Below are 144,179 nucleotides of genomic sequence, written 5' to 3'. Positions count from 1 at the left end.
AAACGGCGTCCTGTACACTTCCTATTGGAACCATCTCAGAGCCCAACTTCAATCCTTGCTTGGCACCTAAATAATAGCTGTAACATGGCTTAATGTAGCAGCCCCCCAATGTGCACAAATTATGATTTCAAAATAATTTTGTAGATAAAGAGGGATTTCAGTGCTGATTGTTTATATTGATTTTCACTTGTTTTTCCATGGCATATTCTAATGTGATTCACCAGAAAGAATTAGTGCACCTCACCAATTATGATGATTTGGAACATGTCGAAAGATGTGTGGGTTAGGTTGATTGGCCATGCTAAGAAATTACCCTTTAGAGTCCAGGGATGTGTAGGTTAGAGGGTTTAGTGGGTATAATATGTGGGGGTAGGGCCTGGGTGGGATTGTGTTCGGTGCAGACTCGATGGGCCGAAGGGCCTCTTTCTGCACTGTAGGGTTCTATGATTCTATGTCAGGCTAATGTAGAATCTCACTGCAATACCTTTTCAGAGAGTACAAGATATATCTAGGATTTGGTACAGATTTATCCACATAAAACCTTTCAGTGTAGATCCTCAAATTAGTTTATTTAGAAGTTGGGCTCTATCCTGTTTGTAAGTTTTATTCTGTACAGCTGAAGTATTTCCAATACATGTTTCTTCCCCCCTAACAAGTAATATTAAAGTGAATATGATTTTTCTTTTGCCTTTTAGGAACACTTTAAACCTGAGCTTGAACCTGCCACTCTTTCAGCCATTGCTTTCAGTTGGAGCTGATTTTCAAGATCTCTCCATCACAGTGACCTGTGCAGTTCCAAAGGTGGAAGGTAAAGGATGTGAACCGCAGGGAGAGGTGCTGATAGAAGAAATGCTTGTACAGGTAAGTTGGAGTACCTCTGTGTAAACAGCCAGCGTGCGGGTTAGTATCTGACGCTGGTACATATGGGTGTAATTGCAGGATGGTGAAAGTGCAAACCAAAACACCCTGGTTGTTTTGAAGGCTTCAATGTTGAAGCTACCTGCACTTGCTGTGGATTCCTCCAATATGTTCCCATACCTTGAAAGAGTCTTTCAGGCTCAGTGCAGAGCCCACTTAAACCTGTAAATGAAAGAGTCTCTAATAGTGTGTCCAATCAATGTTGTCAAAGTCCTAGATGAGCATAGGCAACAATTCCCCTTTGAGAGAGAGAGAGAGAGAGTGAGCTGACTGCTGGTAATTTAACTTGAGGGTCACTATGGGCCTTCATGAATAACTTCAGCCGATACAGGAATTGAACCTGCACTCTTGGCATTGCTTTGCATCAGGAAACAGCTGCCCAGCCAACTGAGCTAATCCAGCCACAGGTTATCCAATATAGGACTCGCAGCAGGTTTGTTTTTCTCAGGCGTCCTTTCTTTCAATGGCCATTGCATGTGCAGTAAATGTTCTCATAACCACAGCTTTGATGTGACTGGTCCAGTTAAGTTTCTGGTTAATGATGAACATTAGGATGTTGATGATGGGGAGTTTTGACAAGAGAACACCAACCCTCTAAGTTCCACACAAACCTGATTTGGAAATTTATCACATTTTTCATCTGTGAATCAAAATCCCAGAATTCGCTACCGAACACTGCCATGGGTGTGCCTACACGACTGCAGCAGTTCAAGAAGATAGGTCGCAATCACCTTCACAAGGGAAATTAGAAATAGCGAGTAGACACTTTGGCTGGGATTTTAATGCTTTCCCCCACTCTGCAGCGGGTTTTCCAGCTGCGTGGTCACCATTGACTTTTGCATGATCTTCTGGTACCACCAAAGTCAATGGCCGTTTGCGTTGCGTGCCAGCTACACCACCGGGGAACTCGGGGGCTTTCTACAGTGGGACTGAAAAATCCCGTTTGCAGGAAAGGCCAAAAAGCCTGCCCCATTTCTTGTAGTGATGTCCGCATCACATGAATTTAAAAATAAAAACAGATAATCTGACCATTCCTACTGCGGCTTTTTTGAACCCTTTTTTGAACCCCTCAGCTGGAAATATTGCCGAACCTGGAGCCTGTCAGTGAGATATGGGCCAGAATTCTCCAGCCATTCATGATCCACTGCCACTGTCATTGAGAACGGAGAATTTGGCGCTCAGTCGAGTCTCCATTCACTGCAGCGGGACTGGAGAATCCCAACTGCCGGTGAGGGCAGAGAGCACGGCCCCATGATTTTGTGTTTTGTTTGTTGAGATTTTTAGTTTGTTCCCATCCCTGGGTTCTTTTCCATTTAGAGAGGGATGTAATGATCCTCTGATCTGCTGCACTGGTGGCCTGTGGAGGTGGGTGAAGCGGCTGCCGTTGGATCATATTCCCTGGGAAATCCCACCCTAATAGGAGGGGTTTGTGTCCTGCAGATCCCTATCCAAGGAACAGCCCACAATGTGTTGCTGCAGGGGCCATCAGCAGCTCATCAGTACTTGATTGTGATAATCCCCATAACTTTAATGCGGACATCATCTCCCTGCAAGACTTGTGGAAACAAGCTCCCTGGTGATTGGTAATTAACTTATCAGATGGAGCTTGTATACCAAGCCCTGTATAACGCAGGCCCCTGAGTGGGTCTATTATCACATTGTCCCGGTTGAGAACTGTTTGTGTTCATCACAGGCTTGTGGCTTTGCTTTGCTTTACTTTATTTTGTTCCTTTACAACTGAACTCCTGGAGTTAACAGTTATACTTTTCAGTGAAGGAGATGTGTAGTTCCCAGCTCTTATCTAATCTGGAATTCTTTACCTAACCTCCACATTGGCAAGGAAACTGCTTTATTCCAGAGATAGAGGTGTTTCTCTGCTGCTAAGGATGCTGGGAACAGAGTTTGCCATTTCTTTCATGTGCTGCCAGCTCATACTGACCTCCATGCCTTGCGTTTTAAGCTGTAAAGAGATTTGGTGCAGCGTCCGTGGTTTGTAACTTGAGAGGGTTGCACATTCAGTGTGAAGCTTGAATTTGTTACATTATAAGTTATTTGGAATGGTCAGTAAACATCTCTTTTCCGCTGGTGTCTCTTTGTACAGGGGTCTGTATTTGTGATCCCTTTTCTCCTTCAAGAAAAATTCAAAGCTGACCAAGTTTACCCCCCTCCAGCTGTTGCTTTCACTTTAGGTGCCTAATTTCAAGATCAGTCAATTCCAGTGACTCATGCAGTTCAGCAGATGGTGGAAGTTAAAGAATGTGAACAACAGAAGGAAGAGCAGGTGAAGGAAATGCCTGCACAGGTAAGCTGGAGTAAGCTCTGTGTATGCAGACAGTGTTAGAGTCAGGTTCTGGTACAAGAGATATGAAGTGTGCGAGTGATGGCAGTCTGGTACAGGACAGGATGAAGCATCATTGTTGTTTGAATGACTTCAATGTTGGGACATCTTTGCACTTTCTGGGGATTCCTCAAATACATTCCCGCACATCAGAAATGCTCTTTCAGGCACTGGATGACAAGGGAAGTGTGACAATATTGGGTCTGACTCTTATCTCTCTACTGTCCAGGCTTCAGGGAGAAACAAGGTGGTAGCAGAGCCAAAACAGCATAAGAAACCAAGGTGCTAGCTTGTCACTCAAGGCCGTCCATTCCAAATTTCCTCAGTTCACTCAGGAATGGGTGGACATCTCATGTATATATGCAAAAAAGGCCCCTCACCCACTCAAACTCAAATCTAGAGGATGAACTTTTTATGCTGCATCCTACCTGTAATTAGTTTGCACAGTTTCAGCATGATTCCTGGGGCTCAGCATCAAGTTTGGTTTTCATTTTTACTACAGTCATTTACATGTTTTGAACCTTAACAACTTCCAATATGTTGCTTTGCTGTTCCCTTGTTGTTGGGCGAGGAATGGGGGGAGGGGAGATTGGAAACATTTCTCTACTGCTGTAAGCTGCTGCTTCATTTCACCCTCCCAGAACTTCCACCCATCCCCTTTGAGGTGCTGTACCTGACTGATTTCTGATCGGCTGCCCCATCAGATTACCCACCCTCCCAATCATTGAACTGTGATTAGTGTAAGAGGCCTTGTGGCACAGCAGCACTGGGCCAGAAGCTCCAGGTTCGAGTCCAACTTCAGGACTCGCTGACCACAGAAGGTGCATTCAGTGTGGTTCAATGAGCTGATAATTAGCTTGGAAATCCTTCCACTACTTCCCCACTATTCCCCAAAGGGTTAAAAAAAATCTGGCTGTGAAGATACATGAACAACAACTGATATTGGTGCTGGCAATGTGAATGAGACCTGACCACAAAAAACTGATTGAATGGAGCAGATGGTCCCACCCACAGCCTACCTAGTGTGCTCTCAATCTGGAAATGGCCCTCAGTGTCACTTTGTGTTTGAATCCAGCTGAGACTGATGGGACGAGAAGCTTTTTATGCTGCACCCTACCTGTAATTAGTTTCAGCATGATTCCTGGTGAGCGAGAGCTCTCAGCATCGAGTTTGTGACCTAGGAAACCTCAGGGACATCAGACCGGATTTTCAAAGTGGGACTAGGAACCAGATTGGTGCATAAATTCCAAAATCTGACCACAGCTGTGTCACTAACTTGACCCCTCTTTCAAAATGCAAATACTCTGATTGGGCAGGAGGCGAGCTCACTAAGTATCTCCAGGAGACCAAAGCTCTCAGCTTGGCACCAGCAACAAATGATGTGGGTATGCCGGCGTTGGACTGGCATAAACACAGTGAAGTCTGACAACACCAGGTTTTATCAAATAAATTATCAAATAAATCGGGTGGACTAAAACCTGGTGTTGTCAGACTTTTCACCAGCAACAAAGGCAGTCTGTAGGCATGATCCGGCAGGCCGCTGCTTTGCCAAGAAGCTCCTCAGAGGGGTCAGCAGCATTAACAGGAAAGAGAGTGGCTACATTGCAAAAATAAAGGTAGTGCATACATCCCAGCTCAAGACTGCTCAAAAGATATTTTATCCATTAAAAAAAACCTTTCAGTTTGCCACAGTTGAACCTGCCCACTGAGCACTCATATGTCTGTTCAGATTCACCAAAATCCCTTTCGAAAATTTGAAAATTTCTCCTCTTTGCTCCTCTCTAAGCTTGAAAAGGAGCTTAAGGGACTGCGGATTGGAGATGAGCAGGATCCCTGTTCCTTCCCCTATTGCAGCACTTTGATAATTGTAGATTGCCTCGGGAGCATTGGGATCCAAAGACAATCTCCGGACCATGATTTTTAAGTCCCTTATGTAGCAGGTGCCAAACCCACTGGCATTTGAAAAGTGGAACCGCCTCACTGGCACAAAATGGGATGCTGTTCTGAAAGTTAGGGTTAAAATTGTGAGGGAAGAGCTGGGGAACCATTATTCTCTTAGCTTTTCTGTATCGGACCTGTAAGTGCTTCATGTGGAAATTTGTTCAGTGACAACACGTGTGTCCCTTCTCTCACCCTTCCACCTTATTTTGCCTGAGGAAGCAATAATCTCAATCTTCACGCAGCATTGTGTAGGGTTATTGCTTTAAAATACACTCTAAGATTCTGACATAGCAATGCAAGAAACAGAAACATTTTGCCACATGGGAGCTTGTTAATGAATGGCACCAATCACACAACCCTGCTTGCTGTCTTGTCAAAAAATTCAGTCAAGTTAGTGAGACCTGGCCTTTCCTTAACAAGTGTATGTTGACTTTCCTTGCTTAATCTCTGCCTTTCTAACTAATGACTTATAGTGAATTTCAGAAAACTTTCCAATAATTTGTCGTCCACCAATGTAAGGCAGACTGGACTATAAGTACTTTCATTTTTTGAACAACAGTACATCCTGTACCCTGGCACCACACCCATAATCACTGAAACATAATAGTCTGAGCTTTTGCTATATTTTCCCCTACAGTCTGGAATACTTTTCATTATAAAGGATAAACAGACCCTTAGATAATCATGATCTGACTGGGCATAGTCAGCATGGACTGATGAATGGGAAATCATGTTTGATGAACTTGCTGGGGTTTTTTGAGGATGTTACTAATTAGCCCGATAAAGGAGAATTAATGGTTATGGTATTTTTGGATTTTCAGATAAAGATCCAGAGAACAAGAGGTTGATTAGCAAAATAAAAGCACATGGGATAAGAGGCATTGGTTAAGGATTGACTAACAGACAGAAACAGAGTAGGAAGAAGTGGGCCATTCTCACATTGGCAAGCTGTGGCTAGTAGGGTACCACAAGAACAGCCCCAACTGTTCACAATATATATCAAACATTTGGTCCCCACATCCAAATCAAATATTTCCAGGTTCATAGATGATACGAAGCTGGGAATGTGTGCTGTGAGGAAAATGCAAAGTGACTGACTACAGGAGGATTTGGGTAGACTTAGTGAGTGGGCAAGAACATGAAAGGTGGGATATAATCCACTTTGCTAGAAAGAACAGATGTATAGTGTATTTCCTAAATGGTAAGAAATTAGAAAGTGTAGATGTACAAAGGGACCTGGTTGCCCTTGTCCATAAGTCACTGAAGGCTAGCATATAAGTGCAGCAAGTTATTAGGAGGGCCAATGGAGTGTTCATCTTTATCGCAAGAGGATTTAAGCACAGGAGGGGTGAGGTCTTGTTTCAATTGTATAGAAACTTGGTTAGACTACACCTGGAGTACTGTGTGCTATTTTGGTTCCCTTACCACAGAAAGGATATTATTGCCATAGAAGGAGTGCAAAAAAAGTTCACCAGACTTCTTCCAGAGATGTCGGGATTGTCTTCTAAAAAGAGATTGGGAAAACTAGGCCTGTATTCTCCGTTGTTTGTCCATCGTCATCGATGAGGACCTCCACACTATTAGTCATTTTGAGGCTGTTTGCGGTGTGTCCGAATGTGACTGATCAGGCCAATTCGGGCACAGAATGTCCTGGCACATATTGAACAGACTTGTGTAGACACTGTAGTTGTTGCGCTGGTAGCTCTGGACTTGCGTATCTTGCGCTTAAGTTGTGCTTCAGCAATACACCTTGCTTCGTAAGCTTGACAGTCTTTGTGGATGAGGCAGTGCCAGATAGGGCGGTTTTATGCCAGCATTTCCCAGGTGGTCGTGTCAATGTCAAGTGACTTCAGGGAGGCCTTGAGTGTGTGTCTTCTGCCCTCCATGCAAGCATCTTCCAGCAGAGAGTTCCCCAAAAAGGAGCTGCTTGGGTACGCGCTCGTCTGACATACGGATGACATGACCTGCCCACCGGGTCTGCGCTCTCATCAGCAGTGTGTGGACTGATGGTAGACTTACTCTGGAGAGAACTTCAGTATTCTCTAGCGCTTTGAAGAATGAGAGGTGATCACATTGAAAGATACAAAATACTTAAAGGAATAGACAAGGTAGATACAGGTAAGATATTTTCCTTGGTTACTGAGCCCAGAACCAGAAGCATGATTTCACAGTAAGAAGAAAGTTACTTAAGGCCAAGATAAGGAAAATATTATTTTATACAGAAGGTTGTGGATCTTTGGAATTCTCTACCACAGAGGGTCTTGGAAGCAAAGTCATTGTGTATGTTTAAAGTGGAGATGGATAGATTTCTGATTCATGATAAACAAATGGTGAAAGGAATTGGAGTGTCCAATCAGCCATGATTGTTTTGAATGGCAGAGCCAGCTCAATGGACTGACTGGCCTACTCCTGTTCTTACATTCCTATCTGGATCTGGTGATCTATCCACTTTCAAGGATGCTAAACACCTTAATATTTCCTCTCTCACTTTATCACATTCAATCTTTCACACTCGTCCCCTTCGTGACAATGTTTGCTTCATCACCCCCTGTTTTGTGATGATAGCTGCAAAATATTCCTTAAGAGCCATACTCACAACATCTCAAATTAGTCAGTGCTTTAGTCTTTAATTGGATCTATTCTCAGATATCTTCTTGCTCTTTGGGTTTCTCTTGCTTTTGTTACCATTTTGTTTTGCAGGAACAGGAACCTCACAGCATTGCAGAAGGAATCAAATTAACTCTACTTCTGTTTAATTGAAGGATCCAAATGCCACCACTTGTGCGTTCACCAACCAAGGGCGGCGCAAACGTTTGGCTGAAACACCAATCAATGAAATCGCCCCTAAAAGGTCACAACTTTTCATTTCTCACTTTGATTAAGATTTAATAATTAATAACTGCTAAAAGATAAACTTAGTAAAAGGAGATGTTCATCTGGCTACAAGGATTGGAGACATTCCATTAGTAGCTTGTTAAAAACATGTATGTGCATCATCTCCAATCCTAGAAATCTACTTATTTCATCAGAATGTGGAGAATTGCTGAATAATGAAGATGCTCTGTACATAAAAGTATAATTCAATTTTATATTCTATCTGATGGTAGGTCACTCTGAAATTAATATCAGCATTGTAACAGAATTGGGAAATGACACTTCCACACTTCATCTGTGTCTTGGTTTTCACCCTGTTCTCTTCTCAGTTTTGTATATGAACCTTGTGTCAACTGCTAATGAAGCTGTCATTGTTTAATTCTGTTTAACATCATTTACACCACTTCTAAATTCCTATTTATCACAGAGTATATTAATGTGTTAAATCTAATATTAATAATATGACCAGGTATTCTTGATTTTTTTAAAAACCACAGATAAGCATTTGCAGCTCATTTTACTTAATTGCAGTGTTAATGTAAGCTGTACTTGTCACTAATAAATAAACTTTAATTTTTACTTGGGCTGAAGTGTCGATTGTTAATGTTCTTTGTCATGTACTATTGACAAATTATCAATGAATACAGATTGCAGTCTTGTGAAAATTAATGTGTTGGAAAAGTTGCAAGAGCTTTATTAAAAACAACAATGATTATACTATTTTTGGCTGTTACTCTTTTACAGAGAACTAAATTGTTCAACACCATGTTCCAAAGTGCCATCAGAACACACTGTGAGCACAGGCTGTACAGACATAATACCAAATCGGATCAGCACTGGTCACTTCTCAGCATGGGGTGCAGAAGATAATGAGGTCCGATACTACATGAAGGTAAACAAAATAACGCCAGCTGAATAAGCAATTGGTCAAGCCACCTCATGAGTTAAAAACTTTAATTTAAGAGAAGTTTTGTTTTCTATGATCCTGTGTTCCAAACTACAAACTGATAATTGATTTTTGCAAAACATGCATGTTGATTGAAAAATCTAGTTCCTCACCACATATTGCTGATGACGCGAAGATAGGTAGGAAAGTAAGCTGTCAAGAGGACCAAAGGGGTATACAAAGAGATATATAGATAGGTTAAGCGAGTGAGCAGAAATTTGACAGATGGAGTGTACCTTGGGAAAATGTAAGTTCATCCATTTTGGCAGAAAGAATAGAAAAACAGTATATTATTTAAATGGAGAGAGATTGCAGAACTCTGAGATACAAAGGGATCTGGGTGTTCTGGTACATGAAGCACAGAAAGTCAGTATGCAGGTAAAGCACGTGATTAGAAAGTTAAACGGAATGTTGTTTATTGCAAGGGAATGGAATATAGAAGTAGGGAAGTTTTGCTACAGTTGCAGAATGAAGTCACATCTGGTGTACTGTGTGCAGTTATAGGCCGTAAGACCATAAGACATAGGAGCAGAATTAAACTACTCAGCCCATCAAGCCTGCTCTGCCATTCAATCATGGCTGATATTTTTCTCATCCTCAATTTCCTGCATTTTCCCCATAACCACTGATCCTCCTAATAATCAAGAACCTATCTATCTCTGTCTTAAAGATGGCCTGGTCTCAACGGCCTTCTGCGGCAAAGAGTTCCACAGATTTACCACCCTCTGACTGAAGAAATTCCTCCTCATTTCTGTTTTAAAGGATCATTCCTTTAGCCTGAGGTTGTGCTGTCTGGCTCTAGTTTTTCCTACTAGTGGAAAAGTCCTCTCCATATCCCCTCTATCTCATATGACAAGCTCTCATTCCAGGGATCATTCTTGTGAACCTCCTCTGGACCTTTTCCAAAGCCAGCACACCCTTCCGTAGATATAGAGCCCAAACCTGCTTACAATACTCCAAATGGGGTCTGACCAGAGCCTTACACAGCCTCAGAAATACATCCCTGCTTTTGTATTCTAGCCCTCTCGACATGAATACTGATATTGTATTTGCCTTCCGAACTACCAACTGAACCTACACATTTACCTTAAGAGAATCTTGAACAATAACTCCCAAGTCCCTTTGAGTTTCTGATTTCCTAAGCATTTTCCCATTTAGAAAATAGTCTGTCTCCGTTCCTCCTTCCAAAGTGCATAACCTCACACTTTTCCATACTGTATTTCATCTGTCACTTCTTTGCCCACTCTCCTGATCTATCCAAGTCCTTCTGCAACCCCCCCACCCCATCCCTCAACATACGTTTGTATCATCTGCAAGCTTATCAACAGTGCCTTCAGTTCCTTCCTCCAAATCATTAATGTATATTGTGAAAAGTTGTGGTCTCAGCACTGACCCCTGAGGCACACCACTAGTCACTGGCTGCCATCCTGAGAAAGACTGCTTTATCCCCACTCTCTGCCTTCTGCCAGTCAGCCAATCCTCTATCCATGCCAGGATCCTACCCTTAACACCATGGGCACTTAATTTATTTAAGTCTCCTATAGGGCACCTTGTCAAAGCCTTCTGGAAATCTAAATAAATCATGTTCAATGTGAGAGGGCATATTGCTTGTTCATTTAAAAAATCATTTATAAATGATTAATTAGCAATGAAAAATAAAAATAACATCTCAAGAATTAGCCTCTAACTAAATATAGGTTAAAAATATTTCAGAGTTAAAAGCAAAGCCATAAAAATCTTAAATTGACCCGATGTCTCTTAAACTAAAGTTTTCTTTCCATCAATCATTACACCATCTATCCCATTCCCCTTACCTGAATTCATAAAGAATGTCACTCCCAAAAAAGAACGTTCCATAGGAGTGACTTCTGTAGGAAAGGGAGAAATAAGAGAGGAAAAATGAGAAAAAGTGCTAGGCAGTGACTGACATGGACAGTAAAGGAAGACCAAGGCATGAAGCTAGTCCACCTGCATAGCATCTGACATATGAGGATTTAATATGCTGTAGTCATAAAAGTGTACCCTAACGGGCTGAAGATCAAAAACACAAATGTCTTTCAGTTCTGTTGTAATTAGCACTAAACTGAACAATTTAATTGGACAGCGACATAAATGTTATGGCTATTAAAGCTAGTCAGAGGCTGGGCATTCTGTAACAAGAACCTCACCTCCTGCTTCCTCAATACCACTTCCTAGATATAATTCAGGAGGGTGATGGAATAGTCTATATTTTACTGGATGGTTACATCTGGAAAAACACTCAAGTTTAACACAATCTAAGACTACAAAGTACACTTGATAGGTATCCCACTCACCAGGTCAACCACTGGTTGGCTGGCAGCTCTTGTAATCCCAGCAGCGGCAGTTGTGGTTGCTGCCTTGTCTGCAAGCAGTTCCACAAAGAAAACAGCATGGGACACCAGAGTGAGGTGAGTCTGGGATTTTTTGGGTGGGGTCACCTGAGGGGCGGGTTTGAAAGGTGGGAATTAGGCTTTGGAGGAGGTGAAAAGGGCAGGTGCCATCCAGACTGGCACGGTGCTCCCATTGTGTGCAGAGCACCACTGCCCCCCACCCCCCACCTCCAACTGAAGGAAGTCTTCCCTTCCTTCCTGCTTTTAAACCTCAGTGAAAACCAGACTTCACACCATCTTCCTTCCAGTTCCCAGTGTTTTATGGCAATGGAAATGAAATTAGTCTCTTAATTGCAGCTTAATTGGGCAGTTATGGGCCTAAATAGACCTTAGGGCAGGTAGCCTAGTGGGCACCTAACCTGCCCACTGCAATATAGGGAACAGATTAGGGGTAGGTGGAAAAGTGGTGGGCTAGCCAGGCCTGTCATATTTTACACACCCGCTACTGAAAACATGTTCAGCATGGGAACTCTAAAATGCACCCTATGGATTTCCCTAATTGCAGCATTCTGTGTGTACCTTCAACTCATGGGCGGCATGGTGACATAGTGATTAGCACTACTGCCTTCCCCAAGGGTCCAGGTTCAATTCCAGCTTTGGTCACTGTGTGGAATTTGCACATTCTCCCCTTGGTTTCCTCTGGGTGCTCTGGTTTCCTCCCATAGTCCAAAGATGTGTGGGTTAGGTAGATTGGCTATGCTAAAATAGACCCCTTCACTGAAATATTTCTTATGGTATTAACTTCAACTTAGTCATTCACAGATTATAGCAAATGTTAAAATGATACTCTAGTCCAGAGATGTAGTGAGTGGGAGTCCCGTTGGTCTTGGATTAAATGTTTGGTGTCATGAAACAATGGTCAGATGCAAAAGGTATTCATTCATTCACGTGCACTCTACCTGAAGGCAGGTCATTGTCTGTAAATGCTTAACTTCCTGAGCCGTTTCCTTGGCAGTTTTGTTTCAGTGGTAGTTCGCCATTGCTTTCCATTCTCAGGGGCAGGGTGAGGAGATAGGTTCTAAGAGTACCTCAGTTGGAACAGGAATTGAATTTATGTTGCTCATGTTGTTCTGAAAAAGATGTTGGCCATCTGACACTGCCCCCAGTATGAAGAATACCTGTAAAACCAGCAACTTTCATAGTCTAAGGATATGGGACAAACCTTTTAGCACTGAGATGAGGAGAAATTTCTTCACCCAGAGAATGGTCAGCCTGTGGAATTTGCTACCACAGAAAGTAGTTGAGGACAAATCATTGTATGATTTTGAGAGGAGTTAGATGTAACTTTTGGGCAAAGGGAGTCAAAGGGATATGCGGTGGGAAGCCGGGGAGGGGCGGGGGGGGAGGGGCGGGGGGGTGCGGGTTGGGCGGCAGATCAGGTTATTGAATTGGATGATCAGTCATGAAAACAATGAATGGTGGAGTAGGCTCAAAGGGCCAAATGGCCTATGCCTACTCCAATTTTCTATGCTTCTATGTTTTATGATATGCTGAAGGTGATTCTTGACAGCTGAAGTAGTCTGGATCGGACCAAAGGCCAGTCATTTATTTCATGGTGTCTCTTCTTCTTTAACAGAAAGATGGTCTGTCTGTGCAAACAGTGTTTGTTCCGAGAACTCGCCAAGAAGGTAAACTTTACTAAATGACTTTGGGAAAATTCAGTGTATTTATGAGCTGCATTTTATTCTTTAAACTTAAAGGAAATAAGGAATTGATTTACATATGCTTTCCCAGATCACTGATGAACTGTTTTGGGCTGTTGTCTTTAATGTAACTTTTTACAAGGTCAATTGCTTTGTAAAGTGTCTTGAAGCCTGGGTTGGTCAGCAGCAACAGTAATGGTGGAACTTTATCAGTTAGTCTGGAGCTCCTCTATTACCTTTTAAAATGTGACAGGCTTTTAATAGAATGTCTCGTCAATAGTTAATTGTGAACAGGGCAAGAGACAGATGAGAATGCTCTGGCTGGATTCAGTATATGTGCTTGGGTCAAGATAGGTGGACTATATAACTTTCATCACTCCATTTCATTTATTCTTATGTCTTGCCAAGGAGCTTATTATTCTATCCATCTTCTTCAGTTGTCTGTCTGAAGGAAAGTCTGACCCACAGCACATGACCTCCAGGTAGGATAAGGAGGCAGATCCCAAATCCACCCCAGCCAGAACAGGGATTGAAGTCCATACTGGTGGCATCAATCTGGTCCACCTTGCTAAGTACCTGATGCCCCCATTCCCTGACCACTTGACCCTGCTGTAATGGGGGCTTCTCTGTCTGTGGTCTGATTCTCTTAAAAACTTATGAAAACTAAAGAATTAAATTCACAAAGGCAACATCTTAGCTCAAGGTTTTATTAAAAACATGAAAAATCATTTACAAGACAAACAAGACAAGATAAAACATTAACCTTGACCATGGGAAGCCTTCGGATGGTTAAATATTTCTAAATTAGTGCTAAAGACCCCTCCAAAGATCTGAGGCACTGAGCCAAAATCCAATACAACTATACCTTTTTGATATCTAAGGCACTCCTTCTAATTAGCTTAGATCTGATTTTATTTCATGTTAACATGTCAGTCCAAAATATGATAGATTACCTCAGCCAATCGCGATGCACTACGTGACTTAACTATTTTTAATTTGCCAATCCAAAAACCAGGTTCCTTCCCCTGGCACTGTTCACTTCCTTGTTGCTATGTCTCTAAGGATGCTACCACCTGAATACCTTTCCCATCAGCACATTAGCAAAACAAACTGATAGCATCAGTTCCGAGCCTGAGAACTGATATTTTCTATGTTCGGACAATAGGGCCTTTTACCTTTTTGATATTAAATGTTTTTGTACTTGTTCCAAACATGAAATGACATTATGCTTCTGCTGGCTAAATGGCTTTTAGCTACTGAACACCTGAACATAGTCTCTGCAGTACTTGCATTTTGACTGAGGCGAACAGATATATTTCAATTAAATTTGATATATATTATTTAATATATAAATATCGATATTTAACATTAAGATTATCTCTTTTTTTATTAGTATTTAGCATTCATATATGAGCAAACTATTAACATTATCTCATTAGCTAAAGTCATCCTAACTCTTTCCTTCCCAGTTGTGGCTAAAACTAAAAATCTGCCTGTGGCTCTGCTAGTTAACTCAGAATGATCAACTTCTGGATTCACACTCAGGCTAATGAGCTGTTTGTCGAGTCCCCACTTTGCTTTACCCTTCTAACGGCTTTTAAAAGTTTGATGTTGCACGTACTGTGGCACTTGAAACTGCTGTAATACACTTTGGGATGTCCTGAGTTTATGAAAGATGAAATGTAAATACAGTGACCATATTAAAATAGTAAAATGAACATCTGTGATTGACAACTGCAACTCATTTTGAACAGATGTCATTATGACGTCCATCATTTTCTGTTGACTTATCAGGACCCAAGCCCTTACAACAATTGCAGAATTGCAGCAACAACTGCGCAAACAAAGAGGAAAGACACACCATCTCCCCATTCAGAGGGATTCAGACCAAAGAAAAGCATAAGCACTTTGCAACTTGGTTGAACTCTGACTCAAGAAAGAACCCAAAAACATTTTATTCTCACTTTAGTGAAATCCCAGTCAACAAGCCAATGACCAACCTGCCCAACACATCCAGTAACTGTGCTGAAAAAGACTCTCCCAATCCACCAGACGTATGGATTTGTGACACTTGTTCAATATCCAACAAAGCTTCTGCAGAGAGATGTAGGGGCTGTGAAGTACTGAAATGTGGAACAGCACTGCAAAGTCAATGGATTCCAGCAGCTGACACGTGCATAGCTACAAATTCTGAAGAGACCCAGACAAATGGTAAATATTGATACTAAGAATTTGTTCTATAGTTACAAGTAGTTTTCTCAATATGATGGAATTAATGGAGATGCCCTACTTTAGTGTTGCTAATTAATAGCCTTATAAATTATATTGTCCTAATTGGACCATGTAGTGCCCATTTTTATGAATTATGCATAAAACTAAATAAGGCTTAAAAATGAGGTTCAAGGTGCATGTACACATTTTTGATGGGAATGTGCAGCATACCACCTTGATGAAGAGCTTTGCATGTGGTGCCTAATTACCACTAACAACATGCCGTTTTTAAAATTTGATTTGATTTATTATTGTCATATGCATTGGTATACAATGAAAAGTATTGTTCTTGCGCACTATAAAAAACAAAGCAAGAGTACAAGGGAAGAAGGAAAGAAGAGGGTACAGAATATAACACTACAGTCATAGCTAGGGTGTAGAGAAAGATCAACTTAGTACGAGATAGGTCCATTCAAAAGGCTGGCAGCAGGGAAGAAGCTGTTCTTGAGTCAGTTGGTACGTGACCTTAGGCTTCTGTATCTATTTCCTGATGGAAGAAGATAGAAGAGAGTATGCCTGGGACCCTTGATAATGCTGGTTGCTTTTCCGAAGCAGCGGGAAGAGTCAAAAGTTTACTAAATCTGTGACTTCTTATTTACAGAAATGGGCATCCAGACACAAAGTAACAACATATGCAAGGTGGACAAAGATACAGTAACAGCCCCTCATATTATCGATGTCATAGAGATGTCTCAGCCCTTGGTGATCTCCTGCTCTGCTGTGACTGATGCCATTTGTTTTGCTACCCAGACGGCTCCTTCAGCAAGTGCTTCAAGCACCAGGCTAGTTCAACCTCTCCCAGCTGAGACAGAATGTGTAAATGTTGTGTTACCCACTGAAATAAACCCTACTGCCTGCTTGCTCACCGTTTCTGCTGCAACGGAGCATGATGAAAATGAATGCCCAGCAAAGTGTAAACAACTGGAAAGTGTGAGAGAGGATAGAGATTTCCAAACTCCAGGTCTGTGACATTCTACTTCATGGCTCAGTTTGATTTAATTTTCTTTTTATTCTTCCATGGGATGTAGGCATCACTGTTGCCCATCTCTAATTGCTCTTGAATTGAGCTGCCTGTTGGGCCATTTCAGAGGGCAGTTAAGAGTCAACCATTGGAGTCATGACAAGGTGGCTGAGAAGACTCGGAGTTATGTTTTAAAATCTGGAATTGGAAGCTAGTTTCAGTAATGGTGATGGTGATTGTCCATCAGTTTCTGAGTCTTCTCAGCCATCTAGAGAAAGATCAACTTAGTACGAGATAGGTCCATTCAAAAGGCTGGCAGCAGGGAAGAAGCTGTTCTTGAGTCAGTTGGTACATGACCTTAGGCTTCTGTATCTATTTCCTGATGGAAGAAGATAGAAGAGAGTATGCCTGGGACCCTTGATAATGCTGGTTGCTTTTCCGAGGCAGCGGGAAGAGTCAAAAGTTTACTAAATCTGTGACTTCTTATTTACAGAAATGGGCATCCAGACACAAAGTAACAACATATGCAAGGTGGACAAAGATACAGTAACAGCCCCTCATATTATCGATGTCATAGAGATGTCTCAGCCCTTGGTGACCTCCTGCTCTGCTGTGACTGATGCCATTTGTTTTGCTACCCAGACGGCTCCTTCGGCAAGTGCTTCAAGCACCAGGCTAGTTCAACCTCTCCCAGCTGAGACAGAATGTGTAAATGTTGTGTTACCCACTGAAATAAACCCTACTGCCTGCTTGCTCACCGTTTCTGCTGCAACGGAGCATGATGAAAATGAATGCCCAGCAAAGTGTAAACAACTGGAAAGTGTGAGAGAGGATAGAGATTTCCAAACTCCAGGTCTGTGATATTCTATTTCATGGCTCAGTTTGATTTAATTTTCTTTTTATTCTTCCATGGGATGTAGGCATCACTGTTGCCCATCTCTAATTGCTCTTGAATTGAGCTGCCTGTTGGGCCATTTCAGAGGGCAGTTAAGAGTCAACCATTGGAGTCATGACAAGGTGGCTGAGAAGACTCAGAAACTGATGGACAATCACCATTACCATTACTGAAACTAGCTTCCAATTCCAGATTTTAAAAAATAACTCCATCAGTTGTCATGGTGGGATTTGAACCCATGTCCCCCAAGCATTAGTCTGGGCCTTTGTATTGCTAGTGATACAAGTGGTAAGCCTATGAAGCAATCAGTCAGCAATTCCCCTTTAAGCACCATTGTTGGCCTACTGGATAAAGTGGAAGAGCAGAAGCTATGATAAGCTATGATAAAGATGACCTGCCTCTGGCTTTCCAAGTTAGGAATTATCCCCATGTCCAATGGGACCTTTCATTAAAATTCATTTCACAGTTGAAATTGTACTACGTTCACTTAAAACGTGCATCTTTGTCTAATCCATCAAAACATGTTTGTTAAAATAAGCAAAATACTGCAGATGCTGCAATCTAAACCAAAACAGAGGACGCTGGAAAAACTCAGCAAGTCTGGCAGCATCTAGTAGGAGAGAAAGCAGCTAACGTTTCGAGACTGTCTCTTCATCAGAATTTAAAAAAATGTTAGATATTAAAGCGTAGCTGTGAGAGATTGCAACAAAATGCAGCAACTTTAACAACAAAAGAATGATGGAGGAAGGTGAGGGGTGGGATGGTTTGCATTGAGCAATACATGTATGGGTTATTAAAAAAAGGATATTTAAAAGAAAACATCTTGAATGGTTTCAGTGAACTCTACCAGCTGGCATCTCAGTGCTGAGCAATCTGTCTAAATCTTGAAGTTCTGTTTGGGATTATAGGTTATAAATGCTCTCAACATTCGCAATCTACACACCCAACTTTAACATTCCCTCAAGTCTGGCAAAATGGACATGTGGGGAGTTTAAAAGGCAGGTGATTACTTGTTCCTCCTGCTTACATTGCACTTCCACAACCCCCATCAGTACCACAAATTATCATCTCCTGAGTCTTGGTGTTTGTTACAGCCAGATGAGGGGCCTCTGAAGCAAATAGGACACTGATACAATTGTAACTGATAGTGATGTGATATCAATGATTACCAAAACCTCCAACTAAACCTGGCATCAATGAGTGTTTGCGGTGAAAAGATGCCCAGAATTAAGTTTCCCCTTTTGTTAAATTTGATTATAGTTTCCTTGATACAGGTTCTCTCACTGTGCTGATGTATCACCTTCTGGGGATATTCCAGAGGATCTTTATTACTCACTTGTCAAAATCTATAGGGAAACATTGGACCTCCTTACACTAGGCTTACCTACATCCACAGATTGTAACTTCCTCATAAAATCAAATAGCCTGCAAGAGTTCACTGTCTTGCCTCACAAATGAACAGTCAAATTGAGCAAAGTGTTGTCAATTTATTGAAAGTAACACGAATTTTCCTATTTGTGTGCAGATAAATCTGTAGCAAGCAAGCCCTGCAGCATCCAAGTGTCATCGATCCCCATTTCTTTCCCACGTGTTTTTAGCCCTCCTCCTAGCCACAGGGCGAACAGTTCTGCAGTACTAATGATGGTTACTATCCCTGCATCATCCAGGACAGGCGTGACCACAACAATGGGTGCCAGCACATCCGTTCAGATCCCACCTTTTTTCTTTGGTGGCTCTAATGAAGCAGGCAGCAACAATTTTGATCCTAAAATGTTTGATTCCCACATCACCTTCCCTTCTGTCTTTGGCCAGACAGACTCAACTTCGACTAATACCTCACTTAACACAGGATTGGTTAATACTGGCGTCGTTGACAATCCTTCATCAGTTCAACGTACTGGTAGGCTCTGCACTGGTTTTTAGCTTTCCTAAAGATTTCTCAGTAAATTCCTTGTGTGGACGCCTTCAAAATTCCCTTTCTGAATTTTGGTTTAAGATTTAAAAAAACAGAACTTAAAAATCACTGGGGGGTGGTAAGTGCCCAATGGGCAGGAAAAGGGGAATTTTTCCTGCTGGTATTTTCGGGCGAGCAGAGGTGATTGAAAATAGTGAGTGGGGGGAGCCTGAATCAGCTCAAGAGGCCAGAATCAGTGTGCTAAATGGGCCACTGTGCATGTGTCAATCTGTCAGTGGGGAGATTGGTGCATGTACACTGGCAACCAACCCCCCCCCCCCCCCCCCCCCCCCATCATTGGCTTTCTGTGCTGCCCCCCAATTGCTGGCCTCTCAGCACCCCCATGGCTACCTAGACCACCCCCTCTCCCCATGGCCAGCCTGATTTTTTTTCCTCCCCCTCCCCCCCCCTCCCCCATATGTGGTCCCGATTCCCTCCCCCCCAATTCATGCTCACCCTCCTCCATCCTAGTCCCATTGCTCCCTAAGGCACAGTGGGTACCCATCACTGACACTGATTGGTGGTGCCAGGCTAGCACTGCCAGGGTGACTGGCATAGCCCAAAGGGCGCTCCCCTGTCCCCAACTTCCCAGACCTCAATGGCCTCCGTCCCCACCAGCAGGGTAGTCACGCTTGGTCACTGTTTATGGGAATTAGCTTTAATCCCCACTGGTGGGAATCTCTCCTGGTGGGGCAGACATTAATGAGCCCAGAGAAGACTGTCCAGGCTTGCTAACGACATGGAGATGTCAATTTCCACATTGTAACCACCCAGGCGCTGATTTCCAGCGTGAGGCTGACTACGTAAAAATAAATGGCCTGGGAAACTCTCGATCGGTTAGACGCCGGTTGGGAATCCCATTATAGGCCTCCCACTGGTGTCTCCCGGTCCGCTCCAGTAGCACAATGGGCTGGGAGAATCACACCAATCATTAAAGTTCAGAGGCTTCAATTCAACAACATTTAATTTTGTTCACCACAGTGGCATTATAAATGATTAAGAACAATTAAGGTACGTTATCTGGGCATTATCACATTATTGATTGCAGCACGTTGCTGTGTACAAATTGAGTGCCACTTTTCTCTGTATTATAACCTTGGGCAGGATTCTCTGACCTCCCAGCCATGTGTTTCTTGGTGGTGGGAGACAGCGTGCTGTCTGCTGGTGGCAGGGTTCTCTGGTCCTGCCGTTGTCAATGGGATATCCCATTGAAGCCACCCCCAAGCCACCGGGAAACCCATGGGTAGGGGTGTACTGCTGGCAGGACCAGAAAATCCCACTGGCATGAACAGCCAGAGAATTCTGTCCAGTTATTTCAAAAGTATTAACTGACTATAAAGCACATCTGGGATTGTGAAAGGCGCAAGTTCTTATTTCGATTTATTATAACTTTTCTGATTATTAAATGTTCAAATACGTTAGGTTATAATATTCATATGTATGTGTATATATACATACATATATATATACACACACACATATACATATAATGTCTGTTGAAAATGGATTGACTATAAATACTCTTATAGGAACATTTTGTATGATGGCATTTTATTAGATATAGCATAAAAATGGTAACATTTGTTTTTAATTTCATTGTAGGAGCTGGTTTCCACTTCTCTTGTAACATGGTTCCAAATTGTAATTTTAGTGGTCCGACAAATAACAATGTCTTTCAATTTGGAGCAAATGACCCAAAGTAGTCTACTTGCCAGGAAGCATACCATTTTTCATTAGTTACCAACACTCAGTAAGTTCAATTGGTTAATATTCTCACTTTCATGTTTGTCCATTCACAACACTTGTCCACTTTACATTGACAATAGAGTCTTCAAATTTGGCAAAAGTTTAAGTAGTTATCATGCTCTGACTAATTTTATTAATCGTTGAGCACTGAAGGAAGCTATTTGGCCCATCAATTCTATCCAACTTTTTTTTTAATCTATTCGTTCATGAGCAATGTTGGCTGGGCCAGAATTTATTACCCATCCCTAATTGCCCTTGAACTGAATGTCTTGCTAACCTATTTCAGGGGGCTGTTGAGAGTCACCCACATTTCTGTGGCTCTGGAGTCACATTTAGGCCAAACCAGGTAAGGGTAGTAGATTTCCTTCCTTAAAGGACATTAGTGAACCAGATGGGTTTTTCTGACAATTGACAATAATTTCAGGGTCATCAGTGGATTCTTAATTCCAGATATTTTTTATTGAATTCAAATTCCACCATCTGCTGTGGCAGAATTCAAACCCGGGTTCCCTGGGCATTAGCTGAGTTTCTGGATGAATTGCCCAGCGATAAGACCACTTGGCCATCACCTCCCCTTTAAAGAACAATTCTATTAGAACAATTCTGCTCTTTCCCCACAGCCCTGCAATTATTTTCTCCTCGTAGTTATCCAATTCTCTTTAGGAAGTGACTCTCAAATCTGTATCAATCACTCCATCAGGCAGTGAATTCCAAATCTGAATCACTCATACAAAATGTTTTTCCTCATGTCACCGCTAACTCTTCTGCCAGCCACCTTAAATCTGTCACCTTTGGTTAATGACCTTTCAGCCTTTGGAAACAGTTCTCTTTATTTACTCTAATTAAATTCTTCATGAGTCTAAATACTCCTTTCCCCTTGGCCTTCTTTGCACTAAGGAGAACAACACCAGCTCCACCAGTCTATCTATATAACTGGAGTCCCTCATCTCTTGAATCACTTTAATAAATCTCTAGTATTTTCACCAAAGTCTTCATTTCCTTTCAAAAGTGTGGTGCCCAAAATGGATTACAAAACTCCAGCTGGGGCTGAACTACTTTTGCAAAGATTCAACTTAACAAATCCACAGAAGGGGCTGTCCTGATGGGCTCAATGTGTCAGTGTGCCCCACTGAACTTATTTCATCTGCACTCCATCCTCACTCCTCTGGTCCATTCCTTCCCCACCTATATCTGGGTTTCCTCTGATGCCCTGCATCATATTGACAGCTTCCAGTTCGCAGGCCCTAAACGCCTCCTATTCACCATAGATGTGCAATCTTTCTACACCTCCATCCCACACCAGGACGGCCTGAGAGCTCTTCGCTTTTTTCTTGAAAAAAGGCCTGAACAATTCCCATCCACCACCACTCTCCTCCACTGGGCTGAACTCATTCTATCTCTCAGCAACTTCTCTTTTAAATCATCTCACTTTCTCCAAATCAAAGGTGTAGCAATGGGTACCTGCATGGGGCCTAACTATGTATGTCTTTTTACGGGATATATGAGACCCAGGTCTCTTTCCATAACTCCTTTATCGGTACATCGATGACTATTTTGGTGCTGCTTCATGCTCTCGTCCAGGTCTCGAAAAATTCATCACTTCCAATTTCCATCCCTCCATTGCCTTCACCTGTTCCATCTCAGACACTTCCCTTCCCTTCCTTGACTTTTCTGTCTCCATTTCCTGCGATAGACTATCGACCAATATCCATTACAAGCCCAATGATTCCCACAGCTATTTGGACTACAGCTCTTCACACCCCACCTCCTGTAAGGACTCAATCTCTTTCTCTCAGCTCCTTCACCCCTGTCATTGTTCTGATAATGCCACTTTCCAAAGTGGTGCTTCTAATATGTGCTCCTTTTTCCTCAACTGTGGATTCCCATCTACAGTTGTCAACAGGGCCCTCAACAGCATGCAATCCTTCTCCTGTGCCATGACCTTCACCCCCTCTTCTCCCTCCCAGAACAAGGATAGAGTCCACCTTGTTCTCACATTTCACCCCACGAGCTTTCGCATGCAAAGCATAATCCTCTGCCATTTTCACCAACTTCAGTGTGATAGCACCACTCAACACATTTTCCCTTCATTCCCTCTGTCAGCATTCAGCAGAGACCATTCCTCTGGGATAACCTAGTCCATTCCTCCACTATACCCAACACCTCTCCCATCACTCATGACACCTTCCCATACAATCGCAGAAGGTGTAACATTTGTCCCTTTACCTCTTCTATGCACACCATCCAAGGTCCAAAACACTCATTCCAGGTTAAGCAGCGTTTCACTTCTTTCAATTTGGTGTATTGCATTCGCTGCTCCCAATGTGGTCTCCTCTATATTGGAGAGATCAAGCTTAGACCAGGTGATCACTTTGCTGAGCACCTTTGGTCTGTGTGCAACCCGGACCCTGACCTTCATGTTGCTTGCCATTTTAACACACGATCCTGCTCCCAAACCCACATGTCTGTCCTTGGCTTCCTGCAATGTTCCAGTGAAGCTCAACGCAAACTCAAGGAACAGCAACTCATCTTCTGGCTGGCACTTTACAGCCTTCCAGTCTCAACATCGAATTCAACAACTTTAGATGATTTGCTCTACCTCACCTCAGCCCCCTTTATTTTCATTTTATTTTATTTTTTACTGTTCTCTACTTTTTATTTCTTTATTGTCTTTCTTCATTTTTCACCCCCCAACTCTTTCCCCCTATTTTATCCCCCCTTTCCTTACCTTTTCTCCCCTTTGCTTCCCCCTCCCCCTTTTCTAAATTTTACTTCTCTTCCACCCACTCCCCTTCCCTTTCCCCCCTCCTCCCCACATCTTTATCTGTCGCAATTCCGATTTCAGTTTCTCTGCCATTTAGCCATTCACACCCTTTATTTTGTCTATAGACTGCCGTTAGCATCCTTTTCCCCTGGTCTCTGTGGCTATGACTCACCTTTCATTCCCTCACCCTGCAGTATAAATATCTCCCACTTTCTATGCCTTCTAGCTTTGACAAAGGGTCATCAGGATTCAAAACATCAGCTCTTTTCTCTCCTTACAGATGCTGCCAGACTTGCTGAGATTTTCCAGCATTTTCTCTTTTGTTTTCATCTTAACTTCCTGGTTTTTGTACTTGATTTGGCTTCTTGTAAATTCCAGGATCTCATATGCTTTAGTTATTGTCCTGTTAACCTGCCCTCTCCCTCAAGGAGCTGTGTGCAAACACCACCAGGTCTCTCTGTTCCTGCACTCCCTTTAAAACTGTACTATGTAGCTTGTTTTGTTAAGTAATTATAATTCCACCAAAATGTATCACATCATACCATGGTACATTAAATTTTATCTGTCATGCATGTTGCTTGTTCTCTATTGATCATTATTGGACAGGAATTGAATCTGTGCTGCTGATTTTGTTCTGCTATGGAGATGCTGGCGTTGGACTGTGGCAAACACAGTAAGAGGTCTCACAACACCAGGCTAAAGTCCAACAGGTTTATTTGTAGCAAAAGCCACTAGCTTCTGGAACAGTTTCAAAAGCTAGTGGCATTTGCTACAAATAAACCTGTTGGACTTTAACCTGGTGTTGTGAGACCTCTTACTGATTTTGTTCTGCATCAGACATTGGCCATCTAAGTGAACTGCCCCCTCAATGAAGAACACCTGTATAACCAGCAACTTTCATAGTCTCAAGATACGGGGTAAACCTTTCAGGACTGTGGTGAGGAGAAATTTCTTCACCCAGAGAGTGGTAAGCCTGTGGAACTCTTGACCACAGAAAGCTGTTAGGACAAAACATCAGGGTTGGGATTCTCCCAAAAAAATTTTAAATGCTGATTTTGCGTAAAAACTGGAGTAAATCATGTATTTTTTGTCCATGGGATTTTCAAAATAAATCTCCCACACTCTGGGCATTGCAAAGTGCCCCAGCGAGGTTCGTGATGAAAATCTGTGGACGGGTATTCCTGCTGGAGAGGCCGGCAGCATAGCGCTGAGTGGGCAACTATGCATGCTCCAATCTGTCAGCAGAGATTGGCGCATGTGCAGTAGCCCTGCACTGCTCACCTGAATTGCTGGCCAGCACAATGACTCCGCATCGCTGCCCCATCCCCCACCCCTCAATTGCTGACCTGCCAGATGTCTCCAGGTCAGCCCCAACTGCCCTGGCAGTCCCAACACCCAACCCCCCCTCCCCCCTCCACACCACCCGGCAGCGCCACCCCCCTAACCCACACGGCCAGCCTGATTGCTGTCCTCCCTCTCTCTGCCACTAATCCCAGTGGAGAGTGTCACTGGAACACCCCACCCCCCATCAGTAGGCTCCACCCCCTCTGACTCCATCCCCTTGGCACTGTCCGATTCCCAGAGGTACCAAAGTGTCTCTTGAACGTTGCCACTTTGCCCCTTGGGCAATGCCAGGGTGCCAGGCTGGCACTGCCAGGCTAGCAGTGCCCAGGGAGCACCTCCCCTTACCCCTGACCTCCTGGGAGGCTTCCATGGCTTCCCTTCACTCCAGCAGGCATGGGCCGCCAGCTTCCCATTAGTGGGGAGCTGCTGTAAACTCCGCTGGAGTGAACCACTCCTGCGTGGGAAGAGGCTAGGGCCCGAAGACTTCAGTCCCAAGCCTGCTAATAAAATGGAAATGAAGATTTTAATATTCAAATTAGTTCTGCACTGGAAATCAGCGTGGAGCTGGTTTGAATAATAAAATCGTCATTTCAGATGACACTGGAAATCTGAGCTGTGGAGACGCATGGAGGCTGTGGCGTCCAGCGGGAAACCCGCTAAACAGCCTCCACTGATGCCCCCCAGCCCCGCGAACTTGTTCTATTTATCAGGAAGAATAGAAAAGTCGATTGAACTTAAGTGGACAGGGATCGTGGAACTCTGCGAAACAGAGGGATCTGGCTGTCCTGCTACATGAACAACAAAAAGTTAGTATCCATTACAGCAAGTTATTAGGAAGCAAATGAAATATTGACGTTTATTGTAAGGGAAATGGAATATAAAAGTTGGGATGTTATATTGCAGCTATACAGGGTCTTGGTGAGACTGTATCAGTTATACTGTGTAGAGCAATGGCCTCTTTATCTGAAAAAGGATATAATTGTATCAGAAGCGGTTCAGAGAAAGTTCATTCGACTCATGCTCGCGAGGAAGAGTTTATCTTATAAAGGCTGGACAGGTTGGGCCTGACAAGATCTTACTGAAACATAGATTGTGAGGAGACTTGATAAGGTGGATGCTAGGAGGATGTTTCCTCTTGTGGGGACAGGAGACTGGAATCAGGGAAAAGTTTAAGAATAAGTGATCTCCCTTTTAAAACAGAGGTGAGGAGAAATGTTTTCTCTCAGAGGGTCATGAGGGTGAGTTAAGCAGATTTTCATAGACAAGTGTGTCGAGACTTGCGGAGGGCAGGCAGGAAAGTGGAGTTGAGACTGCAATCAGATTGGTCAGAGCATGCTCGAAGGGATGATGCTCCTACTCCTGCTCCTATGTCCTAAGTTAATTATCAGAAGTCCTTCTTTGTGCAGGTTAGGTGGATTGGCCATACTGAATTGCCTCACTGAATTACCCCACTAAACTCAGGGAGTTTAGTGGGGTAAATATGTGGGGTTGCGGAGATAGGGACCGGGTGGGATTGTTGTTGGTGCAGGCTCGATGGGTGACGGACCTCCTTCTGCACTGTAGCGATTCAATGGTTCTATGAAAACAATAATTACAGGTGGCACACATATCCTTCATTAGTTCTGCATTTAGAGAGTGTATTTTTCAAATATTAGTTTGCTGAGTGGCAGCAGGAGTCAAATTAATTATTACAGTAATTTCTTTATGGCCTCTATTGGAAAGAAGCTGAGGCAGAGAACCTGGAATACATACTTCAGGAGTTGATGATGCTTTTAAGCACCTAAGCACCTTTATATAAAACAAAATCTGTCGGCAGGCAACTAAACTTCCCCTGTGTAACTTGAAGGGAATTATTGAGAACCAGTTTGCTGAAATAGATGTTCTTTATTTTTCTTCTTGTAACAGGGCACCAAGACCACTGAACACAGTTCAATCCAAAAGCATCTCCCATCAAAAAATAAAAACTGCCGTGCACAGAGGAAAGTGAAACTACCAGTGCAACGTGCCTAGCTAGCTTCGGATCATTGTATGCATTACACAGACTGTCTTGTACTGTTTCCTCTTGTTTAGCTTATTGCTGCATCAATATAAAACTCAAGGGCACCCTCTTTTATTAACATGCTTCTTCCTGGTGTTCAGATGTTTTTCATGTGGTTGAAGATTGCTTCTTGGCCTTTTGGCTAAGATCAAGAGTAGTATCAACATGCTGCGCTTGGTTGAAGTCATTAGGTTACATTTCAGCTTCATTTGAAGCAATTTTTAAAAGTGGCATCTCGATTTTTTAGTTAAGATGCAAATGAGATCAAGCCTTGGAGGAGGAGCTATGCCTACTCCAATCAGCTTGGATCATGTAGATCAAGCCCAAGACAGGAGGTGAGAGCCCTGTCGTGTCAACTTGGATCGGGAACATCTCAATTTGTGAGACTCTGAATTGGACTTGATTTGATTGAATTGGAATAAAAACAAAAAAAAAATTACCGGAAACTGATTGGGTAACTGAACTTGGTAAGAGCAAGGCTGAAAATGAGTCAATTTCATTTTTGCATAAAGCCAGATGTTATTATAATATTTGAAATTTATGCACATTGTTCTAGTTAAGACACAGATAAATGCAAAAATGAATATTTTTATCACTGCAAATTATTTCCAAGCAACCCTGGGTTTAGGAAATGTTATTTACAATTTACAGCCTAAATTTATGATTGGAAAATATATCCTTATACCAATTAAGCAACTTATATCACCACGATAAGCATTAAACAACTTATTGCTGCTTTATTTTCACAAAGTTGTTAGATGCATATGTTTGTATTGCTTCACTTCAATTAATTTCAGCATTTCTAAATTTCCTGATTGAAACAGATTTACTTCCACATTGAAGTGCTTTCTACATTTTAAGTTACTTTGCAGAGAAAGTAATTGAGGACTAGATTCTCATAGCAGCTCTTCAACATACACAAGTATGTATTTCAGATCAAATAGGATTGAAGAAGAATGTTGAGAAATGCTCTAGACGAACCAACTAATAGCAGCTTTAAAGAGTGGCACATCAGCTTTTTATATCTATTTTAGAGCAGAACTTCAAACAGTTAAGCCAGCCAGTACTTTAAATATTCATTTGTGGCTATGTTCAAGCTCTCAATGTAAGAAAATGTCCTGGTAACTTTGAAATTGTTTATTATTTTGCCCTATTCAGTGCAGATAAATTTACTAAAATTCCTATTATTGGATATCTATCTCCTGTGCATCTCATTCCTCAAATGGTAAGATAGATAGATATACATGGCATTTCTGGACAAAAATGAATTGCAATATCACTGAAACATAATTTAGTGCTTTACTGTTTAAGACTGATTGTTGATTTGCATTGAGGTTAACAGAGCGAAGTATTTAGGTAAAAGAGCCACCAGGTACTAATATGCCAAGAGTTTTGGGCTGAATGTTGCAATATTGTCTACGTAGTTTTTATACACCAAGTATACCATTTCCCATTAATCAACTGCTGATTATTGACCAGTTGAATTATATATTACAATAAAATTAATTCAATGTGGATGCAATCATACATCAATGAACAGTTCCTATTTCATTATTGTTTACACTGTATCGTTTACATGTACAGTTAAATGTGAATGACAATATTTTTATATTACAGCCTAAAAGTGAACTCAAACAATTGATCAAACCAAGTTTTGATTTCATTAAATAGATCATAGAATAGAGTCATAGAATCCCTACAATGCAGAAGGAGGCCATTTGGCCCATCAAGTCTGCACCAATCACAACCCTACCCAGGCCCTATTCCCATAACCCCTTATATTTACCCTGCTAATCCCCTTGGCATGAAGGTTAACTTAGCATGGCCAATCAACCTAACTCTCACATCTTTGGACTGTGGGAGGAAACCGGAGCACCTGAAGGAAACTCACGCAGACATGGGGAGAATGTGTAAACTCCACATAGACAATGACCTGAGGCCGGGATTGAACCCAGGTCCCTGGTGCTCTGAGGTAGCAGTGCTAGCCTCAGTGCCACCCACAAAAGTTAAACAGTTGGATGCAAGAGAACCTAACTGGTCAGTACAGGGATCAAACCCACAACCTTGGTGTTATTAGAACCACACTTAAACCATCTGAGCTAACCAGCTACTGCACAATCCCTGATAGGAGCAGGACATATATGATACTCAATGCATCAATACAGTGAACATTTTATATTTTATGTCTAAGTCTTCCATCTTAGCTTACTGTAGAATTAACTTAGTTGAAACACATTTGTTGATGGACTATCTGTAATATGGTACAAACAGGTGTTTAATTGGCACCTAAAGGCCATTGATTTACACTGATGCAGTGGCAAGTGCTTTTCTGAGATCAGCGTGAATAGGACACAGTATTTTGCCTGTGATTACACCTGACCCACATATATTCGCTTCTATATTTTGCATTTAAAACTCTAGTGCTTAACTTTTGTAGTTTGACAATCTTAAATCCACTCTCCCTGCCCCCACAATTTCTGATATGTAATTTCTAAGTTATTTGTTACCTCCAGGTAATTATGTATTGAATGGTGAATGACTGTGTGATTAAACTCATGTCCCATAATTCTGTTTTTTCAGCAAATGAATGCAGGCAAACTCCAGTATATTAACCACTTGGAACAGAAAAGATCATGAGATCAGGCTGTCCACTGCAGTAGGGATTGGCAATTCATCAAAAAAGTGGACAAATTGAATTGAATGTGATTTTATTGTTAAAAATGATAGTGATCAGTCCTTCATGTTATTCATAGCTTTCTCAATTCATAGTTAACCCGATCAAAAAGGTAGTGACTATTACATTTTGCGTGGTTGCAACTGGCTTTCTGAATTGATCCAGTTGCAATTGACTAACTGAAGTGATCCAATGAGGGATTAGTGGTTTTGTTTGTGTCATGTTCTGACCACCAGAAGTCTCCTCATTCATATCCCTATTCATCGCCATTGATTCAACAATATCCTCCTCACACCTGGAGTGCTGGAGTTTGGTTTTCATCATGTTCTAATTCCTGCATTTTTCTAAAATTCCTACCACGTCCCCAAGGTTTACTTATTTATTAGTGTCGCAAATAGATTATGTTAACGTTGCAATGAAGTTACTGTTAAACGAATTTCCTAGTCACCATACTCCAGTGCCTGTTCAGGGACACTGAAGGAGAATCTATCATGGCCAATGTACCTAACCAGCATGTCTTTCAGTCTGTGGGAGGAAATCAGATTATTCAGCAGAAACTCATGCAGACATAGGAAGAATGTGCAGACGCCACACAGACAGTGGCCCAAGCTGGGAATCGAACCCCAATCCCTAGCACTGTGAGGTAGCGTTGTTAATCACTGTGCCATCGTGCCACCCATCTCAGGGCTACCATTATCACTTAGCTAATCCTTTCTCTTTTTAGTATCTTGACTCTCCTTTGATCTCTTCTGCTAATATCATGTCCATCTTGTTGATCGGCCCTTCTTCAATTCATTACTTTTGCTCTCCATGGAGGCACTGAATTAGAGGGCCTCCATCATTGGATGTCCTCTGATTAGCATACAGTGCCATTTTGCAATGGACTCAGAGACCAAGGGAGAAGGAACACAAGCTCCCAGATGTGGCACTGGAGGTCCTGGTGCAGGAAATCGAGATGAGGAGGGATGTACTGTACCTGACCCTTCTGTCCTTCTCTCCTGCAGCAACTGTTGCTACACATGACTAAAGGTAAGCATGCAGGTGCAGCAGGTGGTACAGAAGGCAAATGGTACGTTGACCTTCATTGCAAGAGGTTTTGAGTACAGGAGCGGGGATATATTGTTGCAATTATACATGGCGTTGGTGAGGCCATACCTACAGTATTGTATGCAGTTTTGGCGTCCTTTTGTGAGGAAGGATGTTCTTGCTCTCAGGGAGCGCAGCGAAGCTTTATCACTGATTCTGGGGATGGTGGGACTGATATATGAGGAGAGATTGACCTGCTTAGGATTGTTTTCGCTGGAGTTCAGACGAATGAAGGCAGGAATCTCATAGAGACTTATAAAATTCTAACAGGACTAGACAAGTAATTGCAGGGAGGATGTTCCTGATGGTGGGGGAGTCCAGAACCAGGAGTCACAGTCTGAAGATTCAGTGTAGACCATTTAGGAATGGCCAATTTCAATGGGGGTGGGGGGTGAATCCAGATCTGGTCAGATAACTTGGAATTGAAGATTGACAGGCACAATTGTAATGGAACAATGGAGTTCCTTTGAAGAGGGGATGGTTTGGGCATTTGGGGACCAGAGTATTTTCTGAATAGTGAGATGTTAGGAACTGTAGAGGAGCAGAGAGATTTAGGGGGTGAGAAGACATTTCTTCAGCCGAAGAGTGGTGAGCCTGTGGAATTCATTACCACAGAAAGTGGTTGATGCTAAAACATTGAATGTATTCAGGAGGTGGCTAGATATAGCAAATGGGATCAAAGGTTATGGGGAAAAAGCAGGATGAGACTATTGAGCTGGATGGTTAGCCACGATCGTAATGAATAGTGGCGCAGGCTCAAAGGGCCAAATGGCCTCCTTCTGCTCCCATCCTCTATGTTCCTATGACCTCATGTTGTCCGCCCAATCCTCATCCACACCAAGTGGAACCCCTATCAAACTGCCGATGACCAAGCATTTCCCTTTCTTCTGGTGTACCGCAAGGTAGAGTAGCACAGCACTTAGTATTTTTAGGTGAGGTTCTCAGAGAATTTCCAAGCTAAATGATGGAAGGGTTGGTAAGGTCTCGACAAGTGTCCCAGAAAGTCCCTCAATGTGTTTCAGAAATCTTTTTCACACCTCCAGCATCAAGTGGTCATGAAGTGGTAAGTATCTCTAAATAGTGCTTTAAATCTGTGTTAATATTGATTTTGCTAGCTGGTGGTGACTGAGAAGTTGAAATGCTCACCATTAAAATGCTGCGCAACCTGTTTAGTGAGAGCTAGCGGATCTTTGTGTCAATCTGCCCCTTAGTGAGTCTGACAAAGGTTTCAACTTTGTTGCCAGGGTGGTATTTGTACCGATCACAGGCTAAACCTCATGGCCACCACAAAGATTCTTCGTTGTCTTAAGAATTTGGGAAGCTGAAGGGTGGGGAGGGGAGGGGAGGGGGGTAGGAGTGGCAACTATACAAAATCAGTGCGTTGGCATTAATTGTATAATATCGAGTTAGAAGTGTTATTAGCTTAAAAACAGGCTTTCGATCATCTGAAGTATAAAAGGAGGAAATGATTGCAGTATAAATAACAATAGATTCCTTTCACAAAGCAGCATTTTTCTATTTCCTTTCCATTGTAGGACCGTTCTTGAAATGGATTAATAATTACAGTCCCTCATCTAAATTACAATTCTGTATAATACAATGTGGAGTGGAAAAAAGTGCTTTAATAATGCTTTTAAGTAAGTAGGTATTTATGTAGTTATCAGGGAGATGGATGTGCCTACTTCTCACTGCGGCGTTTGTCTTTCCTTGTTGTGATGTTTGATAATGGCACTTGCAATCATTCTGCATTTTCAACAAGACCCTTACTTTATTTCCATCACTGTCATAAGCAGAAAGTGAAATTGCACAAATGTCCGTTGCTGGAAAAGGAATGATATGACAAGCCTCGGGGTAAATGACCTATTCACAAATTCCTAAAGGTAGCAAACTGGGCAAGTGTTACTGAAACTGAATTCTCATCGATCACTCAGAGCTGCTCCAACAGTTCCTCTGTTGTTTTTTCCACAAGGCAGTGGATTCTGTACTCAATCCCACTTATTAGATGGCTACACTTTTGAAATAAACACCAAAGAACTCTGCCAATGTTGCAAGATGAACAATGATTCTTTCTTTCAATATCCAGGAACTCAAGTCAGTCACAGAAGCATATCTGAAACTATTATTCAGCCTAGATTTCCAAATTTCAGCATTCTTCCAAAATGTTGCAATTTTGTCAATTACTTCAAGCGCAATAATGGTATTGTCTCATTTTATTGATAGATGCAGCACATTTAACAGATTAAAATGGGCACGTTTTATTTTAACTTTTCAGTGCAGTGAAAATGTAGGATTGTACACTGAAAAGAGTCAGCAACTCTTTACAAAGCCGAAAATATTTTTTCTCAGATTTGCCCATCAGATAACAAACAAATTTCAGTGTGAAACAAAATGTTTTCATGTCCTGCACTGAATTTTGAACACAGCTTCACAAATGAATTCAAAGGTGGGAAAGATCAGAAAAAGTGTGATTTACTGCATGCCTGTGTTATTCAGGAGGAGCGGAATTCACTGCACTGGAGTGTGTTACTCAGGATTGGGATTCACTGCACTAGTGTGTCATTCAAGAGGAATGGGATTCACTGTATTGGAGTGTGTTACTCTGGAGGAGTGGAATTCATTGCGCTAGTGTGTTATTTAGGGTTGGGATTCACTGCACTGGAATGTGTTATTCAGAAGGAATGGGATTCACTACACTAGTGTATTATTTTGGAGGGGTGGGATTCCCTGCACTGGAGTGTGTTATTCTGGAGGAGTGGAATTCACTGCACGAGTGTGTTATTCAAGAAAAGTGGGATTCACTTTATTGGACTGTGTTATTCAAGAAGAATGGGATTCATTGCACTGGAGTGTGTAACTCTGGAGGAACGGGATTAATTGTATTGGACTATGCTATTCTGGAGGAATGGGATTCGTTGCATTGGAGTGTGTTATTTAGGAGAATGGAATTCGCTGCATGAGAGGAGCAGGAATCTTTTTCAGGTTGACGCGCAGTAACCACTGAAGTGCCACAGGGATCAGTCCTATCTTCTCAATATATATTAATGTTTTGGAAAAAAGAATAGAGTATACGATGGCCAAATCTGCGAATGATACATAGGTGGGAGGGAAGGCAGGATGTAAGGAGGATATAAATAGTTTCCAGAGATATGTTGACAGGTTAAGTGAGTGGGCAGAAAATTGACAAATGGAATTCAATATGGGAAAATGTGACATTGTTCATTTTAGAAGAAAAAATGAGAAGTGGATTATTATTTAAATGGAGAGAGACTAATAGTAGGAAAGGCAAATTGAACGCTGGGTTTGATTAAGAGATCTGGAGTATAAAAGTAAAGAGATATTGGTGCAACTGGGCAAGGTACTCATGAGGTCACATTTAGAATGCTGTGTGCAGTTTTGGTCCCCTTATTTAAGGAAAGATATATTATCATTGGAAGCAGTACAGAGAAGGTTTACTAGGATGATCCCAGATATGGAGTAACTGCCACATGAGGAAAGATTAAACAGGCTGGTCTGTACTTCTTGGAATTGAGAAGAAGTTGACAGGTAATATGATCGAAACACATAAGATTCTAAAGAGCTTAAACAGGGTAAATGTTGGAAGGATGTTTCCACTCATGGGAGAGTGTAGAACCAGATGGCATAGTAACAGAATAAAGGGATGCTTATTTAAGACGGATTTGAGGAAGAGCTCCTCTTTCATAGACTGTTGAATCTTTGGAGTTCTTTGCCCCATGAAACTGTGGAGGCTGAGTCTGTGAACATTTTCAAGGCTGAGATCAGTGGGTTTTTAATGAGTGGGGAAATTAAAGGTTACGGTGATAAGACAGGAAAGTGGATTTAGTGAGCATTAGATCAGTCATGACCTTATTAAATCATGGAGCAGGTTCAAAGGGCTGAATGGCCTACTCCAGTTCCTATTTCTGATTGTTTCATGCCCTACAGTTAACAAAATTCACAATTGCCACAGTTACATTTAATGCAGCATGTAGTTCAGATCACATTCCTTTTGAAGCAATAACTTGATACAATATAGAATGTCACCATTGACTGTGGATTTACATCTTTTTCTTTTGCAACTACACCACTCTAATTGGCTAACATAGTAAATGTAAACTAGTGTTGGTAGTATAGCACAATTATGTTGTCTCATCAGTCTGAACTGTGAACTGTTCACATTCGTAAAGTTTTTCTGTTAATTGGCATTTCATATCACTTGTAATGACATGTTTATACTTTCACTTCACTATTCATTGTTTTCACATGACTATTCTTTCTCTCGCTCAAATAAAGTCTTTGGATTTAAAGCCTGGTGTTGCCACGGTGGCACAGAGCCACCTGGCTCACAGCGCCAAGTTTGAGTCCTGGCTTGGGGCACTATCTGTACTCTCTGCCTGCTTGGGTTTCCCCTGGGTGCTCTGGTTTCTTCCCAGAGTCTGAAAAACATGCTAGTTAGGTGCATTGGCCGTGCTAAGTTCTCCCTCGGTATACCCGAACAAGTGCCGGAGGGTGGCGACTGGGGATTTTCACAGTAACTCCATTGCAGTGTTCATGTAAGCCTACTTGTGACACGAATAATAAATAAACAATAAATCTTTTAGGTGTCATTGTTTTCTTGGATAAAATTTGTAACCACACATCAAATTACAGTTGTCTATCACTGAGATCCATAACCACAAATTCTATATAAAACTCTTCATATTTCCTTTCTCATTTATTCCTTGTTACTGGACTAAATTCCTTGTTACTGGCTTCAGCTGAGATGCTAAACAATGGCAGTTTGAGGTCATTTCAATTATCTTCCTATCTTAAAGTTTACTGTCATAGATTCAAAACTTGCAAAGCTACAGGGTATTGAAAAGCTCTCGCCAAGAGCCTCCAATGGAAAGCTAAACACTCCTCCCTTTAATAATGACCAGTGGCGGCAGAGTTTATTTCATAGTAAAGTCTCTTGATGCATGACATTAATTTATATCCACGGCATACAGTATAACTCCAGTCTAGTTCAAAGTCTCTGGCTGGCTAATATTTTGTTGCTTCATAACGAATCAACTATTTTCTTGCTTGACCCAAGACCTGGAAATGAGCTCAACAGACACTTCCATTGTCAGGTCCTCGCTCGCTCCGATTCCCGAGGTGGGGAGGGTGATAGAATTCCAGCAAATATCTTTTCCTTTATTTTCTTACGTTGTCACTCATGTCAACTGGAAAGGGTATGAACCAGTTTTCAAACTGGTCCCATATCATCACAAAGTACTTTTCAGGTTGGTCCACTGATGAGACACCATGTGGCAATTGGATGAGGATGATGTTGGACATTGGCTGCAAGTTCATCCAAATAGTTCAACAGGAGTGTGATAATGCCTGTTAGAAGTGTGTTCATGGGAGCGATTGACAGTAACTGCAAAGACCATTTAACCTGCAGGTTCGCTATCATGATTTTAATGACTGTGCTTACTTTGCAGTTTGTAGGTCCCAAGGGTCTGTGGACCCCAGTTTGAAAACCAATACATTATAGAGTTTGCAAGGGTTAAGAGTTTATGGAGTACAATGTTAGCAAGTGTGAGGTTATCCACTTTGGCAGAAGTAATAGTAGGAGGGATTACTATTTAAAGGGCAAAAAGCTCAGCATGCTACAGTGCAAAGGGACCTGGGGGTCCTAGGCATGAGTCGGAAAAACCAGTCTGCAGGTACAGCAGGTGATCAAGAAGGCGAATGGGATGCTGGCCTTTATAGCGAGGGGGATAGAATATAAAAGCAGGGAGGTCTTGCTCCAAGTGTACAGGGCACTGGTGAGGCCGCAGCTGGAGTACTGTGTGCAGTTTTGGTTGCCACACTTGCGCAAGGATATTTTGGCCTTGGAGGGAGCGCAGAGGAGGTTCACTAGGCTGATACCGGAGATGAGGGGATTAGGCTATGAAGAGAGACTAAATAGACTGGGTCTGTACTCATTGGAGTTTAGAAGGATGAGGGGGGAACTTATAGAGATGTATGAGATAATGAAAGGGATGGATAGGGTAGAGGTAGAGAGATTCTTCCTGCTCAGAAAGGACAGCAGGACTAGAGGGCACAGCCTCAAGGTAAGGGTGGGGTGCAGTTTAGAACAGAGTTGAGGAGGAACTTCTTCACTCAAAGGGTGGTGAATCTCTGGAATTCTCTGCCGTTGAAGTGGTGGAGGCTACCTCGCTAAATATACTTAAGTCACGGGTAGATAGGTTTTTGACAGACAAGGGAATTAAAGGTTATGGGGAGAAAGTGGGAAAGTGGAAAAGTGGAACTGATCCACTTCAGATCAGCCATGATCTTATTGAATGGTGGGGCAGGCTCGAAGGGCTAGATGGCCTACTCCTGCTCCTATTTCTTATGTTCCTCAGACACAAAAGTTTTCATAACAATGACTATAGTTTGGGAAGAGCAAAAACAGGAAGCGATGGTGTAACGTAACATGTTATAAAGGCTTCCACCACCATCATTTCCGGCAATCTGTTCAATTATCTTGGGGTCCCAAAACACCCAAATAGAATTAAATCCAGCAAGGGTGAAACAATGAAAGGAAATGGCATAAAAGAGAAATTTATTAGGAGCTTTGGCTACTTTCATGTTGAGTCAGTGAGAACAGCCTTGGATAAATAATAAACAGAAAATGCTGGAAATACTTAGCAAGTCAGGCAGCATCTGTGGAGAAATAAATTTAACATTTCTGATCAATGACCTTTCATCAGATCAACATATACCAGCACCTCCATCAGAAAATCCCCATGAAGAACACACATGGTGATTCTGCCACAGGCTTGCATTGATGGGGTGGACAAAATCTCATGGTGGTTGTTGAAGCTCATGGCCGTGGCTAAATTTGTGATCAGAGAGAGGAGACAGTAAAGGTGAAAGAGGAGTGAGGAGAAGAGCAGGAAGTTATTTGCAACTTCCATCAGCATCAACCATCGGCATCAAATTACACTTTCTTTGTAAAGTGTTGGGTGCACATTGTCCTCCACGTCCTGGTGGTGAGAATAAACTCTCTCATAACGAGCATCACATTGATGCCAGCAGACATTCCCTTTTCTATGCCACGGGTTAGGTAGTCTTACCAACTACAGAACACAACCAGTGCAGTACAGAGCTGCTTTTGTAATTCAGAGTTCGGGAGAACAAACATGCTCTGTGTATGGTACTACCCTCGACACTCTTAAATACACTATTAGGTTTGTGGGTTGAGAAGGAATGACTACAACAATGATTTTAAAAACAACAATGTCCATTTTAGATTTAACGAGCAATTGTAACTGAGATTCAAGCATGCTGGGATTGTTGGTCAACTTCTAATTAAAAGCAAACGCAGGTTGTAAAGTTGCTGCCGTCAGTTCTGTGGGCTGCGACTTTACACTGCCTATGTTGACCAAATATGGGAAGTTGTTTACTTTGATTTAGGCCTAGTGGCACTGATAGGGAATAAAGCTATGTGTCCTACATGCAGTCTTGGATGAGTGTAATGGAGTCATTTACAAGTAATTCCATTGGCCTGGTTAAGCAATGTAATCAGTTTCTGGTTACACTTTGGCTGGGTTAGGACAGTTTGGGATAAAGGCACATGTTCCTTTGTCACCAGCGATAATTCAGAGTGCCTTGAGGGATATCTTCACAGAAAGAGCACGAGGACAGATTCTACATAGGAATGGATCTGGCCATATTGCTCTAAACCAGATATTCAGTTAAAGATTTAGAATATTTGTTTTCAGCTAAAGAATGAGTGTATCTGTTTTTTGTGTTGCAACTAGTACAAGTTTGAATTTGGTACCCAAAGTGTTAAATAAAAGGAAGATTTTTCAGAGAATTTGAGTTGACTTCTGTCTTTGGTTTGTCATATTAAATTGGAATGCTCGGAAAAAGTTTAAATTAGTAGCTGAATAATAGGTTCTACTTGATAACTTCTTCAAAGAAGACCTTGCAGAGAGAACACCAAAATAGCAACTTTAATGTTAAAATTAACTCGTGCTCCATGATGTCGTGATTTTGAATTAAAATCCTATTCCTGGTAACACAATCCTTGCCTTTTTAGAGGTAGTTGGACTGGTTCTTGATTGAGGCAGCGATCACATCATAAAGAAGATAAGTAGTTGTACAGATAAAACGCCCTGTAGTCACCTAGACTGGTTTCAATCCCTTAGGAGGTCAGAGAGGAATTTTCCCTATTGGTGCTGATATATGTCCCTAGCCTAGGGGATTACATGGGATTGGGGTGGGTGGGAAAGGGACATTAGGAAGATTCTAGTCAGAATGCTCCAGCCATCATATACAGCAGGCAGGTTTATTGGACCATCTAGTCTTTCACTGTCAATATTTTATATCACTCATAATTTGATAATCTTAACAAACATGAAAGTCAGCAGCTCCTTCAGCTCAGATGTTCAGCCTTAGGTCATGTTTTCCCAGCTTTGCAAAACCGACCTTTAAAAACCCTGCTGAGATTTTGCAATATTTTCTGTTTTCAGTTCAGATTTCCAGCAAATGCAGTATTTTGCTTTTACTTTAAAAATCTTCACGCGCAGGTTGGATTTTTGGCTGGGCCAGCCGGGGAGAGGGTTGTTGTTGGCTTAAATAGGAGTTGGGGCAGGTAAGCCCAGAACAAATGCTGAGCTGCTAGATGTGGAGGTGAGCTGGGTGGTAGGTCTGCTTCTGCACACTAGCACTGGTATTTAAAATGAAGGAAACAAAACAAAAAGCAACTCTCCAGTCTGCACACCCTCCCTATCCCCTATCCATACCAATCCATATTCCATTCACCCCATGACCCCTCAGTCTCTTTTGCCAACCCATACTCCAATCCACCCCAAGACCTCCATACTGGCTTTGCCAACATTCTCTAAACCCAACCTGTCATGGCTCCTCACACGTCCATGCCAATGCACAATCCTCTACCCTCCACCCTTACTCCCTCTGTGCTAACTCACCTAACATCCTTGGATACTTACTTCACACCGGACAGTTTTTGACAGTTCCTTGGCAACCAGACAGTTCCCTGACAGCTCGACAGTTCCAATGAGTTTGTGTGTAAAAAGTGCAAAATCATGTTTAATTTTAGCAATCTCAAAGGGCGCCTTAGTTCTCCTAAACATGTGTCAAGACCCTATTCAAAGAGATACCCTAGCCATCCAAACAAGCCCACCAACTTCTGATTTCCCCTTATCCTGGTCTAATCTGCACACTCCAGGAGTGGGATTTTATCAGCACATCCACCCAGGTTCGCACGATCCCCCCCAAGGCCAACGAAGAATGCCATTCTCCGAGCTTCGCCCGTCCCTGGAATCCAAGTGGGCGTGCCGGTGAAATTCCGGCCTTGGTCTATCAAACTCCCACTTTACTGGAGACAGCTGGTGATTTAAATAATCTCCACGAATCATGCATGTGAGAAATCTGGCCCCACTCCAATGTCATCCCTGTGAAGGTGGAAAATGATGGGCTTTGGGAAGGCCTAAACTTTTTCAGGTATTTCTGAGACTTCTCCGACGACAGAGAGCCTGTCCATCGTAGCAAAAAATCTGGCCTTCCAATTTTAACTGGGAAATCACCACACTTTCTTTTATTTTGCAAGGTCAAGATGAGGGGTCCGACAGGGCTTCACTGTTCAGCTTGACTGGTGGCCTGCACACAGTGAAACTGAAAGGTACAGGCCACCTTCATGATTAGACGTCATCCAACCAAAGTTTCAAAAGCCTGAACTACAGTAGTAAATCTATAGGTCATTGACTGGTTTTAAAACATAGGTTAACAACTGTTGAAGCGGACTTTGTGATGAATTCACTTGTGGTGAATCACAACTTTCATAAAATGAATGTGTGGAAACGTGAGAAACGTTTATATTTAGGTAATACAAGAGGGACAAGGATATAGGAAGAAATATCAAAGATTAACAGAAATATGTTATTAGCCTGTTCAATTATTGCACTCTTAAGTCAGTGGGGTTAAATCTGAAGGATGCTGATGAGCAGCGAGTGAAATCAACGAGTGTGAACTAAACGAGATAACTGGAAGTCACTTACATGATGGGAGAGGAGAAAGCCCTTAGGGACCTCACAGCAATTTCGGAGGAAGTGAGATGCACCTTCACAGTAACTTCACTGCAGTGTTAATGTAAGCCTACTTGTGACTAATAAATAAACTTAAACAAGCACAACTCTGGTATAAGATTGTATTCTGTACAACAACTTAGCATCACTTTTAATGTGTTGACCTGAACAGTTGTAATGAAGAAATCTTGGGAGGAATTGGAGGGAGGAGAAAAAAATGTCTAAACTCTGCTCCCTCAGAAATCGCCCAAATACAAAAGGGGGCAGCAGAGTGGGCTGGGACATATCAAAGGTGGCCATTTTGTGGGATTCCTGCTAGGTGTCATGGCCTCCAGAAATTGGAGTGGAGCTGATTATCACATGGAAATGTCATGGCAATTAACATTTCCATGTGATTACTGGGTAGGCCCCGGACAGAAATTTCCAGCCGGCAAGCACTTCTCACCATTCCCACTTCTCCCCAATGGGGAGTGGTTCCTTCCAGCAGGATTTACAATTACTCTCTGCTAACAGGGAACAGGTGGCCTGACCCGGATGGAGGGAAGAGGGGCCCATTGAGGCCCTGCCAGGGATGTGGGGGATGGGGTCTATCGGGGGTGGTGGTGTATATGGGGTGGGGGGTGGGGGGTGGGGGGTGGGGGGGGGGGGGGGGGTGCGGTGGTGACTAGTGGAGGGATGAGGAAAGGCTCCACTCCACTCTGCATTGGGATCATTGGGAGAGGAAGAGAATGAGGATGATCAAGCGGGCCATCCAGATTGGGGGAGTTGGGAGGGGAAGATTGGGGCTGGCCAGCAATCAAGAGGAGGGCAATGAGAGGTCAAACTGCATGCGCCAATCTCTGTTCTGACAGATCAGCGCGTACACAGCAGCCCACTTAGCACTATGACACTGGCCCGTCAGGCGGGAAGAGGCCCCACCCACTACTTTTCAGAGAGAATCCCGCTAGGGCACTCTGATGCACACAGTGTCGGAAATTCATTCTGGAATTCATGCTAAAAAAACTGGAGTTACTTCTGTTTCCTGCATGTTGGGAACTTAAAAATTGTTTTGGGGGAATCCCTATCAAAAATGGGGAAAGTGATTACTTTATATTCAAATTGTTACCCTATTTTCTCGAGCAATTAGAATTTTCATTGATGCTTCTTTAAAAGCCTTCAGATTACGCAATGGCACAAGATTGTTTGAATGTTACCTGTATTTGGACAAAACTCTTCAGGCTGAGATTTTAAAAGAGCGATTAGGCTGTTAATTTTAACCAGGTTAACATCTGCATTAAAACATTAAAAGGACTTTTGATACAACAGTTTTTTTTTTACAAAAAGCAAGCTTTTCTTTTCCCATGAAGTTCTGACTTTTAAAACTACTTAAAAGCCAATGGATTGGTTAAAACAGCCGTATGCCCAATTGCACTGCCATGTGATTCCCAACCTTGCTCAGATAATTCAATCCAATCAGTGCTCATTTTTCCTCTGAACTTTATACGGCTGGAGTCTGGAAATTGTGATTTTTTTTAGTTTGCTAACAGATAAATTAGTCGAAGACAGTTTTGAGTAAAACAAGCAACAAGCGGATCTATCTCTTGTCAAGCTCTCATGAATTTTGGATTCATAATGGGAAGCACTCAGATGTTTCCTATTTTTACACCATCCCCAAATATTAAAATGAACCCCTCCCCATCACCTCTCACGTTACGTGGCACACATATACACCGCTCTCAATGTTAGAAGAATGAAAAACAATGGGTGATGCAATGATACAATTTTAGGAAGAGCGCCAATCCACTGACTGGAAAGGGAAGTTCAGGCGAAATGTGAAACGAGTCTTTTACTGTGTTTGTTCCTTTGCCACTGAAAACTGGATTTCTCTCCCAACGTGGCCACAGCAAGCCTTTGGAGAAACTAAAATGTTCATAACATATGAATGATTTGACTGAAACAAACATATGGCTGGGGGGGGGGGGGGGGGGGGTGGGGGGGATTCTCCCATCCCGACGTGCTAAAAAATTAACATTTCGGGCTGGGAGAATCGCGTGTGCGCCAGTTCACGTGATTTGTGCTGCATTCCCGATGTGCGCACCTCCCAGCAATGTATATCCAGTGTGGTCGGGACCATGCTGGAAACTGGTGGGAACAGTAGACAAGTTATTTTAACCTAATTTGAATGCAATTTGAATGTCATTGTCAAGCCCGGGACTGAATTCTCCATGCCTGATAGCATTTCCCAATCCGCTCCGGCAGAGTTTAGAATAGCTCCACACTTCTGGGGAACTTGCGGGAGACCCCGCTGGAGTGAAGGGGAGGGCAATTAGGGCCCCCCAGGGGTCGAGTAGTGCCTGGGCATCGGTACCATTGCAGTGCCAACCTGTGTTCTCCGCACTGCCCAAGGGACAAAGTGCCCATTCCTGGGGACACCTAGGCACTGCCCATTGGACATGGGTCAGTGCCTAGAGGGGCAGGGCTAAGGGGCGATCAGTGGGAATGGGGGCGGGCATGGGGAGGTCCTGATGCCACTCTGCACTGTGATTTGGTCAGGGCTGGAGGGAGGCAGCGATTGGGACAGCTTGGGGGGGGGGGGGGGGGGGAGGAGGTGTCAGCTTTCCAGGGATGTGGGGGGGTGGGAATTGTCACTGCTGGGGGAGGGGGAGGTGGAGATCAGGGTGCTCCAGGAGTGGGGGGAGGGTGCTGGGGCTGGCCCAGGAATGGTCATGGGGTTCAGGGAGGCAGAGGGGCAGCACTGCGGGAGTCTCAGGCTGGTCAGTAAATCGAGCTGGCCACCAAACCAGAGGCTGACAGTCTGGGGTCACTGCGCATGCGCAGAGTTCCAGCACGAATACGTCCCACCGCTCCCCCCCCCCCTCCCCACCCCGAACTTTTAACGATATTCAAAATTGTAACCTCTGCAGTGCAGAGTGCGGAAATCTGAATCTGAGCTCCCACTGAAAAAACCAGCGTGATTTACACCAGTTTTCCTGCAAATTCAGCACTTAGAACATTTTTGGGAGAATCATCCGAGGACTGAATGGCACTTTCGATTGGGGGGGGGGGAATGGAGTGGGTGGGGGAGTGGTGGCTGAGGCTGTGGCTGTGAAGTTCCTTGCTGGAACCAACACTCTAGTAAGGTCGTTCACCGCCGCCCCCCCTCCTCCCTCCCTGCCGTGTCCCATTGTTTCAGGTTCATCATTACTCTCCTGTAGTGCTAGCCAAGTCCTGGAGTTACTTAAAATGATCAACTCAGATACAAGAATACAACCAACTGAGTCAAGCTGGCACTTGCATTGCTGCTTCTGTGACTAACTCTATTGTGAATCAAGACCCAGTTTAGTCGTACAAATAAAAAAAAGTGCGCAGAATATTAATATTTTGAACAAAACATGTGCCCATTTCAACCCCATGCAAATTCTGAAGATCAGTTAATGGCACCCATTTCACAGAACCATTGTCACAGCAGAGCTGCACTTTCTCCTCTGTGAGGGAGAGCCCATGACTGGAAGAGAAAAACAAAACAACATTTTTAAACTTTGAATTCATACTTATAGCAGGTTCACGCTTTGTAACAACAGTTGACTTCTCAGCTTGACAATGCTTCAGTATTGGGGCTGTCACTGGCCAGATTAAAACCTATCTTTGTTCTTAATAGGCAGCATTTCGATAGCTCAATCAGACATAACTAGCTGATTCCCTAGGGTATTCACCCCAAATTAGTGATGTAACTGGGATGGGCAGAAAGAGCAACGGCTACCAAGTTTAAGATTTCTAATCGGCTTAAGAAATGTCAGAACAATGATCTGTCCTTGGTCTCATTATTTAAGACTGCAGCACAGTTTTCAGGTTCTTGTTCTTATTCACTCAGAGTAATTCTCAGAGCTCTGACATCTGGCTATTCCTACTTTTAAAAACATGACTTATTTAAACGCAATACAAATATAACATAAGAACATAAGAACATAAGAAATAGGAGCAGGAGTAGGCCATCTGGCCCTTCAAGCCTGCCCCGCCATTCAATAAGATCATGGCTGATCTGTCGTGGCTCAGTTCCACTTTCCCGCCCTCTCACCATAACCCTTAATCCCCTCTCTTATCAAGAACCCATCAACCCGCTTCTTAAAAATATTTAGCGAGGCAGCCTCCACCACTTCAACGGGCAGAGAACAACAGCACTGAGTCCAAAGATGTGCAGTTTTGGTGGGTTGGTCATGCTAAATTGTTGCTTAGTGCCTCAAAACGTGAAGGTTAGGGGAATTAATGGGATAAAAGTTTAGCATTATGGCGATAATGTGCTGGGTGGGCCTGGTGAAAATGCTCTGCTAGAGAGTTGGTGCAGATTTGATGGGCTAAATGGCCTCCTTCTGCACTGTAGGGATTCTATGGTTCTGTACACCATTTACCTCCCTTTTGATTTTTTTTTAAAACCAACAATGCAGCTTTCAATAGGAAGTTGAGGGATTCACCGAAATGGAATTCCATGTTATTCAGCTGGACTGAATTAGAAGAGTCAAATATGAACAACACCCTGTTCCTGAACTGAGAGGAGCACTGTTTCCACATGGTGGAAACCCCTCCAGAACAATTCAATCAAATTCAAAATGCACCAAAGGGTATGTCACAATATTCAACTTTGGCAGCACAAAAGAGTGATGGGTACTTGCATTCTTTTATTTAAAAAATGAGATACCAATTATATATATTCTTTTAAATGCAGGAGTACATTTAGTTATTTACACACAAGATGCTTAGCAATATACACAGAGTGGAGATGACAAGGTCTTCAAACGTTCAGATGAGACTATGCAAATATTCTGCATTAGCATTCTAGGATTTATCTACAGGTTATCTTCTTTCAACATTAACTGGGTTCACAGAAGCATTTTAAGGCATTGAAAACTGACCGTTTTAGATTACATACATAGATTACAAAACCGGAAATAGGAGACTGGGTTTAAGTCACGTGGCAACATTTCAGAAAAGAGGAAAAATAAAGCTGACATTATTTATACATTCCTTATAATTGATATAAAAAGACATTAAGACATACACAAAAACACTTTGTTTGCAACATTTCTGCATAAAAACACAGGCTACAAAGAAAACATTAAACGTACTCAAGACAAGCATTACTATTCTGCTTTAATAATTATAGACAACTGAAAGAACAAGGAAATGGACAATGAGCATTCTCAACACAATGCAAGATACTATAACGTTTAAAAAAGTATTCAGGCTAAATGATGTGGCTTGTCACAGACAACCACTGTATTTACTTTTGAGATAATTTGCCTAACACAATATTTATATTAGATCCTAAATGAAAAATATTTTCCATGCCAAATCAATATTGTTTATCGTTAAATATGTGTACAGAAAATATGTTTAGTATGTGTTAAGCACAAAAAAAACTCCACTGATATCAGGAACTTATTTTTGAGGTGAATAGTATAGATAAGTACTCGAGGGAGAAAGGAAGAGAAGATGGTGCTGATATGCGATAGACAAAGTAAACCAATTGGACTGAATAGATTGCTTCTGTGCTGCAAATCCACGTAGAGTCAAAAAAAGGGGCATGTGATTTCCTAAATCATGTCTCTTTTAAAATGGGATTTTTCAGGAGTCAATATTCACAGGTTTTTGGGATCATTTATAGGTTCCTGCCTAGAGTGAGATACTTCTAAAATTTAGTTTTAATAATTTATAAGTCAGGGAAACAAACCAGATGATTCAATGCAAAAACAATGCTGGAAAATCCCAGCAGATCTGACAGCATCTGTGGAGAGAGAATAGAGCCAACGTTTTGAGTCAGGATGACCCTACTTCAGAGCTGGATTTACTAACTATCCTAATCTTAACAGTAACTCTAATATTTTCTTCCATTTGGGTAGCAGATAAAGAGACTGTTTTCAGTGATGCTGAGTGGGGTTGAATCAAACCTTTACACTTATTCCACTTGAATAAAAGTGAGAGGCCTGGCAGATTTCTTAAATGTCCTTTCCTCCATGTCCACCCCATAGCGGTGGATTTTTAGATTGGTATTATTATGACACTAGCAATACTTTGAACATTTCACTGTGATTTCCAGTTGTATCAAACAATCTGAAGTCATTTCTTTCAGCACAGATTTCAACTTACTGATTGAGCTTTGTTTTCTTGGGAAAAAAAACTAATCCCGACTATCCTGGCGTCAAAACCCAGAAAGTCACTGATGTTTACCTTTTCTCTTCGGTTGTTTGAATTTTGTGATCCTGAGGTTTAGAAAAGGCTGTTCTCAGCACTTTTTCCTGACTGGCAGATAAACTGGCTGAGATCTGTTAATTTTCAGAAATTTGTGATTGAGCCAAGTTAATGAGTGTGTGAATTTAAATTTTATTTGGCACCAAAACTATGTAGTCCATGGAGATTGGAGGCAGGGAGAGGTGGAGAAGGAACATTGAAATTGAGCAAATATTGTGCTTCTTTTTCAGGTACATAATCAAGGTTGTGGGTGTTAATTTTGAGTAGTGATCTGATGCGCATGATCCTCCTTTGGAAGGGTGCCACCCTGCCAAACTGGAAATTAATGATTTCTGGTTGTGCAGGGCAGACATGAAACAAGCATTGTTGCCTTGTGTATCCAAATTGGGTTTCCAATGTCAACTATTAAAACTCTGTAGTCATCAGATGAATGGGATTTATGCAATTTGTGGCCTGTCCAGCTATTTCGGGTTTTCATTTGTCCAACCTGCTGTATTTAAGAGACTGCAGTGCGTCCCCTAACTCTACAAAAAAAAAAGTGGAGGATTGATGACGGCTCAGTTTGAACCCATTTTTGCTATGCAATCCCCTCAGCACCCACCAGTGAACTGGCTGAGCATCAATTGAAATACCTGAGGCCTTGACCAGTCACTGCACTGGGATGACCAATTGGTTTCCTTAGCATTCCAGTTTCTAAAAAACACATGCGTGCGCTCAAATCATGTCACCGATTCCACACTGAAAACAAGTTGAATTTCTCCTCCAAAGTTTGTAATCTCTAGCTCCACAATAAGCTGCTGCTTGAATAAATTACTCGTTTTGCTTCTCCAATTAAGAAGTGCTGCATCATTTTGCAGTAATATTGTACATGATGTAGTATTAACTTTAATTCTTGGATAAAGATGTTGGCTGGAATTCACAGGCTATTCACATCCCACCACCACAACCAGCAAGAAAGGAGTATTTGGCACTCAGTCAAATCTCCGTTCACTGCAGCGGGAGGGGAGAATTTCAGCTGTCAGCGAGGTTGGAGAATCCGGCCTGCTGTATAAAGTATCACCTATTCCCTGAAAACAATGGTGGTAGTGCCATTAGTATCTTCTGGCCAATGGAAGTGTAGCAAAAATAAAATGCTTGCTATAGCATGATACTGGTTTCTGCAATTCTATCTTGGGACAGAGAGGAATAAAAACAAGTTTTACTCGTAGAAACCACGTCTTAGTTTAGTGTTATTGCAACAGCATTAAGGTATCCACGCAGGGAATCAGGCCTCTCAATTTAAATACAAACATCTCTGCATGTTTGAATTATAATCCTTTAGCGACTTCCCTTTTAGATTTAATAGATACTGAATTTAATCTGTATTTCTTAGCCAGGCTGCTTCAAATCAGAAATTTTATGCAACATCATCAGAGACCAGTCAGACTAGATAGTCTCTATGGGTGGTGAAGACGGAAAAAGAATGCCACATTAGATACAATTTATCACAACAGTAGGATGACCATTGTTTATCTTTGACTTTATTATTTGGCACCTAGAGGTTAAGCCATGGGATGGAATTCTCCCATTTTCCTGCCAGCCGGACGGCTTAGAAAAAATTTGATGGGACACACAAAAATCTGTTGTGTCGCTGGGCAATGATAGTGGGATCTTCTGATGCTGGAGTGAATTGGGGAATGAATCCAGGGTGGGGAACAGTATGAGGATATTGTCAACATTACAGGTGGCAAAGAGATGGTAGAGCACAAGGGTGAGGGTTGGACAGGGTTGAGTGACAGGTTGTTACTGGGGACTTGGGAGATACGCATGGATTCTGTGGGGCAGGGATGAGAAGGTTGAGGAGGTGAATAGGAACACGGTTTCAGATTCCACATCTGCAGCAATTTGCTTTTATCATTGTGAACAGGAGTGGGATGCACTGGAAGGAAGGCAACGTACGGGTTTGTCTGGACATTCTTGAAGGAAAAGAATTTGGGCTGGAAGGTGACAGTGGGGAGGTTGATGGTGATGCTAGGAGGATCAATGGTGATGGGGAAAGGACATGGGTGACTGTGGAAGGGGAAGTGGTGGGAAAGCTCATGAAGATATTGGCTATAAACACAGAATCATAGAAAAACTACAGCACAAACAAGCCCTTCGGCCCACAAGTTGCACCGATCATGTCTCTACCTCCTAGGCTTACCTATAACCCTCAATCCTATTAAATCCCATGTACTCATCCAGAAGTCTCTTAAAAGACCCTATCGAATTTGCCTCCACCACTACTGATGGCAACCGATTCCACTCACCCACCACTCAGTGAAAAAAAACTTACCCCTGACATCTTTCCTCGGTACCTACTCCCCAGCACCTCAAACCTATGTCCTCTTGTGGCAGCCATTTCAGCCCGGGAAAAAGCCTCTGAGAATCCACCTGATCAATGCCTCTCATCATCTTACACACCTTTATCAGGTCACCTCTCATTCTTCGTCTCTCCAAGGAGAAAAGACCGAGCTCTCTCAACCTATCCTCATTAGGCATGCCACCCAATCCAGGTAACATCCTTGTAAATATCCTCTGCACCCTTTCAATGGCTTCCACATCCCTCCTGTAATGAGGCGACCAGAACTGAACAGAGTACTCCAAGTGGGGTCTGACCAGGGTCTTATACAGCTGCAGCATTATCTCCTGACTCCTAAACTCAATTCCTCGATTGATGAGGGTCAGTACACCATACGCCTTCTTAACCACATCCTCTACCTGCGAAGCTGATTTGAGAGTCCTATGAACCCGGACCCCAAGATCCTTCTGATCTTCCACACTGCTAAGAGTCTTACCCTTAATACTATATTCCTAAACATGATAATCAAACCTAAAGTGCTTGATGTGCCCAGGTGCTGCTTGGGAGCTGAGTTAGTGAGTGGATGGTGATGCAGGTCAGCTCAGCTGGACAGCAGTAGGCAGTACTGAATATGCTAGGAACCAGTGAGATGGGTTTGATGGATGAAGATTCAGCATACATGGGACAAGTAAAATTCTGGCCCTTGTCCACTTATATCATTGACGACTTGTGCCCAAGTAGGTTTGATTGCCCTGCTCGACTTCTTCCTCCTGTCAGCTGGGAAAAGTATATTCCTTTGGACTTCCACATGGTCCAGAAGGATGCACAGGGAGGCTTCATGAAACTGAGGCACTGATCCCTCAGTTCTCCATCCAGACACCTCTGTTAGTATTAAGTGGATGTCTGGATGCTTTTTAAAAATGGTGTCCGGATATAATGGCTACCAACCCACCCCGACATGGAATACATTGCAAAACCCCCAGGTGCATAATTAATAAGGCCTGGGATGGAAGATACCACAGGTTTTCACGTGGGCCTCTACCACAGAAAATACTCCCCATTCCCGCCATGGGACTTAGCCCGAATGGGTGAATTCCTCTCCTGGTCTAGTGTAGCATCACTGTACCATGGGATAAAACCAGTAAGCTGAAACAAAGTCAAAATCCATTCAATCCCTGGTCATGTAATAAATTGTCCAAATGTGTGATCAAGTGAAGGCAATCTTTGTGATAAATGGATTAAAGACATTTGTGGGAGAAGTCAGTCTTTGAAACACCCCCCTCCCCCCAAAAAATAGAGGTGTACGAGGGTTAGAAAAATCTAACAGTATGGTTATTTCGCTATGCTACTACAATCTGCACATTGTCAACTGCTCTGGATGATAAACTGAGCATTACCAAACAAAAAACATTTTTATGTACAGTAACTATTTTGACATGAAGTGAAGACAGGCTTTTAAAAGTCTGAAACATCACATTAATGCTACTGGACCATTTAAAAAATAATGGAGGAGTAAGGACAACATAGTTCAAGATTCTCCCTCCCATAACCCATCAAAGCCAAGGATCTTAAAGAATTTCTAATATCCACTCTTTCATGTTTCAACTCTACTTTGCTACTCTGACTCACCTCCTTCATTATTTGTGCTGCTTGTCTGCTCTGCTTTATTTGTATTTCCGTGGAAATTCTCTGCCTATGTTCACCTTCACACCCTCCTGTACAACAGATAAAATCATAATTTAACCGAGATGAGAAAAAGGCACATAGGTGAAAGCAGCCCATTGCTCTTTGGCTACTTAGTCAAAATAAAGGACTTCAACATTTTTATTACTGGTCATTATAGCTGATAACATGCCATAAATTATAGAAGTTACTTTAGGCAGTTAGAATAAAAGGTCTTGTAATTAAGGTAGAGATAGAGCACACCTACACAGTAAAACGTGATGCAAATACTGAGAGAAGCTGATGGCAAAATATGTAGACTGCCGATTACACTCACTGGCATGAATGGATTTCGCTCTTCAATTTGTTTATTTTTGTGACCCTGCTTTTTCTATTTCTCATTACCCATACTTTTATGTCAGAAGATTGGTTCACTCACAACTAATTTTGAACCATTATCTTATCCTCTACATTCCCCTCCCCTCCAGTTTGTGCTTTTAATTACTGGTTTCCCCTCGCAATCCTGAGAGAAAGTTACAAAGACAGGCTGAGGAGAGATGCAGGTTCAAATCATCAGATTAAATGACTGAGGAAATGAGAGTAAATGTGGAACCAAGAAGTGATCAAAGTCACAGGTGTTTCCCTCATGCTGGAGTACACCTTCAACAGCAACAGCATTACCTAAGATAACATGGTAATATAAACAACATCATAGTAGCAGTACCAAAATCCTACTCAACAGGAATGTCCATTAGAATCATCCAGTACCAAAAGTCAAATTCCAGAGTATCTCTTGCATTTGGTCAGAAATTTTAGTCTGTTTGTGGGCAGGCATATCTCCTAAATTGCTTCTTTAGGCTGAAAGCCTGCATTGTTTTAGCAATTTCTGGTTTGAATAAAATTTAACCTGGAACAAGATACAGGTAAAAATGATCAAGTTGTGGATGGAATTGTGGCTTCTAAGCAAGAGGGCATGCGCAGTATAAATGGGACAAGTTGGTATTAACAAATACTGGACCCTAATATAGGCCAGGATTTAACTGGCTTGTCCCACCCATCAATGGTGAGTGAGCTGGTAAAATTGCACGAGAACTGAGAAATCAGGATCACGCCTGATTTCTCAGCATTAGCGATTTTATAAGGACCGAATTTCCAGTGCGGTCAGCCTCTCGCTGGAAATGGGTTAGAGGCTGAATAATTTATTCAAATTTATTATAATTTGAATTTACATCTGTTTAGTGAGCCCAACGCTGATTCGTCTGAGCTCACTTGCTTTTATGGCCTCACTGGGAGAGATTCTCTCCAGCGAGGAAAACATCTGCTCCCTATAAACGGGAAATAGCCATGTTCTCCAGTCCAGAGGATGGGGTCCATTGGGATGGGGCAGGGCTTGGAGGGGTGATCTGACTGTGGAGGGAGGGGGATCCGACTGTGGAGGGAGGGGGATCCCACTGCCTTTCTGCCTGTGACTGCACCAGGAGGGGTGGCAGCGCTGTGCACTCTGCATTGCGATTGGTCTGGGCAGCAAGGGGAGGTGGTACGGGCGATACTTATGAGCAGTGTGGGACTTGCAAAATGTGGGGGGGATAACTGTGTTGAGGCTGCTTGCAGTAGCAGGGGCTTGACAGCTCTGTCTGTCAGACCCTGACTGTTACGCATCAGAAAATCAGAGGTCTGAACATGCGCAATAGCTCCCTCTGCAGACTGTCTGATGAATTAAGCCCGGGCTACTGTCTGCAGCAGCTAGAAATGGTTTAAACCATTTTTTCAAAGTCTAAGTATGTAAGATTGTGCATGGAAACTCGCCCAAAAAACAGATCAGAAATGTCCCATTTTCATGCTAGCTGGACAATTAGAATCATTCTTGTAAAATTCCACCCATAAAATCTACAAGACAGAACCTAAGCATCATTACGTATAAAATGGTAAGCCTGAGAACAATAAGTCAGAATTGAACAGTTTTCAAAATCTGATCTGATTGTGTCATAGAAACATTGATTTAGAGCTCAAAAAGACGTCCTTTGACCCATCATGTCTGCACTGGCCATCAAGCACTCTATTTGTTCTAATCCCATTTTGCAGCACATGGTCCACAGCCTTGTATGCCAAGGTATTTCAAGCGCTAATCTGACCCTTCCATACCTTTTCAATTAACATAGGAATAAAACATGAAAAGGGCTTGACTGAGGGAAGTTACAACAATGCGCAATATCCCAATCTGCTTTCACTTTACAGGGTAACTGAAGGCCTCTTTCTTTCAAGGGATCCCTTAATAAGATTTAATCACGTCATAAAAACTAAAACAAGAGTGAAAATTGAGATCTTTTGTGCTTATCTTCATAGACAACTATCTCAAATCATCGTAGCTTTTAAGAACTGATTGCTGGAACCATCTTCAGTAAACACCAATTCTAACATTGAGCGTATGGCAATATTTGCACAGGTTTTATATATTCACAGTCTGATCATTAGGAACCAGCTTCCAAGTCTGCAGCCAAATTACAAGAATATTGGATTGTCTGTTCTGATAGGTTCTGGGACTGTGTGGGAGTCTCAAACCTGTGCATGGTGTCAGGGCTCCTACTGGTGCAACCTTCAAGGGAGCAGCCTCCTAATTGGCCATTTCTGTATTTGCTGTCATTAAGGCCAGTAGGAGGGTTCCCAAAAAAGGAAGTGCCAGAGGCCCAACAGCATAGAATGGCTAGCAATCCCACTGGGCAAGATGGATGCTGCTGAGGCAGAACAGCAATCGTGAGGGCACTTCCAAAAAGTTTGAGAATGAAGTGGTACACAGTTAGTAGGGCCATTGGTGTGGAAGGGGAACCCCTCTACAGGATTGGTTTTGGCTGCAGCTGCAACATTTCATCTTGGCGGCTTGTTCATTGGGTCCTCAGGAAAGGCCACCCAACTGGCACCATTGGAAAATGGCCACAAAGGCAGCCTGAATAGACTGCCTGCCTCCAAGCAAAGGGCTGCTAACATTGTTCCCAACTCACTCTTGGGAAACATCTTGGAGGTGGGAAACCAATGCCATGTTTCCCTATTTTCCCAAAACACAACTCAACTTGTGGGAAAGTTCAGCTTAGTTTTGCAGATAGCTATTAAAATACATTGCACCTTTGTAGATTTAGGAACTTAACAATAAACAAATAAAAACATGAATAAACTATACTCTAGACACAGATAAAAGGCATCTGCAAATCACATCACCTAGTAATTATGAAACATTTAAATACCTCATGTAAATCAACACAAATATTCTATGAAAGCATTCATATGGTAAACTTGATTATTGGCCCTTTAGAATCAGGTATGTGTTTTTTGCATTAAAAAATTCTTATTTTGATAAATAAATGATTTATAATAACATGACTTATTACAGCCTTCTATTATGACAGAGGGCCTAAATTGTTAATGTGCCTTTTCTCTTTACAAAATCTGAAGTATCTGCTGTGCATTTTCAGTTTATTACAACATTGCATTTTTTTTGCTCCTTCGTATAACCTTATTACAATGACAATATATTCTGTATTTAATGCACAGCTGTATATGTCAAGGATATTGCTTTTTTTGGAAACTATTTAAACAAGTACTTTTCTGAGCTTACCACCCGTGATCCAGAGCTTTTGTGCAGAGTACCTTATTCATTTTCTCTGAATAAACTGTCTCCTGGGCATTCAGATTTTGCCTCTTTCCAACTCTCAGCTTTTATTCACTGTACTCAGACTCTGGAGTGTGATGTAACGCTGCAAATCGAGAAAGCAAATTTTGGCACTGGGGTTTACGGTGGGTTAAAATAAAACAGTTGAAAATGATTGGTAAAATAGGGAAGAATGTTCATTGAATAGTGTGGTCCTGTTTCCAAGCATCAGGCCTATGTGGGTAAAGGATCATCATCTCCTTTGTTACATTTGCACTTGCAGCAGAGGACAAATGGGGTGGCAAGCAGGAGGAACGGTGATGCCACTAACAGCAAAAGGCCAAAGCCCGCAAATATGCCAACTACCTAGATGGGGAAGAAGACAAAACATGTTTACTATATATCATATGATAGAGGGTAAATAAAAACAGGAGACTCTCCCTCAAGAAAGTAATTACTTAAAACTGATGGGTCAATAATGATCCTAAAATATAGACCAGTGGGGGAAAAAAGCATTTTGTCATCGTCTGGATGATATATAAATGTACCAATTATAACCTGAACAAGAGAGAGAGAGACAGATGCTAATGACCATATACCTAGTAGCACAATGGATAAACACTATGAAGAACATTATGGGTTAGTATATGGAGGATACATGTATGATGTTACAGTTTTGCTATAATGATCAGTTGGATATTTTCCCTTACATAATTGGGAATTTTTCTATCCATATAATTTTGCTTTTACTAGTCAACACAAACTATTTCGAATTATCTCAACTTCAGAATGATTTGGTTACTTTCTGAATTAAATGGGTAATATTTTCACACAGAAACAAAGATAACCTATAGTGGTTAGCACTGTTGCTTCATAGCACCAGGGACCCAAGCTTGATTCCTGGCTTTGGTCATTGTCTATGTGGAGTCTGCACATTCTCCCTCTATCTGCATAGGTTTCCTCCAGCTTCTTCGGTTTCCGAAAGATGTACTGGTTAGATACATTGGCCATGCTAAATTCTCCCTCAGTGTACCAGAACAGGCACTTGAGTGAGGGGATTTTCACAGTAACTTGATTGCAATGCTAATGTAAGCCTACTTGCGATTAATAAATAAACTTTATAAGGAAATGTACCTTTTGTAAAGTAATTAATTTTAGTCCTTTAATCCTCAATCAAAATTTGCTTTAACCAATGCAAAAGTAAAAACTAAATCCAAACATATTGTAAAACATATTTGGGGATACTTTGGCATTCACTGCAGGATTGCTTTTTACAAGCTTGACTAATGCAACAGTGGCAACATTCAAGAGGAAGTACGAAGATGGAGCATAACAGAGTTATTCCACAAATCTCTATTTACTTTGCAACAAAGCATTGGCACTGAACTCAACAGCATCAGATATGCTCATCTGTACCAATGAGTACCAATAAGCATCACATATCTTCATTGTTTGCTGCTATACATAGCCCTGAATTTATAGGTTTATCATTTGACTGATTATAGAGACTCTGAGACCATGAAGTGATACATTCCTTCAGAATTAGCCAAACACACTATACAATGGAACACTTTTCAGTGGTACGCACGACCTTAATTCAACAGTTTTAATGCCCAATAGCATCTGAGGTTGAGGAAGATGTGGAGGAAGATTAATTTTTACTATATAGAATTTGTCTCTATTACATTCTCCCACTCTCAATTAATATGGATAATTGATTTTAAGACACAAGCCTCCTTTCTCATTCTTTCCAACTCTGAAATTCACTATTTTGTTCTCCCCTCTCCAGCTGTTGTCTAGTATGATGAATAGTAGTCTGTGGCTCTATATTTAGCCCTACTAAATTAATACTCTGCTTCGTTCTGTGTTCCAATCAGAAGGGAGAGAAATTAAGAAATAGTACCAGTTAATACAACTGTATACTCAGCTGATTGTTTCTTTTCTCCCTTTCAACATGCAGGATGAGAAATGGTGCCTATGATGCATACATCAGCATTCCTGTAATCAGCTGGTAACTCTACAGCTCCCTCATGAGAGGGGAGAACTGAAATGATAAATTTCAAGGAAATCAAGAATTAAATGATGAATATCTCTATCCGTTAAAAGTCATTTTACTATTTTCCCACCTTACCCGGATTTTGATTTCTTTGGGAAGGAGAGGGATCAGGAGGACAGTAATTTATGGCAAAATTGTTCCCCATTACACATACTCTTCTTGGGAGTATTTCCAGTAGTTCCTCAGAATGGCACTGGCAGAAAAAGCAATAGTAAGTTTTAAAAGCTTCACTGCTGGTGAAACAGTTGTCTCCATTTTGAGCTTGAACTCTGAACTAAAAGTGTCAATCACTTAGAGATTGAGCAGAGTGGATGCCATAAGGGAGTCAGATGATAAAATCCACCTGGAGTCAACAGTATATTTTCATGTAGTTAAAAGCTGCTCCCACACCGATCAGGAATGACGTGATCACTGACACCATTGGGAAATGATAAAGAAAGCTTTTTCACTGAAAGGGTAGTGTACTGTGATGGAAACAGAACTTAGCTTACTCACCTGGGTTCTATGCCAAATGACAGAGGCCCGAGTATGACCAAGTTTGTTTCGGCAAGGTCCTTTATCATAATGAATTAATAGAAAGTCATCCTGTTTTCAAAGGCACAATTTTCAGAGATTAACATTGTAATCTAGACAAAACACATTTAACTTCTTCCTAAATCTCAGCTAAAAAATAATTTTATTTTTCAAATTAATTCTTCAAACGTTAACTTTAAGAAGGAGCTATCGCCCTGTCCAACACATCAAAGCGAAAGTTTAATCTCAATGGGTTTTGCTTTACAAAAACAAATCTCACATGACAGACTTCTCTCCTGATGTTTAATCCTGTTTACTGGCTCTATTTTTCCATTCAGCACTGAGAATTTGCCACAACAAATACTCACAAGAGACAAGCGAGGGGAAAAAACCCCGCCAAGAGACAACAACAGACTGGCAAAAATATAAAAGGTGCATCTCAATGCGGCAAAGAGCATCTGCTGTGAAAGGATCATTGTGTTGTATGTCATCCTGGCACATCCCAACCTATTAAAAGATATCCAGCAGCCCAAAGAGCTGTGCAAGTGCCTGCAAAATGTGATGGGATTACTGTTGGCTCCCTCTAACTGTCCAGTGGGTAAATGTACTGGTGATGTAGATTTAAGATTTAAAAAGGCTGCAGGGAAAAGCCTGGGAACTACAGGCCAGTGAGCCTCAGATCTGTAGTGGGTAAGTTGTTAGAAGGTATTTTGAAAGACGGGATCTACAGGCATTTGGAAGTGCAAGGACTTGCTTAGGAACAGTCAGCAAGGTTTTGTGAGTGGAAAATCATGTCTGACAAATTTGATTGAGTTTTTTTGAAGGAGTAACCAAGAAGGTAGATGAGGGCAGTGCAATTGATGTTGTTTACATGGACTTTAGCAAGGCCTTTGACAAGATACCACATGGTAGGTTGTTGCATAAGGTGATCCAGGGTGAGGTAATTAAATGGATACAGAATTGGCTTGGTGACAGAAGCCACAGGGTGGTTGTAGCAGGTTGTTTTTCAAACTGGAAGCTTGTGACCAGCGGTGTGCCTCAGGGATCGGTGCTGGGTCCACTGTTATTTGTCATTTATGTTATTGATTTGGATGAGAATATAGGAGGCATCGTTAGTAAATTTGCAGATGACACCAAGATGAACCAAGGCATAGTGGACAGTGAAGGTTATCTAGAGTTGCAACGGGATCTTGATCAATTGGGTCAGTGGATTGATGAATGGCAGAAGGAGTTTAATTTAGATAAATGTGAGGTGATGCATTTTGGTCGAATCAACCAGGGCAGGACTTACTCAGTTAATGGTGGGGCACTGGGGAGAGTTATAGAACAAAGAGATCTAGAGGTACATGTTCATAGCTCCTTGAAAATGGAGTCACAAGTGGACAGAGTAGTGAAAAAGGCATTCAGCATGCTTGGTTTCATTGAATACAGGAGTTGGAACATCTTGTTGAAGTTGTACAAGACATTGGTAAGACCACAGTTGGAATATTGTGTACAGTTCTGGTCACCCTATTTTAGAAAGAATATTATTAAACTAGAAAGAGCGCAGAAAGAAATTACTAGGATGCTACCCGGACTTGATGGTTTGAGTTAAAAGGACAGGCTGGGTAGACAGAGGCTTTTTTCCTCTGGAGCGAAGGAGGCTTAGGATGATCTTGTAGGTCTATAAAGTAATGAAGGGCATAGATCAGCTAGATAGTCAATATGTTTTCCCAAAGGTAGGGGAGTCTAAAACTAAAAGGCATAGGTTTAAGGTGAGAGAGGAGATACAAAAGGGTCCAGAAGAGCAATTGTTTCACACAGAGGGTGGTGAGTGTCTGAAACAAGCTGCCAGAGCTCGTAGTAGAGGTAGGGAGAATTTTGTCTTTTAAAAAGCATTTAGACAGTCACATGGGTGAGGTGGGAATAGAGGGATATGGGCCAAATGCATGGCAATTGAGACTAGCTTAGGGGTTTTAAAAAAAAAGATGGCATGGGCAAGTTGGGCTGAAGGGCCTGTTTCCATGCTATAAACTACTATGACTCTGACATGCAACCAGGAAACCCTATTGTTCCGTTCTTGGTTTGCAATGAAATTGACTCGTCTTTTTCAAAACGCTCTGTAGGATCATAAATGAATCCCAATCTACCCACTCAGAGCTAGGGAAAGAAGAAAACTAGCTATGGCTCTCCCTCTTGACAGCTGTCCATCTGCTAGAAGATGCACTGCATGTAGACATCTATGTACATCTTAGGCTTGCAAAATCAGGAATTTTAAAAGCAAGAAATGCGCCAAACCACCTATAAAAACGAAGTCATGCAATTCTACCTAGTGCCCTATTTCTTCAAATTGCCTGACCTTGTTAGACACACAAGTTGGAAATTTCACCCTTGCCCACAGCTGGGATTCTACAGTCCCATTGCAATGAACAGAGTTTTGGCGGAGTGTCAAATTCTTCATTCTCACTGGCAGCAGTGATGGGATCGGAGAACTCCAGTCAGAGGCACTACATGGCGAGTTTTAAATTTTTGATATTAATAAATATTTATTAAGAAAATCACTCGTGTACATCAACAAAATTATATAATGGTTCAGTATAGTTTTTCTTTTAAAAAACATTTTCAATGATTTTGAACCAAGTTATTGACAGTGGATCAAAAACACAAAATGCTGAAAAATCTCAGCAATTCTGACAGCATCTGAGGAGAATAGAGCTATTGTTTCGAGTCTGGATGACCCTTTGTCAGAGACTATTTTCTCTCCTCAGATGCTGTCAGACCTGCTGAGATTTTCCAGCATTTTCTGTTTTTGATCAGATTCCAGGATCTGCAGTATTTTGTATTTATTTACAAGGGAGTACTGGATATGCTTGCTTTTGATGATAATCCTATGCACAGCCTCATCAATAAAATGTCTGCTGATTACCACTCTTACATACATCATGAAATATTGTTTAGAATCATAGAGGTTTACAGTAAGGAAACAGGTCCTTTGACCCAACTTGTCCATGCCACCTTTTTTTTTTAAAACTCCGAAGCTAATCTCAATTGCCCACATCTGGCCTATATCCCTCTAAACCCATCTTATCTGTGTAACTATCTAAGTGTTTTTTTAAAAGATAACATTGTACCCACCTCTACTATTACCTCTGACAGCTTGTTCCAGACACTTACCACCCTGTGCGAAAAAATTGCCCTTCTGGACCTTCTATATCTCTCTCCTTAAACCTTTGCCCTCTAGTTTTAGATTCACCTACTTTTGGGAAAAGATATTGACTATCTCGCTGATTTGTGCCCATCATTATTTTATAGACCACTATAAGATCACCTCTAATCTCCTATGCGCCAGAGAAAAAAGTCCAGTCTATCCAGCCTCTCCTTATAACCCTAACCATCAAGTCCCAGTAGCACCCTAGTAAATCTTTTCTGCACTCTTTCTAGTTTAGTGATATCCTTTCTATATTAGGGTGACCAAAACCGCACAGTGTTCTAAGTGTGGCTTACTAATGTCTTTTACAACTTCAACATGACATCCCAACTCCTCTACTCAATGTTCTGACTGATGAAACCAAGCATGCTGAATCGCTCTTCACCACTCTGTCCACTTGTGATTCCACTTTCAAGCAGCTATGAACATGCGCCCCTAGGTCTTTTTGTTCTGTCGTTCTCCCCTACGCCTACCATTAACTAAGTCAGTCCTGCCCTGGTTCAATCTACCAAAATGCATCACTTTGCATTTATCTAAATTAAATTTCATCTGCCACTCATCAGCCCACTAGCCCAACTGATCAAAATCCTTTTACAATTGGAGATAACTTTCTTCACTCTCCACTATGCCACTAATCTTGGTGTTATCTGCAAACTTACTAACCATGCCTCCTATATTCTCATCCAAATCAATAACATAAGACAAATAAAATTGGGCCCAGCACTGATCTCTGACCATACCTGGTTACAGGCCTCCAGTTTGAAAAACAGCCCTCTACAACCACCCTCTGGCTTCTGTCAAGAAGCCAATTTTGTATCCACTCAGGTACTTCACCCTGGATCCCATGAAATTTAACCTTATGCAACAACCTATCAAGCAGTACCTTGTCAAAAGGTTTAATGGAAAGAAAGGAAAACTAAACAATACATTCTATTTTCCTGCCAGATTGCATTAGTCAGCAAGAATTTTACTTGCAAATGAATCTTACTGGAAATTTGAACTGTAAGTTGTCCAGCACAACACTGAAGGAAATTTCCATTTTCCCAAATTGTGCCAAAGGGTTAAGCCCTATTCCACTGTGTTCAGACTTAGGGCACTTCAGCTGTCTGCACATGTTAACTGAATAATATTAATTGCACTGTTGGGCTCAGTGATTCATCTAAATTTCTTCTTCTGATGAGATGAACAACAATGACACAGAATTAATATAGAGGCCTACAGAAATAAACAAAAGATAAATCGATATTAAAGCCAGCCTTTTGCCCTACAGCACTAATTTAAAATGGACAAGAATGGCTTTCTGCTGGCCCCTTCTACTGTGTTGTGATGTTTGTGAAAATTACAATTTTTCAAAATACTGCTCTGCAAAAAACAAAATATATAGCGGCAAATGATGGAGTGGCAATATGTGTAAAAAGGACTGAAACATTCACATTTCGGCAAACAAAGAACAATTGTTCGAGACTTTGGTGGGGGGAGGTGAAAAAAGACACAAAGATCCTTAGAATCCAGACAAAACAGCTATGAGGATTTGGCAGATTTTTCGAACACATGATGATTTTAGAACAGGGAAAGTAGTACAATCAAGTTGAACACCAACCTAAACCAACTCTTAAAAGCACAGTGAGTGCTATAGGACTTCAACAAGATTTGTTCGTGTATAATTTGTCACTGTCTGAAAAGTACAGAAGCATCATTTATCAGATCTGTGCTTGCAATTGTTGCATTTATGAGCTGATTTTATAGTGCATTTTATTGTGTCATACAATGTCTGGATAATGAAATAGAACAGAATTCACCAAAGTCGCAAGGCCCAAAGTTAACTAACATGATTCAACTGTAGAACAACTTGCAGTTACTTAGATTGCACCTTTAAATTAGCAAAACATCCCAAGGCACATCACAGGACAAAACTGAAAAATATATGACTTATATGAAAACCAGTCACTATCAAATTATCAATAGAAGTTTATGATACTAATGAAGATCTAACTGTTGTAATCTAGTCATGGGGTGCAAACAAGTTAGTTAGAATTAAAATAGATAATACAATTGGACTTTTTATGTGTGACCTTAATTGTTAATGGATTTTGCTTGGGTTTAAAACCAAATCATTTCTGGCTTTCCTAATTTACAAAGTAAGTCAGAGATCTGAGGAATGACTTTGTCATAATTTCAGCTAATTTTTCCAAATTGCACACCTCAAAAACCATTATTGGCCCCAAACCCAGTCTGATCTCAGCAACACAGTTATACAAAAGTTAGGATAAATATTCCACTCTCCTACAAGCTAGATGGAACACAAGAACTAACTGATTACCAAGGTGCTGGACATTAAAATAATCATAAAGATTGCATTTCACAAATTAGAGTTACCCTGACTGATACACAATGTCCTGGTAATGCCATTAAGATAATGGCAGACTGGATATGGATCATTAGCTTCCTTTTGTGGATGACATGTGGCTAATGAACAAATTTAGAACAGCCTTCAGAATATTCTGTGCACAATGATCTCACGGCCTGGAATTCAAACTATTTATAATGGATACATGTGGATTTTAAATAGCAGCACAGATATCTTCCAGACTTGATGGAAAATGTGCAATGCCCATGACGATTATGTACATGAACCAACATTTGCATTTCACACATTATCTCTTTGCGTAACTCTCAGCAAGGTTCTTTCAAATCCACGACTAGGTAGCTAAGCAGAATTGAATTGGGCAGATGAAATCCTGAACTCAAAGTCTTTCAACAATCAAAGAAGCACATCTGGAATCATGGGGCAAGATTCCACCCCATCATGATGTAGTGAATTTTGAACTTGAGAAAAACATTTGGTTGGAGAGAGATCTTTGAAATATATGGCATTGTGATTTACTTTGGTGTATTCATGAGGTCTGTGTAAAGTCAGGAATCTTAGCACAAATGATAACTCTTAAAGGTTCTCTTTCCATTTTGAGATATCTAACCTTGTAATGGACTGAAGGACAATATTAAATACAGAAAAGCTGTTTCTAAGAAAGATCCTTTGGCTCCTTTAGATCATTCTGCATATAAAGCTATATTTTTTCATCAAGCATCTAATAGTCTCCTGAATGATTCTGAAGTGTTGTCTATTTTGCCAATTGTTAAATTGATGGTACACAACTATATTTCAGAGAGTCAATACAACAGTCATAGATTCCAATGACAGCTTCTATTTATGGATTTTAAATAAGGAAAATGCTTTGCATTTGTTAGCCAGTTCTGTGGACATAATTTGTTTATAGTTTTTAAAATGGGCACGAATACACCACATAGGACAAGACGTTCCAAGTACAATTGTTCAGAGTGTAATTATTTGAGAACTATTTTGCAGGAAACCATAGGAAGACACAGCAACATCAATAAACACAGAAGCCAATAAAAAGCATGATTTGGGGAGGACGATCCACATTCAGCTCTGTGACGAGCCAGCAAATAGCAATCATGAGTGATTTGACAGTCGGCACTGCTGCCTCTTTATGACAATTGATGGTAGTTTCATGGTCACCATTACTGAGTCTAGCTTTCAGTTTCAGGTTTATGATTTATTATTGAACTTAAATTCTACCAGGTGCTGTGAAACCATCCTAGGCCTCTGGATTACTAGTCCACTGACATTACTTCTATGCCATCATTTCCCCCAAATTGACAGGAAGCAGTGATTAAGGCTAAATGGGACAGCAAGGATTATTGCTAGTGCATCAAATATTTACAGTTTTTATTAATAACTTAGAGAAGAGATTGAGAGTAATACATCAAGTATGATGACCATATGCAGCTGGTTGGGAATATAAGCGGGAGGAGGATACAAAGTGGAGGTGGGGGGGGGGGGGCGGTATTTTTGACTCCAGTTTTGCGGGGAAGATCAACAATGGGAATAGAAAATCTGACAAGAGGCCCAAATCACACTTCCACCTTGGTAAAGGCAAAGGCAATCATCCCCACCCCTCCAGTGATGTTATGGGAATCCTGATGTAGCTCATTGGGATTCTCATTAGAATAAATTAACATCTGATTATAAAGCCTCCACACTGGATAATTCCCCCCTTACATAATCCATTTATGCTGACGTGAGGGTATGTTGATATGAATTACAACAGATCTCCCATGGCATGCACCTGGGTTCTGCTTGCCAGGTGCATGCCATGGGAGATCTGTTGTAAATCTGTTGCAATACCCGAGCAGTGCTGGGGGCTGTGCCTGGGAGGTGGGAGGAGAGGAGTTGTGTGATGGTAGTTTCTGCATGGGGTAGTGTCATGTGTGGGTGGGGGAAGGATGCTGTTTGGGAGTGGTGGGGGTGGGCGAAGATTTCTGGTTTTACTTTTTTTGTTAATGGGGCATCCCAATCAGTGGGGCCACAATGGTTATAACTGCTGCCTCTCCATGTCAGGGACCTAGGTTCAATTCCCAGCTTGGGTCACCGTTGAGCACGTGAATGATTTGCCTCATTTATGCAAAGACTTCAGTTTAATATATTTCTGCCTATTCAATTACATTTAAATGCTAAGCTTAAAAAACCTGACTACATCTTAAAACTAACTTGGCCACATTTTACGACTCAGAAGACATGCTGGGTTAGCTAGAAAAATTGACTGCATTTTTGAAAAATGCCAGCAAATAAAGCTTTTCATAAGCAACATCTGTAAAGCTGCGAAATAAGGATGGATATATTGTGGAACTGTATGTTTGACTATCAGTCTGTTTTCTAGACCAGTTCAGTTTGTTTGGGCTGTTTTGATCAGTATAGGACTGGCAGAGAAGGCAGTCTCCATCTCTCCATTTTTTGTTTTCTATTCATTTTCTGTAATGATTTAATTTTAAATTCTGTTCAATAAAAGAAATTCATCGTATCAGTGCCATCTCCTTCTATTCAAAGGAATGAATGGAGCCTACAGTCACTATTTGTGTAGAGTCTGCACATTCTCCCCATGTCTGTGAGGGTTTCCTTCGTGCTGGTTGGGTGCATTTTCCATGCTAAATTCCCCCTCAGCATAGCCAAACTGGAATGTGGTGATTAGGGGATTTTCACAGTAACATCATTGGAGTGTTAATGTAAGCCTACTTACATTAATTGGTGACACTAATAAATAAAAAAACTTAAACATTCTTTAAAAAACTAAGTTGCTGGTGGGATGGGCTCAATCAGTGCTGTAACCTTACTTTGAGATTGGGGTACCCTTTAAAAACAAACGCCCCAACCTCAGAATCCCAGTCTTTGTTGCAAGTTTAGGCAACCCCCTCCACAAATGGCTGTGTAATCCACACCAGCACTCTGAAATTGCAGGGTGCCATTTGATCAGGCAATGAAAAGCAGCTACAAAATTAGCACATTTCACAGTGCTTTTCTCACCTGTTCCAGCACCCTGTGCAATTTGAGGAAAATTTGACCCATTAGATCAGTAAATTCTGGCAAAACACAAGGTCAGGAAAAAGAAACAGGCCAACACCACAGAAACAGATCCTTAGCTTGCATTTATCTTATGAAGGGAAAGTCAGGGGTTCAAAGCCTACATTCTAGCAAGTTGTAACCTACTGTATCCTGAGTGGGATGAATTGACTCTATCCAGATCAGATCAGTAAAGTGAGTAATCTGAGCTCACATTATAGTTAGTCCCAAAGTACACATTATTACGTTGCTCACATTAGCAGGATCCATAATGCAAATGAGGAAACCATGCTGGAAGTACAAACATTACAGCTGATTGGTCTATGTTTACCCTTTCAGTGATTATATATTTAAGTTGTCTGTATCAAGAAAGCACTGCACAAGAATACACAGATTTATATCTCAGCCTCAGTAAAGATTATTTGTAGAATTGATTTCATGAGTGAAATCAGCATTGGTTACGTTGTCAGGTACGTATGCTCAGGTGGTGTGAATAGATGAGAAAAATCAGCAAGACTTTTTTTTTGTCAGATCACCCCAGACAAATCATCCTGCTCTGCTGACAAAACAGTTAGAGGCTACAGTCAAGTCAAGGATGAGCTCGACCACTTACATCATTCTAACAGGAGAGAATTTAAATTAAGCTAATTTAAGCTTTGTTTTTACCAAAGGGTAACCACTCCCTGACAACTCAATGTTGATCCAGAACATCTTGGCACTCCCATTCAGGAACAAAGGCCTGTGCACTGAAAACATTTACAAATTCTCAAAATAACCCCCAATCTTCCAGTGTGCTCAATCTGGCTAGTTGCTGGGCAGGGAACAGAAAAGAAAATTCAAGTTCAATCCTATACTAAATTCGGCTGAACTCCTGCATTTATTTGCTGCTTAAAGTTACCCCTCTTAACTCCCTACTTCCCATAAATATCAGGTCTAATATATTGAGGTGAGAAGGTGAGCAACGACTATCATTAAAGTAACCCATAATGACCACGGTTATTCTACCAGGGATCAATTCTGGAGAAAAACTGTCCCTACAGGTTAAACATTGCACTGATTAACATTGGTTAATATTTACTTCTCTCACAGCTAAACTTCTACAGAAAAAGATTGCATTGCATGCTAGACCCAAGATTAAATCAGTGCAGCACTTCACCATAGAAAACACAGCAGTCAAATTCTAAATGAAGCTAGTATTAAAAACTCTGAAAATCCAGCAGAGTCTTTATTTTTTAACCTTAACTTACATTTACATAGCACCTTAATGCAATAAACTGTCCCAAGGCTCTTCATGGAGAGGGAGAGCTAGCAAATGAAATTTGATACTGAGGCCAGAATTCTACCGCCTTGTTCGCCATGGAATCGGAGCACGTGAGGGGTGGACAATGGAAATGTCTGTCGACCTCGGACGGGAATTTCCGGTCTCACTCAAGCGAGGCCATAAAATCTTGTCTTGATAAACATTGGGATTATGTTTCTGGTTGAGGGTACTATATAAATGTATATTATTGTTGCGTGGGTTATTGTTGTAGTAAGACTCCTTTACTAATTGCAACTGTTTACCACATCATTTCTGCATTTGAAACATTGCAAATCAACCACTTAAAATACATATAATTTTGAGGATCTGTTAGGAATTAATGTTATATGTGCAAATACGATCCGATGGGTGGAATTTTACCAGCACTTCTGCCCGAGGTTTGTACAATCCCGCCCAAGGCCAATGGTGAACGCCATTCTCCGAGCCTCGCCCGTCCCTGGAATTGGGGGAGGACGTGCCGGTAAAATTCTGGCTGATATGTTTCATGGTGAACATCCACACATTTCTTTCGTTTTGAAACAAATGTTCATTCACTTACGTCGAGTGATTCCAGGCAGTACCAGCAAAAGGCATGCTTGCAGTTTTTACACATCATTTGTGCACATCCTTCATCTCTTTCGATATAGACTTTGCATTTTGGGCAACGTTTGATTGGAACGTCATCGTCCTCATCATTTTCAAAGAATGAGCTAGGTGAAAAAAGATATTTTCAAAAAACATACCTGGTCCAGATAGCACAAAAAAAGTGAGCAGAAAGGAGTTTACCACACACTAGCAACAAGTTTCATTTGTACCCAATGAAAGAGCTACTCTCAGAGTAAGGGGTCACCCAATTAAAACAGATCCGAGGAGGAATTTCTTCTCTCAGAGAGTAGTGAATCTGTGGAATTCTTTACCACAGAACTGTAGAGGCTGGACCATTATTTGATTTGATTTATTATTGTCACGTATTAACATACAGTGAAAAGTATTGTTTCTTGTGCACTATGCGAACAAAGCATATTGTTCGTAAAGAAGGAAACGAGAGAATGCAGAATGTAGTGTTAGTCATAATTAGGGCGGAGAGAAAGATCAACTTATTGCAAGGTAAGTCCATTCAAAAGTCTGACGGCAGCAGGGAAGCAGCTGTTCGAGTCGGTTGATATATGACTTCAGAGTTTTGTGCCTTTTTCCCCGATGGAAGAGAGAACGTCCGCGGTCCTTAGTTATGCTGGCTGCTTTGCTGATGTAGCGGGAAGTGTAGACAGAGTCAATGTTAGAGTCATTAAGTTATGTTAAAGGCTGAAATAGACAGATTTTTAATTTGTAAAGGAATAAAAGATTATGTGGGTAAAGCAGGAAAAAGTGGAATTGATCAGATCAGTCACGATTTCACTGAATGGCGGAGCAGACGCGATGGGTCGAATGTCTGACTTTTGCTCCTACATCTTACAGTTCAGCCTGTAAAATGTTCTGTGTATGTAATTTTGAAGGTATCTTGTACATCTGGTGGAAATAAAACCTACTTAACCAAATTGTTCAAAGAATTGATGCACATTTCTCAGTGCTGACTCAGGCAGGTGCCTCATGTGACAGAAAAATAAGTGATTTGAAAATTGGAACACAGTGGCATTTCACCCGCTCTGTTTTAATGGTTCACCTGCATGGTTTCCTGAGTGGCGAGTTAAAATTCCCAACATTATCCTTTGCATAGGACATTAAAATGTCTACTTGCCATTACTGCAATCGAGCCTTCAATTAAAAAAACTATTCTCTTTTTTTAAATTCCTTTCATGGGATGTGGGCATTGTGGTGAGGTCAGCATTTAATGCCCATTCCAAATTGCCCTTGAGAAGGTGGTGGTGAACCACTTTACTGAGCTGCTGCAGTCGACGTGATGTAGGAACACCCAAAATGCTGTCAGGAAGGGAGTTCCAGGATTTTGACCCAGCGATAATGAAGGAACTATAAAAAAATATTGTCCCAAGTCAGGATGGTATGTGGCTTGGAGGGGAACTTGCAGATAATACTGCTCCCATGTATCTGCTGCTCTGAATGTTCTAGGCGGTAGAGATCATGGATTTGGAACACAGGAGCCTTGGTGAGCTATTGGGAGTGCATTTTATAGATGGTTCACACTGCTGCCACTGTGCATTGGTGGTGGAGAGAGTGAATGCTGAAGGTGGTGCATGGGGTGCTGATCAATAGGGTTTTGTTCTGGATGGTGCTGAGCTTTTCAGAAGCTGCACTCATTCAGACAAGTGGAGAGAATTCCATCACATTCCTGGCTTGGGCCTTGTAGATGGTGGCTAGGCTTTGGGGAGTCAAGAGCTGAATTACCCCCAGAATTCCCAGCCTCTGACTTGCTCTTATAGCCATATTATTTATGTGGTTGGCCCAGTTCAGTTTCTGGTCAATAGTAACACCTTAGATATTGATAGTGTTAGGGTACTTGAGCAGAAACCCCAAAGTATGTAATGAGGCCCAACTAGACCCCAAGAGTTTTATTTTATTTTTGGCATTAGTGTGAGGATAAGGTGTTTCACTCCATGTATGATTTTATTGACACACCAGGGAGCTTTTATCAAAACAAACTTTATTTACAATACAGTTTAACTATAACAAATGAATTAACTTAACCTTTACCAACTGAAATACTTAAACATGACAAGATATAATTCTGAACTGCTAATCTATCTCTATTAGTTCCAATTTTAGCAATATTCCTTCTAATTTCTCTTCAAAACTAGTTAGCAAACACAGGCTTACAAATTTTATACTTGTTAATAAAATTTGTACTCTAGGAAGAGCCTTTGGACACCTCTGGAGAGAGACACAGAGACACCTGTCTTCTGACAGCTCCAAAACAACAGTCTCCAGAGACAGACAGACACAGAGAGAGAGAGAGAGAGAGAGAGAGAGAGAGAGAGAGAGAGAGAGAGAGAGAGAGAGAGAGAGAGCTCTTGCTTCTTTGAGAAGCAAGCAGAAATTGATTTTTCCCTGTAAGCTTAGCTTTGCCCATTAACACATAACTGTTTCTGTCAATCAACCTAGTCAAAACCTTACTCTGAAACCCCAGGGGAAAACTATTTGTTCTCCTTCATTCTCAGCATGGAGCTGCCTGGTTTGCAGACAAGTTGACACCATATAAGCCAAAGCTGAATTTTAAACACGGCCCTCACAAGAAACATGATAGAAATACATTTCTTAAAAGGCAGTGTCATCGCAATGGGGAATTCAATAATTGTAATGCTATTGAATTTCAAGGGCAGATGGTCTGATTCTCTATTGTTGGAGACAGTCATTGCTTGGCACTTGTGTGGCATCGAATGTTACTTGCCTTTTTTATTAGTCCAAGCTAAGAGCAGGGGGGATCTAACAGTCTAGCTGCAACTGATTTCCTGTTTGTGGCATTAATACAAGAACTGGAGCAGGAGCAGACCATATGGCCCCTTGAGTCTGCTCTGCCATTCAATAAAGATACAAAGATATGTAGAGAGACAGGTAGTATTGAGGAAGCGGGCGGTGGGGAGAGCTGCAGAAGGACTTGGACAGGTTAGGAGAATGGGCAAAGAAGTGGCACATGGGATTGAATGTGGAAAAGTGTGAGGTTATGCACTTTGGAAGGAGGAATGGAGGCACAGACTATTTTCTAAATGGGCAAATGCTTAGGAAATCAGAAACAATGACTTGGGAGTCATTGTTCAAGATTTTCTTAAGGTTAATGTGCAGATTCAGTTGGCAGTTAGAAAGGCAAATGCAATGTTAGCATTTATGTCAAGAGGGCTGGAATACAAGAGCAAGGATGTACTTTTCAGGATGTGTAAGGCTCTGGTCAGACCCTATTTGGAGTGTTGTGAGCAGCTTTGGGCCTCATATCTAAGGAAGGATGTGTTGGCCTTGGAAAAGATCCAGAGGAGGCTCACAAGAATGATCCCTGGAATGAAGAGCTTGTCGTATGAGGACTCTGAGTCTGTACCCATTAGAGTTTAGAAGAATGAGGGGGGATCTTTTTGAAACTTACAGGATACTGCGAGGCCTGGATAGAGTGGACATGTAGAAGATGTTTCTACTAGTAGGAATAGCTAGAACCAGAGGGCACAACCTCAGGCTAAAGGGACGATCCATTGAAACAGAGATGAGGAGGAATTTCTTCAGCCAGAGAGTGGTGAATCTGTGGAACTCTTTACTGCAGGAGACTGTGGAGGCCAGGTCATTGAGTGTCTTTAAGACAGAGATAGAAAGATTTTTGATTAATAAGGTGATCAGGGGTTGTGAGGAAAAGGCAGGAGAATGGGATGAGAAAACTATCAACCATGATTAAATGGTGAAGCAGATTCGATGGGCCGAGTGACCTAATTTTGCTCCTATATCTTACGGTCTAATAAGATCATGGCTGAACTTTTCATGGTCTCAGCTCCATTTACCCAGTCGCTCACCTTTTGCCACATGATACCAGACCTAGTGCCACCAGAGCCACCCTCCTCCCACTCCTTTACTCTGAATAAGGGGTAAATGAGGCGTTCTAAGTCAACACCCACCTGGCAGTTTTTCCCACAACGGATGCAGTGACCAATTGGCCACCAGTGGAATCTTCTGGTTCACTGAGTATATGAGCTTGTGTGTGACTCACCTGCCTTGGCGCTGGGAACCCGCCATGAGGGGTTGACTTTGGTGGGATTAGAACATCCTGCTAGCAGAAGCGGCCAGAAGATCCACTCTGAGAGGACCCAGTAACTGAGATTTAAAATGTTTCAGTGGCAATCTTTATTTTCCATTCTCCTCATTCTATTTCTTTTAAAACTTTATTTTCAAAAGTTTTTTTCCTCGACTTTCTCAGTTATTCACCGGATGTAGTTGGATTTTTGCCCTTTTGACATTGAATGTACCCTAACAGGAGACAATGTGAGGCTGCATAATGATTTATGGTAAGTTATTCAACTGAATGAGGCATTAAAGCCAAGCTCAACATTAACATATCTACTTTCTAACAGGGAGAATGAGAAAGCAATCAGAATTAGGAATTCTGCTTTCTTATTTTACTTGCCTAGTCTGGGAGAGGCAATTAAGATTAATTACAATGGTCCCAAGATACTGACTCAGCATCAACCTGGAATTAAACTGGCCACTTGCTGACCTTGTTCCCCTGATCTTTGCAAGTATAATTCATTGACCACTTTAAGGGGAGGTTTGATGCACACACGAAGCTGAATGGAGAGATAAGCGGACAAATTGGGAAGAGATAATTTGAGTAGAAGATGGACAAAATGGAGTATTGACACTGGCATTGGGTGAATTGGACTATTTCTGTGCAGTGGATTCTGTAGTTGACTTTATTGATGTAGAATTACTGGGAAGAAGTTATGCCAGCAACAATCCTTTTATTCTCAAGTTGATCTGCTCTAGTGTTAAACAAATATTGAATTACAAAAATGCTTTAAGATCAACTTGTCAATGCTTCATCAACAGATGAAGCCATGGGTAATTTCAATTTCCATACCAATAGAACATGAAAGTTCTGGAATCTCCTGGAAATGCATGCAAACGGGGATAGGAACATTTTTAAGCAAATAAAATAGAAGAAATGTAACAGAATGAAAATAAGACGATACTTTATAGATAAATCATTCCCTTCTACCTGTGATATGATGAAATATTGTGCTGTAACAAACGTACTGAATGGATGACAGATACAAGTTTCATTGCACAACTGCTTAAAATTGAGATTCTCTTTCTCGGTCAAAATATGTAGCTGTTAGTCTTTATCCAGTACTACCTATGAAACAACAAGATGCAACTGAACTTACTGCACTGACTAAATTGGAATTAAATTGAACAAGTGTCATGACAGCTTTTTCCTATCAATATTAATCATGAAAAGTATCACACTTGACATTGTTGTACTTGCAATATTAATTTAAAACTAGCTTTGACTTTTGAATTCAGAGTGGGGTCAGAGTGGTGGCCATTCACAGTTTTGCACATGAAGGTTTGCTGCATTGTCCTGGAATTATTATCAAACCTAATTTATGGTTGAGTCACAGTGTGAACTTCAAACATCTTTTAACACTCAAGACATTATACTTGAACATCTCCCAATTTCTTTCTCTCCTAAAATTACATTTTCAGATGATCTAGCCTAATTTCACTTAACATGCAAATTTTGCTTTGTACAGATGAAGGGATAAAGAAAACAATAGTAAAACCATCTTGCACTACTTTTAAAGGTTCATTCATAGGGTATGGGCATCACTGACTGGGCCAGCATTTGTTGCCCATCCCTAATTGCCCTTGAACTGAATGCCTTGCTCAGCCATTTCAGAGGGCAATTCAGAGTCAACTACATTGCCGTGGCTTTGGAGTCATAGGTAGGCCACGCCAGATAAGGTTGGCAGATTTCCCTGGGTTTCTGGATTACGAGTCCAGTGACAATTCCACTACACCACCGCCTTCCCTCATTTCTCATGATAATCAAAAGCAAATTATTATATTTTCATTTTCAAAAGCAGGAAGATGTTGGCTAGTATTTAAAGTCACAGAGTCATAAAGGTTTACAGTATGGAAACAGGCCCTTCGGCCCAACTTGTCCATGCCGCGATTTTTTTTTTTTTAAAACCCCTAAACTAATCCCAATTGCCCACATTTGGCCCATATCGCTTTATACCTATCATACCCTTGTAACTATCTAAATGCTTTTTAAAAGATAAAACTGTACCTGCCTCTACTACTACCTCTGGCAGCTTGTTCCAGACACTCACCACCCTCTGAAAAAATTGCTCCTCTAGACACTTCTGTATCTCTCCCCTCTCATCTCAAATCTATGCTCTCTAGTTTTAGACTCCCCTACCTTTGGGAAAAGATAATGACAATCAACCTTGTTTAAGCCCCTCATTATTTTATAGACATCTATAAGATCACCCCTCAGCCTCCTACGATCCAGAGAAAAAAGTCCCAGTCTATTCAGCCTATACCTCCTAATAACTCAATCCATCAAGTCCTGGTAGCATCCTAGTAAATCTTTCCTGCACTCTTTCTAGTTTGTTGCAGGACAACTCAGTCAGTCTGTAAATATGAATGCCAAGCTTTCAATTGTTAGTCCAGTTTAATTCTCCCACACTGACCTTTCTGGCCTCAGCCTCCTACAGGCTTAATGCAAGCTTGACGAACAACATCTAATTTTTGACTAGGTTACAAATTTCTGACGTCAACATTAAATTTAACAATTTTAGATCACAGCTTCTACCCTCGTATTGTTTCATTTTTCATTGCTGGTTTGCTTTTTTTCTGTCATTTCTTGTATTTCTTTTTACTTTACTTTCAAAAGATAGCTGTCGAAGATCCTATCATTCACACCTCCTCTGGACAAAACATTCATTTCTTCACTTGTCCCGTTCTAATTCTCTTTGACCTTGCATCATGAACTTTTTTGCCATTTAGTCTCTCCAGACCTCGATTCCATCACAGACTTTCCCTTTTATTCTTTTTCTCCATCTTTCCTCCATTACTTGCTCAAAACTTATCATCCAACTTTTCTCAGGTCAGATGAGAGATCATTGATTGGAAACATTCACCCTTTCTCTCTCACCACAAATGCTCACAGACCTACTAGGCCTGATTTTACTGTCAAGTTGCGCCCATTTTTGGGCACAAAATCTTGGTAAAGTCAGGCATGAGAGGAGTAGCATGATCTGTGCCTCCACACCGGTTCCCCCTTTTCAAGGCCCAAAAATGGCTGTGATCAGTCTGGGAGGAAGGGGAGTATAAGGGGGTCAGTAATGTTGTGGGGATGGGGCAACGTCCGTGAGGGCCAAGGAGCAGCATTATCTGGCCCGAGGGGGAGGTGGCAGGACAGCACCGTTCCATTTTTTTTTCTGCGCATGCGCAGTTGGAGGCACCAATTGGAGCTGCAGGGTTTTGGGTGTATTGTTAATCCCCGTCCACGAGCTTGTGCACTGGTATTCGGAATCGCTGATATTTTTGCAGCCAGAGTACAAGTGGGGGTGCCTCAGAACGGGTCTAAAAGACGGACCTGAAACACTCCCAGTTTCAAGTCCACCCAGCACTTAGAATCAAAATGGTAAAATAGGGCCTGCTGAGTTTTTCATCACTTCCTGCTTTTATTTCAGATGTTGGCTAAAACTGTTCCACTGCACCTAGCAAATGTGTATCCAGCTGCAAGACCATCACTTAATGGCTGCTCTGTTTGCAGTTACTCTTAAAAAGTTCGGAGGGCACCAGGAACATTGCACTGTAAATCTGGGAATAAATAAAACAGGAGTGCAGGAGCACTCTCAGAGTACTGTAACAGACATCAGGGGGGCAGAAGTAGGATCTGCTGCAATAAATCAAATCGTACCTTGTTTCGCCAGGAAGGAATGAGGTAACAGGCAGGTTTTCTTGGCAAGCCTGTCCTGGATGCCAGGTTGCTTTGCAAAGAGAGCAAAACTCCAAGTTACAAGCTGCACATTGTACTAACTGGGGCTTCTGTAACTCCACCTCCTTCATTTGGCAGACAGACTGGCAAGAGGAGGACGGGCACCAAGTTCGGCATGGATCCAAAAGCACTTCTAGAAAGAGCAAATAACCACATAATCAACTTTTTCATGAGCAAAACGTTCTAATTGTCACTCCATAACACGTAGTTTCTGGAAAACTGATGCCATTTTGTATTAATCCCTAAAATACAATAGTTTCAATTTAAACAAATAAGCAAAAGTAGTTATATTTACTACTGACAAAATGAAATTGCTTATTTGCAGTGTTTATAAAGCTTTTGTGTTTTAAATAACTAGCGTGTCTCTCATGGCATTACTCACAGGGAGTATAAAGTTACCCTGCAGCAAGGAGCTGGAAGTAGCATCAGATTTACACTGGCCTGGACTCTGCACGTGGAACTGGGATAAACACTGTAGAAGTCTCACAACGCCAGGTTGAAGTTTATTTGGTAGCACAAGCCACTAGCTTTCAGAGCGCTGCTCCTTCATCAGGTGAGTGGGATTTCAGTTCACAAACAGGGCATATAAAGACACAAACTCAATTTACAAAATAATGGTTGGAATGCCAGTCTTTATAGTTAATCAAGTCTTAAAGGAATAGACAACGTGAGTGGAGCAAGGGTTAAGCACAGGTTAAAGAGATGCGTATTGTCTCCAGCCAGGACAGTTAGTGAGATTTTGCAAACCCAGGTAAGTCTTGGGGGTTACAGACAGTGTGACATGAAACCAAGATCTGGGTTGAAGCTGTCCTCATGTGCGGAACTTGGTTATCAGTCTCTGCTCAGCGACTCTGTGTTGTGTGTCGTGAAGGCTGCCTCGAAGAACGCTTATCCGAAGATCAGAGGCCGAATGCCCGTGACCGCTGAAGTGTTCCCCAACAGGTAGAGAACACTCTTGCCTGGTGATTGTCAAGTGATGACCATGCAAACGCTACGACAAGAGATGAATGAACACCAGTGGCTTGTGCTACCAAATAAACCTGTTGGACTTTAACCTGGTGTTGTGAGACTTCTTACTGGACTCTGCAGTCAGTGGAGAAACAATTGTGCTCGCCTCCGACTTGGAAAAAAAAAGCTGCCCACAAAAGTCTAATGGTCGCTGTGGCGTCGATTCCACTTTCCCTGACATTAATTCATTCTGGTGCTGAGTCACGGGGATCTCCAGGTGTGCAGCAATAATGGTGTCATCAAACAGACAGAGTAAGCAGTCACATTGAAGCATTCATGCTGGCAACTTTTAATTTTAAAATTAAATTAAAAGTACCGATTTGAAAAATATTTTTACAAAGGGGAAAATAAAGATTGGGACATGCACGTGGGAATAGGGTAGAAGCTGAAGTACAATAAACTTCTAAAAATCTATTATTTAAAAATAGTAGAATTCAGCACGATGGACAAATTTAATCATTCCACATGTATAAATTTAGTTTTTGTTCAGGGCCAGAGAGCATGTTCAGCAATAATTACAAATTTATACACGAGTAAAAACCCATTTACACCCCATCCAGTCAGTGCAATTTCTCAAAGATTTTAAGTCACTTTCCAGTGATAGCTCTGGTCAGTTCAATGACTTCTTATTCATTGCAATTGGTGGAGACTTCAACAGCACGGTACAGGGAAGTACAGAATCACTGAAAGACCTTCTGAATATTCATGTTTAACTGTGCACATATGGACTTGAGAAATTCGTGACAGTTTCAAAGGAGTAATGTATACAAGTGCTGACAACTTCACTATTATTGCTACTGCAAAATCCAGGCCAGAGAATACTGCAGCATAGAAAACAAGTGGTAATCAATGAGCTCTACACTTTTAGCACGCATTGAGTGAAGACATTCCTCCTGGATTTATTTCGATCTTATATTTATTGCCTCTAGTTTTGGACTCCCCCACAAGTGGGAAAATCTTGTCTGTATGTGCCCTACCAAATCCCTTTATGATTTTACTTCTATTAGGACACTTCTTGGAGGTGGCCTTCTAAATTGCTCCACTCTGCACATATTTCAGGATCTAGGGGGCCGTTCTCCCAGCTCGCTATGCTGCTCTAGCAACAAAACAGGCCAGGAGACATCAGCAAAGGCCGTTAGTGGACACCTTGCTGGACGCCATGGCCTCCGGCACAGTGGTTAGCGTTGCTGCCTCACAGTGCCAGGGATCCAGGTTCAATTCCTGGTTTGGGTGACTGTGTGGAGTTTACGCATTCTCCCTGCATCTGTGTGGGTTTCCTTCGGGTGCTCTGATTTCCATTCACAATCCAAAGATGTGCGGGTTAGGTGGATTGGCCATGCTAAATTGTCCCTTAGTGTGAGGGGGACTAGCTATGGTAAATGCATGGGGTTATGGGATAGGTTCCCCAAGATGTCAGGGGGATTGAGCAATATCAAGGGGGTGGAGCTGTGCACTGGCCTGTGATCAAGCTGGCCAGACATTGGGAGGCCAGCAACGTGGGGCCACTATGTGTGCGCCGATCTCTACTTTGCCAGATTGGCGCATGCGCAGTGGCCCACTCAGCGTCATGCTGTCAGCCTCTAGGGTGGGAATAGTTCCCGTCCCCTGATATTCAGTGTGAATCTTGCACGCTGCAGTGCTCGGACTGTGGAAGATTCATTTTGGAAATCCTGCTAAAAATTTGGCGGGATTTCCTCCAGTTGTCACGTGAATTCGGCATTTAAAATTTCTTTGGAGAATCGCCCCCATAATGTCATATATTTTCAATTTTTTTCTATTCCAAGTTCAAGAAGCCAGCAGAGATCCAAGATTAATTTTATATTAATAATAAATATTAGATCAAGCAAACAGTTTAGTCTTACATTATAAGTGCAATGATTTCACTTCCCTTTAGAGGGATTCCTAACCTAATTCCAGGTAATTAATACCACGCATAAATGTCACCTCTTTGCTCAGAGAACTCCAACTAATTAACTGCCAATTTTTCTCTTTACCTTGAGTAATCTCAACCACAGTATTAATTTTCTTTGCCACACTTGGTCCATTCAATCTAACATGGATATTAACTCACTTTTGTATGGAGAGAAAATATCAGCGGTACCCAAAACACAAGTGACCAAGAACAACTATGGTTACTACGAAATCAGCAGTTTTTATATCTGCCTCTTAATGTTGTTCCAAGAACATGGCTTTCTGCTGAATTCAGATACCTGTTGGTACTTTAACTGCGCGCACTAATTACACTAACTGGCCAGAGCTTTGGAAAAAGAATACTCGATAGGACATAGGGCAGAATTTTACAGGGCCTATAAAATTCCCTGGATGGTCTTCTACTCTCTGCCCATCTTGCCTGCAAATTTGCAGAGGACAGGTGAAGCCTAGCCCTGCGAGTCACCCTGCTTGGGAGAGAGAGGACATTCTCTCAATGGCCTCCTCCTTTCCACAATGTGCATGCATTTAAATTGACGTTGCGCCCGTTTCAGGTGCAGTCCAGACGGCAGCCATTTTCACTGATTGCTAAAGGGGGAACAGGCACAGAGGCGGACACGGATCGCGCTATTTGCCTCACACCCGACTTTACCAAGTGTTCACACCCGAAAATGGGCTCAACTTGATGGTAAAATCGGGCGCCATGTCTTTGAACCTGAGGACTACTTGTAATTCCAGTCCTGGCCACTGCTGCTACTGGCACTTCTGAGATGACCGAGATGCAGTTCATTCAGATTGGCTGGCGATTCTCTAAGATGGAGCTGTCTCCTGAGGGAGGGGTGTAAGTCCCCTCTCCAACCATTAAATGAGCCTGTTTGCAGGACAGCCGGTGTCAGAAGAGATGTGTTCCCTACTGATTCCTCAGGTGCCAGAGCAGAAAGCATGCCTTATGAAAAATCCTGCCCATAATATACAAAACAAAGTCTCCAATTAACAAACCACAACAGTGCATTAAAAAGATTAACTGGGGAACCACTTTCCATTCAGAAACCACACCACAAAAACCAGGGGAAAATTACTTTCTTGCTGACAATAAACTTATTGCAGCCAAGAATCACGCACCAGAAAGAAAAGCAGGCTAGGCAATTGTACTGACAACTGACCTACAAACATATACTGTACTGTAAATTTGTTTAAAATCAACTCATTTATAGTTTACACCACAAAAGGAAGATCACCTAACTTACACACGCAAGTTTACTGAAATCATAATTAAAACAAAGCACTTCAGACATTTATAACAAAATTCACTTGCCTTTTTCAAACTGCAATCTTTTATATCTCTGCATAAGTTCTGCTGCAACAACACATTCGATCTATTGGAAAGATGAACAGCAAAGTGGTGCATGAAAAACATACTGCAAGCTAAGTGAAAAAAAAACGAACAATACTCCAATGAGTAAGTTTTTCAAAATATCCTTATAGTTTCAGTGTTACATCCAGGACATGTTTATGTAAAGTACATTAAAACTGATAAAGTCCACTGATATAACTATCCAATGCCAAATATTATTTCCTGGGATGCAGAAAGGAAGCGAGAGCCACAGCTGCTGAATGCACAGACACAAACAGTGAAGAAACTAGAGAGAGATATAAATGATTTGTATTATGCAGTTGCTGAATCACAGCACTTAGAACACAATGTACCTCATTTTCCTGTAGATGACCTCTCTTTGGGCAAGCGGCATCAGGACAGCTAATTGAAGATTCCAGGCCCTCTTTAATTAGAAGTTCCACGTATTGTTTCAGACACTATTGGCAAACCAGAGCACAGTAATAACTCTTTTGCCCCAGGAGTTATCCATCTCCCCCCTAGTGCAGGTGGAACTTCACTGCACTGAAATGCATTAAAAAGAACATAACTCTCTTGATTTAAAGGCACTTGTGCCCATTGACAGATCAGAGTTTACCAGATAAAATTATCAGTACACTTCACCAAGTGGGTAGCATGGTGGCACAGCGGTTCGTTCTGCTGCCTCACAGCGCCAGGGATCTGGGTTCAGTTCCGGCTTTGGGTGACTGTGTGGAGTTTGCATTCTCCCCAGGTCTGCGTGGGTTTCCTCTGGGTGCTCCAGTTCCCTCCCACAATCCAAAGATTAGGTGGATTGGCCATGCTAAATAGCCCCTTTGTGTCCAAAGATAGGTTCCTCACCTGACCTTATAAAGTTTGGTTGGGTTGTCTGACTCAACAACATTCATCCTGAATTCTTCTGGGTTCCTTGAAATGTTCTGTGCTTTATCAATATCATTTGGTCAACTCTGACTCACTTCAATAGTACATAATTTTAATTATACGTTAATATAAAATTCTAATTGTGCAAAAACACTAACCATGTTACTTGGACTAAAATTATTTATTTTGAGCTATTAAATTATTCAACTCATTCCAAACATAAACTACTCTGAACTGATAGTGGAAAGTCTTCCAAAAAGTGACACCATGCCAAACTTACTACTGACCAAACTTACAGCCATTATTTTTAAGTAAACATGTCATTGAGTTTTCCAGTTATAGGCTAACATTTCTACTGTATGTCTCTTGCAAATTAATGAAACATTTTTTAAAAATTGAAAAGCAACCATTACTGGAAATATTTCACCACTGGAACAGGTGGTATGAGGCTTACAGAGCATCAACTTACATAATAATCATAATGATGTGAAAAAAATCTTCATTTTCAAATATCATCTATGACAGGAGTTTTACAGAGTTGGGAAGACTTCTAAAAATTGCAGACGGCACCTAGAAGCATAAGGCTCGCACTAATTTTGGACAGATACAATTTCTACTGACAGGGGGAAGGGACCAGGGCATGATTTACCCAGGAGGAAACTTTTGAACATTTGAAATTAGTACTGCATGCAAGCGGACCCCATTTTGGCTGGTCCAACGACCATAACCCACAGTGTGGTAGTCACAAAGTTAGCTGTAGATATAAATACTCCTAAAAACCAGATAAGATATGTTTAAGGTGTCAAGATCTGAAGTTGATCAAATCTCCCGACTCATGAAAGAAAATAATCCAACACTGTCAGTAAGTTTAAAATCCTCTATTTTACTGCTTTGGTTGACAGGTCACCTGGTGTAGGTTAGAAAACAGTTACCATCTGCTCACAAAGTTTCAGTTGAGGTAATTGAGACATTTCCCAAGGGCAATTATGTTGCCATTATGAATGCATGGCTGTTTCAAAACCTTTGATTATCTCAGCAAGAAATCTTGAGTTCATAGTTTTATTGACATGCTTTTCACTATCAAGCGTTTATCGGTGAAAGTGCATTCGATTGCTATTGGTTTACTTTTTTCACCACATGGTTCTTGAGGTCTGCTCATGGTGAATACTGGTTGAGTGGCTATGGAAGTGGGATGGAGGGAGCGAGTAGTATAGATTGGCATGCAAATGGTATTGGATTGAAGGGGCATGGATGTGAAGGCTGAGGATTAGAAGGCCTAACAGCTTCTAAAACAATTGGGGCAGATTCTCAGAGAACCAAGGTGGACCTTCTAACCAGCCTACCTCAGCACTCATCCACCCTACCTCCCCAGACAGCATAATGCAGCCCTGTAAACAAAAATGGATCTACCAGCTGAGCTTCAGCTCAGCTGAGTAAAAACCCAACCCCAAAAATCAGCAATGGTGGACGTGGCAATATTTAACAGGAATAGAATTGTTATATAATTTTTACATTTCATCCAGAAGATTAACAAATGACTCCAGTGTGAATCCTCGAAGAGTCATACATATTCCACTAAAATCAAAGGGTGCATCATTTTAAATTTAAGGGAACAGCAGTTTTCAAAAAGTGAGCTACACAATGATCAGATACATTGATAAGATAAATTGTAAGTCATTTTAACAGTTGTATCTAGTTACTGAAATCACTGGAAATAGGAGGACGGCAGTCTTGAATTTCATCTGGCTGGTTTTGAATGAAAAAATCCATATATTAAAGGAAATAAGCCTACGTTTTGAAGTAGACAATGCATGTTGGTGGAGTATTAATTGCAAACATTTCAAAAATAAAGCTGTCCTGGAAATTCTCAAGGGCATGAGGGATGGGCAATAATTATTGGCCTGACTAGCAATGCTCACGTCCCATAAAAAAAAGTAAAACAAATGTTGGTTCCATCAGATAGTGTGACTTCCAAGATGACAAAAATACCTTAATATTAGTGAGAGGAAAGCATTCTCTGATTGCAAGATAGATAAAGAGACAGGCAGGTATCTCTTTGAAATGAAACAAAAAGACAGCACTGAATAATCAGAATGGAACTTCTGGGGTGCGATTTTCCTACCTTGCTATGCTGGTGGGCGGGAGACAAAAAAATCAAATTCCCACCCAGCAGCCAGCACACTGCAATCTTCCTGGGCCATTTTTTGTTCACATAATCAGTCCCCTGGCATGAGAAACCAAATGGCCTCATTCTGCACTGTGGGGATGATTCTAATCTTCCCATATGTTTATACCCAAAGCAATTTTCACATTTCATGATTTTTAGTGAACAGAGAGATATGTAAATGCTACAGACATCAGGATTGAAGAACATATTTTGCTGTAACATTTCAAATCAAACTTGACTGATTTGACACGATACACAGAAAAATTTCAATACTAAATCAAATTATCTTAAATGTCACAAGCAATGCAAAATGGTTTAAAGAGTGCAATACATTAAACAGCAAATAAACAGCATACCAACCAGGGTACAGAATATGCATTGGCACTGTGACAATGTTGTCATTTGCTCCAATGGGTATTCCCCAAGGCACAATTTACAAGATACAAGGGGGTCCAGTGCCAGGTCCCAAGTAGGCCTATATCTTGGCGTTGTCATTCTAAGCTGAATCTGGAAGACAGAAAACAATGAATTCGCTATAACTTAAAAAATTTGATTATCTTCTAGTAGAAAGTTATTGTCAGTATTGAAGGAAAAATATAATACAAATAAGACTAAAGTGATGTGATACCGACATTCCGACTATTATCCAAACTGACAAAGTCATTGTTTCATTTGAATTCCTTTACAGTGCAATTTGCATATCTTACTGTGGCAGATAAATGTCACATTTATCAGTTGGTGGTTTGCATGCCTGCATCAACCATGGGCTTTCTTAATTAAACTAAATGTTCCCATTTTCAAAAACAAATTGGTTGCCTCAACTAATTTGCTCGTGTATGACAACTGTAGTGCTGCTAAGCAAGCAAAACCCTTTCTTGGAAGTTTATCATAAAATCTTACACCATAGAAGGAGGTCAATTAAGACCATAAGACATAGGTGCAGAAGTAGGCCATTTAGCCATCGAGTCTACTCTGCCATTCAACGAGATTACTTGGTTCACTATGCCGGTGAAAGCATTATCTATTTGCGCAGTGTTGACCTTTCGCCCATAACTCTACAATTCTCTCCCTTTAAAGTATGAAGCAAATTTTCCTTTGAAAGTATTACTGAATATGCTTCTGCCATCCTTTCAGGCAGTACATTCTGAATCATAACTCACTGTCTCATCTCGCTTATGGCTTTTCTACCAATTACCACATTAATCTGTACCCTCTAGTGACTGGTCCTTCTGTCAGTGGAAACAGTTCCCCTTACTCTTACAAAAATTATTAATTGTTTTGAATGTCTCTATTAAATGTTCAAGCAACCTTCTCTGTTCAAAGGAGAACAATCCCAGCCCCTCTAGACTCTCCACCTAATTGAAACGCCTAACTCTCCCAGTCATTCACCGGGCAGCACGGTGGCACATTGGTTAGCACAGCTGCCTCACAGCGCCAGGGACCTAAGTCTGAATTCAAACTTGGGTCACTGTCTGTGCAGAGCCTGCATGTTCTCCCCATGTCTGTGTGGGTTTCCTCCCATAGTCCAATGATGTGTGGGTTGGCCATGCTAAATTGCCCCTTGGTGTCAGGGGGTAGGGTAAATGCATGGGGTATGGTGATAGAATGGGATTGTGGTTGGTGCAGACTCGATAGAATGAATGGCCTCCGTCTGTACTGTAGGATTCTATGATTCTAATAAGTCACCTTTGTGCCCTATCCAAGGCCTTGATATCCTTTTGAAGGTGCGGTGAATTGGGGGGGGGGGGGGGGGGGGGGGGGCGGGCATACCCAGGCAATGCCCCAATACAAGGGGTGATGTCAGCTGGCACTGTCAGGAAGGTGGGGGCAGCTTCTTTTGGGAAGTCTATGGAAGCGGAGGGGGAGCATTCTCTGAGTACCTGGTTAGGGAGCGATTCCTTTTTTTTGATTTCTTGAAGGTCAATGTTGCTGATGGGTGAGCTGACTTTGTGGAACCCACCTCCAAAATTTTTTTTAACTGAGTGTCAAAAAATATGGTGGAAAAGTTGGTGGTGGGCTGGTGGGCAGTGAGTGTAGGTAGTGATGTTATGCAGCAACAGGAAGTTGGTCACGGCTACAAATTTAAAGATCTTCTGCTTTAAATCTGTCTTTTTTTTTACTGAAAGCAAAAAATTAAAAAAAATTGGACTCAAAAATCACACAAATGCTGCCATCTTCACTAGCAGCCCTGGGGTTGGCAGCAAGCCTTTTTTTAAAACTTGTGCTGCCTCATTATACCTATCAGCGAAGGTGAGGGGCTTGCTCTGTGGCCATAAAATACAGCCATATTTATAAAACTGAGGATCTCACTGCTCTTTAAAATACCTTCATCACCTTTGCAGGCTTCTGGATGTCAACCGTCAAGTTTCTCTGTCCCCGCCACTCCCCCCCCACCGCCCAATTGAAATTGTGCTCTTTTTAAAGAACAGATGCTGGTTCACCCAACACCCACTCTACCATACTTTCCTCCAGTCCAAAAAACAACTGTTCTTTACTACTCTGTTTTCCGTCATTCAACCAAGTTCTTGTCAATGCTGTCACTGTCCTTTTTATTCCATACTTTTCGATTTTGCTGACAAGTCTGTGACACTTTTACAAACACCTTTCAGAATTCCATGTACACCACATCGACCACTTACCACCATCAAGGCTCTCTATTAGCTCATCAAAAAGCTCCAGCAAGTCAGTTAAATCCCTGAACAAATCTGTGCTGGCTTTCCTTAATTAATGCACTCAGTCCAAGTTACTCTTAATTTTGTCCCAGACTGTTCCCAAAAACTTTTACCACTGAGGTTAGATTGACTAGTCTGTAATTGTGTTTATCCTTATATCTTTTCTTGAACAGGAGCATAACACTTACAAATAATATTCCACTATTAGCATTCCTTTCAAATCTTGTGTTCCCACCAGCTACTATTGTCTCTTGCATCTTGTACTCACAGTATGACTTCAGAATACTTGCATAATGACTTTCCCCTTGGCCATTTTAATGCCTAGTAAATTGTTATATGAATCAGTTTTACTCTTATATAAATTCTTTACCATTAATCCAAATTTAGCTGCAGTAATCTACTTACTGATGGGCCAAATTCCAAACAAGCTGGCGAACAAAGTCATTGGTGGCTGATCTTAAACGTATCATGAAACTGACCTGAAATTGACAAGCAGAAAGTTGTGAAAAGCAGTTTTGGAGACCTTCAGAATCACACTACAATGATCACATTGTGGATTGTCTAAGTCAAAATATTCTTGGAAGTCTCTCTGTTTTTCCAAAGTTGACGCTTCTATTACTCTTAGATACAATTGTTTTATTAATACAATCACAAATAATGTCAAATAATTTTTGTGCAGAATGATGCTTTGAAACCAGTGCCACAAAAATTAATTTATTTAAACATTACAGACCATGTCTTACAGCTTTCTGAAAGTTCAATATTTTCAAGCACTATATTCCCACTCTGCCATGTTATTAATTACTTCTTAATTTGAATTACCAAATAATTTTATTCTTTTAGTGCAAAAATTCAAATGTTCTAGACTCATATAGGAGGCCATTGAGGCCATTGTGCTTCTGTCAAATCTCGACAGAGCTATCCAATTAGTTGAATTCCCCTCCCCTTTCACCATCGTGCCATAAGCTTTTCCTTTAAGCATTTATCCAATTTCATTTCGAAAGTTGTAACTGAAGCTGCACACCTCCCTTTCAGGCACCTCATTCTAGATCATAAACAAAAAAATCTCACCTCATCTCTGATTCCTTTGCCAATAACCGTAAACCTGTATCCTCTGATTACTAGCCTTTATGCTGTTGGAAAGTGTTTCTCCTTATTTACTTTTTCAAAACCCCTCAGGATTTTGAAAAGCATTATTAAACCTTCCCTTAACTCTGTCATTCACCTTAAAGCAAACATCAACTTTTCTCTAACTGAAGCGGAAGTTCCTCGTCCCTGGTGTGACTCACGTAAATCTCCTCTGGACCTTTCCCAAGGCCTTGATATCTTTGCTAAACAGTGGTGCCTCGATTTGGTTACCACTCAAACGGAGACTCAAAAACAAGGAAGCCTCTAGTTTTCTGTGTCTTTTTATAAAGCCAAGGATCTTATTTTAAAAAACTGCCATCTCATATGGTTCTTCCAAGTTCAAAGATTTGTGCATATACAGAAGTCTCTGTTCCTTTAAAATTGTACCAGTTTAAATTGCTTTTTTACATCATTTGCACTAAAATGCATAATTCTGCACTTCTCCACATTAAGTTGCACCTGCCATGTGGCTGCCCATTTCACCAGCACGTGGCCTCCAGAAAACAGAAGTAACTGATTGGTCAACAGTAGACAGAATTCATAGAATTTCATGGTTTATAATGAAGAATGAACAAAGGTCAATTCTACAAACATTGTTTTATTAAATCAAAAGTCATATTATGTACTTTGTATTATAAATGAGCCAAATAACTATCAAACACAAACATAATAAATCGACTTAGTAGAATGGGTTGAAACACAATTTTTATTGGTTAGAAATCCAAGATTCAGATCTAATTCTTTTCTCAGTCCCAATTTCCTTCCCTCCTCTTTCAAAGATAAGCACCTCCTCAACAGAGTTGGTTATGGGCCTGAAACCAACCTACAGAGAAAAACTTAAGACTTTTGGGAGCTGGTCAACAATAATTAGAAACTACAGATCCAATTTTAACCTTGTGTAAATGGGTGGGTTTTGAATGAGTTAGAATTTCACCCTAATGATCTACAAGACATGGGGCTGGATTTTCACTACCAAGGCAGTAAGTCAAGTTGTGAAATTTCCCAACCCTGCCTCATTTTAAAGTGCCCAGTCACACAACAATTTTCGCTCTTTGGTGGAGTCAGGCTAGCTGACCCCAAAGCAAATCCTGGGCAGGCAAGCGCAAGGCAGGCTGGTTGGAAGGACTTTCCCCATTCTTTAGGGCTTCATCTCAGTTGTAATAAGTTAGTCCTCACACCACCTCACCCTATCCCACTCCACATACACACACAATGGCCATTCATAACCTTCACATCAACTCAAGACCCCCAAAAGACTACCCCCAAGGCCCCTCATACCAACACAATGCCCACTGATGCCCCTTCCATGCTTGTTTACCCAGAATACATTGTGTACATGATCAATGCCATTTAATAATGATGGCAACTGTGGAAATTCTTGAGGGGAAAAAAAAATGTTCAGAAATTCCTTTGGAAAAAATCTGCTGTTTCAATGACTTTATGAAAGTATCAGTCAGACAAATCCTTAAAGCACCAATAACAGCCTTCAAATACTTCATATCTCTTAATGTTCAAATAAACACCAAGACACAGACAAGAGTTGATAGGAAGAACTAATAGTAACTATTAAAATGTCATTCAAAAAGTCAACAGTTCACTTCACCTAACAAAGCAGATTCCCTCATGATCTACTGCTCTTATTGGCTTGGGGGTCTCGTCCAAACATACATAAAGTGTGCAGTAATAGGCCCCAGTTAAACAGCAAAATGAAGGTCAAGACTTTGTCTAAACCCCCTGCCACCCCCACACCCCATTCCCCCCCCCCCCCCCCCCCACACGTACTGGCAGAACAGTTTCAAAAGCATTTCGTAAATCAACCTGTCTGCAAAGTAAGCCTCTCAAAGGAGGCTGTTAACTGAAGCTTCTTGTTTCTGACTGCTCCAATTTATTTCAAAAAAAAATCTAATTTCTTTAAAAGTAACCGGTCTCTATTTTACCAGAATTGATCAATTACAGGGCTTGGAGACTGAAAAGAATCAACAAATCTCAATGTATTGGCTTTTATATTTTGACCATTGCCTTCTCTGTCATCTGGCATTTTCAAACAGCGTAGACATCTAACAGATCTTTAGCTTGTCAACCTCCTTTAAATTCTCCTTTTATGCCAATTGCACTCTATTCCTTTCAACTCCACATTTCAACAGATCTCCTTAGATAAAGGTTGAACACATTTGCCTGTCACTGAAGCATACCAGCTTGCCAAAAATGCACTTCATTGACAGCCATACAGTGCTGTCCGTTGCTCATGTAGCTCAAAATCACCAACTACCAACTAAACAAAATCAAACTATTTCGTTAGCATCCACTGTTCCACTAGATTCCCTAAGAAAACTTCAAGAGCAGTCAGGCCACTGACCTTTAGAAGGTCAGCCTGTTTTCATAGCAGTTCCACAGATCTAAATGTGGCAGAGCAAACAGGAAAAGAGGAGGTAATAAACAGTGGGTTATTTTTCATCTTTCATTGAAAGAATGGTCCTTCAGCATCCAGGTCTCTAGAAATCCGACAACAGAACTATGTTCCGATAAATACAACTACGGTCCGATTGATGTGTGACTCCTATCCAACAGCAGTGTTATTGATTCTTTCTTGCTCAGTGAGGGACAGACAGCAGATAGTGGTCTAGCAAGGAACTCCTATATTTCAGACCAATTGCGGTAACTTTAACACAATTCAGTAATGTCTGGCTCTAAAAATGAACAGCACCAATTTGCCTGAGCAGTGAGCAGATTGGACAACACTGAGAATAGTCCCTGCAAAAACACTCTTGTCTACACGTAAGAAGGAATGAATTTATTTGGTTTTTGAAAGATAAGTATTTAATTTCCTTTCATTCCTCATCAACCTTCAAAAGATACATTTACAGTTTCTCTCTTCACTTCATTCTAGAGAGTGACCCCATAAGTACTGGGGAAAGATTGTGGTCCTGATTGTCCCCTCCTGATGCGCATGTTTTTGTTGGTCATTTTGCGGGATTCGCTCATGCATTCCTGATGCATGCGCATCTCCCACAGCTGGAGAGCAGGTGCGTTCAGGACCGTGCTGGAAACGGCAAGAAGACAAGTGATTTAAATCTATTTTTAATCTATTGAATTCTCTGGGCCCAATAGCATCTCCCACCCCACTAGGAGCATTTCACTCAGGCAGGGTTCAGGGTAGCTCCCCACTTGTGGGAAACTAGCGGGAGGCCACTGTGGAGTGGGCAATCGGGACTTCCTTGGAGGGGTCGAATGGTGGGGGGGATGATGCCCCCTGGCACTGCCCAAGGGGCAAAGTGCCCATACCCAGAGAGCAAGGCCTATGTGGACAGGGCCCAGGGGTGATTGGTGGGGGTGAGGGGTCCCACTGCCAGTAGGATCGTTTGGGGCTGGAGGGAGGCTGGCGTTTGAAGTGAGTTGGGGTGGGGGTCCTGCCTTCCAGAGGAGGGTACACATCTGACTCCTGGGAGGGGTGGGAGGGTGATGATTGTTGTGTTCTGAGACAGGGGGAGGGGTCCAGGCTAGTTTGGGAATGTTTGTGCGTGCACAGTGGTCCCAAACTGCCAGATTGCAGTTTGCTGGCCAGCCTAATTGCGGTCTGCTCAGAGTTTTGGAACTGTCAGACTCTAGTGTGAATAGGCCCCGCTCCCCAAGCTTTTACTGATATTCATGATTGTGACCTCTGAGCGCGGGAGATTTGAGGCTGAACTCCCGAGAAAACAAATCGTGAATTATACTACTTTTCCCGTCAATTCAACATTTAGAGTCTTTTGGGGGAATTGGGCCCTGTGAGCCTTGTTCTGTCACTTGCAGCATATCCAGCAAGCCAGGTTTTTGTTTGATGCTAAGGCTTGCTGCATTACAAGATACTGGGTGTATGAAAATATACTCTAATTCATAAACGAGGAAGAAGAATAGAAGTATAGTAAGAATTTACACATACGGAGTGGGTGGGGAGTCCAGACAGTATTCCAATGGGAAGAAATCTAATAGGATGTTCACAAAGTGGAGAGCAAAGGAAAGCCAGAAAGCAATCTTAAAAGAAGGAAACAAAAAGGAGCAAAATATCTCAAAGTGAAGGTTGGGGATGCAAAGCTTTAAGAGGTAAGAAATCTCAGCAAGTAAAGATGTAGTCAGCAACTATACTGGTTGTATCTAATTGCAACTCAAGTTGGATCAGATTTCTGATTTGTCCCCTTGGAGGATAAAGCATAGCTAATAGTTTGTCTGGAAAGTGCAATTTGATCCAGTCTGCTGACCCAGTAATTCAAGGTACTTTACCAAGATGGTTGGGATCCAGAGATTGGGTTCAATTCTGGGTCAGAAACCTGGAAGTGGCCATGGTTGTCCTGGTGGCAGTCAACTTTTAAAGTCCAACTAGAGATGGTGGACAACTAGGAAACCTGGTGCAGTGATGTCTGGCTAACAATCCTACCAGGAGAGGTTGATTCAGTTGATGCAAGTAGGAGAATAGGAGAGCATCTCAGAAGGGGGGGGTCCTCATTAGTTGTTAAAAAACATATGGCCACAGCTATCCGATTATCTTTGTGGAAGGAGGGATAAAGATGGTCTTATTACCCCTCTGGTTTGCCATGGGAGGTCGCCTCCAGGTGACGGCTGGGCTTTGGCCTCAGCTAGGGGCCTATGCACTATTGGCAAAGTCTTGGGAGGTGTCACCAATATGCTCCAATGCCAGGTGAATAGCTGGTGCCATTCGAATCCTGGAAGTTTGCTCGGAGGAAGGATGCTGTTCAGGAGGATCCCTGCTGTGAGATTCTCTAAATTCGCTCCTGGTCCTGCCTCCACACAACAGTGAAAGTTCAGTCCGAGGTCTCTTTGCTCCAATGTCTGGCAAGGAATGCTGCAATGATTAAATACCAAGGCTTAGGTAGGTGCAAATTCTATGAGAATTGTGGTGTTTTAAGAACATCCTGCGTTATCTAGTATTCTGTAATTCTAATTGTAGTAGTCCTTTGCTAGTAAAATAAAATACTTCTCACCCTAATTATGGAGATTGGTTAACAACTTTGGAGCTACATGATTTCTCTCCTTCTAAAAGTGGCAAAAATTGTTTTACCTTAGTTGAGTCTATACCATGAAGCTGCCTGTGGTAAGTGAAGCCAGGGTCCTATGTTAACAAATTTGTGCTTATGTTGGAAGTTGCTTGCTGTTTGAATCTCTGTACCTTTGGCTGTGCTTTGCTTTGCTTTATAGTTAACCTCAATAGTCATCTGTGATGCTGCAAATTACTGCGTTAATTGGTCACGTATTCAGCTTAGCAATTAAATCAGCAATCTTCAAAACTGCAAATTACTAGAGAGATTAACTGCAAAGCAAAGCGCTGCCAAAAATACCGAGTTCCATGCAGTTTCAGAGACAAGCAATCACTCAGAGTCGTATCATTGGCCAAGGAGATTGAGGAGCAGTTCTGAAATTGGACAACAACAATCTTCCTTTGTGCTAGTTCCCATTGTCTCCAGTTTTGCTGGGCTCCTTGATTCAACACTCAGTCAAATGCTGCCCTGATGTCAAGGGCAGTCACTCTCAACTAACCTCTGAAATTCAGCACTTTTGTCTGTGCTTGAACCAAGGCTGCAATTAGGTGAGGAGCTGAGTGAACCCTGGTGGAACCAAAACTGAACATCAGTGAGCTGGTTTTTGCTAAGCAAGTGCCGCTTGATAATGCTGCTGATGATCCCTTCCATCACTTCACTGATGATTGAGAATAAACTGATGGGATGGGTAATTAGCTGGATTGGATTTGTCCTGTTTCTTGTGCACAGGACATACCTGAGCAATTTTCCACAATGCCGGATAGATGTCAGTGTTGTAGCTGTGCTGGAACAACTTGGCTAGGGGCGCAGCAAGTTCTGGAGAACAAGTTTTCAGTACTGTTGCTGGAACGTTGTCAGGGCCCATAGCCTCTGCAGTGTCCACTGCCTTCAGCCATTTCTTGATATCACATGGAGGTGAATCAGTTAGCTGAAGACTGTCATCTGTGATGAGGGAGAGGAGGCTAGCTGTCTCTCTTGGCATAACAGCATTTAAAAAAAAAAATCAAAAGGGATACTATTCAGCTAGGAATCCTGGCTGACAGGCTAGGCAACACTTCCAGGTAAGGGCTGTAAAAGTGGAGAGTCAGGGTCAGCAACCTTTTTCAATGGGGAGGAGAAAACACTGGTTCATATTCTCTGTAGTGAGGGGCAAGTGGGGACTTACATGCATTTTAATTTTCTCTCCACTTCTGTTGTTGTCTGCTATGATTAGCTGATCCTTCATGCCAGGACATAGGCTCATTATCCTTGAGCTTTTTCTTTTGCAATCTAAATAATCATCCTCAACAAGACAGCACACAAGTTGTGGCTGAGCCACCTGTGTGACTAATGTATGACGTACATTGCTGAGTCAAATCACCATGGCACAATGCAACTATTTTTATATCTGTTAATGTCAAGTGACAGGATTTTTTACATTATAAAAGCCTGGCAGAGCTCTTAACACGCTTAACAGGTACTGCATCCAAATGTTGACATTTTAAAAAAGGATTTAAATGCAACGCTGCAGCCCACTCAAATATTTTATCATGTAAAGGACTGAAGGCATTATAATCAGGAAATTAAAGGATTATTTAATATCAAATTGTAGAAATTTTATTAATAGGAACAGTGTAATGCGTTTGGTTTAATGAAACAAAGGCTCCGAGTGCAAAGAAGGTGGATTACTAATGAGATTTATTGAAGCTTCAACTGTTTTTTTGAGCTCCCTTCAATTTAGTTGCAATACCAAGTTTGGTTCAGTAACACACCTCTAAAATACCACTGTCAACTTCCTCACATTGAAGAGAGGTACCATGACAATCACCTTGACATTAATACAAGTGCTCATCATAAAATATAAATGCAAATTAGAGCTCTGACAAAGAGTCATCCAGACTCCAAACTTTGACTGTGATGTTATGGTTGTTCACACTGGTGGGATTTTCCAATCCCGCTGCGGTGAATGGAGATTTGGCTGGGTGCTAAATTCTCCAACTCGCTGCATCAGGAGCATGAATGGCCAGTAAGATCGCGCCCGTAGGCTCAGTTCTCTCTCCACAGAAACTGTCAGACCTGTTGGGATTTTTCAGCATTTTCTGTTTGTGTTGTTCATCATACAACTTCAGGTAAATTTAGATGCACCTAAAGATGATTAGGAAATCCACCATGCCTTTATCTTTTCCTCCCCCACCCCCTCAAATTCTTTTTCTCTGATTTCTCCTCCACTCATGCAACCTTTTCTGTATCTGAGAGTATTGACATTGAGATCTGCTTCACAGCAGCTCATAGGCTAAAGCAGTTGAACAGCCAATTACTGAAAACTGCCTGGAGTTCAGAAAGCTGACTGCGCAAGGGATTTAAGTGGAGCACCCACTCCCATCACTCACTGATTCAGCATTCAGGATGGGAAAGGGAAGGACACAGCTGCACTACAGCTTGGAGGTGATTCAATACAGAATTCAAAGAATACCTCTCTTCCTTTTGTGGGTAATAGGATAAATGACTCAACTTTGCTTTAAGAATACACGAGTCTATGGAGGTTCACAAAACTAATTTTCTTAAATATTAATGCTAGCATAAACGCGAACCTTAGAAATATGCAAACTCTGGAAAATAGAACAAAATAAAATATAGAAACATATCTGCAATATAAGATGCATAGGGAAAGGAAACTATCCAGTTCTGGTATTAGCAAACCGCAAAATAAAACTGCATTCTGGAAAGGTTCCCATGCAGTTCAGTAACGTATCTGGTCCAGAGTGGAATGTGGTCAGTACAGACTCGATGGGCCAAATGGTGTCCCTCTGTACTGTAGGGGTTCTATGATCCTATGAGCATGCTCATAGAATTTTATTCCAATTGAGTCATTGTATCCAAGTGAAGAGGGCAGAAAAATGAAAAGCATTTAAAAAAAAAATCACATGAAAGCACAAAGTTATGAATTAGTGATAACCCAATAAAAGCTGCAGAATAATGCTGGCAGTCACTTCACAGCCCTGAAGTTAGTGCATTAATCAACCAAACTAATTTCAAGTGTGTTCCCACTATACTGAAGCTGGATGTTGGATACAGTAAGTATTAAACAGGCTATATTCTGACAAACAATTTTTACCTTGATTTCCATTAAGAATATCTTTCACAAATAATGTAAGTTAACAGTGGTCTGCAGATTGTTACTTGAATATGTGTAAATTGAGAGAGGTGGATACTCAGCAAGGCCTTGGTACGCTAGTGCATCAGTCACTGGAAGTAAAGGTGCAAGTACAGCAGGCAGTAAAGGCAAATTATATGTTGGCCTTCATAGTGAGAGAATTTGAGCGTAAGGATAGGGATGTTTTGCTGCAATTGTATAGGAAGTTGGTGAGGCCTCACTTGCAGTATTGTGTGAAGTTTTGGTGTCCTTATCTGAGGAAGGATGTCCTTGCTATAGAGGGAATGCAGCAAAGGTTTACCAAGCTGATTCCTAGCGTGGTAGGCCTGTCATACGAGGAGAGACTAAATCAGTCAGGATTATATTCACTGGAGTTTAGAAGAGTGAGAGCGAATCTAATAGAAACTTATAAAATTCTAACAAGGTTAGGTAGGGTAGATTCAGAAAGAACGGCGGTGGTTATCCCATTGCGACCCGCAATCTCTCCCTCAGGTCGCGATAGGAGACGCGAGTCTGCAGCTTTGAACAACGATTTGCACACATGCCGAGAACGCCTAGAACCAGCGAACGGTCGCCAGTCAGATCACACTGGAAACCGGCGGGAAGGCAGATAAGTAATTTGAATCTGTTTTTAATTTGTTTTAAATATGTATGTTAATTAATCAGGTCCCGATTAAATCTCCTACCCCATCAGGATACTTCATTCCGGTGGGGTTCAGGCTAGCTCCCCACGTTTGGGGAACTAATGGGAGACCCCGCCAGAATGAAGGGGGAGGACAATCAGGGCCATGCAGGGGGTTGGGCGGCAGAGTCTGTAGTGCTAACTGGGCATGGGCACCCTGGCAGCACCAGCTGTTCCCCCAGCACTGCCCAAGGGGCAAAGTGCCCATGTCTAGGGGGCACCTTGGCACTCCCCATCAGGCATTGGGCAGTGCCAAGCGGAGGGGCCTATTGTGGGCAGGGCCTAAGGGTGATCGGTGGGGGGGGGGGGTCCCGCTGCCACCCTGCAGACAGGATCGGTCTGGGATGGAGGGAGGGCAGCAACTGGGACGGGCTGGTCTGCTGGGGTGAAGGGTGTGTGGGTTCACTACTGCTGGGGGGGGTGGGGCCTGGGCATCAGGGCGCTCTGGGCTTGGGGGGGGGGGGGGGGGGGGGGGCGGTGAGGACAGGAGCAGGCATGGGAATTGCTGTGGGGGCTGCGATCATGCCATGGGGAGGGCTGGAGGGGCAGCACTGCGGGAGTCCTGGGCTGGCCAGCAAACAGGGACACTGACACATCAGGGCCACTGCACATGCACAGGGTTCCAGAACTGTCAGATTCTGGCGCAATTGGCTCCACTCCCCTAGGTTTTTAATGAGATCCACGACTGGGACATCTGCAGCGCACAGAGTGCAGAGATCTGGTGAGAAGCTGAATTAACAGAACAGTCAGGATTTAGAACAGCTTTCCTGCCGACTCAACACTTTTGGCAGAATCGTCCCAATGTTTCAATGGTGTGAGTGTCCAGAACTGAGGGTCATAGTTTGAGGATAAGGAGTAAACCTTTTAGCACTGAGACGAGGAGAATTTTCTTCACAAACGTGTGGAATTCACTATCACAAAATGTAATCGAGACCAAAATGTCATCTGATTTCAAGAAGAAATTAGATATAACTCTTGGCACTAAAGGGGTCAAGGGAACGGGGCGGGGGGGGGTGAAATCACGATACTGAATTTGATGATTAGCCATGATCAAAATGAATGGTGGAAGGCTTGACGGGCCAAATGGCCTACTCCTGTTTCTAGTTTCTATGTTAATGGTGGAATGCAATGTAACGTACAGGCTGGGATTTTTCTCCTCCATTCACGGTGTGTTTAGTGACTGGACTGAAAAATATTTCGAAGTGCAAAGCCATGTGTAAAAGCACGATGCAATTGCGCCCCACCCCGGCAGTCACAGGGTGCGTTTTCCAATGTTGAATGCGTTGAATGTCAGGAACTTCATTTGAATATATTTACGTATCATTATTAGGCCCACAGGTCGGAATCATATTATATGCCTTCGCCATCAAAAAAAAAGCATCCAGGCATGTCAGGCAAGTGCCCGGAGGGTGCCAGGGTGAACAGGTTTGCTTGCTGTGCACTGGGGCAGCCTTCAAAAATTGTGTCATGGGTCCCCACATGTCTACGTTGTCAATGGTGGGTGAATCAGAGGCCGCCTCGCCAATGAAACATCATGGGACCAGTCACAATTTTTTTTCTGGCCCAACATCGGTCTCTGACAATGTCTGGGAAAATCCTGGCCACATACTACTATATTTGTCCCAGAAGCCGTACTGCAAAACATCTCCATTCCCCTAACCATTCTCCATCATAAGTGCTGATTGAAGAATTCAAACAGGGTTTTATGGGAGTGTTTGGCATCGATGTGAGAGGCGGCTTAAATGGCCAGAGGAAAACAAGGGAAACAGCTAAATAAACTGGACGGGATTTTCCAACCCCGCCTACTTGCTGGGATCATCCAGTCCCGCCAAGAGTCAACAGACTTTTGACTGACCGACTGCATCCGCCACGGCGGGCCCTGTCAAGGCAGGGCTAAAAAATCCTAGCCACAATTCTAACTTAGAGACTGCAAAATCTATGAGCTCCTGACACTTCTTGTTAGAGATGAAAGTGGAATTGTAGAAGAAAGTGGTTAAAGTTAATAGATAAAAGAAACCTGCTGTTATTTTGCCCATCTGGGATGATCCTAGACTAGCAGGTTGGTGTTGCAGACAGATGTGTGGATTAAGTGAACTTGATGCGGTCAGATTTAGCAATGGATTGTTAAGACAATATACTGGATACGTTGCAGTTCATTTTTTTTAAACTTAATGTTGTGGACATGAGGCAAAACAATTAGAATTCAAAATGTTGAAGCTATTAATGGCAGCGTAGATGGAAATGATAAATCTATTGAAAAATCTGTACAGAGGACTAAAGTTCTGGACCACAATTCAAAATTTTGGTTTATAAATGACTTGTGATAGGGGAGGTCCTTCAACAAACCCTATCAGGCATTCAGCATCTGAGTGAAGCACCCAGTTTCAGACAGGGAAGTTCATTCTCACTTCTATTTTTCACTTCTCCATTCTCGCTCTCCATCTTGGCCTCCCTACCCTTGAGGGTAACTGCCACAATCCTCAGGCAGTCCCTTAACAGTCTGTACCTCCGTTCTGCCATTCACATATTCTGATCACTTAATGGACACTTTTAGCACCTTTCTCAGCGTTCTTCATTATCGTTTACATTGCATTTATCCTGCTACAGCCACACCTCCCCCCACCCCTCCATAGCATAAACCTCTTGATCTTCTTTGCTCTTCACTCTGACAAAACATCATCCAGACTCAAAATGTTGGCTCTATTCTCTCTCCACAGATGCTGCCAGACCTGCTGTGATTTTCCTCAGTTTTCTGTTTTTGTTTCAGGCAGGGAATAGTCTCTGAAAGCTACCCTACAATGCCCTGCCTCTGACACACATGCCATTCCCCACTCTCCTATGAACGCCACCCAGTGAATCACATCCCATCTCCATTCACCTTTGGTCTGGGGTTACACACACATTGATAGATACATTGCTGTCAGCTGCCACCACTCCTGCTGATGGTATGAGGAGCTGTGGCAGCTTTTGGCGGGTGGGACCTTCACCACCGGAGTCGTCAATCATGAAAAGGCATGACAGTGGCCAGTTAAGAGCCTAAAATATATTTGATTCCACCAGGTATTTCCCATGAAACTGGTGTGTTTTCTGCGCCACTCTTTGGCTGGCAGGTGTGATTCCTGTTGGCTCCTCAAAACTGAAAGAATCCCGTTCAAAAACTCTGAAAATAACTATTTTCCATGTCACCAAAATCTTCCTGAAGTAGCCACTATGGTACTTATTTGCATAAACAAAATGGTTTCATGCCTACTTCAGACATGGACAAATGACACATTTTGCTTGTTTTTGCCCAATACATTTAGTGGCAAATACATTTCTGCCTGCAATTTTGAACAGTTAGATGCAACGAAAGCTCTGGCAAAATGGGCCCAACTTGACACAATTTCTACAGCAGAGTTCTTAAGCTCGAGATCTGAGTTTGATTCTGATTTTTTTTCTCCCCAACATCTTGACATAATAATTGCAACAAAACTGTGTTTATTTATCAGGCCCACTCCAAACTCTGCACATTAATATTTCCACTTCCCAATATCTCCACTTCCTTTTTAACTGTTGTTTAAATATCTCTTTAAGCACTCAATTAATTCTTTTAAATTTCCCTCTGGAAGTAAGGTGCCAAATTATACTTAATATTGAGTGAGTTCTATCAGTTAAACTAATCCATTTTGAATAATGAAATGGTCTCGAGTTTCATTTCAGAAGCTGATTAGCTTGACACAGGATAGTCACTCGTTGACTGGCTAAACTCAGGTGAATCACTGAAACATTTTAAGATTTTTATAAATCTATCCAAACCAAATTAGCTTAATTTGAAGTCATAGCTGTAACAGACAGGAGCTACCTTTAACCTATCACAGCATTATTCAGGTTTCTGCGATAATCAGTACATATTGAACAAAATCTGCAGTTTCGCACATGACTGCTTATTACTCCATACTATCCACCTATTTTACACATGAAATAGATAGCAGATGGCTTAATTCAAAGCATCACAAACTTGTTTAAAACATGCATCTAAAATGATCAAATTGATTGCAGAGCAATGCATCAATTAACTGAGATCAACTGAAACTCAAAGTGTCTGATGTTACAATGGCAACATTAAGCAACAATGTCCCAAGAAGGTTACAGAAGAACTTGTATGGTAACCTAGGAAGTTGAAACTAATTGGCAAATTCAGCATTGCATCAGTTTGAAGCCATTTCCACTCTACACCAATTGTCAAATGTAACACAGACGCCAAGGCTAAAAATGTTTCTGGAGCAAAGCAGAACTCCTTCTTTCTGGTGTTTTGTTTCTCTTGACTGCAGTGTCAGATGTGGCTCACACCAGATTGAGATGCATTCACCCAATGACAGTAGTAGTTATAGAATAAGTTTACCTCAGAAAATTGGACAACATAATTAGGTAATTCGGCTCTAATCAGGCCTGGAAAGTTCCCATGCAGCGTATTACAACTGCAATTGTACTGCAGCTTAGTGTAGCAACTGGCAATGTTCTCTCCACCTTGCACACATGCACAATAGTGCAGCAACCTGGAAGTTACACTTCTGGCTGCTCAAAAGTTGTCCCCCTTCAGATGCCATTAATTCGTGTAAAAAAACAACGTATCAAGCATTGAAATGAACAGGGCACATCCAACACAAAAAAAACGAGGAAGGACTTTAACTGGAATCTGAACTTTGTATCTATTTGCTCGCACAGCCTTCCCTTTCTATTATTAGCCAGGGAACAGGTTACTTATAAAATTTGCATAGGCAAGTACAGCATCAAGACAACAGCTGAAGACTGCCTTTCCTTTTAACACAAGGGCAGTAAGCGCTCGAACCCATGACCATTTACATGGCAACCATGCTCTATATCGATTACCGTGGCACCATTCAAAGACTTTGCCAGATTTATGCTAAATCATCTGGGCTGCAAAAAGATTGTTTATGGAGGCACCAGGGGCAAGGAATTTATCTGATTTCAATAAACTATTAATCAGGAGTTTCGGCTGCATAACGGTGTTACAGTATTCTGCATATATATAAAAAAGTGCAAATTTAACAGTATTTTAATTCTTTTTTTAACCTGCTGGCTTTTGACCTTCCTTGCTATAATTTTTTTTTGTAATCCATTTATTATTAGTCTTACTGATGTGAGGGCAGAACCTAATTATCTGCAAATACAGATAGCTGTATTTTTAACAAGTTTTGGCTCTATTTTTAAGTTAATCTGAAATAGCAGTGTATGAGTAACACTTGAAATAACAGCAGAATACTTGCTCTTTTGAAGAGATCTGTGATCATTCAGGCTTGATTTTTTTTAAAAAATTACCTGTATCTAATTTTCAGGAAACAGAACTAACTCAATATCAGCTACTACATCTAAGCTCCAACGTTGTTCAATGCATACTCCAAGGATCCTCTCATTCTCAGAATGGTTTTTGGGCACAATTGGCCATAACACTGGAACTCTCCATCAACTCTCCAGTCCTTTTAAAGTCAAACATCTATCCAAGTTACCTTGATAAGTGTCAACAGGGTTGATGGCAGGGGGAAGGTGACAGGCAACAACTCTGTACAGTGTGCATATAACTATATGGAGTTAAAAGTTTAATACCTCAAAATCATTTTTTCCCCAAAACTTTCTTTACCTGTTGTGTGGCAAAGTTAGCTATTACTGGCTAACTACGAAGAGAAGAGCGGGCCACATTCTTAGCTAATTAGCAGTTAAATATAGTGATATTTAAAATCACTATACTTCCAACATTCTGAGAACTTCCAATATTTTTCATTTTTTTAAAAACAGTAATCCCATCCCAATTTAACTCATTGGCTAACTGAAGCTGCTGACTCCAATGGGGGGATCCCACACAGTTATTAACATCCTTCTATCACACAACCAAAGCAGATACAGCCTGGGGTTTCCACAGTCTATTCAGCAGTGGAGTATATCACAACTAACACCAGTTCTTTCACGTACTGATATGTACTTCCTGACAGGATAGTCATTTTACGTCCTTTAGCACAGAGGTGCTGGTGGTGCATAGCACCCCCACACTCCACCACTACTGCATTAGCTAATTATATAAGGATAGAAAGAATTAGATAGTTATATAGATGCTAGTGCAGCACATGAAAAAAGATTTATAATACCAGAACTCAAAGATTATGACCATAAGGGAAGAAAACTAGTTGTTCCCTCTAAAAAAGAAAGGATTGCAGGTGTAACCTAATATATGCATTGAAATTTATAACATGTTTAATAATGCAGACATAGAGAATATGTTTCCACTTGTGGGGAGTCTAAAACTATAAGTCATAAATATGGGATTATCACTAATACATTTAATAAAAAAATTCAAGGAAACTTCTTTACCCAAGGGGTGTCGAAAATGTGGAACCTGCTCCCACATTAAATAGTTGAGCAGAGAGCATCAATGCATTTAAGGGGAAGTACACAAAGTAAGATGGGAACAGAATATAGAGTTCCCTCCATAAACTCATTTTAACAGTTACAGTAATGATAACATTGCACTTTGCCACCAGCATTGATTTGCAATAGACATTTCATTAGGTAGCCTAATAGTATTGGTCTCCAAAAAAAAATACATAAATGTGACATTACAATATAATCACATCAGTGGTCCCCATGCAAAATATTACAGATGCTGATGGGTTTTGCAGATAGTCCCAGCACTTTCTGCTTTCTTCCAATTATGGTTTCATTTTTAATCAAATCTTGGCCTACTACTGAAGATTAGCAGTACAAGAATGTTATTTGCACATCATTTTAGAGTATTGAATTTTGTAATATATTGAGCTAAGTTTACATTTAACTTTATTTAATGCATACATTTTCCAAGAGGAAAGTGTTCATCAGGCAGTTTTTTAATTCCAAAACAATATGTTGATTTGAGGATACCTAATGCATGCAAATCTGAACAAGAGAAAACTGGTTGGATACAGCAGCTCTAATTTCATTTCTAAGCTTGCTACTAGCTGAAATGAATTGAGTTTCCCTACTGCACTCTAATTAAGATGAAGATGTGCATCAACTTATTAAATTGCTCTTGGGAAATATAATGCAAAAAACAGACTTTGCCCTCAGTCAGTTATCAAGAAAGGATCGCAAGGAGCACAATATCTGCACGATAGTAACTATTCTTCAGAAATAATTTGTTGGCCAGAAGGCACTTTCTAATGTGGCTATGGATTTATTTAGTTAGTAAGTAAATCCATATTATTTTTCTTTACATCCTCTCATTTCTATTTATCAGTGCAGAATCTCAAATCCAACATGTGCTCAGATTAAATCAGATTAAATCATTCCTTCTTCAAGTAGGATTTCTCTTCCCCAGTTACCCTTTTTTTTTGCCAGCTGTTCAGCTAAGGGCTGTTTCTCTGCACAAACCAACTTTGAATGTAATATAAAGGACCAGATTACCAAACCCTTCAAGAGTCCCAAGAGCCTTTGAGCATAATTTCATCTTTCTGATCTACTGTAACCAGAATCTGTAGAATGTTCAACCAGAAACATACAACAGAAGTGAAGCCATCAGTGAAGTAGAACAGTTTTATGCAATGTAGTCTTTTGCAGAAAACAAAAGATATTGTTTGCAACAAAATGAAAAATAAAGGAATATTTATATTTTTCACTGTGAAAATTGGGATTAAAGAGTCTCCACATGGATTCTGTCAATTTTTATTAAGATTGAACATGATTTCAGTTCTACAGATGCCATGCGATCAAAACATGTTTACATTTTGAAAGCTGCAAAGGGCAAAATAAGTGCAGAGGATTTAAACTTAACCAAATTACCAAACGGTCACACTGTCAACTAGTTAAGGATCTGAAGTGGTTTGTGTTGAATGAAAAGAGGTGCTATTCACAGTCAAAGTAAAAAAAACTTTCAAGAGAAGTATTACCTCTTAGTCCACTACTGAATAACTTCCTTCCAATATATGGCAGAGGTGTACAACACGAGGCCCATATGCTGATCCATTTCACACAGCTTTTGATGCACTGTTTAATTATTCAAAGGAACTGTTCCATCACTGCTGCATGAGAAATATGTATATAAGAAAACATCTTAGGGAAGAAAGGGGCATTTATCCCATTAAACCCATTCCTTTCATAACCTTGTGTACTATCACCACTATTTTGGATTGTAACGCATTTACTCAATTTTCTTTAAGGATAAACAAGTATTGCAAAATTTCTCCCAAACATAATCAAACAAAATACCAGTAAATCAAGTTACCAATCTTCATTCTATAACCCTGATCATTGCTTCCTATGGATGGCATGTCTTTGAATGAAATTGTCAGGCAGCATCAGTAGTACATGAATTATTACTTTCCAAAAATATTCCATCATTGCAGTGTCTGATCACCTCTCTGTTCTTTAATCCTGTATTTAACCAAATACATATCCAAATTTATGTAGGAATTAATCAGCATAGCATAAATTTTGGTTGTTAACAATTTGTTTAATGGGTCCATTACTCCACCTGGTTAAAGTTGAACAATGGGTATGCTGGAAGGAGTTTCTGTGAAAGAAGAATTTATTTTGTGTTGCCACATTATTGCAAAACACTTTCAATTGTTCCACAAATTATTTACTAAATGCTCCTTAAGCTAATCAGATGTGCAAATAAAGTTCAGAATATGGGTAATTAACAAATAACAACATCATGGGTGGGATTCTCCCAAAAACATTTTGTGTGTCAAAGATATACAAACTGGAGTTAATCTTGCTGGTTTTTTCAGTGGGACTTTCAAAATGAATCTCCTACACTCTGTGCGTCACAGAGAACCCTATCATGAATCTCATTAAAAATCCAGAGATGGGGCTTATTCCCACTGGGTTAGCGCTGAGCGGGCAACTACACATGCGCCAATCTGTCATAGCCGAGCTCAGTGCATGTGCCGTTGCCCCGCATTACCGGCCTCCCAATCATTGGCCAGCACAGCAACCCACCATCACTGCCCCTCCAGTTCCCCAACTCTGCCTAACGCTGTCCCCCTGGGCTTATCCAGGCAAGCCCCGACACTGCCCTCCGCCATGGCAGGCCAACAGCCACCCACCCCTCAACCTCGATGGATGGCCCCAGTCACCGGCCTCCCTCCCCCTGTCCCTGCCGAATGTAAAGTGGCAGCAGGACCTCTCCCCCACCAGAGGACCCACCACCTACGGGGCCCATCTCCTTGGCACTGCCAGATGCCTGGTGGGCAATGCCAAAGTGCCCCCTGGACATTGCCATTTTTCTCCTTGAGCATTGCCAGGAGCCAGGCTGGCATTGCCTAGCTGACAATGCTGAGGGTGCACCTCCACCTTACCGCCGACCTCCTAGGGAGCCTCCATGACTCCCCCTTTACTTCAGCAGTGTCGGGTCACCAGCTCCCTGCTAGTGGTGAGCTGTTCTAAATCCCAATGGAGTGAAACACTCATGACTGGGCGGGTGGGGGCGGGTGGGGGGGGGGGGGGGGGGGGGCGGGATGGGAGGCCAGCGGCCCGGAGACTTCAGTGCTAGGCCTGCTAATAACATGCAAATCCTCATTTGAGGAAATTATGCAGCTCTGCGCCGAATTCTGGCACTCAGTGGGGAGCTTCTGCTCGAGTCTCCTGGCTGCTGTGAAAAATCTCCCCCACATTTTAGGATTTGGGAAGGTTTCAGCTGAGTTGAAATATAGTAATTGCATAGAAATTACAACATAGAAATAAGCCAATCAGCCCAAAAAGTTCACGTTGGTATTTATCCTCCCCACAAGTAGTCTTAGCCTGATGTGCCAGTCCTGTTCCAATATGTCTTTATTTCCTTTTCTTTGAATAAATCTAAGCTTTTTGTTTTATTCATTCGTGGGCTCTGGTGGTTGCTGGCTAAGCTAACATTGCTCTCGAAAAGGTGGTGAACTGCCTTCTTGAACCATTGCAGTCTACGTGATGTAGATACACCCACAGTGCTGTTAGAGAGGATGTTCCAGGATTTTGACCTAGCAACAGTGAATTAATGATGATATATTTCCAAGTCAAGATGGTGAGTGACTTGAAGGGGAATCTCCAGATGGTGGTGTTCCCATGTATCTGCCCTTGTCCTTCTAGATGGTAGCAGTTCTGGGTTTGGAAGGTGCTGTCTAAGGAGTCTTGGTTAGTTGTTACAATGCATTTTGTAGATGAAACACACTGCTGCCACTGTGCGTTAGTGGTGGTGGGAGTGAATGTTTGCGGATGGGGTGTCAATCAAGCTGGCTGTTTTGTCCTGAATGGCGTTAAGCTTGAGTGTTGCTGGAGCTACGTTTATCCAGGCAAGTAGAAAATATTACATCACACCCTTGATTTGTGCCTTGTAGTTGTTGAACAGGCTCTGGGCAATCAGGAGGCGAATTACTCACATCAGGGTTCCTAGCCTCTGATCTACCATTGTAGCCACAGCACTTATATGGCTGATCCAGTTGAGTTTCTGCTCAATGGTAATCCCCAGGGTATCAGTGGTGTGGTATTCAGTGATGGTAGTTCAGTTGGCTGAACAGCTGGTTTTTAATGCAGAGCGACACCAACAGCGGGGGTTCAATTCCCATGCCAGCTTTGGTAATTCATGGATGCCTGCCTGCCAAACTTTACTCCTACCACGAGGTGTGGTGCTCCTCAGGTTAAATCAACACCAGTCAGCTCTTCTCCTGAAAGGCAACTTATGTTCATCACAGATAATGCAACGTTACCTTGAATGTCAAGGAGTGATGGCTAGATTCTTTCTTCTTAGAGATGGTTTGGCACTTGTGTGGCATGAAAGTTACTTGCCACTACTTCAATATCTGAGGAATCACAAACAGTGCTGAACATTTTGCTGATAATTGCACACATTCCCTTTTCTAACTTTATAATGGAAGGAAGTTAATGGTGAAGCAGCTGAAGATGTTTTGCCTAGGACATTACCCTGAGCAAATCCTGCAATGATGTGCTGGAACGGAGATGATTGACCTGCAAAAATCACAATCTTTATGCTAGATATGACTTCAACCAGTTCCATACGAGTAATGTGTCCCACAGTCTCACAATTCTGATTTTCCTGTTCTTTGTCCTAAATCTTTCCATGCCATCATATACCAATGTTCCCTCAGATACTGGAACTATTTCTCTATTCCCCTCATCCTTTTTTGTTATTTTAAACACATTAAGTCATCTCTTAATCTGTTATTCATAAAGAAAGCGACTGTACAATTTTCTTTGCAACTGCATTTCATTATGCCGAATTTCCACCCGACTCTCTTCATTACTCCATCACTGTTCCTGCATTGTAGAGCCAAAAAACAAATATCCACCAGGTGAGCTAATAAAAATTCATCTTTCCCTCTCAACTTTTATTCGCCACCTCCTGCCAAAGTTCTCAAAGTTCCAAAATAAATTTAATCTTCTTTAATGGATACTTCACCCTTTTGTTGTTCTCCTCTTACCTACAATCAGCATTTAACAACAACTTGCATTTCTATTGCACCTGTTATGTCATAAAATGTCCTAAGGCATTTCATAGAGCAGTGTTAAAAAAGAAATTAACACCCAGTCACAAGAAGATAATAGGAGATGACTAATGCTTGGTCAAAGAAATAGATGCTCATCAAAATCTTAAAAGGTACAGGAAAAGTTCAAGAAGCAGACAGTTAGGGAGGGAATACCAGAGTTAAGGGCCTAGGCAGGTGGATGCAGTCAGTTATGGTGAAGCAATTAAAATCAGACATGCACAAGAAGCCAGAATTGGAGGAGGCAGTTATCTCGAAGGCTTGTAAAGCTCTAGGGGTTACAGAGATACTGAGGGGCAATGCCACAGAGGGATTTGAAAACAAGGATTAGAATTTTAAAGGTGAGATATTGATGAATCAGGAGTCAATGTAAGTCAGCATGCAGAAGAGCGATGGATGAACAGGACTTGGTGCAAGTCAGGAAATGGGCAGAGTTCCTGACCTGTACCTAGACCACTTCCAAAGTACTCAAGTCAACAGGTGAAAGATACAAGAGTGGACCAGAGAAACTTGCAACTAACATTCCCACATGTTTTGATTCCCATCCCCAGCCCAACATCATTTACTATGAGCAGCGAGACTGAGAACAGAAATTCTCCACGACTGGTAGGTGAGGATCCATGCCCCACCACTCCTGGAAGAGTTTGCTGGTTTAATTAAACCATAGATTTTTTTTCTGGGATTATCCATAGATACCATTTTTGCTAATGTTTCCTTGTTGAAATAGGCTACATTTCAACTTTTATGATTACACAATACTGCTTTGGACCATTTTAAAAATTTGTGTAGCTCATGAAGATGAGGAAGGACAGTGTCACAGAATGGAACTGTTCTTAGTTCACATATCCAGTGAAAGAATTAACCACTCTAACTGATGTACACAAGAACTGTTGGATTAAAAAAAAAGTAAGAACCAAAGAATTCACCTTTTACCATCTTAATAGTCATAAAATACAACAGCAAAAGTTGCTGACAATCCGTAGTAATAAATCTCACAAATCCCTCGCTAATTTTTACAGATGCACCTTTCTTAATGTACCATAGCTTGGTATGGCTCCTGCTCTGACCAAGACCATAAGAAACTGCAAAGGGTTGTGAACGTAGCCCAGTCCATCATGCAAACCAGCCTCCCTTCCACTGACTCGGTTTACACTTCCTGCTGCCTCGGAAAAGCAGCCAGCATAATTAAAGGCCCCACACACTCTGGACGTGTTCTCTTCCACCTTCTTCCGTTGGGAAAAAGATACAAAAATCTGAGAACATGTACCAAATGACTCAAAGACAGCTTCTCCCTGCTGCCACCAGGCTTCTGAATGGACCTACCATACATTAAGCTGATCTTTCTCTACACCCCATCGGTAACTGCAGCATTATATTGTGCATCCTCTCCCCAGTCTCTGACCTACTCTTTTAGCCACAGTACTTATGTGAGTGGTCCACTTAAGATCTGGTCAGTGGTAGCCACTCTGGATGTTGATAGTGGGAATTCAAAGATGGTGATGCCCTTGAATGTCAAGGGAAATGGTTAGTTTTTCTGCCACTGGAGATGGTCATTGCCTTTCATTTGTGTGGTGCAAATGTTACTTGCCACTTATGTTGTCTAGGTCATATTGCACATGGACATGGATTGCTTCAGTATCTGAGGACCTGCGAATGTAATTAGCAAACATCACCACCTCTGACCTTATGACAGAGGGAAGGTCATGAAGAAGTTGGGCTTACAACACTACCCTAAGGAACTCCTGCAGCGATATCCTGGGGCTTAGATAACTGGCCTCCAACAACCACAATCATCGTCCTCAAGGCTAGGTGCAACTCCAATCAGTTGAAACTTCTCCCTGATTCCAACTGATTTCAATTTTATTTGGGCTTCTTCATGCCACACTTTGTTAAAATCTGAATTGGTGTCGAGGGTACTTACCCTCCCATTACAGTGCAGATTCTCTGACCTGATCCGCAACTAGGATTCACCAGTTCTGCTGCTCTGAATGGAAATTTAGTTGAGCGCCAAATTCTCTGTTCTTGCAGGCAGTAGAAAATCTGGCCCTATGTCTGGAATTGAGCTCTTTCGTCCATGTTTGGATCAATGCTGTAATCAAACCATCAACCTGAATGTAAACTCTGCTTCTGTATCCATAGGTGTTGTCTAAGCTGCTAAGGATTTCCAGAATTGTTTAAGTTGGTAATGTAATAATTTTTAAGTAATGAAAATTGACAGAATTTGTTTGATACAATATATTTTTATTCCACATCCAATTATCCCTTCCAATACCTTCCAATTTAGATGTGAGTACTGTAAAGTTGTGGCATTTAACAGATACTGGTCATACCAACAGACTATTCAGAATGAGTGTTCTCAACCAGTGTCACGACTTTTAAGGATCCATGAGCAAATTTCAAACAAAAACAAAATGCTTGAAAATTTTAACAGGTCTGACAACATCTGTGAAGAGAGAATAGAGACAATGTTTCAAGATACATAGAATCCCTTTATCGGAGCCGATGGCAGTCTGTCCAGGAGTGAGCAGGCCCTCCTGATGGGCACAAATGCAGAAAGAGGTCCTTGATTGGCCAGTTAAGTGACTCAACTGTCCTCCTGGCTGGCAGCAAATCTGTCATCTTTGCTGCTGGTGGCAAAATGTCATGGCAGATAATAGGCACAAGGTCTATATAAGTTTTGCCAACATTCTTACCTCCGGGCTCAATTTCAAATTTCAAGCAAAAACATAAAATGCTGAAAAATCTCAACAAGTCTGACAGCATCTGTGGAGAGAGAATAGAGCCAATATTCCGTAGACATTGTCAGACCTGCTGAGATTTTCCAGACTTCTGTTTTTGTTTCAGATTCCACCATCTGCAACAATTTACTTTTAGCAAATTACAAGGGTATGCTGAAAATAAACAATGGAAACTCTTGTTTCATCTGTCATCTCAGTCTGCTGTCTTGCTGGTAAATGAACAATGTATAACTCCCACGGCTGCATTTGATGTGGCCACTCTTGTTTCTTTGGCGCTTTGACTTTGCATCACCCATTCAATCAATGCATCATTTACAGATAGGGCCAGGTTGGTGTTGTCAATGTGCTTCAGACATTGCTAATTAAGGTGACACACTGCACAGAGAGAGTTGATAAGAAAATAGGCTAACAGACCTCAACGTTCTCAGAACATACATAAGACTGAGTATATTGTGCAACGAGATAGGGTTAATTATGTTCTCACTGTGAATGTGCCCCTCGGTAGCAGAGATCATAATATGACTGAATTTTTCATTCAATGTTAGGGAGAGAAGTTTGGGTCTAAGGTTAGTATTTTAAACTTAAATGCGGGCAATTATAAGGGCATGAAAGCAGAGCTAGCTAAAGTGCACTAGCAAATTAGGTTAAGGTAAAGATCAAGAGAGATGCAGTGGCAGATATTTAAAGGGATATTTCAGAATTCACCGAAAAGATGAGAAAGAAAAATTCCAAGGGAAGAACACACCATATACGGTTAAGTAAAAAAGTTAAAGACAACAACAAATTTAAAGAACATCATAAATTGCACAAAGATGGGTGGCAGGTCAAAAGATTGGACAGAGCATTAAAAAAAAACATAGAATGAGTAAAAGATTAGTAAGGAGGGGAAAATAAAAATGAGAGAAAGCTAGCTAGAAACACAAACACAGATAGTAAGAATTTCTATCGATATTTTAAAGAGAGAAGTGTTAACAAAATGAGTGCTGGTCCTATAGAAAGTGAGTCGGGAGAAATAAGATGAAAAATAGGAGATGGCAGATGAATTAACAGGCATTTTGCACTGATCTTCACAACAGAGGATACAAGTGACACCTCAGAAATAGCTGTAAATCAGGGAATGGAAAAGAAGGAAGAACTCAATACAATTACAATCACCAAGTCCTGATGGACTTCATCCTAAGGTCTTAAAAGAAGTAGTTAATGACACAGTTGATGCATTGGTTTTAATTTTCCACAATTCCCTTGAAAGGTTCCATTAAGTTGGAAAATGGCAAATTTGTTCGAAAAGGGAGTGAGACAGAAAGCAGGAAACCACAGACAATTTGCATAACATCTGTCATAGGGAAAGTGTTAGAATCTATTATTAACAAGGCACTTCGAAAAATTCAGAGTCAACATAGTTTTGTGAAAAGGAAATCATGTTTAAGTAATGCTGCTCAAACAGGAGGGGCTGAATAAGCTATTCCTGCTCATAATTCATATATGCATGGTCATAAATCTCTTAAATACTTAGTGAAACTACCTTTGAATCGCAGATAGCAGAGTCTCAGGAAGTAAAAACAAGGTGAAGCATGGGTAGAAAATAGCAACAGGGAGAAAAAGAATGAAAAACAGCACTGATAAAAGCCAACTAGGAGAAAGAAAATTTGCAAAGGTAGGTGTCAAAAGCAGCACGGAGGAAACAAGAAATGCACCCAGCGTAAGCAAACAAATTAATAAAAACAAATTTGGTGTTAACAAATTTTGTGTGGTTAAATGTGTCTGTACATGAGCAAAAATAAAGAACAGTAACAATTTCAGTATCTACGCTTCTTTGTGTGCATTTATATTCGTGTGCATACAGAAAATAAAGCCAAAATGAAGGAAGAAAGGTTGAAATCATGATAGAATGGCAGTTAAATGTCAGATGGTGATTAGCACAAGTTTTAGTCACACCGTAACAAGACCTGAAAAATAGGCCTGTTACAGATGTAATTGTGTACATCACTTTCAGCTTTCATGGCCCTAAAACACTGATTAATGTGAAATTGAGAAGCGATCACAATTGCCTAGTTCAATTTTCAAATCATTCAATTTCACTCACGCAGATAAGCACATTATTATAGGTCACATCGTCTTTTTTTAACTGCTCGTATTTAGCCAGTGTAAGCAATGGGAAAAATAAATTTTAAATATTTTATCTTAATATCTCAGAGCAAAAATAATTTTGTAACACCACTATATTTTGATTACATTGGTTTCCATCAAAATTATTGAGGGCAGAAAGGAGAGGAATCAAATATAGCCCAAGGATATCACAAAGTATATAAGCACTGCGACAGAGTAAGACTTAAAGTCTGCAAGCACCTTAGTTGAAGCACCAAATGCTACTTCAGCAGATTTCAGGTTTTGTGCAGATGAACATAACAGATTACAGTTTCAACAAAATGGTATGCCCTTTAGTTAATACTTCTCAATAGATTTTTGGTAATTCAATTTTGATTTTGTACATCTACAAAATATTGAAGCAACTCATACGTTTACATTCATAGGGATATTTAATGTTACACTCATATGCCAACAAAGTTCAACTAGGCTACATTAATTGATGTTCACCATATTGAGAAACATTTCAGTATGATTGGGTGCAGATGTTAAGTATTGCAGTGCATGGGTCATCGCATGACAATCTGAACCTCAAAAGTCCCACTCACTTAATTTTAGGACTGGGGAAACAGTAACTTCTCACTTTTCCTAATTGGAAGTTCCAATTTCCCCTTTTGTCACAGAAAGAGAGATTCTTTGAAAAAAAAACAAACCCAGAGTGAAAATGAGCAAGAAAATTGAATTGGAAAATAAACAGGTGAACAAAACACAGCAAAGACAACAAAGGAGATAGTCTATTTTGGCACTGAAATTAACTTAAGCAGTAGAATACTAACATCAATATACCCCATTAGAAATTCTATTATTGCTATAACACTCTTGTTCAATGGAATTTGTTTTATACTGCCACTGATTGCAATTGGCCCTTTAAGTTTAAAGTCCAGAAGCGTTGCAATTGTGTCACTGGGGAAATTTCCAGGGCTACTTACATTTGTATAACATTACTGCGTAAGAATAATTTTTAAGCCCTGTAATTTCCAATAATTAACTCTAAGGCATGCTTACATGAAGGTAGTTATATCAAATTGTGGCTTGCAAGTACCAAGTACTCTGCTTTGGAACTTATCAAAATAATCCATCATCTTGGTCAACCCCCTCACACCTCCCCCTCCTCCTCACATGTCCTTCTACTCACACATACCATCACACTTATTATTCCCTAATTAGGTACTTTAGAGAAATTTTAGCAGTGCCAAAGCACAAACATATTAATGTTTGACGAGCGACAAATTTTAGGTTCATGTGGTGGAATTTCCCCAGTGCACAATGCATGAAGAAAAATTTCCACTGAACACTAAATTACTGTTGCTCCTTTTTATACAGAGCATATATCAGTGCACACAATTTATAATTGCTAATAACAAAATCAGAATCACCCACATGACTATCAAAAATGAAAGGGAGAAAAGGGAAAGAAAAACAAATGATAGAGAGAATGTTAGATATAATATTGTTATCTTTCAGAAATTGTTTGGATATAGTACCCACAGCGATCCTGCTTTATGTTTCTGTAAGCCAGGTTGTTGGCAACACAAGAGATATTACTTTCATATTACTGCCACTAGTGTCACCTCCAGGTACACAAGTCTTACCCAGTCAAACCACTTCAGATTACTAGCCTATATTCATCCTACTGTTGCTGGTGATTTGACCTCGATCACAGGCATGGCTGTGCCATGACATTAAATAACATTACAATGCAAATACAAAACACTGGGCTGCCTTGGCACCTGTTCTGGCACATGCTTGAATTTCATTTAAAACTCACGAACATGACACGAATCAATCTCCTGTGGTATCATCATAGAATGGGAAAACTTGCTGGTTAATAATAATTTTGGCTATAAAAAAATTGACAAAAAAAAGTTACATGAGGTAAGAAGAGGGATTTAAAACTTCTGGATGTCCCAAAGCATTCTACAGCCCATGAAGTACTCGGAAGTGTAGTCACTGTTGTAATGTGAGACATCTAGGAGCCAAATTTGCCCTATTAGTCATATGCCCTACAAATAGCAATAAGGTAAAGGTCAGGTAAACTGTTCTAATGATGTTGGTTGAATGATAAATATTGACTCAGATACTTTCCTGTTCTTCTCATAGTGAAAGAATCTTTTACATCCACCTGAGGGGGAAGATGGGGTTTTGTTTTAGCATCTGATATTACAGGAGCTGTGACAAAATGTGAACTCTATACTCTCAATTTTTAACATTTATTGATAGAAAGAATCTACATGAGGCCCAGAAGTAGGTCACTTAATGTCTCAAAGCTTCCCTGTCATTCAGTTAGATCATGCTTGTCCAATTCACAGTCCACAGGCTCCTCAATGTGGTCCCTGGATTGAAAGTTCCCAGTAAGAAGGGTCAGCAAGATTGAAGATTTCTGCGGGAGACTGCTATTCCAATCATAATCTGTTTCTCTCCTATGTTTTCTGCTGATAGTGAGTTTCTTCAGGGTTGAGTCTAAGCAGCAAACGCAGACTGTGATCGGAGAGCAGTGAACACTGTTGTCTACTTGTGTGGAGATGGAGTGACAGAATCCCTGATGCTTTCCCGTGGCTCCAGCTGCCTTTCTACTGTTCTGGCCCCTTTGACCCACCTTTGGTTACTTTCCCCAAGCTCCCGGTGCTTTGGCCGCTTTCCCTCAGTTGCAGTCCCTTGGACCAGGCTCTCGCCGCTTTCCTCCAGCTCTCCTGGCATCACTCACCGCTCTCTGCGTGTCCCTAAATTTTGTGAGGATGGACGAGTGAGGGTATGTGGGTGAGAAAGTGAGCGGGTGGGTGAATGAGTGAGTGAGTGTGGATGAGGGTCAGTGAATAAGTAAGTGTGAATGAGGGTGGGTGAGTGAGTGAAAGAATGGAGGTGAGTGAGTGTGGATGAAGGTGAGTGATTGAATGAAATACTGACGTGAGCATGTGGATTAGGGTGGGTGAGTGAATTTGGGTGAGTGTGTATGCGCGTTAGGATGGGTGAGAGCTGGAGAGAGCAGGTGATGGTTTAGGCACAATGTTCCCTGAACCATGCAGTCAATGGATTTTCAACTAAGATTATCTATTTCAGTATGACCCAATTTGTCTTGACAAAAATCTGTTTTGAACATCTATCCATATGGATTACTGACATCATTTTTACTGTAAATATCCAGTCTAGATAACTGACTGATATAATGTTTACAATTATAGCCCATCCAAATACAGGACGGATTTTCCTGATTATAATTCTAATTATGTGGTGTATGTTTTTGAGGGATGAGTGTCTGCATGAGAGGGGGATGAGTGTGTGCGTGAAAGAGAGGAGGTGAGCGTGTATATGTGTGTGAGGGAGCGAAGGTGAATTGTACGTCTGAGAGAGGGGTGTGCATGCGTGCATGTGTGTGTGTGTGTGTGTGTGCACGCACGTGTGAAAGAGGTAAGTGTTTGTCTGTGTGTATGAGGGAGAGAAAGAGATGGTGAGAGGGTGGGGTCTGTGTCTGGCTCACTCCCAGGGTTCTTATTCACCCTCACCCCTACACACCAACAGGCACTCTCACAGTAGTGCGGGTGAGTAAGTGAGCACCTTAAAACCGGGACTGGAAACTTTCCGACCATTCATGCTGATGGGATTTTCTAGTCCCACCAATGGTGCACTCCATCGCGGGTTTCATGGCGGCGAGGGGTGCATTCAACAGGAAACCTCTTCGACGATGATGGGACAGCAGATCCTGCCAATGGCCAATGGCAGGCAGCCTCCGCAAAACACATGGCAGGTTACAAGGAAAAATCAAACCCTGGGAGTGAACTGAACACTCGGTCACACTTTCATACTATAATGATTATATTTATTTATTACTCATTTTCTACAATTATTAATTTGTGACTTTTTTACTCAGCAAGTTGTTTCTTTTCACATATCAGCTTTTGAAATCCATGTCTAATGCTGTGCCAAACCTTACGTTCCTGAAATTTGCTTATCAGCCCCTGGAGTGCGAGAAAAATTGAAATGTAGTCCCCCACATGAAAAGCTGTGGACAGGCTGAGTTAGATCATGGTTGAAGTGTAGCTCAATACTTGTGCTCATAGCCCATGTTGATACCCTTACCAAAGAAAATCCACCTGATTACTCTGCACTCCTATACATTATTTGCAGCAAATCAATTGGAAAGGCACAGATTTTGACATTTTTAATTATTAATTTAGGGTATGTGATTATAATTTATTTCTCATCCTAATTGTGCTTGAGAAGGTGTTGGTGAGTTACCTTTGTTCCCAGCTGCAGTCTCTCTAGTGAAGGTACTCTCAAAGTGTAGTAGGGAATTCTGGGATCTTGACTCAGCTACAATGAAGAAATGGTGATATAATTCCAAGTCAGGATGGTGTATGGTATGGAGGGGAAAATAGAGGTGCTTCTTGCCTTTGCCCTTTTACTAGGCTATGCTATTAAAGTTCCACAACTTACAGGAGGATGAACCTAGAGCGAAAGTGGGATTATGCTGGATAACTGTTTTTCTGCCGGCAGAGATAGAATGGGGAAAATGGCCCCCTTCTATGTCATGCATTTACTATATTTTATGTGGTGGATGCCCAGCGGTGCCAATGAAAGAGTTGCTACCTTGTAGATAGCACACTCTGCATCCAGATTTTGCCTTTGGTGGAGGGAGTGAAAATTAAGATGCAGGATAGGATGCTGATCAAGGCAGCTGCTTTGTCCTAGATAATTTTGAACTTTGAGTATTGCTGGAGTGGCATCATCCAGGCTTGTAAAAGGTATTCACCACACTCATGACTTATGCCTTGTAGTTGGTGAAAAGGTTTTGGGGAGCCAGGTGAGTCACTTGCTGTAGAACATCCAACCTCTGAACTCTCAATTTCCATTGTAGTTATGCTGCAGGCCCAGTTAAAGTTTTGGACACCAGTGACACCTGAGATTTTAATGGCGGGGAATTTAACAATGGTACTGCCCTTGGGATCAAGTGAAGGTGGTTAGATTATACTCTTGTTGGAGCTGGTCATCTCCTGGCAAACACGTGGCACAAATGATACTTGCCACTTATTACTCCAAGCCTGGAATGAGTTCAGGTCTTGCAACAAGTGGGCATTGACTGCTTATTTATCTGAGGAATTGTGAATGGAACTGAACTTTGTGCAATCATTGGAAAACATCCCCACTTCTGGCTTTGAGATGGAAGGAAGCAGCTGATATGGTTAGGCCTAGGATACTGCTCTGACAAACTCATGCATCAGTAGGGTGGAGATGTTTGGGTTCCAGCACACAAATTACAAAAAGTAGCATCCAATAAGTTTCAATTTGAAATGGCAGCAGCTAATGTAAACAGAAGAGCATGATATTCAAATGACCTGCCTTCCTGTGACACCATTTTTCATGTAAAGCAGTTTTACAATCCAGTTTGCATTCTCGTTATATTCGGATTTTCAGGCAACATTTGCAACCAAAGTAGCATGAATACTGCAAGAAAGTGCTGTTGCAGAGCGAACAAATTTATCAACTGGCCATATGTAGCAAGACCTCAACAATATTCAGGCTTGAGCTTTTAAGTGGCAAGTAACATTCATGTCACAAAATGCCACCAGATAGTGACTATTTCCAACAAAAGAGAATCTAACCATCTCCCCTTGACATTCAGTGGCATTATTATTGCTGAGCACTCCCCTACCCTCCCATCAACATTTGGGGTGGGTTACTATTGACCAGAAACTAAACTAGCCATACAAATACAGTGGCTACTAGAGCAGGGAGAGGCTGGAAATTCTATAACAAGTCACTTACTGACTCCCCAATGCCTGTCCACCAACTACAAAAGGCACAAGTCAGGCATGTGCTGGAATACTCACCACTTGCCTGGATAAGTGAAGCTCCAACAACACAAGAGCCTCAACATCATTCAGGACAAAGCAGCCCACTTGATTGGTACTCCATCCCCATCCACTCTCTCCATTACCGATGCACAGTGACAGTACTGTGTACTATGTACAATTTTGCACTGCAGCAACTCAAGTAGGCTAATTTGACAGTACCTTCTAAACCCACAACCTCTATCATCTAGAAGGACAAGGCCAGCAGATGCACTGAAACACCACCATCTGCAAGTTCCCCTGCAAGACACACACCATTCTGATTCAAAAATATATTGCCATTCCATTACTGTCATTGGAACTCCCTTCCTAATGACACGGGTGTACCTACATCACATGAACTGCAATGGTTGAAAATGCCAAATCACCACCATCTTCTTAAAGCTATGTGCAATAAATGCTGGCCTACTAGCAGTGCCAACATCCCATGTTTTCCAAATTGACAGTATTTAGTCAACTGTGTTTGACTCAATTTAACTCCAGTTCACTAACAACATGACACAATTCAATTAGTGCACTGGTGTTGCCCTTTGCACCTTTGAGTTTTAAAATTACCATACGTTGCAACAGTAGGTACTGATCAAATTATCATCGCTGTATAGGTTGCCCCCAAGATTCAGAGCACGATTGTATATAAATGATGTATGACATGCTTGTTAGCCAATGCACAGTGGTGCTTTGAGCTTCCAAATTAGTCAGAGCATGAATCTATAGTAATCTATAAACTCTGTCTTGGTCATAATTGAGGATGCATTGCTCAGTGTCCTTACACAAGCAAGAACTAACAAGCGTGTTAAAATTTACAGGATAGTAAATGATCTGGCACTTCAATGTAAGAAATGAAACTTATTAGAAATCCTCCCACTCCCATTCTTGATTTTCACTGAGTGACGTTTGAAATTCACTTATCTTCCAATCCCTCTCATAATGCGTTGCACCTCAAATCTTGTCTTGTATACTTTCTCATTTGTCTTCTGACTCTGAACTTATCTACATTCACCAATTAGTGGCACAACCTTTGGCAACCATGGGCCCAGTCTCAAACTCCCAAAACGAATCTTCCCCCAGAATTTCCACCGCTTTCCCACTTTAAAAGTCTTCTCAAAATCCATGATTTTGACCACTCATTCTAATGCGCTCCCATTATATCCATTTAAGGTACGATTTTTTTTACACTGAAGAGGCCATAAAATTAAGTTGTTGCCCCTGCCTGGACTTACACTTTAAGATACCCAGCGACAATTTGTCTGTTGAGTAATAACCTGATGCTGCCCCTTCAGAATATTAAGATAGATTTACTTTTGAAAAAGTGGTCCTTGCAATGAAACAATGTGAATGAATTTAAATATTAAAATTCACACCATGAAGTTCTTTGCAGCTTACTGAATGTTTAATATTAATTACCTCTCTTGAAAAGCAAATTTTGCGCAATACCGCCAAACCATATTCCTAAATGTGTATTTATTTAACGTGTAAAAAACCCTACAGAATTTGACAAACTCAATACATACACCATGATCTACAAGCTTAATCTACATCTTCGTAGCTTACACAGAAAAAACAAGCAGCATAAATCACGTTATTTTCAGTGAAAGGCTGGTTTGTATTAGTGGAAACAAAGAACAAAATCAGAAAGGCACTAACTAGCAATGCTATTTTTTGTGGTGCTTGGGATGGCGGAGACCAAATCTATCAAGTGTGCCATCTAAAGGCTCGTTTTTAACAAGGATTTGTCACCCGGCATCACGATCGCAATTCCAAGCTAAAAACAGAATCATTTTTACAACGTACAGTCATTTCCGTAAATAACGCACTCGGCGCATTCTTTTTTGCTTAAACGAAAATATGTAGCCGGAGAGAAACGTTCCAAGTAATCTAGTTACTCTGAGGCACAGCCACCACCTCTTTATCGTTTAGCAGACGTTGCCATTGAGGTACAATCGCTGCCAACGTTGGGGTGACAAGGGACAAATGGGGAAGCATTTCCTTTATACCAGTTTCGTCCTCCCTCCCTCTAATCTTAACTCAGTGGCGATACTGTGCCAGGAACTAACGTGTTACCAAGGCGGCTTCGACTGGTTCGACGAGATCCCGGTGCCGGGGGTGGGTGAATACAATACAATCAGGTTGCAGTCCCCGTGGTGATAAAAGAAATGGTGCCACATTCCGGGCCACTTGGGCGACAAAGTTGGCTGATTGCAGAGGAAGGGGGCAACGAGGGCGGGTCGGTACACTAAATTATTTCGGATTCCCCATCCCAACTCAGCACCTTGCATGCACATACATGTTAAAAAAACGCAACACCCACCTTTGTCTCTTTGGTGAGGTTCAATTGCAAAACCTGTCGAGACAGAAGCTGTCCAGGAAGGCGTTGTTGTGTATTTTCCTCCCTTCCTCCTTACTTTTTTTCCTCTCTTTCCCTTCTCCACTGCCCATGCAAACTCGAGTTTTTTTTTAAAATATCCTTTTTTGGTTCCTTCCCTTATTGTTTCGAAAGGTGGCAGCGGCTGCATCCGGCAGTGCAAAAGCCGCCACACCGATGGCACTGTGTGGGCTGTGCGTCACTGGCAGCAGCAGCAGCAGCAGCAGCGCCAGCCCAGCCCGCCCACACCCCCCTCCTTGGGCTGAGCTTGCTACAGCGCCGGCCAATGAAACCCCGGCCAACACACACAGCGCGAGGCCACAGAGCGGGGACAATCGGAATGGAACGCCGGGTGAACCGTTGCTAGGAGGCGCTCGGTGTAGCGAGCCCGCCGCTGATGAGCAGCTGTCACTTCGCTGCGGGCTCGTGTATCCTCCCCGCGGCACTCGTGTTACTGTTGCCATTGATTGCGGCTTTGAACAGCTGCATTCTCCCCTCCCAATGATAATACCTCCCCCGCCCACCCCGCCCCACACATCGTCACTAACACCAGTCCCGTCGTGTTCAGTGCGCGGGAATTAATGCATTACCGTGTTCAGGCAACAGAATGAATGAGGACTGGATTTTCCTTTATTCATTCAGAAGTTGTGGGTAAGGCCAGCAGTTTGTCGCCTGCCCCCCGATTGCCCTTGGGAAGCTGGTGGCCAGCAGCAAACTTCTTGCACCGCTGCCGTCCCTGGTGTTGTCGATACCACAATGCTGCTCAGGGTGCCAGTTTCGAGGGATTTCGACCCAGGCACAGTTAAGAAGCTGAGATGCCTTTCCAAGGCAGGATGCTGTATGACCTGAGGGGATCGTGTAAGGCATTAGTGTTCCCATGCATCTGCTGCCTTTGTTCTTTCAGATGGTAGAGGTCATGGGTTTGGAAGTTGTTGAAATATCCTTGGGGAGTTGCTGTGGTGCATCTTGTAGATGGTGTACACTGCTGCCACAGCATTTTGGGGATGCAGAGATCTTTAAAGAAGTAAATAGGATGTCAGTCAAGTGGGGTCAGACTTCTTAAATGTTGTTGGAGCTGCAGTCATAAGAAATAGGAGCAGGAGTAGGCCATCTAGCCCTTTGAGCCTGCCCTGCTATTCAATAAGATCATGGCTGATCTGAAGTGAATCAGTTCCGCTTTCTCCCCATAACCCTTAATTCCCTTGTCTATCAGAAACCTATCTACCTGTGACTTAAATATATTTAACGAGGTAGCCTCCACCACTTCAATGGGCAGAGAATTCCAGAGATTCACCACCCTTTGAGTGAAGAAGTTCCTCCTCAACTCTGTTCTAAACTGCCCTCCCCTTATTTTGAGGCTGTGCCCTCTAGTTCTTCTATCCTTTCTAAGCGGGAAGAATCTCTCTACCTCTACTCTATCTAGCCCCTTCATTACCTTGTAAGTCTCTATAAGATTCCCCCCTCAGCCTTCTAAATTCTTACGAGTACAGACCCAGTCTATTCAATCTATCTTCATAAGCTAATCCCCTCATCTCTGGTATCAGCCTGGTGAACCTTCTGTGTGCTCCCTCCAAGGCCAACATATCCTTTTGCAAATACGGGGACCAAACCTGCACACAGTACTCCAATTGCAGCCTCACCAGTGCCCTGTACTGTTGCAGCAAGACCTCCCTGCTTTTATATTTGATCCCCCTCGCTATAAAGGCCAATATTCCATTTGCCTTCTTGATCACCTGCTGCACCTGCAGACTGGGTTTTTGCAATTCGTGCACAAGGACCCCCAGGTCCCTCTGCACAGTAGCATGCTGCAGCTTTTCACCCTTTAAATAATAATCCCTCCTACTATTATTTCTACCAAAGTGGATGACCTCACATTTGCCAACGTTATACTCCATCTGCCAGGTTCTTGCCCACTCTCTCAGCCTATCCAGATCTCTCTGCAGACTTTCCGTGCCTTCCACACAATTTGCTTTTCCACTCATCTTCGTGTCATCAGCAAATTTTGTTACTCTACACTCGGCCCCCTCCTCCAGATCGTCTGTGTAAATGGTAAACAGTTGAGGCCCCAGCACCGATCCCTGCGGCACTCCACTAGTCACCAACTGCCAATCAGAAAAGCATCCATTGATTCCAACTCTCTGTTTCCTGTTAGATAACCAATCCTCAATCCACGCCAACACCTTACCCCCAACTCGGTGCACTCTAACCTTCTGCAGCAACCTTTTGTGAGGCACCTTATCGAACGCCTTCTGGAAATCTAAAAACACCACACCCACCGGTTCCCGTCTATCTACCACACTAGTCACATCCTCATAGAAATCCAATAAATTCGTTAAATACGACTTCCCCTTCATGAATCCATGCTGTGTCTGCTTGATCAAGCTGTTCTTTTCTAGGTGTCTTGCTATTTCCTCTTTGATGATGGATTCTAGCATTTTTCCAACTACGGACGTTAAGCTAACTGGCCTATAATTCCCTGCCTTTTGTCTGCTACCTTATTTAAACAGCGGCGTAACATTAGCCGTTTTCCAATCTTCCGGTGCTTCCCCAGAGTCCAGTGAATTTTGATAAATAATTACTAAGGCATCTGCTATCACCTCTGTCATTTCTTTCAGAACCCTGGGATGCATTTTATCCAGTCCCGGGGACTTGTCTATCAAGCACTACCTCTCTAGTGACAGTGATTGCTTTAAGGACCTCATTTCCTACCATCCTTCTATCTTTAATGTTTGGCAAGCTATTTGTGTACTCCTCCGTGAAGACCAACACAAAAACTTATTTAAAGCCTCAGCCATTTCCTTGTTACCCACCACTAAATCCCCCCTATCATACTCCAAGGGTCTAACATTCACTCTAGCCAGTCTCTTCTTTATATAGTTGTAAAGATATATAAAGTCATCCAGGCAATGTATAGGATTCCATCACACTTGTGATTTGTGCTTTGTCGATTGGTGGACAGACTTTGGCCAGTCCTGATATGGGCTACTGGCAGCAGAATTCCCAGCCCTGACTTGTTGTTGTAGCCATGATATTTACATATCTGGTCCTATTAGGTTTCAGATTAATGGGTAACCTCCAGGATATGATGGTAGAGGATTCAGCCCTGGTATTACCACTGAATATTAAGGGTAGATGGTTAGGTACTTTTGTTGGAGATGGTCATTTCATGACACTTATGTAGCATTAATGTAATTTGCCATATGTCACCCCAAACCTTAATACTATTTAGGTCTTGATGAATGCAAACACAAACTGTCTCAGTACCTGAGGAATTGTGATTAGTCCTGCAAGTATTAGCAAATATCCCAATTTCTAACCTTATGCAGCAGGAAAGTTCATTCTGAAAAGCTGGAGATGGTTGGGCCCAGGAGATAACCCTGAGGAACTCCTGCAGCAATGTCCTGGGGCTGTGATATTGGTGCTTTGGGCCAGGTATAACTGTATCAAATGGAAAGTCTTACTGATTCCACTGACTTCAAATTTGCTAGGGTCCCCTAAAGCAAAACTTAGTCAAATACTGCCACAATGTCAAAGGCAATCACACTCACCTCACCTCTGGAATTTAGCTCTTTTCAGAGAGTTGATCTTGAGAGAGATCTGAAGGAATGTCTGTGCTTTTGGAGTTGCCGGATGATCAGTGCTGGCTCTTGGAGTGGGTCAACTTGAAAAAGACTGAGGGGCAGATTTTCATACCTATTTGCACCCAAATTAAATATATGACCTTAAGAGAATGTGGAATCTTACGTGCAATTACAATATGCCCAAAACTTTTAATCCCTTCAGCTATAAAAAATACATGGAACATACAGTGCAAAAATAAATCATTTCACCCAACTCATCCATCCCAGTGTGTATGTCACATGAGCACTTCACCAGACTGCAACTAAACCTATCCTATCAAATATCATTTTTTCCTTTCCTGCATGTGCTATTTATCTAGCTTCTGTTTTAATACATTCATACTATTCATCTCAACTGTTTCTGTTTGGAAATTTCACATTCTAATCACTCTGTGCTTAAATAAGTTTCACCTAAGTTTTTATTGGATGTGTTAGTTGCTACAACCCACTTCACTTTGGACTCATAAGAACATAAGAAATAGGAGCGGGAGTAGGCCATCCAGCCCTTCGAGCCTGCCCCGCCATTCAATAAGATCATGGCTGATCTGTCGTGGCTCAGTTCCACATTCCCGCCCTCACCCCATAACCCTTAATCCCCTCGCTTATCAAAAACTCATAGAAGAGGAAATGTTTTTTCTATATCTATTCCATTGGTTTGATCATAATCTTAAACACATCTATAAGGTCATGCATCAACCTTCACTTTTCTAAAGGCCTCAATCCCAAATAACGGATGTACACTTACTTGGAGGGGTCTGTTCAAACTCTTCAAAGCCCTACTGTGCTACTTACTATGCTGGGGCAGCATAGTAATACAGTGGTTAGCACTGCTGCTTCATAGCTCTAGGGACCTGGGTTCAATACCTGGCTTGGGTCACTGTCTGTGTGGAGTTTGCACATTCTCCTTGTGTCTGTGTGGGTTTCCTCTGGGAGCTCTGGTTTCCTTCCACAGTCCAAAAATGTATGGGTTAGGTTGATTGGCTGTGCTAAAATTGCCCTTAGTGGTCTGAGATGTGTAGGTTAGAGGGATTAGTGGGTAAAATATGCAGGGATATGGGGGTAGGGCCTGGGTGGGATTGTGGTCGGCACAGACTCAATGGGCCGAATGGCCTGTTTCTGCACTGCAGGGATTCTATGATTTTAAGGTGCAGTAGGAAATCAAGTCATTTTGCTGTATTGACATTGTTAACACATATAAATATATATATTTTAAAAGTGCTAAGATCTACAAGATGTACCTCTTTTCTTTGAATGCATTTTGAATCACATAAGTTATAATTCAGTTTAAAAATTGCATAGCTTCCCTGAGGGAAAATTCTTCATAATGTAGTGTCCAGTGTGAACCTTTGAGGATTGTTAAGGATTTTGCAGCGTGTAGCAAGATGAAGAAAACATTAAAATAAACCTATAGCTGCGAGAAATTGGAAACAAAGGTAGAAAGTTTTAGAACCATTCAGTTGGAGAGCGAATGTCTGTGTGGGTACTCCCACTTGATTGTCATAACTTCATTGATACAATTTTTCTGGGAGTTTTAGATCTCACCTTACAGGAATACAATGTACAAACTCTGCTTAATATTGACTAAATGAAAGGACTGTGTTCTTTTATCTAATGAGAATCTCAAAAATAAAATGCAAAGTAGGCATTACATATTTTTAACCACTTTATTCAGATGTTATAGCACTTATTAGTACAAAATATTGAAAAAGTCATTATATACACAAAATACAAGTATTGATCTATACATCAATCCCACTGCTGGATGAGCTCATATAATTCAAAAGTTCCAAACACTATTAACTAAACATCCTAATAATACCTTATTTATACAGACATCCTTTTGAAATAGAGTCGTTCTGCTAGATCAGTTGTTCATTGGAGCTTAGTGTGTGCTTGTGAAGAAGATTATTTGGATCAAGGGTATTAGAGTTGTGGTGAAATAGAGAATTGGTTACGAAGTTTCAGTGTAAGATCAAGTACACAGCAGCAGAGGTGGATACAGAAATAAATGTAATGAAAGCTGATTTGGAAATAAAGAGCTGGCCAGAGGGAGATGTAAAATATTTTTAACAGAAAGCAATGAAAAATAGGTAAAACAAAAAGGGGACAAAAAGTCCCAGGATGGTTGGGGAAGTTAATAAAAACCAGCAGATGAGACAGACAAATAAACAAGTGAGAGAAGCAAAGACCAAAAGATAATGTTTTATTCATATGTACCGTGTAATAAAGTAGCATTATGAGATAAACATAATGCAAGTTATTGCATTCGGGTGTAATTGGCTCTGAACTAACGTAAAAGTGGCAAAGCAGATGAATACAAAAGAGGGATAAATTTTTTTTTCATCTTTTACTTTATTTATGTCGCTTTGTTACTTGTTGGGATTGTAATAAATTAATATCAAGTCTTCTCACTATCTGTACATTGCCAAGATTGGAAGCAAACCACTATTCCTGCTATTTGTGTAAATATACATGCTTGCTGTAAATGCTGCCTGCTTTTAATTCATTGAATGACAGAGTTACAGAAACAGAACTCTAAAAAAAAACTGGGACTGTGAGCTGATATTAAGACAGTAATAACAGTGTATTTAGCGAAAAGGTTGTTGGACTAGTGACATCTGTGGTATAAATAAGTGAAGATAAACTTCTGATAAGTGAGTTTTTCTGCACAAACAAATGGACGCAATTTAAGAGTAAAGTGATTATTCACTAGGAACTGACAGAATAGACAGTATATACTATGAAGTGCCTTGCATCTTGTATTAATACAGTTCAAACATTTAAAAAAATAAAAAAGCTACACTTATTATTGTGAAGTAGAAATAACAGTTCTCGTAATAAATACAATGGCCATGTTGAAAATGAACACCACTGACCTTATCTTTATCAAAACTAGTTTTTGATCTTTTACTTTAAAAATAGCTTCTTGAGGACTTTAATTATATTCATACATTAATGCTGGTCAACTTATACTCTATTAAAATGTAACAAAAACATAAACCATTCAAAATACAGTCAATCACCCAAAACTTATTAGTTCATATTTCAGTTGACTATTCTTTTCAGATGTGGCAATGCATTGTACCCTGCATCTCAACAATGTTTTCTCAGGACGGACAAAGCACACCAAACCCTTTTTCTAACCTCTCGGTTTGCAATTCATTATAATCCAGTCAATAAAAATCTTTTGAGCATTTCAGAATGCAAAGGGAAAAATAAATACACCTTTGGCAGTCTTGTTTCTTTGTTGTGAATTTTACATTTCACTACAAAGTAGTGCAGTGACTTTATGTGTCCAAGACATATGCCCTATATGACAATGTACAACCATGGTGTATTTGAAAAGACATAGCATTCAGCACCATTTTCTTTTAGACTATTAGAATTGTCTAAAATATGGCAATATTTGACAGATTTATTATCAGTACAAGCAAGAATGTGGAAAAACAGTCAGTTACCATTCCAAATGCATATCTGCTTTGCTCCATATATATTTACCCCCACGTTTAAAAAACATCTTCTCATCAAACCCACTAAATTTAATAGCATTCTCAACGCCTACATCCAAGATAGATTTGGATGGATCTTTTCTCCCTTGGGTACAATCTAGAAAGCGCATCTGAAAAATATTAAGAGAACAGAGAGGGAAGATTGTTTATAAACAGGGAATTATAAAATGCTTACATAAACTATATGTACATATCACCTGTGAAATCTGAGTTCCATTAACATTTTATTTCAAAGATGACAATGATTTGAACTTTCAACTTCAATGAGGATGTAAAATAGCTGACATTGGATCTGTCTCCCTTTATGCATTGACTTCAATGCAAACAATAATCAGGCAGTTCATATTGCAGGCAGCATTTCTAACATTTCCAGTTTTACATCACTGCTAAACTAAGTCTTAGTGAATATGCATGCCAGTGTTTTTGTTCCTCCAACAATTAAAAACTGCAAACTTGTTACTTTACAGAATCTATTTAAAAACAATGTCAGATTTTAAGATGTACCAATTTGAGTATTTATGTGCATGTGTACCTGCATTATTTCCCTGGTCCTCAGTGAATCCCTAAAAATGGATTCAGAGGTGGGTAGGGTCGTAAAGAGTGCTTTTGGTACATTGGCCTTTATAACTCAGAGTATCAAGTATAAAAGTTGGAGTGTTATGGTAAGGCATCGGTTAGGCTGGATTTAGAGTATTGTGTACAGTTCTGGTCACCTACTTACAGGAAGGATGTAAATAAGGCTGAAAGTATGCAGAGAAAGTTCACGAGGATGTTGCAGGGACTTGAGAAGCTGAGTTGCAGAGAGAGATTGAATAGGTTAGGACTTTATTCCCTGGACCGTAGAAGAATGTGAGGAGATTTGATAGAGGTGTATAAGATTTTGATGGGTATAGCTGGAGTGAATGCAAGCAGGCTTTTTCCACTGAGGCTAGGGGAGAAAAAAACCGGAGGGCATGGGTTAAGGGTGAAAGGAGAGAAGTTTAAAGGGAATATTATGGGGGGCTTCTTCACGCAGAGAGTGGTGGGAGTGTGGAATTAGCTACCGGATAAAGTGGTAAATGTGGAGTCACTTTTAACATTTAAGAAAAGCTTGGACAGGTTCATGGATGAGAGGGGTGTGGAGGGATATGGTCCAAGTGTTGGTCCAAAGATGTGCAGGTTAGGTTGATTGCCAGGTTAAAATTGCCCCTTAGTGTCCCAGGACGCGTAGGTAAGAGGGATTAGTGGGTAAAATACGTAGGGATATGGAGGTAGGGCCGGGTTGGGATTGTGGTCGGTGCAGACTTGATGGGCCTCTTTCTGCACTATAGGGTTTTATGGTCAATGGGACGAGGCAAAAAATGATTTGGCACAGACAAGAAGGGCCAAAAGGCCTGTTTCTGAGCTGTAATTTTCTATGCTTCTATGGTTCTATGGAATCCATTGTATTGTGAATTTGAATGCATTTCAATACTTAATCCTATGTTTGTGGAGTACACGAGAAACAATTAAGCTCCATTGTGACACCAAATGCAAAAGATCATAGCAATATTATTTCAGTCTGACAACTAAAATGTAAGAGAGAAGCCTGGCACTACACCTATTGCATATATATGTTTTTCCTATAAATATCAGTTTAACAGTTTCTGTCATCTATTTGAAGTTTTAAACATGTGACTTTAGAAGACAAACATTGAAAATTTCCATGCAGTTTTAATCTAGATTATATCTACCATTTCAAAAGGTTAGACATGTTTCCAATGAAAACAGAATTTGGAATATTTGTGAATATTTATGTCAGATTTGTCATTTGTTTAATGATGATGGATATAGTTTTGGAAGCCCTTCACCTGTCATTCTCCCTTCAATAATTTATCATGTCCTTTCAGTTCACTGACCCGCATTTCTCAGAAACAGAAATCATCATAAATTAAGCATGTTGCACTGAGTGCAACTGAGTGGTTATTCAATTAAAACATGGTTGTTAGCACAACATAGTTTTGCATGAAATTGACTAACATTCTCATGCTCCCTCTGAGTGCAATTCTATAAATATAATTATATTGAATTATACATCATAGAAGGAAGTCATGTGGTTCACAATGTCTGTACTCAGCCTTGGAAAGAGTTATCCGATTAGTCCAATCTCTTTGCCTTTAAATTTGAAGTATACATTTAATTCCTTTCTGAAACTTACTTTGAATTTGCTTCCACTAACTTCTTTGAATGAATTGTTCTCAAAGTATAACTGGTGTGAGGGTCTTTATGTTATATTAATCTTCAATTATAGTAACAATTTTTTAAAATATAGAAATAATCACGCAGCAGCACATTTTATATGCACTTTTAGTATACAAGCAGAATTAACGGGAACTTAACAAGACAGTACTGTATTATGTCAGGTGAATTAAGAGTGCTTACGTATTCATCAAGGATGAGGTAGGAATCTCGCATCTGTGGAGAGAACATACACATGAATCAGGATCACCGCAATCCTCTTTGCTCAACAGAAATGGCACAAATAGGTGCAAAATTCAAAACTACACCAATGAAAACAACACAAAGGCATAAGACTGAAGTAATAGTAAGAAAAATGCTCAAGTATAATATTAGCAGTAGGATAAATTTTCAATGTGGACAAGTTGTTATCTGCAAAGACCAACAAGAGTCAACAACAGAAAAAATGACGAAGGCTGATAACAATTATTAGATTTAATATGAATATGTCTATAGTAGTAGTACTTATTGTAATCTAGGCATATGGATAAGAACATAAGAAATAGGAGCAGGAGTAGGCCATCTAGCCCTTTGAGCCTGCCCCGCCATTCAATAAGATCATGGCTGATCTGAAGTGGATCAGTTCCACTTTCCCGCTTTCTCCCCATAACCCTTAATTCCCCTGTCTATCAGAAACCTATCTACCCGTGACTTAAATATATTCAGCAAGTAGCCTCCACCACTTCAACGGGCAGAGAATTCCAGAGATTCACCACACTTTGAGTGAAGAAGTTCCTCCTCAACTCCGATCTAAACTGCCCCCCACTTATCTTGAGGCTGTGCCCTCTCTAGTCCTGCTTTCCTTTCTAAGCGGGAAGAATCTCTCTACTTCTACCCTATCTATCCCCTTCATTATCTTATACGTCTCTATAAGATTCCCCCCTCAGCCTTCTAAACTCCAACGAGTACAGACCCAATCTATTTAGTCTCTCTTCATAGGCTAACCCCCTCATCTCTGGTATCAGCCTAGTGAACCTTCTCTGCACTCCCTCCAAGGCCAATATATCCTTCCGCAAGTGCGGCGACCAAAACTGCACACAATACTCCAGCTGCGGCCTCACCAGTACCCTATACAGTTGCAGCAAGACCTCCCTACTTTTATATTCTATCCCCCTCGCTATAAAGGCCAACATTCCATTCGCCTTCTTGATCACCTGCTGCACCTGCAGACTGGGTTTTTGCAGCTCGTGCACAAGGACCCCCAGGTCCCTCTGCACCGTAGCATGCTGCAGTTTTTCGCCTTTTAAATAATAATCTCTCCTACTATTATTTCTACCAAAGTGGATAACCTCACACTAACATTATACTCCATCTGCCAGGTCCTCGCCCTCTCGCTCAGATCTCTCTGCAGACTTTCCACACCCTCTACGCAATTTGCTTTTCCACTCAACTTCATGTCATCAGCAAATTTCATCACCCTACTCTCAGCCCCTTCCTCCAGATCATCTATATAAATGATAAAAGGTTGAGGCCCCAGCACCGATCCCTGCGGCTCTCCACTAGTCACCAACTGCCAACCAGAATAGCACCCATTGATACCAACTCTCTGCTTCCTATTAGACAGCCAATCCTCTATCCATGCTAACACCTTACCCCCAACTCCCTGCACCCTAACTTTCTATAGCAACCTTTTGTGAGGCACCTTATCAAATGCCTTTTGGAAAGCTAAAAACACTACGTCTACTGGTTCCCCTCTATCTACCGCACTAGTCACATCCTCATAGAAATCCAATAAATTTGTCAAACACGACTTCCCCTTAACGAATCCGTGCTGTGTCTGCTCGATCAAACCATTCTTTTCTAGGTGCCTCGCTATTTCTTCTTTGATGACGGATTCCAGCATTTTTCCAACTACAGACGTTAAACTAACCGGCCTATAATTCCCTGCCTTTTGTCTGCTACCTTTTTTAAACAGCGGCGTAACATTAGCCGTTTTCTAATCTTTCGGCACTTCCCTGGAGTCCAGTGAATTTTGATAAATAAGGCATCCGCTATCACCTTTGCCATTTCTTTCAGAACCCTGGGATGCATTTTATCCAGTCCCTGGGACTTGTCTACCTTCAGTCCCGGTACTCTATCAAGCACTACCTCTCTAGTGACAGTAATCGCATTAAGGCCCTCATCTCCTACCACCCTTATATCTTTAATATCCGGCAAACTATTCGTGTCCTCCTCCATGAAGACCGAGGCAAAAAACTTATTTAAAGCCTCAGCCATTTCCTCATTGCCCACCGCTAAATCCCCCCTCTCATCCTCCAAGGGTCCAACATTCACTCTAGCCAGTCTCTTCTTCTTAATAATGTATTACAGACAGGATGTACTACAGACATGTCATTTTTGAGATGAATCTTTGTTATTCTAGGCAGGATTCATCGGAGGGGATTGACTTTTTGCCCTGTCATCTTGAGATCAGTTTTCAACTGCACCTATGCTATTCAATAGGGAACCCAGAATAAACTTCTTTACCCAAAGAGCAGTGAGAATGTGGAACTCGCTAACTCAGAGAGCGACAAGAAGTGGTTGAAGTGATTGTTACAGATGCATTTAGACAAGCAAATGAGGGAGAAGGGAACATAGGTTTACAATTGTAGGTTAGTTGAAGAAAGATAGGAATAGGCTCGGGGCGGGGGTGGGGAGGCATAATGCTGGCATGAACTGATTGGACCAAATGGTCTGTTTTTGCACATTACAACTTATGGCTGTTACATTCCGGCTATTCACACTGGTGGGATCTTATTGTCCTGGCTACAGTGCACTCCCGCCGCAGGTTTCTCTGGGGTGGAGTCAATGGGAAATCCACTGACAGTGGTGGAACTAGAAGATGCTGTCACCAGCCAACGGTGCACTGCCTTCCATCATGAGAAACATACCGTGAGCGGGCCAGAGCTATGTCACAAGACAACTTTTATCTTTGTAACTGCCCGCTTCCACCTTTGCCCCAGTTCTGCTGCTGAAACTTAATCCATGTTTTTGTTATGTCCAGACTTGTCTATTTCAATGTACTCCTGGCTGGCATCTCCCAATGCACCCTTTGTAAACATGAAGTCATCAAAAACTTTCTGCTTTTTATCTTCTAACTTGCACCAAATATCATTCTTCTATCATGCCTGTGCTTTGCCTATCACATTGGTTCCTGGTTAAATAACATCTTAATTTTAAAAATAATCATCCTTGTTTTATGATGCCTTCATGGCTTGAACCCTTCTCATCTCTATAATTTCCTCTAGTCTTACAACCCTCTGAAATATATGCTTCCCTCTAATTCCGCTCTCTGAAGCATGCCTGATTTTAATCACTTCCACCGTTCATGTCCATCTCTGCAACTACTAGGCCAACAAGTTCCAGAATTTCTTCCCTCAACCTTTCTGCCTCTCTACTTTCTTTTCCTCCTTTAATTCGTTTCTTCAAATCTACCTTTTTGATTATGCTTTTAATAATCTGCCTAAATATCTCCCAATATGGCCCTGTGTTATATTTTGTTTTATTTTGTCTCTGAAGCTTCATGGGCTGTTTTATTATCTTATTTTCTGTTAATTTTATAATATTTTACTATTTCATGTTAAGTTTTCTTCACAGAAGCAAACAATCAGCCCTTCAGACTTGGAAGTGTATTTTTATTGATATTGTCATGATATACTTGGGTCGCAGATGTGACTGCTATTGCCACATCAAGCACAAAGTCCACTGCTCGCTGTCAGTGGTGAAGAACAAAGCTATATCTGTGATAATAGATATGCAGGAAAAGAATCACTTTTCACAGAAGCTGAAAGCTGATGACTGGTGATCATAAACATAAAGAAAAGCCCAAAAAGCTTCCCTCATCTAATTTTGCTACTCAAGCAGTACTCCAAGTTCTGTTTCGATTCCGACAACATTTTACCTTCTCATTAGATTCAGGCACAAGACACTTGATCTCTTTATGTCTCTCTAAAAATCTCTGAAAGTCTTCGCTGCTGATAATAAATGTTTCTGCATGTCTCAGAGCTTCTTCTCCAGCATTCTCCCCTTCAATCAACAAGCACTGGAATACCTGCATTGAATAAAATAAATACAATATTCAATATACAGAACTCATTGTCACAAACCTACTCATGTGATGCATGCATTATGTGTTCGCCAGTTATCAGAGTGGGCCAACTGTTCCTGTCGCCTACATCATTATTGCCAAGGTATGCTAAGTTATGAGCAGTGTTCTGATGTGCATTTGAACCCATTGGATTAAAACTGTAAAAAACAAATTTCATGATTTGAAATCAAAAAAAAGATTTTAAAATACACCATGCTCTGACTTTTGGGAGGCTTTCTGTTCACAACTATGAAGGAGAATTTTTGATCGTTATCAACAGGATTTGAAAGCAGGTCAGAGGCACATAAGAAGAACCTGGTGAACTATCAGTTACAAAGTTACCACCACAGTCCAGCATTATCATTCAGGGCACACTGAGCTAGAAAGTATTTTTCCTTCAGGATCCTACCCATCTGATGTTTCCACAGCTGGTCACCACAGTTGACTGTAGGACTTAGTCTTACTGTCCACTCCCAACATTTCAACTCAAAATCTATATATGGGCAGGTTTACATTTGCACTTTAAAGACAACAAGATATTCCAAATGAAACTTTACCTCTCTGGCCCCTTTGGTGGGCTTCTTTATCTTTAAAAACTCATACATATTTTCAATGCTAGAAGGGGAAAATGTCAAAAATGGACCTTTGCAATGATCATCACTAAATATGCAGAGCACATCTCAAATTGAGCCATCAAGACTCAGGTCATTAGGCTCTGATAAAACAATCAATATTAACACCCACAATGAAGGCAAATCCACTGACTAGAAATAAATTGTTCTCCACAATTATCTAAACATATTGCCCATATTAAAAGCATATTAATTTGGTTTGAAAATTCCTTTTACGCGTCTGCTGAGACATGCAAATACTTAAGGTCAGATGCAAACAAAACAATACTCAAGAAAATTAATTTATTAATAGGTCTTCCCAACTTCCACATTTCTTTGTGAGACCAATACACACCCTATTCTGATGGCAGCAATGAGATTTCGGCTGCTCTCAATGCTGTGGCCAGCATTGAGTCCAGCAGCTTTAGCTAGGTTAATTTACATAAAAGTTAAGGGATGTTCTCACACATGCACTCAAACCAGTTTTTCCACATATTCCAATGAGCGGAAGCAGCAACTGTCCCTGCTGGCTCAGGATGTTTGGAGTCACCCAAAAAAAGCAGTCCTCCCTGCAACAGATACACTAGAATTCTGCCCCAGTCCTCCATGTTCTTACGTTTCATTGCTTGAAACTGAAATCATGAAATATGACTCAATTGAATTACCTTCCATCTTACTGGGTTCAACATCCTGATTTGTTCATTCATATCCTCTTCAAGATTGAATCTGTTAATGACAGAGTTGATTTTAAAAGCCACTTGGTAATCCTTGCACCACTTTCTGACCTTTAGGAGGTTTTCAATGTGATTTTTGTTTCCCTGCCCACGGCCTATCAGACGATTGGTGTCTTCATCAAAACTGTCACACGAAACAGCCAAAATATCCAGGTCCTTACCTGTAACATCAATGTTGGACTATTAAGCATTAAGCTGCGGCAACATAGTTTTCAAAAGCCTGATATTAACTTGTTACTTCTGTTTTCTACAGGAAAGTGTATAGAAAAAAACTACCTGGCACTAGTTTACTGGCGCAGCACAGTGGCACATTGGTTAGTACAGCTGCCTCACAGCGCCAGGGACCTGGGTTTACTTCTTGGGCGACTGTGGAGTTTGCACATTTTCCCCATGTCTGTGTGGGTTTTCTCCACATGCTCCAGTCTCTTCCCACAGTCCAAAGACATGCAGGATAGATGGTATGACCATGTTAAATTGCTTCTTAGCGTCCCAAGATGTGTAGGTTAATTGAATTAGTAATGATAAATGTGTGGGGTTATGGGGATAGACTGGGGGACAGAGCCTGGGTAAGATACTCTGTCAGAGTTGGTGCAGATTCGATGGGCTAAATGGCCTTCTTCTGCACTATTGGGATTCTATGATACTACAAAATGGCAGCACTGGGTTGCTCTGGAATCAAACTGATTGAAAACTCTTTGTTGAGTTTCTAGGGTGAGTCAACTCAGGCAGCTGACACCTGTAGAGCCAAAACCCAACAAGATGCCAGTTTCAATACTAGATAAACTTGTCAGTGTGAAATGTTTGTCAAGGATGTGCTAACATATCTAAGGGTAGAATACCTTTCTTGAATCCTGTGGTTCAACTCTTTGAGCTCATGTAAATGAGGTTGATATGAAAGTGAATTTCTAGTTGCACTATACAACATTAAGTCATGACCTTACTAAAAAATGTTAATTCATGTCAGCCCAAGTGCCATGATATCAGCCGTTAGGCTACATATATTGAACCAGACATTGGAAAATCTATCTCAGTGAATCCCAACTAAGTGGGTTAAAGTTTTACTGGGGTCAGTGGGGAGGTGCCTCAAGCATAAATGAGTCATCTTGTCTGAGTTTCTACAGGTGTCAGCTGTCTGAGTTGACTCACCCTAGAAACTCATTTATGCTTGAGGCACCTCCCCACTGACCCCAGTAAAACTTGAACCCACTTAGTTGGGATTCACTGAGATAGGTTTTTGAATGTCTGGTTCAATATATGTAGCCTAACGGCTGACATCATGGCACTTGGACTGACATGAATTAACATTTTTTAGTAAGGTCATGACTTAATGTTGTATAGTGCAACTAGAAATTCACTTTCAGACCAACCTCATTTACATGAGCTCAAAGAGTTGAACCACAGCATTCAAGAAAGGTATTCTACCCTTAGATATGTTAGCACATCCTTGACAAACATTTCACACTGACAAATTTATCTAGTATTGAAACTGGCATCTTGTTGGGTTTTGGCTCTACAGGTGTCAGCTGCCTGAGTTGACTCACCCCAGAAACTCAACAAAGAGTTTTTTGCTCTATGTAGCTTAACATCACAACAAACAATATAATTACCACTTGGCAAGTACTTTGTTTACTTTTAACTCTTCTCAGCAGTATTTAGTTAGATATAAACTGTAATCTGAATAGAATATGTACACAGGTGTACCACCGATCTCAGAACTGAACACAAGTAGAATACAGATTACCGTAATTCTTGAACCAATTCTCGGTGATCCGACTTCCATTGCTCACAACGCTGACACTGGGCAGTTTCAACTCCTGTTTACAATACTGTACCAGCTTGCCCAGAAACTCCCCCCGATTGTGCAGAAATGGCTCTCCTCCTGAAAAATTGATTTTTTCCATACCTGGGCAAGACAAAAAAAAGTTTGGAATCAAATCTTTGCAATGTCAACAGTGAAGCTAATGGCATCAATATAATCCTGATGTTCACAGGACAGTCAGAAAAAGAGAATTCAGACCACAGAATAATAATGAATTAAATGAAGTACAAGGACAACAAAGTCAATTTAACATAGAACACTACAGCACAAACAGGCCCTTCGGCCCACGAGTTGCGCCGATCATATCCCTACCTACCAGGCCTATCTATAACTCTCAATCCCATTAAATCCCATGTACGCATCCAGAAGTCTCTTAAAAGACCCCAACAAGTTTGCCTCTACTACCACCGACGGCAGCCGATTGCACTCACTCACCACCCTCTGAGTGAAAAACATACCCCTGACATCTCCTCTGTACCTGCTCCCCAGCACCTTAAACCTGTGTCCTCTCGTAGCGACCATTTCAGCCCTGGGAAATAGCCTCCGAGAATCCACCCTATCTATACCTCTCAACATCTTATAAACCTCTATCAGGTCGCCTCTCAACCTTCGTCTCTCCAGGGAGAAAAGACCTAGCTCCCTCAACCTATCAATTTGCCTCTGGAAAGGTCATTCAACCCAGTGTATTCACATTATTAATTGCTGTATCCAACCATTAAGTTTAAAGTTTATTTATTAATGTCACAGCGAAGGTTACATTAACACTGCAACTAAATTACTGTGAAAATCCCCTAGCTGCCATAGTCGGGCACCTGTTCAGATACACTGAGTAAGAATTTAGCATGGCCAATGCACCTGACAAGCACACCTTTCAGACCAGGAGGAAGCCCACACAGACAGAAATCCATGAAAATATTCAAACTCCACACAGGCAGTGACCCAAGCCAAGAACCGAACCCGGGGTCCCTGGCACTGTGAGGCAGCAGTGCTAATCACTGTCACCCTAGGTACTTTTTAAGAGTACCTATCAGGTATTTTACAGGAATACTCTAGGATTATAGTGTTATTTCCTGAGCCCCCCCAGTTCAGTAACAAAACAAATAATGGAAATCTAGTCATGTCAGTTCACTAATGTATGGAATAGCCACAAGCATGTTAAATTCCGTAATGTTACAAGCGTGAAAATAAACCTAGGCAGTAGGGGCATGACCCATGGTGAGATATGGTCCCCATGACCAGATTGCTGGGACAAATACTGTAACTCATTTCCTGAACTAAGGCTGACACTCCATAGTCTGTCTTGGAGCAGGAAACATTTTGAACATGTCTTTCTCCTATTGTATTCTATTTCTATTCCTCATAGTACCCACTACCATTGCCCGGCAATGTCATCAATTGCTGTCTGTTGCCCGCTAGTCCACAGTCCAGCCTCCTCCCCTTTGCTCATCACATATCAGAATTGTGCACTTTGTACTTCTGCCCATTGCTGTAGCTACTACACACTTCCCTGTGAGTACGTGAATTAAAAAAAGTCCTACGGAAACATCAATTTTAAAGTAAATAATTGTCACTGATATCCGCCAATGTTTAGTTTATTATACTTGACCCGTATTATCAATCGCAACATTGCACTGTAAAGATATAAGAAGTTTCACGGGCTATTATTATTTCTTATGTGAGGACATCATCATTAATTATCCTCCCCCCGTTACTATTGCACATTGTTATTCCGAATGAAGGGACATTAAACATCGTAAGCGGATTCCGTCACTTACCGGCTTCCTTAAGCAGTTTCAGACCTTTTTTGGCTTCTTCCAAGGGCAACACGAAAGATGTCTTGGCGGTGTGGAAACAGAAGCCGCACTTGTAATTGCATTGGCGGGTGAAATGGTAATTGACACTGGTGGGACTTGGAGAGGGCTCCCTACTCTTCTCGCCCACCTTTATTCTTTCCCTCCTCCTCTCACTGACCCCATATCTACCCAAGGCTATGAGCTTCATCAACCACTGGGAGATCTCACCCACCCGGTCGATGCAGACTTGCAACAGAAACTTGATGCAAAGAACCACAACGTACATTTTTCTCCCCGGAGGTGGTGCTGATGTGATTCTCAGTGGCGATTCTGTCCCGTTACTAATGTTTTGGTATGCTAAGGTGTATATATGTACGCTGTATGACGCAAGGAAGAATGACTGGCATCAAGATACTGTTGCTAAGTTTCGGTTAATCAGAACAGAAATCGAAAGTGAAAACAGCAATAGATGGAGTCAGCTGTTAAGACAAACACCCCCAACTCGTGCTTCGAGAAAACGTGACTCTTATTCATTGTTGTCTTTTCGCCACGATGATTTCGCTGAAATGGGACAGGACTTGAAGACACTGCTGATATTGTCAGACTGTGCTAGACAGCCCCACTTCGGCAGGCAGAAGTGGACAAGCAGCACTGTTGCCGAGGGGGTTGACATTGTCGCTTGGCGTTGTGTGTGTGTGTGTGTGCCTCCTTGAGAAGAGCAGTGCTTCTTCAAGGAAGGCATTCCTGGAAGAAACAAAAGCAGAAAATGCTGGAAAATCTCAGTAAGTCTGACAGCATCCCTGGAGAGAGAATGGAGCCAATGTTTGGAGTCAGGATGACCCTTCCTCAGAGCTTCGTTTCAGATCCCAGCATCCGCAGCATTTTGCTTTTGTATTCTTGGAAGAGAAGTGGCAGTGAATCAAACACTAAGATAAAGGCAAAATACCACGTACGCTGGAACCTGAAACAAAAATGCTGGAGAAAGTCAACAGGTCTGATAGCATCTGCGGAAAGAGAATAGAACAAACTTTTCGAGTCAGGTGACCCTTCATCCGAGCTGAGGGCAGTCTGTCCCGGGGGGAAGAGGCCCTCCTGATGGGCACAAATGTAGGAAGCAGTCCGTGATTGGCCAGTTGAGTGACTCAATTGTCCTCCCGCTAGGCAGCGAATCTGTCATCTTTTCTGCTGCTGGCAAAATGTCATGGCAGATAATGGGCACAATCTGTATAGTTTTGTTAGCATTCTTACCTCTCAGCTCATCCCCAGATGGTAAAGTCTAGCTCACCATTTATTGTAGCCAAATAGAGCATCTTCCATATCTATTACTTGGATAGTGGCTGTCATAGATGCACACATTTGCCCAGAAACACACAATTCGCTACTTGCTGTGCTATGAAAACAAACACACTGCAATTCCTATGAATGTGCCACATATTCCCTCCACTCAGCCTGCATTCTCTCTCCTGCGATGTACCAGCACTTCGACCATTGCAAAAATTCCAGCCTTAGAAACTGTACCCGAGGGGAAAAAAAGAAACAATCTCCAGTTGGCTGGTGTTAGTTACACTGTGCTCTAATTTTCTAATAATTAGGTAATAATTAAGTAAATTTCTAATAAGTATCCTCCAAACCTGTAACTATTTCCATCTAGGACAAGAACAACAGATATCTAGGGACATCACAATCAGGAGGTTCCCCTCTAAGTCACTCATCATCCTAACTTGGAAATATTTCACTGTCGCTGGGTCAAAATCCTGGAACCCCCTCTGTAACAGCACTGTAGGTGTACCTACACCTCAGTGACTACAATGGTTTAAGAAGACAGCTCACCACTAGCTTCTCAAGGGAAACCAGGAGTGGACAATAAATGCTGGTTTAGCCAATGATGCCCAGATTTCATAAATTAATAAAACAACCTCTTAATTCTTTTGTCCAGATTTTCCTTTGCTGATCCTGTGTGAAGTGCTTCTCTGATTCTACAATCTAAAATTGTGGTAAAGTGCTCAAAGTGGGGGATGGGGGAACTTTGTTGGGAAGCTGTCAGTTACCATGCCTTGTGGTTTTGCATCTGTGCATGCTGCATCCTTCTTTATACCTTCAATAGCTGAAGCCACATCTCACAACACAGTGGTTGAAGCACATTCCCCGTTTACTTAGCTGGAGAGGGAACTTCGTCAATGAAGGCCACCACCTCCTTGGATCCTGTTTCTTTCCTCCAAATATCACTTTGCCTATTAAATCTATCAAATGAGAGTCATCCACAACTGAATGGCCATTATGTTAATCATGTTAGGCCCAGCTTTTGTGGGGGAAATTAATTTTGTGCTTGTTCCCTCACAGCTTTGGGACTATGTTTTATAGAATTATGACATTTCCATTCATTTCATGTCTTCTTTATAACAGTAAATCTCCTGCAGGATTCCTCTACGTGTAGTTGTCTGCATTTTATAGGAAGAGTGAAATGAACCCTCAGTTTCTAATTCTTGAGAGATTGAGAATGTGTGTCCCATGGCAGAGGGGAGTGGAGGTAAGGTGTTCACTTACCTGATCCTTCTTAGTGTGTTCTCTAAGTAGAATCTTCTTAATGTGTTCTATAAGTAGAACACACCAAGAAGGATCAGACAAATGAACACCTCACCTCCGCTCCCCTCTGCCTTGGGAAGCACATTCTCAATTTCTCCAGAATTAGAAACTGATGGTTCATCTCACTATGTGGAGATGCCAGTGCTGGACTGGGGTAAACACAGCAAGAAATCTCACAACACCAGGTTAAAGTCCAACTGGTTTATTTGATAGTAAACCCACAAGCTTTCGGGGTTTGCCCCTTCGTCAGGTGAGTGGAGAGTTCTGGTCTCAAACAGATTCTGTAAACTGTGTGTGTGTGTGTGTGTGCGCCTTTATATGCTCTGTTTGAGACCAGAACTCTCCACTCACCTGACGAAGGGGCAAATCCCGAAATCTTGTGGGTTTACTGTCAAATAAACTGGTTGGACTTTAACCTAGTATTGTGAGTCTTCTTACTGTGTTCATCTCACTATCCCAGTAAATTTGCTTCTGTCCTATTTTCTACTTTTGTGTCACCCCTTTTGTTTTGGTTCCTAACTGCTCTGCTTTTGTGCAAACATCACAGCATTACAAATTTCAGAATTAAATGGGATCATAGAAAATACAAAGAGATCAAGGAACGTTTGGAGTGCAAATGTGCAAGTGTACAAAGTGTGGTTAATAAGATTGGTGAGCTGCAACGTTGTTCTGTACATTACTCATTAAAGTGCTCATCTGAATTATTTGCAACAAAACCCATGTGCACCCTTACCCTCTGGCTAACTGGCATATGCATTATCCTTGCACCTGCCCAGCTGATAAGCAACTCGACCTGTGCACCACTTGTAGAACTTCTAAATTACATTTAGTTTTAGTATCTAAGCCAGTGACTTTGAGTAGGAATTAAGTGATGCTGTTGTGTCCTCATCATCACTGTCTTCTTTGACAAAGGGTCATGTGGACTCGAAACGTCAGCTCTTTTCTCTCTAACAGATGTTGCCAGTCCTGCTGAAATTTTCCAGCATTTTATCTTTTGGTTTCAGATTCCACCATCTGCAGTAATTTGCTTTTATCTCTGTCTTCTTGCTGTTCATCCACTGTTGGGCATCTGAAAGGGGAAAGGCACGAAGGGAAGAGGTTAGAAAATAAAATCTATCTCCTCACACTATCTGCTGATTGTAAATCATAGAAATCCTACAGTGCAGAGGGAGGCCCATTGAGTCTGCATCGGCAACAATTCCACCCAGGCCCTATTCCTGTAACTCTGCATACTTACTCTGCTAATTCCTTGAACCTACACGTCGCAGGACACTGTGGGGCAATTTAGCATGACTAGTCAACCTAACTCGCACATCTTTGGACTGTGGGAGGCAACTGGTGCACCTGGAGGAAACCCAAGCAGATGGGGAAAAAGTGCAAACTCCACACAGACAGTGACCCAAGCTGAGAATCAAACCCAGGTCCCTGGAGCTGTGATGCAGCAGTGCTAACCACTGTACCAGTACAGCAGAATTATGGGAAGAAGGGGAGGTAGAATGGAAGAGGGAGGATTAGATATGGGAATACTGTCATTTCAATGTCTTTGGTGGTCGTGTACTCAGCAATGGGTAATAACAACTAGAATTGTTGCCTGTATAGGCATCAGGATCCGCAAACATGCCTGTTCCGCTCTGATTAACTCCAGTTACTTCAAATTGTACATCAACTTGTCTGGTGAGAGTGAAGTGTGTATGTGAGGGTCTTGCAACCTGTCTGATGGATGAGGCTGTCTAGGTTGAATAGTTGGCAGTGTATGAAGACTGTGAAATGTTGGTGCGAGGTTGTGATGTGAGGCTAGTGGTATAGTTGACAGGATATGGCATTTGAATATACATTCACTGACCTTAACTGATTGTTTGAGGTCATTGAGCTTCTTGTGGCACTATGTCCAGGTCATTAGGTGATTCCTGACATCGACGTGTCAGTTCCCACTGCCTTCTGGATCTGGGGAAAGGCCTCCTGTGATTACAGAACAAATTTCCTCCCTTCTACCTACTTCACCAAGGTCCTTACAGCAGTTCAAAAACATTGAAGCTTGCTTTCTCCTATGTTTTTCGGATTCAGTTCCCATAACTGAATGGGTGGCATGGTAGCACAGTGGTTAGCACTGCTGCTTCACAGCTCCAGGGACCTGGGTTCAATTCCCGGCTTGGGTCACTGTCTGTGTGGAGTTTGCACATTCTCCTCGTGTCTGTGTGGGTTTTCTCTGGGTACTCCGGTTTCCTCCCACCATCCAAAGATGTGCGGGTTAGGTTGATTGGCCACGGTAAAATTGCCCCTTAGTGAGATGCGTAGGCTAAAGGGATTAGTGGTTAAAATATGTAGGGGTATGGGAGTAGGGCCTGGGTGGGATTGTGGTTGGTGCAGACTTGATGGGCCAAATGGCCTCTTTCTGTACTGTAGGAATTCTAATTCTAATTCTAACTCTTGCACATGCTCCAGTCACAGTGCATTTCCTATTTCCCCTTTAAGTCATCCAGGTTAACTTTGAACACTGCTGACTGGCTTTGAGTAGTGCTAGTCATCATCATATTGACGCCATAAAAGTAAAGTCTGTCTCCTCATACCATCTGTTGACTGTAAATCATTGAAATCCTACAGTGCAGAAGGAGGCCATTCGGCCCATCAAGTCTGCACCGGCAGCAATCCCACCCAACCAATTAACAGTGCTGTTAGACGCTGAACATTCTCAGCAGCAGCTGGGGTAGAGAAAATAACTAATTAAGAAGTACTGAAAGAGGCCTGAAAAACACGAGCACATGTACATAATATCAAAAGAAGGAGTTCTTTGCAAATATTATTAGTGCAGAAGGGTTGGAATGGTTAATTGCCACTGAAGGGTTGAGAAGATCAAGTGAAAAAAAGCAGCTAGGTAACATTAAAGAATTAAAGACTGCAGTCTCCACCAGAACAATACTGCCTTGATGAGAAATGTTAGAATAACAGCACTTAGAGCAGGAGGAGCACCAAGTTAGCAGGTCCCTGCATTTCACTCAACC

General features: G+C 41.5%; 2 protein-coding genes and 1 non-coding gene across 11 annotated transcripts; 1 reads left to right on the top strand and 2 right to left on the bottom strand.

Moving 5' to 3' along the window:
- The first annotated feature begins 27,166 nt into the window (after positions 1-27,166).
- LOC145345771 (U2 spliceosomal RNA) lies at positions 27,167-27,365 on the top strand. The gene has a single exon (XR_013887158.1). It is a non-coding gene; the product is annotated as a U2 spliceosomal RNA (small nuclear RNA).
- Positions 27,366-45,497: 18,132 nt separating this feature from the next.
- Positions 45,498-120,382, bottom strand: LOC145344862 (putative E3 ubiquitin-protein ligase RNF144A-A). 9 transcript variants are annotated; one of them, XR_013886997.1, is made up of 12 exons: positions 120,136-120,382; positions 103,511-103,642; positions 86,030-86,103; positions 83,313-83,459; positions 80,260-80,364; positions 79,868-79,928; positions 75,538-75,748; positions 67,741-67,891; positions 57,261-57,350; positions 54,709-55,075; positions 51,037-51,122; positions 45,498-48,154 (listed from the first exon to the last, which is right to left on the bottom strand). XR_013886997.1 is itself a non-coding variant. In XM_080192112.1 (10 exons), the coding sequence occupies exons 4-10, from the start codon at positions 83,445-83,447 to the stop codon at positions 54,944-54,946; spliced, it is 885 nt and encodes a 294-aa protein (XP_080048238.1). In that variant the 5' UTR covers positions 83,448-83,459; positions 86,030-86,103; positions 103,511-103,642; positions 120,136-120,382; the 3' UTR covers positions 45,498-54,943. The 9 variants fall into 9 exon arrangements, 5 of the variants coding, with proteins under 5 accessions (XP_080048238.1, XP_080048239.1, XP_080048241.1 ...); XR_013886994.1 differs by having other exon boundaries at positions 51,037-55,075; XR_013886995.1 differs by having other exon boundaries at positions 45,498-51,122; positions 54,677-55,075.
- Positions 120,383-125,474: 5,092 nt separating this feature from the next.
- Positions 125,475-140,236, bottom strand: rsad2 (radical S-adenosyl methionine domain containing 2). Its single transcript, XM_080192111.1, has 6 exons — positions 138,580-140,236; positions 136,727-136,888; positions 134,917-135,146; positions 133,455-133,604; positions 129,719-129,751; positions 125,475-127,428 (listed from the first exon to the last, which is right to left on the bottom strand). The coding sequence occupies exons 1-6, from the start codon at positions 138,881-138,883 to the stop codon at positions 127,264-127,266; spliced, it is 1,044 nt and encodes a 347-aa protein (XP_080048237.1). The 5' UTR covers positions 138,884-140,236; the 3' UTR covers positions 125,475-127,263.
- Positions 140,237-144,179: the final 3,943 nt, after the last annotated feature.

This window comes from Carcharhinus amblyrhynchos, chromosome 7, assembly GCF_965287045.1.
Source record: "Carcharhinus amblyrhynchos chromosome 7, sCarAmb.v2.hapA, whole genome shotgun sequence".
Taxonomy (NCBI): Eukaryota; Metazoa; Chordata; class Chondrichthyes; order Carcharhiniformes; family Carcharhinidae; genus Carcharhinus; species Carcharhinus amblyrhynchos.
Note: the sequence above shows the minus strand (reverse complement) of the source record. Positions and strands in the feature narration are given on the sequence as shown.

What these genes read in the sequence shown, in the direction of transcription:
- rsad2 (XM_080192111.1), bottom strand. Translation starts at nt 138,883, where the DNA reads ATGTACGTTGTGGTTCTTTGCATCAAGTTTCTGTTGCAAGTCTGCATC. An exon ending in GAATTGGTTCAAGAATTACG is followed by an intron (nt 135,147 to 136,726) that starts GTAATCTGTATT and finishes TTGATGTTACAG; the next exon opens with GTAAGGACCTGGATATTTTG. An exon ending in TGCCTGAATCTAATGAGAAG is followed by an intron (nt 129,752 to 133,454) that starts GTAAAATGTTGT and finishes TTCTCTCCACAG; the next exon opens with ATGCGAGATTCCTACCTCAT.
- LOC145344862 (XM_080192112.1), bottom strand. Translation starts at nt 83,447, where the DNA reads ATGACAACGCCAAGATATAGGCCTACTTGGGACCTGGCACTGGACCCC. An exon ending in GTCATCTACAGGAAAATGAG is followed by an intron (nt 79,929 to 80,259) that starts GTACATTGTGTT and finishes TCTTTCCAATAG; the next exon opens with ATCGAATGTGTTGTTGCAGC. An exon ending in TTCCTTCCTGGCGAAACAAG is followed by an intron (nt 67,892 to 75,537) that starts GTACGATTTGAT and finishes TTTTTCACCTAG; the next exon opens with CTCATTCTTTGAAAATGATG.